The 131,190-nt window shown below is 40.1% G+C and overlaps 6 protein-coding genes and 1 long non-coding RNA gene across 10 annotated transcripts; 3 read left to right on the plus strand and 4 right to left on the minus strand.

The window, feature by feature from the left end:
* Positions 1-18,180: 18,180 nt before the first annotated feature.
* LOC109257340 (putative olfactory receptor 10D3) lies at positions 18,181-19,103 on the minus strand. Its single transcript, XM_019433369.2, is given in 2 exon segments — positions 18,181-18,596; positions 18,599-19,103. Coding segments are annotated over 2 exon segments (921 nt in total).
* Positions 19,104-34,872: 15,769 nt separating this feature from the next.
* On the minus strand, positions 34,873-35,993 carry LOC109257384 (olfactory receptor 149-like). The gene has a single exon (XM_019433424.2). It carries the CDS (start codon positions 35,856-35,858, stop codon positions 34,905-34,907), a length of 954 nt encoding a protein of 317 aa, XP_019288969.2. The 5' UTR covers positions 35,859-35,993; the 3' UTR covers positions 34,873-34,904.
* Positions 35,994-43,759: 7,766 nt separating this feature from the next.
* LOC128776204 (uncharacterized) lies at positions 43,760-44,142 on the plus strand. The gene is made up of 2 exons (XR_008421264.1): positions 43,760-43,952; positions 44,016-44,142. It is a non-coding gene; the product is annotated as an uncharacterized LOC128776204 (long non-coding RNA).
* A 1,765-nt stretch (positions 44,143-45,907) lies between these two features.
* Positions 45,908-83,025, minus strand: VWA5A (von Willebrand factor A domain containing 5A). Of its 4 annotated transcripts, XM_019433495.2 has the most exons (20): positions 82,923-83,021; positions 81,927-81,971; positions 79,705-79,762; positions 79,383-79,585; positions 78,858-79,080; positions 78,560-78,735; positions 78,166-78,280; positions 74,423-74,592; positions 74,082-74,170; positions 73,733-73,877; positions 73,192-73,271; positions 66,014-66,128; positions 65,160-65,324; positions 64,781-64,881; positions 64,257-64,510; positions 61,344-61,484; positions 53,006-53,161; positions 51,586-51,716; positions 47,979-48,105; positions 45,908-47,437 (listed from the first exon to the last, which is right to left on the minus strand). In XM_019433495.2, the coding sequence occupies exons 3-20, from the start codon at positions 79,745-79,747 to the stop codon at positions 47,358-47,360; spliced, it is 2,514 nt and encodes an 837-aa protein (XP_019289040.2). In that variant the 5' UTR covers positions 79,748-79,762; positions 81,927-81,971; positions 82,923-83,021; the 3' UTR covers positions 45,908-47,357. The 4 variants fall into 4 exon arrangements, 3 of the variants coding, with proteins under 3 accessions (XP_019289040.2, XP_019289042.2, XP_019289043.2); XM_019433497.2 differs by lacking the exon at positions 61,344-61,484 and having other exon boundaries at positions 82,923-83,017; XR_002075972.2 differs by lacking the exons at positions 45,908-47,437; positions 47,979-48,105 and adding an exon at positions 61,160-61,257 and having other exon boundaries at positions 51,603-51,716; positions 82,923-83,025.
* A 4,487-nt stretch (positions 83,026-87,512) lies between these two features.
* Positions 87,513-88,451, plus strand: LOC109257339 (olfactory receptor 148-like). The gene has a single exon (XM_019433368.2). The coding sequence runs from the start codon at positions 87,519-87,521 to the stop codon at positions 88,449-88,451; it is 933 nt and encodes a 310-aa protein (XP_019288913.2). The 5' UTR covers positions 87,513-87,518.
* A 9,901-nt stretch (positions 88,452-98,352) lies between these two features.
* Positions 98,353-99,291, plus strand: LOC109257389 (putative olfactory receptor 10D4). The gene has a single exon (XM_019433448.2). The coding sequence runs from the start codon at positions 98,356-98,358 to the stop codon at positions 99,289-99,291; it is 936 nt and encodes a 311-aa protein (XP_019288993.2). The 5' UTR covers positions 98,353-98,355.
* A 24,116-nt stretch (positions 99,292-123,407) lies between these two features.
* On the minus strand, positions 123,408-124,349 carry LOC109257338 (putative olfactory receptor 10D3). The gene has a single exon (XM_019433367.2). It carries the CDS (start codon positions 124,347-124,349, stop codon positions 123,408-123,410), a length of 942 nt encoding a protein of 313 aa, XP_019288912.2.
* Between the last annotated feature and the right edge of the window lie 6,841 nt (positions 124,350-131,190).

Genomic DNA, 131,190 nt, shown 5'->3' on the forward strand with positions numbered 1-131,190 from the left:
TTACAATTTATCTAACATTATCCACGTCTGCACATTTAGGCTATTTCCTTTTTCTGTCGCTATTTGAAGTGAGCTGGCATTATAAAGTATTTTCCTTTGGAACATTTAGTATGATGGTTTCTCAACATTCACCTTGCTGTACTGAGAGGCTTAGAGAAAAATTACCAGGTGTACTCACAACTGCAAAGAAAAGATCTTTCCCTTCCCCCGCTGTTCCCGAAACCAGCCAGGGCGCGCCCGGTCATAGTCTGACATAAAGGCGGGAACCAATCAAGTTCTGCTGAATGGTTTGAAATAAAGGCGGGAACCAATCAAGTTCTGCTGAGCGTTCAAATTTAAATGTCAACCTATAACAACTCTGTAACCTCAAAAAAAAATCCCTAACTTGTTTGTGCCTGTCTATAAAAGAAGCTGTAAGATCCTTGCTCGGGGCCTCTTGCGTCACCGGCAACGAGTGCGCGGAGGACCGGGTTCGAACCTGCAATAAACAACCCTTGCCGCTTGGCTTTGGCTCTGGACTCTGGTGGTTTGTTTTCAGGGGGTCTCTCGAATCGGGGCATATCAGTACCAAAGTATTTGAACACATATATTTATTTATCTTGATTTGGATTATAAAATTGCTTTTCTAAAGGATGCACCAATCTACCTTAAGCCCTTCCAGGAATCATGCTGCATTCTTTTGTGCTTTCATTAACCTTGCCCACTTGATCTCTTCACGACTAGACTTGAAGAGTTAGCTCTTATTTCCTATTTACATTTAAGATTTCTTTTCTCACTGGAAGTTTTTCTTGATATTTCTTCCATTTTTTATTTTTTTATTGTTTGAAATATTTTAAAATACATGTCCCTCTTCAGTGCTCTCATAAAATCCTACGTGTTCATGTATCATTGTAATAACCTTCTTCAGGACGGGATCAATGGCTTATTTAACTTATAAACCCAGCTCCTGTCACTATACAACATATAAAATTGATACTCAATAAGCACTTGTTGGGTGAATATATAAATCAATACAGGTTACCAATAATTTATGGGTGTTGCCAAGTTTCTGTAGCACCTTAATATATGTTTGATTCTTTTATATTATTTTGCTAATTGAATAGATGTAAAATGTCCCATTGACTATACTTTTTATAATTTTTTTTAAGTTTTAATTTATTTAATTTTGAGAGAGACAGAGACAGCTTGAGCGGGGGAGGGGCATAGAGGGTGGGATAGAGAGAACCCCAAGCAGGCTCTGCACTGTCAGCCAAGAGACCCATGGGGGGCTCGAACTCACAAAACCATGAGATCATGACCTGAGCTAAAACTGAGAGTCAGAACCTTAACTCACTGAGCCACCCAGGTGCCCCAACTTTTTAAAAATTAATAGTCATGGGGCTTTTGGGTGACTCGGTTGGTTAAGTATTGGACTTTGGCTCAGGTCATGATCTCACTGTTGGTGAGTTCCAGCCCTTATTGGACTCTCTGCTGTGCGCACAGAGCCGCTTCAGATCCTCTGTCCCCCTTTCTCTCTGCCCCTCCTCCACTTGCACACACGCATGCTCTCTCTCTCAAAAATAAACAAATAAATTAAAATAAAAATTAATAGCCAAGTTAACAATCTATGCTTATTATTTTAGTTTCCTCTTATGTGAAATTTATTTCATTATATGTTTGAAATATATATACTTCTTATTCTTATTCTTATTCTACTCAATTTTAACCTATTCTACTTCTTATTCTTATACTTCTTATTCTTATTCTACTGGTGTGGTACTTCTTATTCTACTCAATTTTAACCCATCTGTGATTTTTTTATTTAACCACGTGAAAGATTTGAAATATGCTGAATTATGTCTGCTTCTCCACTATTTGCTAATGTGTGTTCAATTCATCTTCCTTTAATTGAATTCCATCTGTGAACCCACCATATATGAAGCCATAACAAATATAAAAATCAAAAACACAATCCAGACTTCCAAGAAGCTTAGAGAATACAATATAATGTGACAGGCAACATTATGGTACTTACCACCTAAAATTAGAGCAAAAAGGAAACACAGTCTATGTTTTTTGTAAGAACCAGGTCAGACTTTTTACAGAGAAATTTTGACACATGAAAAAAGAATAAATTGTATTTCAGAGTGGTAACAGCATATCCAAAGGCACCTAATTTTGATAGAGTTTTAGAGAAATGACAAATAATTTCACAATTCTGGACTCAAGGTCAGTGGGGGAGGTGGGGGAGATAGACAATGAGGCTGGATATTTAGGTACAGCTAGATTATAAATATCATAGTGTTTATATTAAAAAGTGTATTTTATTCTGAAATTTATGAATGGGGAGACAAAAAATTTTAAGACATGGGGATAATACCATCAATTGTGCTTTCACATTGTTAACATTAAATACAAAATGAAATTCCTTGAGCAAACTGTTTCTAAGCCATGTAACCAAAACTAAAAGCTTAGGTCATGAATTTAGGTTATTTCTTGTAAATGCCTCTGATAATCATAAAAGAAACTGAAACTATCTTCCTAAAAATTGTATGAAGTCACTTTTAACCAATCTCCTGCTGTCTGGAAATCCCCTTTGTAACTATCAGTCATTGTCAAAATTAAACAACTTTATTTTCACTTTCTAAGACATCCTTTAACTTCATGCCCTTGAGCTTCATATCAGTCTTTGAAGCCCTTAGTTTGTGAACTGTTCTACATGCACAGTAAACTTTTGCTAACTGCTATTTATTGATTTGGTGGTTTTAATTTTTTCTATTTCTGGATTTTTCAGAATATAAACAGATAAAACAGATTTTTTTACATAGTTAATTTTATTCAACAGCCTTATTAGTTATAGAAAACATTTTTTATCAGGTTGCAACAATAATCACACATATTTATTGTAATTAAAGTAATTCATATCAGAGGTACTCAAAATCCAATTAATTGAGTCCCATCATTATTTTAACACCATCGTTCAATATTTCGATTGTTTCCAATTTTTAAAAAGATCTTATAAATAATATGGTAGTGCACATCTTTGTACATAAATATTTATGCAGAGGTTGTTGTCTCCGCCAAATTATCAAGTAACTTATAAAACACATTTCCTCCTCTATCCCTGTGCCTTCAATGTCAAACACCCTGATAAGTGCTAGTCAGGGAGAACCTTTAACTCAGTGATTGGGAAATGTTTCTACATCCACCAGAGGGCGACAGAGCACAGTTTGCAAAATATTACATTTCCGTAGTTTCCAGGCTGGAGTAATTTATGTCTAGAGTTGCTGACTTATTAGACTGCATCACACATCCAAGATACTGCCAGAACCCTTGTTGTCTGTTATTTGTTCAAAAGGAGAAAGTGACCATAGCTTCTGTCTTCACACAGGGAGAAATCGGGGCATACAGATCAAAAGATCCAGGAATGACTTAAAGAATTGGAAGGGACTCTGGATGTCTCATTCTTTTTGAGCACCAGCCCAACATGCAAGGAGAGGACAAAAGTGAATTACCCATTCTTACACCTTTCAGAGTTTCAAATGGAGATTGAATCAATGATTTCCTTTCATTTTGATAAAGTAGGTCACAAGTGAGATCACTGTGACCTTGGACCTCCAACTTTTTTGCATTTCCTTGACTTTATAAAGCAGACTGTCTAAATACAGCCTGGAGGCACACAGCCTAATGCAGCCAGTCCTTTGCTCAGATTACAGTAACTGGAGACTCAAAAGAGGGAGGGATTAAGTCCCATTACTTACCTATTGGTCAAAGAGAATTTCCAAGTTCTCCAGTTCCTGAGGTTGCTAAGAATCAAAACATAGGAAAACATTCTTATGACCAGCGCTTACAAATTAGCACAAATCTCAGATTCATTATAGATTTAAAATGTACTATTTAACACATCCTGTATGTTTATTACTTCTCTTTTACTCAAATACACACACAATCATAAATATAACTTTAGGAAAACTTATGAAAGATGATCATTCCCTAAAATAAAGCATTTAGTTTAGTCATACTGAATGTAAACACATTCAGATGGTGACTACTGTTTCCATAATTGTCATGACCACTATGGGTCAGTTACCAATAAATGTCTCTAATTTTTATGGCATCCTAAATGACGGGGTTTTGGAGTGTTGGGGGTCCAGGGCCGACAGCCAAGAAAGAAGTCTTGAGAGGTCTTTGTTGCAAAAATGGTGACTTTATTAAAGCACAGGGATAGGCACTGTGGGCAGAAAGAGCAGCATTATAAGTGTGAGGGGTAACCGTTTATATACTATGGAGTTGGGGGAGGTAAAGTCAAGAGGAAGTTTCTTAAAGGGATTTGCATATGCTAAAAAAAAGACACAAATTACTGGAAGCCTAGCTATTGTCAAGCTAAGGTTGTTTTTCCCTCTAGCAAAGCATTAGCATTAAGACAGTAGGGAGTCCTGGAGGTTAGGCTATTGATAAGATTGCCTTTTTTTGTACTTTACTAAGATATTTGTAAGCTAATGGAGACTCAGCTCCTGTGACCTCTATCCTTTCAACCATTTGTTTTCTGTCCTTACCTTTGTTCTTGGGCAACCAGGAGTGCCTGAAGACTATCACCCATATCCCGTGGGCAGGTGGAGTTGGGGGTGGGGGGTGGGGGTTAGTTTCTGCTTTGCCCTCAGCTTGCCTTATGCTCCTTCATCACTAAATGTAACAGCTTATGAGAGTTTATGAGTGTATTTCAAACCTTTCTTATGATTTGCTAAAACTGAATCTCATTTATTCTACAATAAGGTCTGTGAAACTTTGTAGAACGTTGACATAATTATTTTGCTTCCTTGCTAAAAATTGCATTAGTATGTTTCCATTTTCTATTGAGTCCAAGGCTGGCATGTTGTTTGATATTCAAAACCTTTTTCTGCTCCAAAGTTGAATCACCAGTCTTGTTCGTATTTCCCTTTCATACATGACTTTTCCACGGGCCAACCTAAATTACTTCAGAATTCCTCGAAACAGAGCCGCAAACTTCTCCAGCACAACCCTTACTTACAATATTCTATTGCTATATGAGGCCATGTTTCACACTATGCTGGGCCATAGATCGTGAATTTTAGTGCATTTCTCACCCGCGCCCTCCTTTGTTGACTCTTGAGTCTTGGCTTTGTTCCTTCTGTGTTATATCACTTTCATTCTTCTTTGTAGATCCAATTCATTCTCATCTTTCAGGACACTATCCAAACAAAACCTTCCTTGATATTCCAAGCTAAGAGTGTCTCTACTCTGAAGTTGTTACAGCAAATACTCAGTGCCCAGGAAGAGACGCATTTGGGGAATCAGAAAAGACTGCTGGCCCAGCAGAGTCACCTCCAAAGGCTGAGTCCCAAACCTTGGCATCGGCCTCCTTTTATGGCTGGGATGGTAGGGAGTTGAGAGACAAAAGAAAAAGGGGAGGGGGCACTTACTGGTGGTGCTCCAGGCAGTTGGTGGACACAGGGGACAAAGAAGATTACAGAAACCAGAAGCGTGCAATGGGAGCATCCAGCTTCGGGAATCTGGCCAGACCCTTTTATCTTGTTTTTACTAGCTTTTCTTCTCGAAGTCTCTTCCTTGGAAGTACAGATAGCACTCCTAACCACTACTACTAAGTTGAGGAAAAAGCATGAGGGGAGGGAAATAAGATGACAAAGGTTTTTTAAAATAAGCTGAATAACTGATGCATTGGAATGAATCCCTGCTAAGAATAAAGAAGTTTATATAAAAGAATAAAATCAGAGTGGATCGGTCAACCTTAAAAGTAAAACAGCCAGTTACTTTACCAGAAAAATGGCTTTATTCAGGAATAGGAGAGGAATTGCAATTTTGTTTTTTTTTAATTTTTTTTTTTTAACGTTTATTTATTTTTGAGACAGAGAGAGACAGAGCATGAATGGGGGAGGGGCAGAGAGAGAGGGAGACACAGAATCGGAAACAGGCTCCAGGCTCTGAGCCATCTGCCCAGAGCCTGACGCGGGGCTCGAACTCACAGACCACGAGATCGTGACCTGAGCCGAAGTCGGACGCTTAACCAACTGAGCCACCCAGGCGCCCCAGGAATTGCAATTTTGGACACACAAGCTATGACAAACCATAGGCAAGTCTGGAGATCAAAGGATAGGAAAGTTAGTTTATAGAGAAAAGGACGAAGTTGGGAGGGGCTGCTTTGAATCAAAGTCCATTGGAGGAAAGCTAGAGATCAAGGGGGTGAGGGTTTCTCATGAAATGTGACAGTGGAGTTGTGGTATTTTCTGATTGGCTAAGCTTATTGCCAGGCGAGGAGAAATTCTCTCTTCCTCCTGCTGGAGTAGTATAGTAGGCTTCTTCCAGTTGGAATGCAAGGTCTGTTTCTTCCTGGGGGAGTCTGCAATTAATGAGGAGTGGTACGGAGTGAGAGCTCCCCTTTCTGGCCTCCCCCGACTCCATGCTAAATGAGATTTCCTTTATTTAATTTCATAGAAGCACTGAAAGATGAACTGAAAATACACACATGAAAGCATGATTGAATAATGTAAACAATTACTAACTCTTTTCAGAAAAACGCATTGGATAAAAGTGGCTTAAAAGTTAAAAATGTTGAAATCTCTTGATTGAAGAACAAAGTTGACTACCTTTAATCTGACTTAATTACTTAAGGGGGGGAAAATGGAATAGAATCCTGACTGGTCAAGCCCTTCTCTAATCTTGAATTATACTCAAAAGAGAACTTATCTCAGTGAATTAGGTATGTACAAAGACTTCTTCCTCTGAGAATCTCTATCTCTGTATACATAGAGAGGCATATATGTCATAAATATTTATGATAGTCATTATATACAGATACATATATGTATATATGTGTATACAGTGGCTAAAAACTATACATATATGTTCATCTTTATCTTTAATAAAGTTATACCTTTAATTTCCATATATATATATATTTTATTCAATTATCCAAAAAATATTGGTTTTCAGAAGAGTCATTAGATTGGAAGTTTTTAGATATTTCATCTCTCAAAAGGAATGGTAAATAATGTGATATCATCAAATCTTAAAGCTATATATTTTAATAACCTGTTATGAAGAAAGTATCTTAGGATGGTGTGAGGCCAGCAGTAGCAAGCTTCCTTAGGAAATGAAATGTAATTCCTCCTTTTCAATTTTCTATAATTATAATCATGTCATCAAAAAAAAAAAAAAAAAACGATGGATTTTGATTTTTCACCTAAGTACTTTCAAGAGTTGAGTTTTTGCTACCCTACTTGAATGGCATCCCAGTTTTCTTTAATAAGAGGATCATTCTCAAGATTATTTCTATAGTGATGGGGCTTCTGGGTGGCTCAGTCGGTTAAGCGTCAGACTTCGGTTCAGGTCATGATCTCGCGGTTCGTCAGTTCAAGCCCGGCGTCGGGCTCTGTGCTGACTGCTCGGAGCCTGGAGCCTGTTTCAGATTCTGTGTCTCCCTCTCTCTCTCTGACCCTCCCCCGTTCGTGCTCTGTCTCTCTCTGTCTCAAAAATAAATAAACGTTAAAAATAAAAATAAAAATAAAAATAAAGATTATTTCTGTAGTGAATACTCAATGCCTAGGTCACAGCACATACATTTATAAGAAGTGCACTTAGAACTGATAGTGACACTTGCAACACGATCAGAGAGGCTACAGGAGAATTTGTGATTTAAAGAAAGAACTTTCTATGTGCCTGTGTCTGAGAGGGACCAGTCTACCTGATACTGTGGTTTCCTGGGCCTTCATTTGTGTTCTCTATTCTCAGTGCAACATTGAAGTTAATTTTTGCTACTATAGTTATTAATGGGTCTACAGTGGAAATGTGTTGGACTTCTATCGTATTTGGAGTCATTTCCTCCATCTTGAATTTAATGAACAAAGGCAGTTTGAGACAGAAATGCATTCCAAGCGTTCCACAGACTTAAATAAATTTTGTTCTCCAAAAATAGGAACAAAGTAATACAATTTTATTACTATGTTATATAGTTATAAACAGTACCTACACCATTAAGGGGTCAAAACTCTCAATCAGGAAAGCTCTCAGAATGGGGTAAGTGGGGTGAGTGGGGTCAGCTGCTCTCTGCTATATTCATTAGTGGCCACAAATAAAATAAAGTGGTTAGAAATTAAAATTTGTTGATGGAGTTCTTGGACCGCATTCTGAGTATCTTTGTTAAAAGAAATTTGGAACTAAGCCTGAAGTATTCAAAACTTACCACAGAACAAAATTACTCTATTTTCCCCAAATAAAGGCAAGGCAGATGGTATTTTGTGTTATGTATTTATATAACTGTAAACTGTGTTAATCCTAGAGGTGGTACAAATTTCCAGTCATGGATATTTCCACAATGAAATGTGTAGGATATTTAAGTATTGGGAATGTTGATGGTTTGGGTGAATTTGGCAACACATGGTAATTGTTTCCTTTTTACAGTGGGTTTTTTGAAAGTTTCCTTTTCTTCTTTAGCAGATGAGTAAAGATGTACAGATGAATTTTCTTCATCAGATTATGGGATTTTGTTTCCCTTTTACTGTTTAAGTCTTCCTCCATCTGATATTCATTTGGATACATATTGTAATTTTTTTAATGTTTCTTTATTTTTGAGAAAGAGAGAGTGGCAGAGAGAGAGGGACACACAGAATCTGAAACAGGCTGCAGGCTCTGATCTGTCTGCACAGAGTACGACGTGGGGCTCGAACTTGTGAACCGCAAGATCATGACCTGAGCCAAAGTCGGACGCTTAACTGACTGAGCCACCCAGGCGCACCCATTTGGGTACATATTGTGAGTTTAGATGTTTTCCTCCCAAAATCAATTTTCCACATTTTAAAAATAATAAGCCTTTCTTTTTCATTGTTTTTTTTGTTTGTTTTTTGAGAGATAGAGAGAGAGAGAGCAGGGGAGGAGCAGGGAGAGGGGGAAGCAAGGATCTGAAGGGCGCTTGCACTGACAGCAGAGAGCCCAATGTGGGGCTGATGTGGGGCTCGAACTCACTAACCCAGGAACCCTGAGATCATGACCTAAACTGAAGTCAGATGCTTAACCGACTGGGCCACCCAGTGCATTGTTTTAAGGCAAGCACTCCTTTAAATATTAAGTTCTAACACATGTTTGTTCTTTGTTTTTTGTTTTTCTTTTTAATCGCTCTGAATCCTTTTTAAGGGATTGGTGTGCTGATTTCCAATCAGTAAATAGCTACCCCTGGTTTTAACGAATGATGCTGGAAATCTTCTGGGCCATGTGGAGGGTGCGATCATTCATTGTTAAATTTTTTTTCTTCATATTCTCTGAGAGCCAGGACCTCTAGCACTGAAACTACACTCGTCTTGTAAGGCTGAGGGACATCTGCTCAAGACCAACATACAATTGCAAGGCTTGGGTTTACCCAAGGTAAGGATTTACCCCAATGTCTTTCTAAGACCTGTCCCACTGAGTAGCTAGGGTTTTTGTCCTCCTGTGCGCTTCTAGTCTGACATGCCAATATTCTCTGCAAGGCAGACAGATTCACAAGAGCTTATCTGTCCATACAGCCCTCGGAACAGCCTGTAAGAAATTACCACAAATGTAATGGCATAAAACCATGCCAATTTATTGTCTTAGAGCTTTGGAGGTTAAAGGTCCAAAATGAGTCTCCCTGTGCTAAAATCAAGGTGTTGACAGGGCTGGGCTCCTCCTCAGCCACCATTTCTCCATTTCCCTCTCCTACCTCCCTCTTGCACTCGTAAGAACATTTGTAATTACATTGCACTTACTGCCATCATCTAGGAGAATCTCCTAATCTAAACGTCAGCTAATTAGCGGGGTGCCTGGGCGGCTCAGTCAGATAAGCGTCTGACTTCGGCTCAGGTCGATCTCACGGTTCATGAGTCTGAGCCCCTGCGTCAGGCTCTCTGCTGACAGCTCGGAGCCTGGAGCCTGCTTCAGATTTTGTGTCTCCCTCTCTCTCTCTGCCCCTCCCCTGCTCACATTCTGTCTCTCCTTCAAAAATAAATAATATTTAAAAAAAAAATTTTTTTAAGTCAGCTAATTAGCAACCTTAACTCTATCTACATCCTTGATTCCCCTTTGCCACTAACCTAACATATGCACAGGATCTGGGGATTAGAACACGGATATCTTCGGGAAGCATTAATCTGCCTACCAGACCAGCTGTTAGGTTTCTCCCCTGCTGAGCATTCTGATTCCATCATTAGTCAATTCTTCCTGGACAGGAATGTTAAACATGCTCCTAAGGATCATCAGGAACATTCAGTCTACCCAAGCAGGGTTTCTGGATTTCATAAGTAAATCCACCTGTCCTTCTATGTCCATCAAGAGTAGGTTGCCAAAAATGTCACCTTGAATGCTCATTCACAAATTGAGGGATCTGAAAGCCAATAAATTTCGTTAGCTGCTTAAAAATATTGGACAAGTCTTTCAGATTACTCCATTTTGTTTCAAAAATTGATAGTTGAGTTGTTGCCAGAGGTGAAGTAGAGAACCTGAGAGTTTAAGTCTGGCTCTCTTGCTTGTTTTGAATCAGACAAGCATTTGTGTTTTACAGGTAATTGAAATTGACGCCTGAGCCTGTTGCCATGACAATTTGTGCCTGTTGCTATAACAACAGACATCTTCCCAGAAAATGGATTTGGTAAAAGCAAAGAAACAAAACAAACAAAAATGTTCACTCAACTAATCAAAGTCTACAAATTATCTTGACTACCTAGTCTTTGGCCCTGCACAAGGCCGTGGGGTTAGACTGATTTTAGAAAGACAGCTAAATGGGGATAGACTGATTTTAGAAAGACAGCTAAATTGTTCCTGCTTTTATGCAGCTTTGAGCCTGGCAGAGAACCTGATGTACTTCTGCGTTAAGCATTTTGCTCAAGACAGCAAAAAGCAATAGTCTCCAGTAAGACAAGTATGAGTTAAGTCTTTGGAGTGAGTCTAAAAGTCAGAGAGAGCAACAAGCAAAAAAAATTAATTCGAAGGGAATTTAAGTTTCGGTAAACAGAAAAACAGTCAAAAGGCTGGAGCCAGGCGATGGTAGGAACCGAATGGGAGCATTGGTATAGCAAGTAGAAATGGATCAAGGATGTGTGCCTGCTGTTTGACTACTTGTTGTTCTGAACCCAGTTTCCAAAAGGAGGTGCGAAGAGAATGATGTCCTCACACATCCAAGCAATTCTCTGACATTAGCCGGGTGTCCTACAAAATCCAGCTCAGTTCTGACACTATCTACCTGGAGATGACGTCAAATCCCACAAGATAAGTTCTCCCACATACACACATTTTGGAGGCCAATTGCAAGTCTGGGTTGTTACCTGGGCTTCTGACCAGCTGGCTACAGGTTGGAGGTTCCCATGCCCCCCCCCTTTTGGGGGTTCAATTCATTTATTAGAGCAGCTCACAGAACTCAGGGAAATATCTTACTTACTGGATGACCAGTTTGTTATAAAAGGACAGAACTCAGGAACATCCAGATGGAAAAGCTGCATAGGGCAAGGTGTGGGGATAGTGCACAGAGTGCCCATACCCTCTCCAGACATGCCACTTTCCTTGCAACTACAGGCGTTCAACAACCTGGAAGCTTTCCAAACCCCGTCCTTCTGGGGTTTTATGGAGGCTTCATCACTGAGCCACGATTGATGAAATCCTTGGCCAGTGCTGACTCACTCCACCTCTAAGCTCTCTTCTCTCTGTAGAAATCAGAGTGTAAGACTAAAAGTTGCAACCTTTTATTCATTGTTGGCTCCCTTGGCAACCAGCCCCCATCGTTAGGTGCTTTCCAAAAGTCAGCTCATTAACAGATATGGTGTGTGGAAAGGGGTTTGTTAGAAGTAACGAGACACCCATTTCACCTCTATGCTCTGAAGTGATCTCAGGAACTGTGGATGAGGGACCAAATACAACAAACGATGCCCCCATTGCTCTTATCTCTCAGGAAATTCCAAGAGTTTGGGGACCTGTGAGCCAGGAACTGGGGACAAAGTTCCTGATCATTCAGGAATATATTTGGTCATTCACATAAATTCACAGAAATCACATCAGAACTTGCTAAGTCATTTCGTAGGCAAGTCACAGGGCAAATGAGGGTATATTCAGATACATTTATTCAATGGAAATCTGTATAAACATTAAAAAGGCAAAAGTATTATTCAATAAGAAATTCGAAAACTGTGTCGAGATACAGAAAATGCATATAGTGTTACGTTAAGGGAAAAATAGGATTTCGTAGCTCGTCGATTATGAAACAATTCACATTAAAAGGATATGGGGGGAAATTGGAACCCTCGTGCTCTGTTGGTGGTAATGAATGTAAAATGGTACAGCCGTTGTGGAAAATGGTATGGAGAGTTCTTGAAAAATTAAAACCAGGACTAACCTATGACCCAGCAATTCCACTTCTGGGTACATATCCAAAAGAATTGAAAGCAGGGTCTCAAAGAGATAGTTGTACACCCATGTCTATAGTAGCATTATTCACAATAGTTACAATGTGGAAACTGTGTGTCCATCCATAGATCAAGGACTGGCATATGCATACAATTGGATATTACGCAGCCTTAAAAAGAAAGTAAATTCTCAGTATGCTACAACACGGGCAGAAGGTCATGATGCTAAATGAATTAAGTTAGCCACAAAGAGACAAATACTACCTGATTCCACTTTACGTGAGGAAGTCAAAGTCATAAAGACAGAAAATGTAATAGTAGTTGCCAGGGTCTGAGGGGAGGAGTGAGTGGGGGGTATTTTTTAATAGGTCAGGAGTTTCATTTTACACGATAAAAAGAGTTGTGGGGTAGAGAGTGACAGCTGCACAATGTGAACGTATTTAATACTCCTGAACTGCACACTTAAAAAAAGAAAGGATACATGAAAGTTTTATTGGAGTGGGGGAGAGGAGGAAGAGGTTTTTCCTTCTCTTTTTCTTTCTTTCTTTCTTTCTTTTTTTTTTTTTTTAATGTTTATTTTTGAGAGAGGCAGACAGAGTGAGAGCCGGGGAGGGGCAGAGAGAGGGAGACACAGAATCTGAAACAGGCTCCAGGCTCTGAGCTGTCAGCACACAGTGCAATGCGGGGCTTGAATCCACAAACTGCGCGATCACGACCTGAGCCAAAGTCAAGATGCTTAACCGACTGAGCCACCCAGGCAGCCCTTCTCTTCTTCTCTTTCTCCAGTAATAGAATTATAAGCATTTCCGTTTTCTCCAAAACTGATTTTGTGTTTAAATAGCAACTTTTATTGTCTTCTTATGATTATGAAACTAATGCATGAAATAGGAAAATATAGAAAAATGCAAAGAAGAAAGCATTTTTTTCTGGTAATATCACATAAGCCATAATTAGTTTCAATAGTGTGTTTAGTGTTGTTTTGCAAATATGTGTATATATATCCTTTTTTTTTTTTTTCTTTTTTTTTTTCATAACATTCAGAACTCATTCCAGGATATGAGCCAGAAAAACTTGCTCGGGACCAGTGGGTGAGAAGGGGATAGATCATGGGGAGTAAGGTGCAGGACAAAACTTTTAACCATTTAAGTCCAGACTGGAGGTCCTGAATACTAGGTGAAGATAAGGAAGTGAGTAGGAGTATGCATGTAGAAAGAGAGAGAGAAAGAAAAGGAAAGAAGAAAAAGCGAATTTCTTTTAAAATGAACACATTTGGGGTGCCTGGGTGGCTCAGCTGGTTGAGCACCCAACTCTTGATTTTGGCTCAGGTCATGATCTCAGAGTCGTGGGATCGAGCCCTGCACTGGGCTCCATGTTGGGTGTGGAGCCTACTTGGGATTCTCTCTCTCCCTCTCCCTCTGCTCTCCCCTGCTCATGCTCACTCTCTCTTTCTCAAAAACTAAAATAATTAATTAATTAATTAATTAATTAAAATTAAAATAAATAAAGTGCACAGTGACCACATTGAGAGGAAGGTAGAGCCCTGCCTTTCAAACTGATGTGGACAAGGATTAATCCAAGGTGAGCTTGGGTTCTTGATGCAACAGAATTAATAGGGTTTATCTTTATGAAGTCGGAATGACTGGGAATTTTGAGGATGAAAAATAGAAATGATGTTACTATGGAAGAGAATAAAATATTCATTAATCAAACTTTTAAGTGAAATTAACATAAAATGGAAGCTTAGAAAATCTCTAAGATTAATGCAGATAATTTCAAGTTAACCATCTTCCCTCCTCATCCCATTCTACAGAATTTTTTCTTCCCACCCATTAGAATTGCTTCTATGTCTAAATGTCTAAACAGACATTTAACAAATACCGACTGAATTACTTCTCCAGGGTGTCTTGAGGGAGAGAGAGATTTGAGGGTATTGGGCTGATCTTCAGTCAAATCAAAATCTAGAGAACTGTTTCTATGTATCTTCTCATCTGCCTTTTTGTTTCTCTTTCCCTCAACCATAAACAGACACCTCTCATCTCCTTTCTGTTACTTCAGGGGGAAATTTGCATTTAAAAAGCGAATATAGAATTTGGGAAGAAATTCATTTTTTAATGGCAGAATTCCTGGCATGAAAAAGATGAAATACTTTGGAACAGGTGTTCTGACCAGCATGATTGAGACTATACTTTTACGGAGACTTTAAAGGTGGCTCAGTGTACACATTTTGTGTTCACCTTCCTTGTTTTATTATACTAGGAAGCATGTTAACGGGAGGGGGGATCATGGGTGGCTCAGTTGGTTGAGCGTCAGACTCTTGATTTAGCTCCAGTCATGATCTCATGGTTTGTGAGTTCAAGCCCCACGACAGGGATCTGTGCTGACAGCACAGAGCCTGCTTAGGCTTCTCTGTCTCCCTCTCTCTGGCCCTCCCCTCACCGCCACACACCCTAGCTTTCTCTCTTTCAAAATAAATAAACATTAAAACAAATTTTTAATGAGTTCACAGGATCTGAATCCTCTTTAAGGAACATTAGTAGGCTGTATTTTATTGCTTCCATCATAGACTGGCAGGCGGCAGGTGTCCTGCCTCCCACTATCTCCTAATTGGGCATTCAGAGCTCAATAAGTGAGTAGGCTCAATAAATGTATCTTGTAAATATTTTGTTAACATGAATTTCAGTATCCCTAAAGTAAAAGTTGTTTTTACTTTAAAACCTTTCAGTTTGCTCCAGGGTATTGCGGGAGGGAACGGAAAAGATCTCTGGGAGTTGTGAGGTCTGGCTCTTCTTCCTGAAACTAATTATTGAATAAAGGGAACAGCTCAACTGAAAAGAGAGCCAAAGTGCTGGTTGACTCAGAAAAATTTGCTTCTAATTAACGAATAAAGAGGAAGGAGGAGTTAAAGCCTAGAGTGCCACTCACTCTGCCTTTGCTCCAGCAAAAGGGAACAACCAGGAACACAGAGGAGCTTTTCTGTTGTGATGGTGAACAGTCTCAGACAGATTTGTACAGGAAGCCTAGCTTTAGGGAATGTTGCAAGAAATGCGTGAATTAAATGTTTAAACAATAGTACTACCAAGCTACGAATTCATAATTCGCTAATAAGAAACTTTTAAAATCCCAAAGGCTTCTCCCATTAAAAATGGGGTCAAAATTAATTTACATAAGCTGTGAGTAAAATCAGATTTGGTTAAGCAGTAACAGATAGCAAAAGAGAGGGGTGCCTGGGTGGCGCAGTTGGTCAAGCAGCAGACTCTTGATCTTGGCTCAGGGCATGATCTCACAGTCATGAGTTTGAGCCCCCAGTTGGATTCTGCATTGATGGCGCGGAGCCTCCTTGAGATTCTGTCCCTCCTTCTCTCTGCCCCTCCCCTGCACATGCTCTCTCTCTCTCTCTCAAAATAAATAAATTTTTAAAATTAAAAAAAAAAAAAAGAAGAAAGCAAAAGAGTTATTGTGATGGGGCACCTGGGTGGTTCAGTCGGATAAGGTGCCGACTTCAGCTCAGGTCATGATCTCACAGTTTGTGGGTTGGAGCCCCACATCAGGCTCTGTGCTGACAGCTCAGTCAGTCATATGCGCTCTCTCTCTCCCTCTCTCTCTAAAAAAAATAAATGAAATGAAATGAAATGAAATGAAATGAAATAAAAAAATTTTTAAAAAGGGATATTGTGATGATGGCTTAGCATTCCTTTAAAAATGGATGCAGCATTTGTCTTCACTTTTAAATCATATACATATACATATACATATACATATACATATACATATGTATACATATGTATACATATACACTCAAAGATTCCAGTTCTTTCATTTATAGTCCTGTACTCTTTTATTCTGGAAAAAGATATGGAGAAAGATGTGAGACTTCTTATTGCTGTGTGGCCCTTCTTTCTTGCTTTTCTGTTGCTGTGTCCCAGCTGGTTCCTAGATGGTATGTCCCATCATATCTCACTATGGGACCAGAGCCCTCTGCCATGTATGTTGGTGTGCTAAACACAGCACTGACGGCCCTGGTTACTATTTCTTTCATTAAGGGTGAGAAAAAAATGTCCTTTTCCAGGATATTTTATTTTCATGGGTTGGCGTTAATAAAAGTAAGTGCTCTTACTTAGTACCTGTCTGTTCTTAACTGGAAGATTCCTAAGCATCTGAAAAGCAGTTTCTTAATATTTAACAACAAAAGCCTCAGCCTCATAACCTGGCCCCATCATGTTCCAGTTGTGAAATCTTGAATGAGAAACATGTTTTTTCTTTTAAGCCTTAGGAATTCATCAATAAAATGGGAATGATAACACAAAAAGCACAAGATTGTTTTGAGTATTAAATGGGATCATTTTGTATAGCATTTAGCATAGTATCTGACAAATAGTAAGGGCTATATAAATAATAATCTTCATACTATTGACCCAAAGACGGAAACTGGAGGAACAATTGGTAAAGAGGCTATTTAAAGCAATTATATACTTGGTATTTCCAAGGATTCAGAAAATTCTGGAAGGAAACATTGCTATTAGGAGTCATGTCTAGGGTTTCTTGGGAGGGGATTGTGGAGGTGAACTTGTGTAATATACCAATGAATCAAGACATTTTCGAGTATAGTGTTTAAGTCAGAGGTGCAAAGGGTCGAGGTGAAATTATGTGTACTTTAGGCAGTTAATATGACAGATCCAGCAAAATCCACCTTTGCCTTCTATAACACTTCAGATACAATCACCATGCTTCCGTGCAGCCATCTGTGAACCAAAGTAGGTATCTTTGATGTATATCAAATAAGGAAGATATCACATAAGACCAAGTATAATAATAAATATTTCATTTTTAATTGTTTTTATTGAAAAAGCAGAATTGTTTGGCAGACTACGGAATGAACCTTGGAATTTTAACAAGTGTAGTAAGTCCAAGGGAATGTTGAAGAGAATCCACATCACGGTTTTTAGCTTCAGAAGGAACCATGCAGCTCACATACTCCAAAGGCTGTCAGACTTTTTCCAATGGAATTTTGCCCAGATATCTAATAGATAAAGTACGTAAAAGGGAAGTCCTCACTTTACTTAACTTGGAAGACTTAAAATAAATTCGCTGGAGACCTGGGGCTCTTTGAGTCTTCCTTGGAAAACCACTGGTTCAGTCTAATAACTTGCCTTATAAACCCACTGTTTTATCACACTTTTAATCACACTATGAGCTATGAGGTCGTGAAATGGAAACGTCTACTCTGGGACACTAGTCGCAAAGCTTTCACTTTCCTTGCATAGGTGGGAGCTAATCACATTTGCCTAAGTACCTACGAGTGGAGAAAATGGGAATGAGGACAATCACGGGATGGAGAGAAAAACATCTTTGTTGACAAATTCTAAGTTATTCCGCTTTTATACAGTTGAGAAAGAAAGAGAAAACATTTAGTCTGCTAACGCTGAAGGAGGCAAGATCCTATTATGCTCCCTCAATCAGTCACTTAAAATCCCGTTCTTCTATTTATTGTCTTTCCTCATAAGCTTCATCTGACACATAGTTTAGAGGGACATGACCTGGAAAAGGTAGACAAAATGCTGCAGTGGCAAAGACCAACTGTCTTCCTTGTAGTGGCAGAAGGTTCTCCACCGAAAAAAGGCAAAACCACAGCAACACAGACCAGGGAGACGGGACTTAGGTAATACAAGAAAATCGAATAGACAAAGCAATGAAGTATTGTGATAGAGTGAGCCATGCCATTCAGCATGTGCTGAAATTTCAGCAATCCGTGTGAGGATTCCAGAAAAGTATTTCGCATGTTGGGCCAGGAAGAATTCCATGTCGTCAACCCATCCATCCACTCTTACTATCTCTCAGAAACGTGGTTTGTCCTGTGCAAAATTGTTTTCAGGGCTGTTTTAACCTCCTTATTCCTCAAGGTATAGATTAAAAGGTTCAGCATTGGTCCTACGAGATTCATCAGAATTTGAACCTCAGTTCCCAGCATGGGGTTGGGTGTGGGCCGCAGGTAGACAGTGATGATGGGCCCATAGGCACAAAGGATGGCAATGAGGTGGGCACTGCAAGTGGAGAAGGCCCGGCGGCGGCCCTCGGTTGAACGAATATGCAAGATGGAGATGGTGACGCAGGATAGAAGGATTAGAAAAAAGCAGAGGAGAGATACCAAGCCAACATTGGTGAAACTCACCCTCTGGGCTAAGGATGTATCAGCACAGGCCAATGGTAGGAGTGCTGGAATATCACAGAAGAAGTGGTCCACTTATTGGGACCACAGCATGGCAAAGTGAAGGTGAGCAAAGTCAAAATGCTGGAATGGATATACCCCAACACCCATGTGCCCACAGCCGGGGCCCCACAGAGTCTACGGTTCATGATGGCTGCGGACCACAGAGGGTAACAGACAGCAGCAAAGTGGCCATAGGCCATCACAGTATACAAGAAGCATTCAATGCTGCCAAGGAAATGGAAGAAGGAGACCTGGGAGACACAGTTCTTATACAAAATGAGGGGGCCAGTAAGGTACGGTGGCATTTTAGGACAGGTCACAGAAGAGAAACTCATGTCAAAAACAGACAAGTTCCCCAGGAAAAAATACATGGGCGCATGAAGGCGAGTGGAAGAAAGAACAGCCATGAGGATAGACACATTTCCCAGCAGGGTGCAGGCATAGAAGGGCAAGAACAAGACAAAAACTATAGTCTCCAACCCCTCTGTGTGTGGAATTCCCAACAGGATGAATTCGGTCACCACCGAGCAATTCTTCTCCATGAGAGCCGGTTCTAGGGGAGTTTTTGAAAAGGAAGCAGAGGACATGATTTCAGCAAACATACTGGGGAAATGAAATAAGTAATTGAAATGATGGCATTTTGGTTCCAAATTAAGGGAAAATTGCTTATGGTCCATACTACAAGGCATTTTAACTAGAATATAGTTCCCATAGAAAACTTTTTTTTTATTATTTTATTTATTTATTTATTTATTTATTTATTATTTATTTTATTTATTTATTATTTATTATTTTATTATATAAAAAATTTTTGTTTTGTTTTGTTTTTTGTGGGTTCAAGCTCCATGTCGGGCTCTGTGTAGGCAGTGTGGAACCTGGAACCTGCTCAGATTCTGTGTGTTCCTCTCTCTCTGCCCCTCTCCCACTTGCTCTCTCTCTCTCTCTCTCTCTCTCAAAAATGAATAAAGATTAATTAAAAAAGCATCTTAGAGCAAAGATTTTCAAAGGGAAGGACAGGGCCCACACAGACGTGTGCTTCCTCAGAGATGTAAGAACCCTCAGAATCAACCAGGGGCATTTCGTATCTCGCGATATAAACTACAACTTGAGAGTCGCTGTATTTATTGTCACTACTATAGGCAACATTATATTTTCTCTCCCTCTCTCTTTTTTTTTTTTTTTTTTTTTTTTGAGAGCCATAAGGGTGGAACAATCACGGCTTTACTGCTGGAAATGCTGACACACCATGATCTCAGTTCATTGAACCCTCACTTTAAGTTTTTGACATGAATCTATAGAAAAGAAAACATCTGACCATAAACACCTCTTCTAAATTGAGGTTGTTAGAAATGGCAGAACTCGGGATCTAAATGTGTTTTTTCTCCTGACACCATCAGTCTTTCCACCAGATGCATCTGTGGTGGACTGTGACATCACTGGTCTTGTCAAATTTTGTCCCAGGGTTATTCACAGTTTTCCTGTGGATGTCACCAGGCTCTGAAAAAATGTTCCTGATCCTCCTTAGAAAGCAATGGAAAGCCAACCTGTCTCCCCGTCTTGCAACACCAACACCACCACCTAGGCACTAAGATACAAAGTCTGGGGAGTAAACACTTCTTGATGTGCACTGCTGTATCCTCAGTGCAGAAAACCATGCCTAGCACAGAGTAGGTTCTTAATAAACGCTTGATGAATGAAGCAGTGAACTGACTCACTCAATGATTGGTAAAATTGGATAACATTCAGTTATTTTGTCTTGTCTAAGGACTTACATGAAACCATCAGATATTAGTGCCCATACAACCTTGTAAAGAAGCACAATCATAGGGGCATCTGGGTGGCTCAGTCGGTTGAGTGTCCGACTTCAGCTCAGGTCATGATCTCACGGTTCATGAGTTCAAGCCCCACATCAGGCTCCGTGCTGACAGCTCAGAGCCTGGATCCCACTTTGGATTCTGTGTCTCCCTCTCTCTGCCCCTTTCCCACTCACACTCCGTCTCTCTCTCAAAAATAAATAAACATTAAAAAAAATTTTTTAATAAAAAAAAGAAGCATGCTCATATACTTGTTCCTGCTTGGCCCTATTCTTCTGAATATTTAGAATTTCTCTGTTGACCTTCATGGCATCTGTACCCAGGAAGAAGTTCTGCACTGTACTCTAATAGGTGACCAGACCCGAGATAAGAGCTGCACATAATCTATACTACCTCCCCCAAAGTCCAGGATGTTTTGTCAAGAGGAGTCATATATTACAGTGACTCCTCTTGACTGAAGGTGTCCAGGTCTAGGCTCATTTAGAATATCTAATCTTTTATAATCATTTTGAATCAAGTCCAAATCATTGGTTATAAAGGCAATAACAAGGGTGGAGTTTTTGAGTTGGTGGGCCAACATGATGAGTTGAAAGACAAACCAAGCAAATAATGTCCTATTTTTGTGCTTAATAGCTCCATGTTCCTATTCATCCTGAACTCTGAGACCATTTGTAAAGCAAGGACTCCAAGTTCTTCTCTCCCCTGGACATATGAGAAAGTAAAGAGGAGTAGAAAGAATAAGATGAAGATAGCACTTATTAACGTTACTGACAAGGAGGAGATTTGATCCTTTCACCATCTGTCTCTCCAGGATCTTCTGCCCAAATTTGCCTTTGATGTCACATGGTAAACCTGGGTCAGGGATCTCCTCCCATTATCTGAGAATCCCTTTCTTCTTAGTGAAATAAACTCAGGTTAAATGACATAAAGCTGAAATGTACCTCTGTCTTCTTCAAAGATTTATTCCAAGACACTAGTAGCTACATTGTTTTCTCTTACTTGGAAATATAAATGCCCTTGGAGGCCCTTGGGATCCCATTTCCTGAGTGAATTCTGATTCAAGGGGTTGTTGAATAAAAGGAGTAGTTAGAAGTAAATAAATGACCTAGTTGAAACAGAATATGCTCATGTTGCCCCTTGTGAGATTACTGCAAGGTGAACAAGATAGAATCTTATCTGTACTTTCTATTTCTGTGGTTGACCTAAGGAAGTGAGAGAAAAGCAGAGGAGTACAGCTCAATATTAGGACAAATGTAGAAAGCATTTTCCCAGTTTCAGGGTATAGTAGTAGAATTAGAAGTAACAACTATATTATAGCTCAGGCTTTTAAATATCCAGTTTCAAGTACTTTCTCTTGAATTGTTCTCCATAGCTCTTCTCCCAACTTTCAGGTGTTGTTTTCTAGTATTTTGATTTAGAAATATAATGTCCATGATCAGACTCTCCAACAAGCAGCTCTGTCAATTGGCAAAGCTGGCTTCCCTCAACTAGGACTTGTTCTCCACATGGGTTTTCTGGAATGGTATTAACATATTAAACAACAAATATTTATTAAGAATTTTTACCACTATGCCCAAGACACATTTGCAGAATCTGGAATTTCTCTTCTAGGAGGGGTAATCAAGAAACTTGCCACTTGAGACCAGATGCTTGAAATGTGAGAATTGTTCACCTTTCATGTACAAGAGCGTTATAGTTTTCAAAGAACCAAAAAAAATAAAATAAAATAATAAAATCAAATAAGCATAAATTGTAGAAGGAGAGAAAGCAAAAGGAAAAGGGATCAGCAATGCTAAAATCTGGCTCTCTGAAAAGACTAAGAGAAGAGATATACATCTGTAAAGATGATTACTGGAAAAAACAGAGAAGGCACATATAAACTTTATTTTGGGGGCACCTGGGTGGCTCAGTGGGTTGAACAGTCAACTTTGGCTCAGGTCATGATCTCACGGTTCGGGGGTTGAGCCCCGGGGCGGGCTCTGTGCTGACAGCTCCGAGCCTGGAGCTTGCTTTGGATTCTGTGTCTCCCTCTCTCCCTCTGCCCCTTCCCCGCTCGTGTTCTGTGTGTGTCTCTCTCTCAAAAACAAATAAACATTTAAAAATAAAAAATAAATTAAATGAACCTTTAAAATTATCAGTAGATTATGTTTACTGGTTAATTAATGAAATTTTAAAGTAACTATAATGATTAAATTTTGAAGAAAAGTCATCAATTCAAAGCAGTCTCTGTATTGGATGTCAATGTGGAAGCTGCTGGGGAACAAGATCAGAAAGCCCCCCACTGTCCCTTGCAAGATGACCAGCCACTGGGGCTCTGTGTTGGTACACTGCATCCCTGCCCCTAGAGGCACTGGCATTGTCTCAACCCCTGTGCCCAAGAAGCTACTGATGATGGCCGGTATTGACGACTGCCACAGCTTGGCCAGGGGCTGCACTGCCATCCTGGGCAGCTTCACCAAGGTCACTTCCGATTCCATTTTCAAGACATACAGCTGTCTCACCCCTCACCTCTGGAAAGAGACTGTATTCACTAAGTCTCCTTATCAGGAATTCACTGACCATCTTGTAAAGACCCACACCAGAGTCTCCACATAGAGGACCCAGGCTCCAGCTGTGGCCACAACATAGTTTTATACAAGAAAAATAAAGTAAAGCCTGTTTAAAAAAAAAAAAAATCATAAGAAGAATGGATCAATCCTAGTAGTTGTGGAGACAGATATAGATGACAACCACAGGGCATTGTGCATATCAAAGGAGACCAAGAGAAGGGGTATCAAAGTGGAGGAGTGGACCTTCCTCCCCACCAATGCTATAGTGTTAAGTAAGTCCCTTCCCGCCCCACCAAAAAAAAAAAAAAAAAAAAAAAAGTCCCAAAGTTTAGAATCAATTCTGAGAAAATGAAGGATGAGGGCAGAAAGTTTAAAATAGACTGGGTTTGGGGCACCTGGGTGGCTCAGTCAGTTGAGCGTCTGACTCTTGGTCAGACTTCAGCTGGGGTCATGATCCTAGGGCGGTGGGATTGAGCCCCGCATTGGGATCTGGGCTGAGTGTGGAGCCTGTTTAAGATCCTCTCTCTCTCTCTCTCTCTCTCTCTCTCTCTCTCTCTCCCTCTGCCCATCTCTCCGCTCACACGCTCTCTCTCTCTCTGAAAAAATTAATTTAAATAATAAATAGACTGGGTTTGTAACTTGAATATAACAACTTCGCAACTTGAATATAACAAATGCGACTTGAATGTCACTGGCTTGAATGTAACTAGAATATTTTTTCTAGCATTTGGTAGAAATGGAGGTTCAAGATAAAAATAAGCTTAGTTAAAGGAAAGTAAAGGAAGTGACATTTTGCACATTGTATACAGAATGGCAAAAAAGGAAGGAAGGAAGGGAGGGAGGGAGGAAGTTAGTTTGTAGCATAAACTACAGTTTATCCTCCACATAGCCTCTTAGTATGTTTGAAATCACCTTAAACTGTGGCTCCCCAAGAGACAGTGACATCAGTTATATGTGTATACCTAGTGATTCAAAGACCTGAGAATACGATGGCTGGGAGTAGAATTACAAGGGAAGATAATAGATCTAATTAAGTTTAATAAACTTTGAAAATTGTCTGACCAGTGTGTTATTTTACTTGCAACATTTTCACTGACCTAAAAGCTTATACCTCATTTCACAGGCTTGGGCAAACCAGCTTGGGTCTGTTGCTGACTCACTGGGTCCTCTCTAGATGGTCTCCATGGAAACCAAGGGTAGAAAAGAGCACACAGAGAGATAGCCTAGCAATTAATTTTAAACCTGCTGTTTCTTTTTCCTTAGGTTCTTACAACAGACCTAATGCTTTTAGCATATGGCTTCTGCCAAGTGAATATAAATATGTTACATAACACTATGCCATAAACATTTTAAATACTATAAAAATACCACACTATATTTAGTATAAAATAAAAATAATGTATAATATTATTATATATGTATACATACATTGTATATACATACAATATGATATATAAGAATAATTCACATTATTTTGTAATAAGACACTTATTATAAATATATAATACAATGTTAAATATTATATATTACTGATTTTTTTAGCTAAAGAAAAAAAAGAATAGCATTTTTCTCATTTTCTTGACATTTCTATGCCTTACTTAGCCTCTCCTAAATTTTCCTCTAATGGTTACTCCATGCCCAAATTTTCAAATCCTATTAGCCAGTAAGACTCAGTTTGTATGTTGTCCCCTCCTTCAGGCTCACCCTGATATTCCCACATCAAATTAACCTCTCTCATTTGAACCTACTTAATATCTAAACTTTATTTTTCTTGACAGGTAATATATAATTTGTTTTATAGTTAATATATAAAATACATAAAGACCTCTGTCACTTTCATTTTTTATTCTCCATCGCATCTGGTAAAGTACTTAACAGAGTCTCAAAGAATGTTTGCTAAATTAATACCTAATTGAATTAAAATAGGAGAAAATCTATTTAGGCTTCAGATCCCTGGATGGAGAACAAAATTCCCAATTTAGTACACTCATTTCCATGTACTCATTTAACTACCTAGGTCTCTTTCCTCATTTTTGGGAGAAGTATTTATATAAGGAGGCCTGAGTTCCCTTCCAGCTCAAAAGTTCGATTTAATAATTATGATATACAACTAAGATATAATTGTGATGCGTTTAGACCACCTTTTCTTGTGTGATCCAGTCTAAATTTTTCCCCATTAATTCTATTTGCCATTGGTTTCCAAGTAGATACACTTAACTCTGTAGACAATGAAATTGGCAGAGGACTGAGGCCCAGGCTACATAGGGATATCATTAACATGGGGATATCCAATTCAATATTACAAATAGTGATCGTCTTTCCGCTGTGCTCAGGCCTGGGCTGAAGGACCAGAGGTATAAGACATAGGAGGCATACAGAGCCTGTTCTCCGGGCATCAGCAATCTATGGGGTGGATGAGACAAATACAGAGATCATTGTAAAAAATCATTCTAAGGCAGACAAGATCAATGGAAGATTTAAATCCTAAATCCATTAAATCCTATATCCCAATCCATTCCTTTGAGTGAAGCAACTCTAAATAGCAGAGCCCCTCACTTTGTTCTCACTGGTTGGTCCCGCGTTGTTTTATGTATGTCGTTTGGCCTCTCTGGGTCCTACTGTTTCATCATACATAAAATAACATAATTACCTTATGTGATACTTAAGGTCTCATCCATCTCTAGCCTCTTAAAGGGACGTTAAGACCATCTCTTTATCTTGCTAGTGATAGTTTGTTTATTGGATTTTTATGATACTTAGTTAAAACTAACAGATTTCAGGGGTGCCTGGGTGGCTCAGTCGGTAAAGCATCTGACTCTTGAATTCAGCTCAGGTCATGATCTCAAGGTTTGTGAGTTTGAGGCCTGAGTGGGGCTCTGTGCTGATAGCACGTGGGGCCTGCTTGGGATTCTGTCTCTCGCTCTCTGTCCCTCCCCCCGCCTCCTATCTCTCTCTTTCAAAATGAACAAAAATAAACTTAAAAAAAGGACAGATTTTGGGGTGCCTGGGTGGCTCAGTCAATTGAGTGCCCGACTCTTGGTTTCAGCTCAGGTCATGGTCTCAAGGTTCGGGAGATTGAGCCCCGCATCAGACTCTGTGCTGACCGCACGGAACCTGCTTGGGGTTCTCTCTCTCCCTTTCTCTCTGTTCCTCCCCAACTTGTGCACACGCTCTCTCTCAAAATAAATGCATAAACATTTAAAAACCACAGATTTCATTCAATCAGTATTTTATCAAAATTATCATTGTTCCCATTAATTATATGTGTGCTTGCAGATGTGTGTTTCTTTGTGTGTGTTTAAGGTAATGACATATTCCTTAGTGCCCTAAAAATAACTAAGAATGTAAAGTGCTCCTAAATCCGATTTCAAAATCGGCAGGGCAGACACATGCGAGATGATGAACCCTCACAGTGCACACTGATGGAAACAGTCAGCAAGGAGCCAGTTAATTCAAGCCATGAGAACTGTCACAGTCGCTAAATTCAGCCTTCTGCATTCCCTCTTGAACTTCACTCAGAGTGTCAAATTGCTTACTCTGGCCCTGCTGTTCAGTCTAACTGCCTTGTTTTAATTCATGCTTTTCACCCTGCGCTGGGCAAAGCCAGCTCTGAGCACTGAAATGTGATTGACAGATTCCAATGACGCTTCTTTAAGTAAGAAGATTCTGCACTTAGGATAGGTAGGCATTTAAAGCCTTGACATTAAAGAGCCCATGTTTTCACTGTCCGTGAAGACTGTTTAACTCATCCTAACTGGCAAGTGGCCTTTTATCACTAACTCTCACAAGGAAGATAATGTCATATGGTCTCTCTCTCTCTCTCAATCAATCATTTCAGTGATTTAGGAGGAATCAGCCTCATCTTGGAGATGCTAGAAAAACTGATGTGAATGAAGTTGTGCGTGAGTACATGTTTAGCAAGGAGGCTGTGAGTTCTCTGTGTGTGTGTGCATGTTATGTGCGTGGTGCTCACACTTAGTTTTTCCTTGGAATAATAATTGCAGAGGGGACCCAAGGCCATAAACACTCTAATAAGGCTTCTGCAGTTCCTAAGCCAGTTTCCTGTCTCATTAATTCACATTTCCCTATTACATCACTCACAAGTGGGAAACAAAAATTAGAGGGAAAAAAAAAAAAAAAAAGCCGAAGTCATAATGAGCATGAGAAGCATCTCATAGGAATGACTTCCTTTGAGATTAATTAGCTAAAATGTTCTCGTCTCAATAATTCCCTTCGAGAAATCTTGTAGTTTGAGGTAAGCATAAGAAAAGTTTTGAAAATGTGTTTCTTTTCTGGAACTTTCCATTACCTACTTTGAGAAATAAGGACCATTTTCTGAGTTTCAAACAATGATGTTAATAGGCATGAACACAAAAAGGACGTGTTTTTGTCAGTCACAAAACGATACATTGTACAAAAGGGGCATTAGAGCTGAGCTGGGCTTGAACGTGTATTGGGTTGCCAGAGCTATGGGAACCAAGCACTACAGACTGGGTGGCTTAAACAGCAGAAAATTTATTTTCTCACAGTTCTGAAGGATAGAAATCTAAGATCAAAGGGCTGGAAAGTTTGATTTCCACTGAGGGGACACAGAGGGATCAGTTCCTGCCTCTCTCCTTGGCTTGTAGGTGGCCATCCCTCCACTGTCCCTTCCTGTGGTCACTCCTCTGCAGGTATATCCCTGGGTGTCTCTGTGTCTCCAGCTTTTCTTGTGTCCTAAAGACACCAGTCACATTGGATTAGGGCTGACCCTAACAGCCGCATTAAACTGAGTCATCTCTGTAGAGGTCCTAACTCCAAACACAGTCACATTTTGAGGTACTCGGGGGTTAGCGCTGCAACATATTGAATTTTGGGAGAAGACAATTGAGCCCATAACAGAGAAGAGACACAGTTAGCTAGCTGGAGTATGCATACACGACACATATGATTTTGACCGGGCTGCTCAAGCTCTCCATCTCATTTTTCTGAACCATAGAATAGGGATAATAACGAGCTGTCACTTCATAGGTTACTGTACAAATGAAATGAGTTGGGCATGCAGAGGACCCAGCCCGGTGCTTAGCTCACCACAAAGGCTCTATAAATCTCAGCTAATCACAGCAAGCTTTTACGTTTTCTTGGTATCTCAAACATTTCCTGATGGAAGTTTCAGTTCATCCTTTCCATTGTATGGTTATAATGTAGTAAGTCTATCAGCTTTCTTCTTTCATCTAAGTCCCATTTAATCCATTGGGGCACCTGGGTGGCTCAGCTGGTGGAGCGTCCGACTTCAGCTCAGGTCATGATCTCGTGGTTCGTGGGTTCGAGCCCCGTGTCGGGCTCTGTGTTGACAGCTCAGAGCCCAGATCCTGCTTTGGATTCTGTGTCTCCCTCTCTCTCTGCCCCTCCCCTGCTCACGCTTTGTCTCTCTCTGTCTCAAAAATAAATAAAAACATTTAAAAAAATTAAGCTAATATAACCTTTGACCCTATATTTTTGGTTCTTTTAAATTGCTTCCACAGATTCTCAATTTCTGGGTAGTATTTAGAAGCAGCAGCGGCATTGCTGATATTTCCTGAGTGCTTTGTGTCTTGTTTACTTTTTTGGCAAATTGGGAACAGGATGTTTTGTTTCGTTTTGTTTTGTCTCCCTTCCTAAGTCTTTTGTTTATATCTGCCTACAATTTGTTAGCTGTAGCCAAAGCCCAAATAGCTATTAGATTGAGATAAACTGTGTAATTCTGATATTAATTCCGTTATCTACAGCTTTTTTGAGATCATATACTCAAGGGTCAACAGTTCAGTGACTTCAAATGAACAAAAAATAATTGTGAGAACCAGAATTGGAAACAAAAACCTCATCAATTTTGCCTCAATCCAAAATATTACATAACTGAAAATTAATGTATGAAATGAGTGTATTACATTAAATTAAAATGCCATATTATACACAGTATTGGCTTTTACCATGAACTTATTACATGCTAAGCCCTACACTAAGCCCTTTGCATGGATGACACCATTGAATCTTTACAGTGACCTTCTGAGTTGGGTACTTATATCTTTCTCACATTACATTTGAAGAGGGCTTGCCTGACACCGCACCAATGACAAGTGGCCAGCAGGGAAATTAAACCCTGATCTGCCTGGCTACAAAGACCAGCACACTCTCAAACACTGTTCTTAAACACTGCTCTCTGCCATTAATAGTCTTGAAGAATTGTTTCCAAAGAAAAACCGTACACTGAACCCTGCTCTTTTATTTTTTTTATTTTTTTCCTATTTTTATTTAAAGAAAAATTTTTTCAATATATGAAATTTTTTGTCAAATTGGTTTCCATACCACACCCAGTGCTCATCCCAAAAGGTGTGAACCCTGCTCTTTTAAAGAAATGCATTTTTTAAGAGACAAAAAGGAGAAGGTAACATATTTATCATGTTCCAGATACAGTGTGAGGTGATTTGAAGACACATCCAAGTCAATCTTTACAATTCAGTGAAGTAGGCTTAAGTATCTCCACTTACCAATTAGAATCTAACAATTTAAGTTAGTTAAGTAACTTAAAAGACATGAAGTGCCTACATGGTAAGATAAAATTTAAACCATATCTGGTTCCCTTACTTCTGTTGGCATAAACTGTTGCCATTTTTCTCAAAGTAGAACGTGAGTCTGTTCCTAGCAGATGCTTAATAACATCTAACCACATACATAGACTGAGGTCCTAGCCAATGACAAAATGTCATCTAGACGTCACACTTTGATTTATTAATGCAACAAATGAGGGGTTGGATAATTCTGAACTGTAAGTAGCCATCTGTCTCCCTTTCTTCACCTCTCTACATGTCGTTAGCTGTTAACCCTTTAGGGTCACTTTGCCAATCTTTTTTTTTCTACATGATGAAGTGATACTTTATGTCATAATCTAAAATTGAAACACAGAGAAATAGGAACTTAATTGCGTCTAAGATAAAGAAATTTCACAAAGAAAGTGATTATTCAGCTTGGGCTATGAAGGATGAGTAGAAGTTTTTTTAGCAGAGGAATCAGGGAAGGGCATCCCAAGACGGGAGAATATATTTATGAAGGCACAAAATTATGAATGAGTATATTTGAAATGTTTTTTTTGGAAGCTTCTTCAACATCTGTACAAGATTAATCATTTCTGTTTTCATTTTAGTAGTCTAGTTTATATTTTTCATTAAATATCTATTATATATTTTTTCAATTTTTCATTTAAATTCGTTAGTTTACATACAGTGCAATATTGGTTTCAGGAGTAGAATTCAGTGGTTCACCACTTACATACAACACCCAGAGCTCATCATAACAAGTGTCCTCCTTAGTACCCATCACCCGTCTAACCCATACCCCACTTCCCCCCTTCCATCAACCCTCAGTTTGTTCTCTATAATTAAGAGTCTCTTTCGGTTCGTTTCCCTCTCCCTTTTTACTATATTTTATTTTAATCATGTGTATATCTACCTCCCATGTTTAGCTATGAGCTTCTTAAGAATATGACTTAGAGATATTCATAATTCCAGTGCTTAGCATAGTAATTACTCAATACATATGTGTTTAAATGAACAAGACAATAAATAGATAATGTAAAGAAGTACCTTTAGGGGGTGACAAGGAAAGTTTAGCTAGAAAAGAGTGTGTATGAGAGAGAGAGATGTATATGTTACTGGATGAATGTATGGCTTTGAGGAGACTAAAGAGGTGGGTTGGATCTGATCATTAATTCTTTTTTTTTTTTTTTAATTTTTTTTTTTCAACGTTTATTTATTTTTGGGACAGAGAGAGACAGAGCATGAACGGGGGAAGAGCAGAGAGAGAGGGAGACACAGAATTGGAAACAGGCTCCAGGCTCTGAGCCATCAGCCCAGAGCCTGACGCGGGGCTCGAACTCACGGACCGCGAGATGGTGACCTGGCTGAAGTCAGACGCTTAACCGACTGCGCCACCCAGGCGCCCCGATCATTAATTCTACAGATACTTTACTAAGTTATTAAAACTTAACCTATAAGCAATAAACAATTGTTGGAGGTCTTAACAGAAGCATAGTAATATTGGGGCACCAGGGTGGTTCAGTCAGTTAAGTGTCTGACCTGTTCAGGTCATGATCTCACGGTCCGTGAGTTTGAGCCCTGCATCAGGCTGTGGGCACAGCTGACACTTTGGACCCTCCGTCCCTTCCTTCCTCTCTTCTTTCTCCCTCTGTCACTCAAAAATAAACATTATTATTTTTTTTTTTTTGAAAAAAGCAGGGTAGTATTGTGTGGTTTGCATTTTGGAAAGATGCTAGTTTAGAAGTGAAATAATTATGACCATAACATTTCTAGCACCTTGGTCCACATTCCCTCACCCCACTCCAGAGGCCTCCTTCAGATAGTGCCCTTAGGTTTTGTGGACTCCCCATGCCTTCTCCCTGGGAATAGTCTCTGGCCAAGGAACTTTATTCAATCAACATACATGGGGCGGACCAGACACGTGCGATAATTAATCCACCAACAAAAGTGGGGCAGGAATTGGCATAAAAATACTCCAGATTCCTTTGCAACTCAGTAGGACAATTCAGAGGTTGCTAAACACCATTTTTCAGAGGATCCCTTGTGCTGTTGAGCCACAGTTCCTCACAGGGGTAACCCATTCATTGACACTTGCTTGATTGACTGTCCTTTCCCTGTGTTACTTTCCCTCTCTTTTATCATGTTTTCTGGAATCATCTTCCAGATAAATTGTTTATCTTCAAACCTTTGTCTCAGGGTCTGCTATTGGGAAAATCCCAACTAAATAAAATTTTCATTTTCTCTTTTCCCTGATAGAAGGAAATCATAAAGGGAGGCTGGTGATGGTGTCTTTGTGTCATATCTATATGTACTGAAAGGTATAAAGAACCCACCAAACACTGTGGCTGTTTAAAAGAAAAGCTTTCTTATATTCTGGAAATTCACGTTTAAGTTATATGTAAAAAACAACAACAGAGAATAAATGTTGATATATTCATACAATGGAATTCTGCACCTTGGCGGTAATGAATTAACTTCCCATGCAAAGACATTAATGTCAAAAGAGTGACATTAAATGAAAAATAACAAATTTCAGTAGAATTAAGTTAATATAAAGTTCAAATATTGCCATAGGCTGTTGAGAGACACAAATATAGGGGTGAAACCTAAAGAAAAACAAAGGAATAATAACCACAAAACTCAAGAGAGTGATGACTTCTAGAGGGAGTGAGGGTAAGGAATCAGGCTGGGGTCTACTGAGAACATTCAAGGCACTGACACTGCTCTCTGCCTTAAACTAGGTAGTAGGACCCAGGTGTTCATTGTATCAGAGTTCCTTATACTTTACATATTTTTAATTATTTTCTAAATTTTTACTATTTAATAAAAACATGTTAAAAATAGTTCTAACGAGATGATGATGTCTTTTTGATGTTGCCATTGATGATGATGTCATTTGATGTCAACAGGTTATTTCTCACCAATTTAGAAGTCCAATAACCACAGGCACTAATGTTCTTCTTACCCCAGATGAACTAGCAAAACATAAATACTCTTTTAGCTTGAATAATTATTTTTGTAAAGGTAAAGCCAGTGTTTTTGACATACCAAAAATTGCAAGTCAAGTATTGAAAGCATTAATTTCTGACTTTTTTTTTTATTTCAATCAATTTGATTTACAACAAATCAGCAGGGGCCCAGGGAGAGCAAGGAACACACAGAACAGGACTACTCCTGTGAACATGCCCTTGAACACCTGTCTTCACATCCCCCCAGTGCTGGTAAGAGCCATCAGCTCAGCTCCACTGTTAATGTCCATATCATAGGTGTCCACTTGTGATGCCCACATCGTAGTTTCTCTCGCCAGGAACTGTAGGTAAAACAAAATACGTAAGTGAAATTCACGACGGGCATCGGTTATATGTAAAACAAATTTAGAAAGGAGCCAAAAGTGACTGGAGACTATAATGGTGTGTTGCAAAAAGGGTTGAGATGAACAGGGACACCTTTCAAGAATCTAGAATCCACCTGGAGTCAGGTCTTGGGTGCCACTCCTGGCCCATGCTTGGGTCCAGTGTTTCACATGATCTTGCTTCTGTAGCCCACTCTGCTCAAAACATTCTCTGGACCTCTGCTTTAAAATTCTTGTTCTTCTCTGGCCTCGCTGCTCTTGGATCTTGATTCTCTGTCTTTGCCCCTGTGGATTAAATATTTTGCTAAGTGGCCTACCTGATTCGGGGTTTCTCAAATTGATATTTTTTCTCAAGTTCTCCTTACATTGTCCCTTTAATCATAGAATACAGAAAAGTCTCATTCCACCATCAAACCTACCCTGGGCCTCCACACCCCAGGCTGGGCCCTGCTTAGGCGGAAAGATGTTAGACATTACCTACAGACACAAGAGCTGCCAGCATTATCAGGGGATGTTCTAATTAGTTGAAAATCTGTTTATTTTCTCTAGTGGACTCTAAATTCTTTCAGGTAGAATCGTGTCTTGTTCAGCTCTGCATTCCCCACCCCTGGCACAGAGTTAGTCCTCGAATGACATCTGAATGAGTGAAAATGAAACAGCATTGTGTCTCATCTTTTATTCTTACAAATTATTCTACTTTGATGATCTGAGCAGCTACAACCAGGAAACTGAGGAAAGGGAAGAGATCTTCAAATGGACTCAGAGAGGCTTGAAAAGGCTTTGGGATACACTAGATTTGGAATTACTTCAGATGTATTTCCGCCTTCCCTTTTAAGCTTTTGTTTGCTGAGAAACAAGGGAGAACACTGAGAGGGATTTTAGGAGCCTACGAGAAGAGAGTAGGCAAGAGTTTACTCTGCCATGGGAGCATGTACTGGCTCAGCCACAGGTAGAGGGCACACACACCCAGTGGCACTGATCTGGTCTGGCAAGTTCCGTGGCTGCTCTCTGATTCTGAGAAGTACAGATGGGAGAAGAGAACTGGTCTCTGCCTCTGTCCCTCCTCTTCCATTGCCCTCTGCCCAGTGGTCTTCTCTCTCTACATCACCGTTAGAATAAACATCAAAGCAACTGTATTCCCCAAGTGGAATCCTGTTCTCATTGCATCCAGTCATACAAACAATAGTCTACTATATTGAAATAGCGCATTTTTCATTCTTAGCATATTTCAGCCACCAAATGAAGAATTGTAGGAATGGGGACCAAAGTCCAAACTTTTCGGTAAACAGAAAAGCCAAAGACACCACACAATGACAGTGTGGACCCAGCATGGCCCCCTGGTGGTGGTGAGCAATACAAAGCCAAGTTCAAAGGGAATCACAGCACAGTCACCCCTCCATGGATTCCCCGTCTTTCTTTTCCAAATCCTCATCCCATCAAAATGCTGCTCCGGGTCTAAGCCTGACAGATAGGGTTTGTAGGGGACGGTACACCAGTAAGTACCTCTGCTTCGCACAGAGACCTGCCTCAGCCCCCAGACGGAAGATTTTCTCTTTGCACAACATGTTTATGTTTTCTTACGGTGTTACTTGAAACCTTGGGCATGCACCCCTCCCATTTTGTTTCAACAACTCCTAGACCAATAAAGCGAGGGCTTAACCAATGTGGCATTTGAGGAGACAATCACCGCAGCCAGGAGGAAGAAGTGCCAGGGTGAGGGGGAAAGAAGAAGAGGAGGAAGTGTAGGAGGAGGCAGAAGATAAATATTGGGAAGCAGAAGGTCCAGGTTGTTCGGCCTCCTGGGGAGAGTTGCCTCCTTCCTTCATCAGCAGTATGAACTCCTCAAGACAGTAAAAGTCCCAGGGTCAGGAAACCAGCCCTAGAGTCTCATTCTGCCATTCAGTCTTTATGGGTCCTTCGAGAAGTCACTTTAAGGTCTCAGAATCTTAGTCCCCACACTGTAAAATGGAGACAATCCATTTTATATAAATGGTATAATGCCTGTCTTTTCAGATTCAAAAATATGTGTGTCAACTACGTAAAATTGTTATATACGCTACAAAGTTCAGCTGAAGCCTTAACTAGTGTTCTCTCTGTACAATTGGTTAGCAAGGAAGCCCAAGTGATGTAGCACCTTCCCCAGAGAGGATTTTACTTCCTTGTTCCTGAGGCTGTAAATCAAGGGGTTCAGCATGGGGGTGACCAGGTTATTCAGGATCTGAACAGTTGCATCCAGCCAGGGGCTTGGGGTGGGCCTGAGGTAGATGAGGACCACCGGCATGTAGAAAAGCAGGATGGCGGTGAGGTGGGCACTGCAGGTGGAGAAGGCACGGCGTCTGCCTTCAGTAGAGCGGATCTGCAGGATGGAGCAGACAATGCGGCTGTAGGAGGTGAGGATGAGAAGGAAGCAGCTGAGGGGCATGAGGCCCACGCTGACGAACCCCACCCTCTCCAGGGCTGAGGTGTCAGCACAAGCCAGCTTCAGCATCACCGGGATATCACAGAAGAAGTAATCCACCTCATTGGGGCCACAGTAGGGTAACTGGAAGGTGAGAGTGGTTAGAAAGGTGGCCTGAATGCAGCCAAAAAAAGAGGTCCCCACGGCCAGGATGGCACACACCCTGTGGCTCATGATTACCGTGTAGCGGAGAGGGTAACAGATGGCGACAAAGCGGTCGTAGGCCATCACCGTGTACAGGAAGCACTCGGTACAGCCCAGGAAGTGGTAGAAGAAGAGCTGGGACACGCAGCCTGCATAGGAGATGGCCCGGCTGCTCCCCGAGAGGTAGAAGAGCATCTTGGGGGAGCTCACAGAAGGGAAAAATATGTCACACACAGACAGTTGACACAGGAAGAAGTACATGGGGGTGTGAAGCCGAGTGGAGGAGACAATCGCCAGTAGGATGAGCAGGTTCCCCATAAGAGTGAAGACGTAGCAGCCCAAAAACACGACAAAGAGCATGGTCTCCAGGTCCTCCGTGTGTGGGATGCCCAGCAGGATGAACTCAGTCACTGCTGAGAGATTCTTCATAGCTGTGAGAAAGGCAGACCTCTGAACGGAACCCACAACACCAAAGTCTGAACACCAACATCAAATTATCAAGCTTTTCACTGATGAATGCTTTGATTGTGTTTTTAACAGGCAACACCAGCCTTCTTATGAATGGCAAGATGTATATCAAAATATCAGGTAGTAAGAAATGCCAATTTCAGCACCACACTCCATCCCACTCCTGGAAGGAGTGTTTTAGAGAGGCTGATGGTTGTTCTCTATGATGAGATCAGAGGTTTAGAGTATATACAAAATATTCTCCTGCTGAGAAACCTTTTTCAGTTTGTTCAGTTCTCTCGTTAGTATTTCCTCTCCTTAGGCATCTTTGTATTTTTATACTCTCATGATATCTTTGAGTAACAAACTTCCACTATTCGTTATCCTTTAGAAAAATCAGCAGGTGGGGAGGGGGAGGGGGAAATGTGTTAGAAATCAGAGCATTTCATTTAAATCCTAGCTGTCTTGGGGCGCCTGGGTGGCTCAGTCGGTTAAGCGTCCGACTTCGGCTCAGGTCATGATCTCGCGGTCCGTGAGTTCGAGCCCCGCGTCGGGCTCTGTGCTGACGGCTCAGAGCCTGGAGCCTGTTTCAGATTCTGTGTCTCCCTCTCTCTCTGACCCTCCCCCGTTCATGCTCTGTCTCTCTCTGTCTCAAAAATAAATAAACATTAAAAAAATAAATAAATAAATAAATAAATAAATAAATCCTAGCTGTCTTTTTTTTTTTTAATTTTTTTTTTAACGTTTATTTATTTTTGAGACAGAGAGAGACAGAGCATGAACAGGGGAGGGTCAGAGAGAGAGGGAGACACAGAATCTGAAACAGGCTCCAGGCTCTGAGCCGTCAGCACAGAGCCCGACGCGGGGCTCAAACTCACGGACCGCGAGATCATGACCTGAGCCGAAGTCGGACGCTTAACCGACTGAGCCACCCAGGCGCCCCAATCCTGGCTGTCTTAGTAAAGTTTATGAGATGTCTGTGAGGGCATCTGGCAAAAACATAAACCCTAATAATAAGTGCTCATTTTATGTATCTTTTTTATTTTTAATAAAAATTTTTAACATTTCTTTATTATTGAGAGACAGAGACACAGAATGTGAGCAGGGGAGGGGCAGAGAGAGGGGGAGACAGAGAATCCGAAGCAGGCTCCAGGGTCTGAGCTGCCGGCACAGAGCCCTACGTGGGACTCAAACCCACAAACCACGAGATCATGACCTGAACTGAAGCTGAGCTGACACCCAACCGACTGAGCCACCCAGGCGCCCCGTATGTATCTTAAACTTCCTTCTTTAAGTGCTTTCCTTTGGTGATGGCATTCTGTAACTATTTGTAAATAAATGTTTTATGAAACAAATTATTGAAAAGACTTAGACCATATCCTCTTCAGATTACATCCCTCCCGACTTGAAAGGTCTTATAGCCCCATATCTTTTGGGTGATACTGCTCTGGTTCTTCTGGTGCTTTAACTTTTCCTAAGGAGACTTGAGGCAACTCTGAAATACTAAGCAAAAGAAATAGTAACAGCAAGAAAGCATCAATTTCATGTTACCGTGATGAAGAAATACAGGGACCCTTACAGTGGAAAGTCAAAGAACAGCTCAAACAATTCAAGAGCAGGGTATGGTGCCTGGAAGACACAGAGACTTCTTCCTGCCACTACTCATTTAATAACAACAACAATAATAATACACAGACACGTGCATATACATACATACCATTTAATGAATATTTACTGTGCTCCAAGGACTGTGCCCAACACTTTCTAAATGTGACTCATTTAAGTAAACCTATAAGAAGAAGCTATTACTACTATCCTCATCTACAAATCAAGGAACTGAAGCTTGGAAAAGTTCAGCAAGTTGCCGAAGGTTACTAAGCTAATATGTGACAGAGCTGAGACCCAGATGGGTTTCATTTCACTCAGGCTGCTTCGTACTCCTAATCACTAGGAAAACTGCCTTCTGCCTCTGCTTTTAAGACAGCCTGATCCACTGCAAGCAATGACACTCTTCTAGATGGGTTCACATCATTTTATAGTAAGATAGGACAAGCCTTCTTGTCTTCCTTCTTCCTGGTTATTTCCAGCCTTGACTTTACAGCACACCTAGTTAAAATAGAATTCAGTTTTAGAGATCAGACAACAGACTTTTTCTATCCTTTTGACCCTAGAACTTAATATCAGCCCCACTACAAGAGCTTTCAACCTGAGAAACTTAACAGAAACCCATGGGGGAAGAGAAGGAAAAAAAAAAAAAAAAAAAGAAGTTAGAGTGGGAGAGAGCCAAAGCATAAGAGACTCTTAAAAACTGAGAACAGAGGATTGATGGGGGGTGGGAGGGAGGGGAGGGTAGGTGATGAGTATTGAGGAGGGCACCTGTTGGGATGAGCACTGGGTGTTGTATGGAAGCCAATTTGACAATAAACTTCATATATTGAAAAAAAAAAAAAGAGCTTTCAAGTGATAGAGTCACATGCAACATGGGGATTCCAATCATAAACTGTGGCAAGTGACACTGAAAAACACGCCAAAGAGAACGACCAAACCAAAATGAGTCATTCATATACCACCCTGCAACTGAGACAAAATTGAAGATAGCAGAGAGGGAAACAGTGACATCCTGGGGGAGAGAGGCTATTGACAACCTGCTTCTTATTACACATTCTAGTCATACCTGAAGAGTGTCTCCTAGCAATGCCGAATTTTTATGAGTTCTGGATCACCTCTTCTTGGTCAAAAAAAGGCTCTCAGAGGTCTTTGGTCCTTACTTACAGTTGGATATTCTATAATTCTATAATCCTGTTTGATTTATAAGTCTATTTTAGGAAAAAGATGTTCCCAGAGACCAGAAAAGCTCCTGTGTGTGGACCCGCTCATGTGTGAGGGGCAGAGGTGAGCAGTCAGATACATTCTGGAGCAGTCTGGACATTCACATAGTCCACCTGAGAACACAGTCAAGTTTGCCAAAGTGTCATAACAAGACCTCACCTTTACTGTCTCTGAGCAGAACACAGAGTGCTCTAACCAAAGGAGCTTCAGTTCTCCTCCTTATAAAGAACCGAGTCTCATAGGGTTTGTACAATCAAGATCTACACTCGCTCACTCTCCCTGGATTGCCTCCTTGGAAATTTTTTTAGATTCCCTTACGTCGTACTTGAGGTATAGAGATAGCTCTGAGGGAGCAATTAGTTTTTTAACCTTATTTATCATCCAGCTATGAAATAATAGCAATAAAATCATCAGAAAGAGATGCTGTAAAGTGGGAAATAACAATGTTCCTTCAAGATCACTTACATGGTAGAATGAGCTTCAATTCTATCATTTTTTTTAGTTGTCTTTTACACTCTCAAGGCTTTATTATATTACCTGTCAGTTGCTTTTGAGGTTATCTGTACATTCATGTGACTATACAGTTATCTCTAATAAACATTACTATTAAAGACAGAAACCTCATCAGTTAATGATTATTTATTATGCATCTCCTATCATGATGTGTCCTTCAGGTCAGTAATCCTAAAGAGAAATATTTACATACTAGATGCATCCATAGCAGAGGACCCGTATAAATAAAGGGGTTGGCTATAGGGCATCTGGGTGGCTCAGTTGGTCAAGCGTCTGACTTTGGCTCAGGTCATGATCTCACCATTCATGAGTTCAAGCCCCACATGGGGCTACGTGCTGACAGATCAGAGCCTGTAGCCTGTGTTGAATTCTGTGTCTCCTTCTCTCTGTCTCTCTGCCCCTTGCTCAGTCATATTCTGTCTCTCTTTCTCTCAAAAATTAATAAACATTAAAAAAAATTTATATAAAGGAGCAGGCTATAAACCTTCTCAAAATGATTGAGAAAAATGATTGAATAGCTAATACTCAGTTAATCCATAGTAAACATTTACCTCAAGCTAAGTGCTATGCTAAATTTTACATTCATTATTACTTTTAATCTCCAATAGAAACCTTATAAAGTAGGTGGCATTTGACAAAGAAACTGAAAAGTAGATGAAATATCTTGAAGATTACACAGCTAGAAAGAAACTGAATTGAGATTCTAATTGCAAAGCCAAGGCTTTCAAGCATTATGCTTTGATGAATGCCAGAGATCTGAGTTTTGTACTGAAACAGAAACAAAGATATAATGTGGTCCTCAAGTGCTTGCATGGCTGGTAGTCTTGATATACGCTGTTCCATGTGATGACTCAGGAATCATAGGCAGATATGGTAGAAAGATTTATTTTCAGAATAGAAAGTGTTTAATTATTAGAAAATGTACATAGGTGAAATACACAAGCTTATGAGATGATTAGCTCCTTGTCGCTGGAAATATCCAAGGTGTGGAGAGAATCATCTTGTAGGTGTGCCATTAAAAATATTGTCAATTTGGGGGCGCCTGGGTGGCTCAGTCGGCTAAGTGTCCGACTTCGGCTCAGGTCGTGATCTCGCGGTCTGTGAGTTCGAGCCCCGCGTCCGGCTCTGTGCTGACGGCTCAGAGCCTGGAGCCTGTTTCAGATTCTGTGTCTCCCTCTTTCTCTGACCCTCCCCTGTTCATGCTCTCTCTCTGTGTCAAAAATAAATAAATGTTAAAAAGATTAAAAAAAAAAAAAGAATATTGTCAATTTGGATGAATAACTTGAATCAATGTTCTTACTAATTATGAAATTATTTGGTTTTGTTTATACTGTAAAACTTTTCAATGATACTGACCTAACACAATAAAAGTGGAATGTTTATTTAATGATGGTAATTCTACTAACCCCTATACAAAAGAAATGACAAATATGCCCGTAGTGGTTACAGAAGTAACTATTGTAATACCAAGACTGCTGTGAAAACATTTTTTTTGAAAGGAGAAACATAGGTCATGGAGCGAGTTCAGATGCTACTCAGGCAGGGTCTCACAAGATGAGAGTGGCCTGTTGAGATGTCATAGTGAACAGACCACAGATTTTTTTATTTTTAGACTACAGTTTTAATAAAAGCTAACATTTATTGTGCGTATGTGCTAGAATTGTGTTGACTGGTCTACATGTATTATCTCTTTCAGTTCTCCCTAGAACTCTATTAGGCACGTAGTATTATTTCCCCCATTTCTAGTAGGAGATTTAGCCTCATAGGGTTTAAGCAATTTAATCAAGGTAATGAAGTTGGTCAGTGGTAGAGCTGCATCTCAAATCCAAGATAACATGACTCTTTCCTTTCGGTTATCAAGAAAAATGTTCAGAACTAATTCTGACTTTCAAATACTTATTCATAACTAATATCACTTTCCTTGTGTGATTGTTTCCGTTTTCTGGTGCACTTTTATGTCATTTTAATTAATTCTCTCAAGAACTTTGTAAGGTGGCCCTTATGAGCCCTGTTTTACAAATGAGGAGGTTGGAACTCAGAGCATCTGTGACTTTCCAAAAGTTAGACCACAAAGGAATCCAGGCATTCCCAGGCTGAGCCGTCTTTCCACTACATCATTACTGCTTCCAAAAATGACTCCATACAGACAGCAGCTGTCCCTGTGTAAGAGGAGAGTTAACAGTAGATTCATTCTCGAGATTTAGAGGAGGCTTATGTATACCCTCACAGTCATTACTGTTTTTATGTAGTGTTTTCTGACAAGATTATGGCCGTACACTATGAGAGAAAGTGAGAGTGACAGAGAGCAGCTTGTTCAGCTCATGTCCTATTTCATAGGGTAGGAGTCCCAGAAAGTTCAGTAGATATTCCACAAGAGAGATGTCTTGCTATGGTATATTTGTAGGGAAATTTCCCTTATATTGAAAGCATCCTTGTTTAAATCAGAGAAAACCTTGTTTAACTCCTTTTTTTCCTCTACTCCAGGAATTTAAGTAAGTCACTGGCATATTCCAGAAACAACTGGTTTCTCAACTAATCATTCAGCAGAACTTTCTGATTATAAATAGCAAGGCTAAGTCTAGGCATTCTTGGTCCAGTGACAGGTGCTTTATTGTTTGTTGGCAGGACTGGGGTCTGGGGGAAATGGCCAAGTGAAAATTTCTTCCCTTACTGCAAAAACTCTGGAGAAGAATTGAACTATGAGCCAAAAATGGAAAAGAGTAGGATGATGGCTAAAGGGTGATAAATTTCTTAAGGCTGATATTTTTTTCCTTTCCTTTCTTTCTTTCATTCTTTCTTTTCTTTCCTTCTCTTTTTTCTTCTAGTAGGAAAGTGCTCAGTTTCTTTGTTTGACCTCTTGACAATTTAATGGTTTCTATGAAAGAGATGTGATCCACCTAATAGAGGAGTTAAAGTAATAAATGTAGGAATAAAACTCATAGTTTCTACATCTTTGGTGGTGGAGAGATGGGAATGATAGAAATATCAGGGACTTGAATACATGGAACTTTCTTGAATGATTTGGTGTCCTCAGTCATTACCAATTCCTAAGTGATTTCACATGCTTGTATCTGGTCCCCACTCCCATTATCAAAGCCTATGAACTCCTGGGACATGGTTCAGGTAGCCACATCAGGTTAGAATACTGGAACAGCTTCTGGATCAGAGATAGCAGACAGATATTAGTGGAATTATCACTAATCTAGCAGGGTCTGAGATATAGACCCATCTGCCAAGCAAACTACAGTATCCAATTTCCATGGGATAAGCATATAAGTAGGTCAAGGTTCAAGAAAAGTAAACTTTCTAGTAAACAACATATATCCTAGAAGAGACAGTATAGCATCCTTACAAAAGGGGGAATAAAGAAAATATATATATATTAAAATATATATATATTAATATATAAATACAAATAAATATATATTATATATATAAAGAAAACCCAAAGACAAAGAAAAAACTTGAAAGAAGCCTGAGTGGGGGAGAAACACCTTACCCATTAAAAAAAGAAGAAGAAGAATTATAGTAGATTTCTTATCAAAAACTACACAAGCAAGACAAGAGTGGGGTGAAATATTTAAAGTGTTAAAATGTTTGAAGAGCATAGGATATACTGAAACCAATATTGCACTGTAAACTAACTAAAATTTAAATTAAAAAAATAAGGTATAGGATATAAAATTCTTCCAGTAAAATTTCCCTTCAAAAGTGAAGAAATAAAAACTTTCCCAAACAAAAATTGAAGGAACCCATTTCCGGCACACCTGTTCTGCAAGGAATGTTACAAGGGATCCTTCAGGAAAAGGATCTAGGTCAGAAATTCAGATCAATATAAAAAAAAAAAAAGAGTGTTGGAGAATAAATAAATAAAAGTGGAATAAATGTTTTCTCTTAATCGATTTAGAAGATCAATTTTAAAGCAATAACAATAACAAAGCATTAGGGAATCATTAACATTTATTTTTTTTTTGAGAGTCAGAGACAGACAGAGCACGAGCAGGGAAGGGGCAGAGAGAGAGAGACACAGAATCAGAAGGCTCTAGGCTCTGAGCTGTCAGCACAGAGCCCGATGCGGGGCTTGAACCCATGAACCGTGAGATCATGACCCGAGCTGAAGTCAGTCACCCAACCAACTGAGCCACCCAGGCGTCCCGGGTAATCATTATATATATATGGGTAAGAGAAATGAATAGCAGCTATACCATAGTGGTGGGAGTGGAGGTTAAGAAAATTCTGTTATAAGGTGCCTACACTACACAGAAAGTGGTATAGTGCTATTCGAAGATGAACTTCAAGTTAGTTTCAAATGTATATTGCAAGTTCCAGGGCAACAATTTTAAAAAACAAGAAATATAATTGATGTTAAGAGTAGAGATAAAAGGAAGTCACATAAAATGCTTAATTCAAACCAGAGAAAGCAAAATAAAAAGGGAGAGGGGAGAATGCAACATATAGAAAACAGTTAAACACGATAGATATAAATCCAATTATATTAATAATTACTTTAAATATGGTAAGTATGTCAATTAAAAGATAAAGATTGTCAGAGCAAATTTAAAAAAAACGAGCTCCAAGTATATATGCTGTCTACAGGAAACCTACTTTGAACATAAAGATGTACATAGATTAAAGGGGTGAAGAACACACACCATGCTAATGCTAATCAAAAGAAAGCTGGCACAGGGTGCCTGGGTGGCTCAGTTAAGCTTCCAACTCTTGGTTTCAGCTCAGGTCATGATCTCACGGGTTCATGAGATCAGTCAGTTAAGCATCTGACTCTTGGTTTCAGCTGAGGTCATGATCTCACGGCTTCGTGAGATCAAGCCCCACGTTGGGCTCTGTGCTGACAGCACAGAGCCTGCTTGGCATTATCTCTTTCCCTCTCTCTCTGCCCCTACCCAGCTCACTCTCTCTCTCTCTCTCTCTCTCTCTCTCTCTCAAAAATAAACACTACAAAAAAATTTTAAAAGAAAGAAAGAAACCTGATGCGGCTATACTCATTTCAAACAAAGCAGATTTCAGAACCAGGAAACCCATCAGGGATATAGGTGTTACATAACGACGAAAGGGTGAATTCTCCAAGAAGATGCAATAATCTTAAATGTGTACACAATCTAACAAGAGATCATCGAAATACCTGAGGCAAAAACTGATGAAACTGGTAGGAGAAACAGTACATGGGCTTAGCTCATTGCATGAGATTTTTCTTGGTTTTCTTCTAGTCAATCAGATGCTAGAAGCACATGGACTGTTTTTGAGGAAGCAACGGCTCAATTGGGAGAGGAACGGCACACGCTACATGATCCCAGCGTGACTATGCTGCAACTGGGGAAAAGAGGCACTGGGTTTCATTAAGTCTATGCGCAGTAGGGTACCCTGCTCTGGAAGGTACTGGGCTCAGTGTGAGTGGAGAATCTCGAGGTAGTCCTATCTGCCATCCTCCTGTGGCCAAGTCTCTGCAGCCCGGAAAGAGCTGCAGGGTGAGGACGCCCAATGGGAGTTGAGCTCAGTTTCTCTCCTGGGCTCCTTGCCCAGATCATCAGTTCCTGAAAGTACAGATGGTGCTTTATATTTTCCAAAAACATGAGGCACCAGCCTTGAAAGTGGGCTTCGATAAATGTGCCAAAACATACTTGTTGATTATGAAGACCGACACTTGTTTAAATTTGAGGAATTTACAGTTGGCACAACATGTTACTGCATGAGCTCGAATGGAAAAATAAAACCATACTACTTTAAAACTATAGTCAGTTCTGTATGTTAAAGAAGACACATGGAAGATTGCTTTTGTTGTTATTGTTTTGTTTTGTTTTTCGCTCTAGAAGTTCCCAAGCTCTAGCCTAGTCCACAAGCTGAAGGGTAAGAAAAAGGAAAGGGAATAATACATGTAATTAAAAAAAAAAAAAATGATCTGTACAATAAATGTAAAGGGCCATGTTTTTATGAGCACAGGGTAGTTCTACAAGTTGCATGGTCTTTAGGAAGCTGTCTCTTGTCACAACATCAATAGGACCTATCTAGATGGCAGTCATGGATATAAACAAGCTATTTTACAAAGACTAAGCCCTTACTTCTGAAACTCTAATGTCCACGTGAATTACCTGGAGACCTTGTTAAAAGGCAGACTTTAATATGGTAGTTCTTGGGGTTGCCTAAAACTCTGCATTTCTAGCAAGCTTCCAGGTGATGCCACAGCCCTATTCCACAGGTGACACTCAGCCATAAGCAGACTTGTGAGAAAATCCTGGGAGATCGGTCTCCACTATGCAAGTCAGGCTAATGTTCCTGAGGTTCACTCAACAGCTCAACAGAACTCCGGTCTAGGCCATTCTCTACATAAGTGAACAGATACTGAGGTCCTCCTCAGTATTCTTGAATATTCAAGATGAAAGTGACAATGGAATTCGAGTGTCATCCCAGTTTTGCATATAGGTATACTGAGCTCCTGGGGGTTAAATCATTTGTCCATTATCACATAACTATTTAAGTGTATTGTCAGGATTCTACTAGTGGTTCTTTGATCAGTGTCCTTTCCTTGCCTCATGTGAGTCAGGAAATCAGCCTACAACGGAAGATGAGGGGACAGGACCCAGTGCAGGCATCAGCAACGTTGAGAGGGAAAATAAGGGATAATAAAACCAAGGCAGGTTCAAAAAATAAGTCCACAAAGATCAGACCCAAGAAAGTGCAGTGTAGAGACAGCCATTTTAATATTGATACAATAGTATTGTAGGGGACACCACGTCAAATAGGGTCATTCCCACTAGGACAGAGTATGTGGGACATGAAGGTCAGAAACAAGCATGGGGAGCCCCTTTCTTCCTCATGGGCTGAGTGATCCAGTCTCAGGTCTCAGGCAAAGGTACCTTTAAACCCACTTTTTCCTTTATTATAGATTATAGAGCCTGACTTTAGGCCTCGTGGGTTCAGGCCAAGACGAAAGATTCCATTATTGGCTTCTTACTAAAATGTTTAACAATTAAGGGGTGCCTGGGTGGCTCAGTCAGTGAAGCATCCGACTCTTTATTTTGGCTCAGGATCTCATGGCTCATGAGATCAAGTCCTGTGTCAGGCCCCACAGTGACAGCACAGAGCCTGCATGGGATCTCTCTCTCCCTCTCTCTCTCTCGCCCTCCCTAGCTCACCCTCTCACCCTCTCTCTTTCAAAATAAAGAAACTTAAAAAAAAAAAGTTTAACAATTAAGGAGAAACATCTGTCCCCAAAAGGTATGATTCAGTCCCGTCTCTTAGGCAGTGGGAGGGAAGGCATGTGATACTGGTTAGCAAAATCCAAGTGGAATCAACCAGGAAGGCCACCAGCAGTGCCGCCTCTCACAGAGGACCCGTGGAGTCTCTCTCTTTGTGATCTTGAGGTTATACTGATCCCGATGCTGGCTTTCAACCTCCCTTCCAACTCTTTGTCCTATCTTAGAATAGAAAATTGGATAGCTCAGCAGTCTGGTCGTGATGAGTATGTAAGATCGAAGGGAATAGGGGTGCCTGGGTGGCTCGGTCATTAAGCATCTGACTTCGGCTCAGATCATGATCTCACAGTTCCCACACTGGGAGTCCCCAGTTCAGGTGAGCTCGAGCCCCAGTTCGGGTGAGCCCCACTTCTCTCTCTCTCTCCCCTGCCCTTTGCCCCTTGTGGGATTCTCTCTCTCTGCCCCTTGCTCAGTTGCACCATCTCTCTCTCTCTCTCTCAAAAAAAAAAAAAAAAAAAAAGACCAAAGGGAACAGGCGAATATAATGCACTGAATTCTCTTATTTAGGGATCTCCTACATCAGTGCTATACCCGTTAGTGGAGTCTGTGTCACCTGTTGTTCATGTGGTCATGCTGGAAAACCCAGAAGGAATGTAAATATCTAAATATCTAAATGCTTTAAATTCCTCCAAAGAAAGGGAACAGGTTCTGGGACCATTGGCACTTGGCTGAGGGTACATGTTGAGGGGGCAGCGGATCGCCCTACCCAAAGGGAACAGGGAACAGAGAGGCAAGGTGGGATGGGCATCCTTCACTTGTATGTCAAGAAACTGACAGGCCAGGTGTAAAAGACAAAAACACACCACAGCAGGAGAGCGTAAAGGAAAGGGCAGCAGCAGGGGAGAGGCACTTGTTTCTCTGGACAGTCTCCTCAGATGCCAAAGACAGCAGGGTCCACGGAGGACTTGGTAAAAGCAATAGCAGCTTTCACAAGCTTTTTCTTGATGGAGCCTGTTAGGAGGAGAAAACAAGAATTAGGCTGAGGAATCACAATGAGTGAACGCTCTTCCCCGAGTCTCCCCTAAACTGGCCTGCTCATCTCCCCGGAGTCCGGCTCCTGTCTTTCTTTAACATCCCTGACTTTTCTCTTCCTACTGCCCAGATTCCCTTTCATCTTCTCAGACCCCGGAAATACTGAGCAGCAGTGAGCTAATAAACCCCCGAGGGGTGAGAGCTCCAGCCCAGCCTTATACTCGGTACAGTACCGAGATGGTGAGGAGAATAAACACCACGCCATCTCCTTCTCACAATTCACAGTCCCCATCCTTGTCCCTTTCCCTCTTTACTTACCTCCCCCTCCCCCACTTAAGACTGCACTCTCAGACCCCCCAAGGAAAGAACTATGGGGGAGTCCAGAAAAGGTCTGAACTGGGAGAGGACCACGGGGCCTCCCTCTCGGTCATCTTCTAGCAGGCTTGGAGGCTCAGCACCTGGCAAGATGGCCAGCTTCCGACGGAGGGAAGGAGATGGGGTCTTAGGACTGAACTCCTACCTGCATTACTGTTAATCCAGGTTCTGGCCTTCTTTTCCAGAAGTTCCCACTCACACTTCTGGTGCTTAGCCTTGGCATGTAGCCAAACCACCGCCAGGACTGTGGCCCAGCTTGAGGAATCTGCATCCTGTACAACACACGGAGACTTCCCTGAAACCTCCAAGTTGGAGCAGGAGGCCCCTCGAGGGGACGCAAACACCTCCTCACTCACTTTGCTCCAAACTGCTGTTAAATGTGACGACCTGTTCTCTCGGAACCTCATCTGCTACTTGCAAGGCGTAAAGCCAGGCCCTGAACCTCAGGGCAAATATTGTGAGTCTTAAGGGTGGTGCTGAAAACTCCTACAAAATCCCCAACAAGCATTCCCAAGCTATGATAAGAGAATACGTGCATAATTTCTTTATATTTTTATAAAGTATTGAATGTTTTATTTGAATATTTGCCAAACCAAAAAAAAAAAAGAGGAATTACCCATAATGACATTTTTCAATTAAAAAAAATTTTTTTTAAGTTTATTTATTTATTTTGAGAGACAGAGATAGCGTGAGTGGGGGAGGGGCAGAGAGCTAGAGAGAGAGACAAAAAGAGAGAGAGGGAATCCCAAGCAGTCTCTGGGCTGCCAGTGCAGAGCCCCATGTGGGGCTTGAACTCACAAAACCGTGAGATTATGACCTGAGCCAACACCAAGAGTCAGCCACTTAACCATTGAGCCACCCAAGCGTCCCACCAATAATGACATTTTTGAGACAGAAAACTGATTCATAAGAAAGTGAAATGATTTGCCCAAAGTTGGCCTTCTAGCAAATGACACAGCTGGGACTGGAGTCACACTGTTCACTCAAGAGAGAGTCTCAGGCAGAGAACAGAAAATGAGTTTTAGGGATGCCTGGGTTGGTCAGTCGGTTAAGGGTCCGACTTTGGCTCAGATCATGACCTCACCAACAGTGAGGTCAAGCCCCACGTCGGGCTCTGTGCTGACAGCTCAGATCCTGGAGCCTGCTTCAGATTCTTCCTCCCTCCCTCTCTCTTCCCCTCCCCTGCTCACACTCTGTGTCTCTCTCAAAAATAAATAAACATTAAAAAAATCTTTTTTTAAAAAAGAAAGAAAATGAGTTTTCACCCAGGGTCCCACCTTCAGTTTATAGATGCAACAGATCAAGAAAAATTGTTCTTTTAGATCATGAGCCTTAAAATTTGGAAACAGCTATCAGATCCTCTGTGAGGAGTCCTGTCAATCAAAATTCTCAATTCCTTTCATTCTTCTTTAAAAGAACTGCTAATGTCAAAGCAATAAGAACCCCCATGCTTGATCTAGTCTAGAAACAAACATCACAGTGATGTTTAAAATATACCTCCTTAGGGGCACTTGGGTGGCTCAGTTGGTTAAGCATCCGACTCTTGATTTTGACTCAGGTCATGAAGTCACGGTTCATAGGTTCGAGGCCTGCATCAGGCTTTGTGCACTAACAGTGTAAAGCCTACTTGGGATTCTCTCTGTCTCCCTCTCTCTCTGCCCCTTCGCTGCTCTCTCTCTCTCTCAAAATAAATCAACTTAAAAAATAAAAATAAAAACTAAAATACACTTCCTTAAGTGGTCACATCTGGAGGTCGGTGAACTTATGAAATTCTATGACCACAGCCCCAAATACATAACACACACAGCTCTTCTGAAAATCCTGTGCCTTCCACTGATCACATATCACGTGCGTTGGTTCACATGAAGTTTGCAGTCACCCCAAGTCTCCATGTTGTAACAGGTCTTAAGTCATTTTGCTTCTATTCTCTGCTTACAAAATTGAAGATTTAGAAGCAAAAAGAGTATTTTGATTCCCAGTAAGTTTTTTCTTCCCCCCCAGGAAAAGTTACAAGTCATTCATTTTTCAAGGTCTTTTGGGATCTCAATTTTGTTACTGTTCTATCTCCCAGTTTTGGCAAATTTACGAACAGGAAAGCACTGGATCTAAATTTTCATTGAAAATATAAACCTCCAGAGAATTCAGAGCCTGGTGGCTCCAAAAATCTGTTGTAAGTTTGAAAAAATTCATTATTCAGTGCAATGAATTTTCAGTGAGTTTGTTCTCAGTCCATATACTCATTGTTTAAAAAATTCAAATTCCTTAATGAAATTCAGATACTCCAGGGTTCCTGACTCCCTGGATTGGTTGGCCCAGTTACCATGTCGAAGAAGGAAATGTTAGTCTGACATGTCATTGGTTTCCCAATAAAACCGAGTTAGAACATCATGATTCTTATATCTTTTTCCAATGGTTTAAAAATTATCCTTTTAATTATTTGTTCTAGAACAATTTTTTTTAATAGAAATATAATGTCACACACACATATAGTCCTAAATGTCCTAGTAGCCATATGTAAAAATATAAAAATAAACAGGTACAATTATTTTACTAATATGTTTTATTTAACCTAACACATTAAAAATATCATTTTAACATCAATATAAAAATAATTATTAATGAATATTTGCATTTTTTACAGTAAGTCTTAAAATCAGCATGTGTTTCACAATTACATCCCATTTTAATTCAATTAAGAATTTGGTTCCTCATTTGCATTAGCCATATTTCAATTGCTCAATAGCCATTGGACAAGTGGATACTGTATTAGTTGATGCAGGTACAGGATTTCTGAGGGTTTTTTTTTAATCATTTAAAAAATTTCTTTTAAGCTTATTTATTTTGAGAGAGAGAGAGCACGAGTGGGGTATGGGCAGAAAGAGAGGGGAGAGAGAATCCCAAGCAGGCTCTACGCTGTTAGTGCAGAGACCCGTGTGGGGCTTGAACTCATGAACCATGAGATCATGACCTGAGCCAAAGTCAAGAGCCCAATGCTCAACCAACTGAGCCACCCAGGTGTCCCTGAGGTTTATTTAACCACCTTTCCCATTTTGAAAATTCAGAACAACACCTGTCCTTCAGGCTTTTGGTCTTTGTCCATATTTAACAATTTCTCAGAAGATCTGGTAAGTTGCCTTGAAATTCTGGAATGAAATTTGTCCTCATTGGCAGACTTAGACACATTTGAAATAACTAGGTGATTCCCTATTAATACCTGTCCTGACTTCAGTGAAATTTTGCTGATTTGTGGGCCACATGCACAAATTAGTAGCAATGTAGATTCTGAAGACAGTTCTAGAACTGAATCCAGCTCTGCCACTGACTGGCTGGGAAAACTCAGACACAGTATTATGGTTCTATATAAAATAGCAATAATGTGAATAGGATTTACTTTAATTATTATGATGAATAAGTCAGTGGATGTTAAGTGCTTAGCATGGTGCCTGGCAGAGAGTAATTGCTCAAAAATGTTAGTTATTCTAACTAAGATGACTGACGGGGAATATGAAGTGAAAGAAGATGTTTGCTTTCCCTTTGTCATCCATCAACTCCCACCAACTAGGCTCTTAGTTCCTTGTTCGTTCTTCTCTAACATACCAAGAAAAATCTTCAACATCTATTTATTAGAAATCAATTTAGTCTATGGCCTCCTACAGTCTCCTTTCTCAGATGAGTCATGAATCACCCCAATCTCATGACCGACCCCAACCCCTTAAAAACATACATACTCCTTTTTCTTCCCTGAATCTTACCTTGACAGGGAGTGCAGACCATAGGTCTTTCAAACTTATACCTAGGATCCTGGCCAGATCTTCATCTAGATCCCAGGAACCATCTGCATTTTGGAGGGATATCAGCTGCACCAGATAAGTCTCTCCAAAGACTTTGGGGAACAAAAAAAGAGCGTGACAAATTATAGAGCTACGATCCCTTAGTATACCTGAGAAAGACAGGTCTTAGCATACCTGAGAAAGACAGGCTATAGTGACAGCGCAGAGCTAAGCAGATCCTACCAAGATACCTGTCATAGTCCTTCCCCTGGGAGGCAGGTATTTTCTCTGTGACAATGTAGGCCACCTGAATGAGATACTAAATCTAGGGGAGCTACACTTAAAAATTTAGCAACAAGGAAAAGATACGAGGAACTAAAGAACCCACATGATAATGCTGCTTAAAGTTTTATCCAGTCCTATTTAAATGGGCCTTAAAACTTGATGTATATTAAAAAAAATTCTACACCAGTGTAGCCTGAATTTTAATTATAAAAATTTTCAAAAGAAAGCAGATATAAAGGAAGCACCTAGCAACGTACCTCAAAGTGTAGTCTAGTGTCTTATCTGGGTGCTACAACAGTTGCTTAAAGACCACACAGAAAGCATCTCACATCTGGCTATCTATCATATGTGATGGTGTACTTAGAGCAACTTGGAAATTAGCAGGCGAGAAAAACTATAACTAGAAAACAATTCTACTCTAATAGGGGAAAAAATCTATAGCTCTGAATTTCAACACTCTTAGTTTGAACCTCAGCTTTGCTAACACTCAAAATGTACAAAAAGTATGGAAGGCCCTTCCTTGGCTCCATACAAAAAGTAGTTGCTAAATAGCTCACAAAAACCAGAAGCTCACCACTGCTAGGTAACGTTTCTTTCATCTTTGCTAAGAGGATGGTCAGAGCTGGAATATTCTAAGTGAGGAAGGCCTAGGAAACCAACACAAAGTAAAGCTACTCTGTGGCTACCATGAAGAATTTTCTCAAAGTGGCCAAGATGGCAGAACAGCATGGAAGTTCTTTTGCATCTCTCATCCCTGAAATGGAGCCAGATCAACACTAAACCATCTTGCACACCTAGAAAACTGACTTGAGGACTAACACAATAATCTGCACAACCTGAACCACAGAACTTGGCAGGTACGCAGTGCAGAGAGGTGAACTGGTGGAGAGAGAAGCTGTGGAGGGCAGAGAGCTGTTTTTGCTTGCAGAGAGAAGACGGAGATTGGGGGGTGGGGAGAGTATGGGAAAGCACCCCCCGGCAAAAGCGGCTGGAGAGAAAAGGAAGAGTATGCAAGGGACTGAACAAAAAAGGGAGAAAGGAGAAAGGAGAGTGTTTAAATTCCATTAAGACACTATAAACAGGGAAGCATAGAGTCTGAAACTCTACAGCTCGATACCTGGCGGTGCTCTGGTGGGAAGGTCAAATCCCCAGGAGCCAGATTCAAGGTCCTTCAAGTCCTCGGGCATTATGTCTTGGACAGGCAGTTCCCTTGCTTGGAAGATATTTGGTGGAGGCTGTGAACCATACCTACAGCCAAAGATCCTAGCAGACCCTGGAGAACAACCACATTCACTGGTGTTGGAACAAGGATGTTAAGAGGGAAGCCTGGTGCCAGATGTGTGTTGTGATTTGCCATAATCCCTGAAATGCTGCTGCTACACAACTGCATGAAATTTTTCATGGGTGGACTGGTGCCTAGTCACAGTCTCTGAGCATCAGCAGCGGCAGAGTCTCATGAACATTCCTTGAGGAGGGCTGGCACCAGGCCATTGCTCAGCCAGACCCTCCTCCAGAAGGCCAGAATGGGTCAAAGCCACAGTCTCTCAGAAGTGAGGGGCTGGGAAACACAGCCCCATCTGAAATAAAACTCAGGAGGGAGGTGCCACCTGGCAGCCTGACAGCTTCGTCACAGACAGTGTAAAAGCGAGAAGTGAACAGAAGCCGGAGACAAAGGAGGGGTGCTTGATTGCTAGTCGGGGAGAGCACAGAGCTCCAATACTAGAGACTAGGTAGCTGGGCAACGCCATTTTCATCCCTCCCGCACATGGGCATAAATGCCTCTATGTGACACAACAATCCACCCCTGTGAGGTAAGCAGCGCCATCTACTGGAGAATGGAGCTGTTATACTAAGCCCCGCCCAACTGGGCCAACAGAGCTCTTGAGGAACACCAAGAGCTAACACAATGTGCTTAGTCTATAGACTATAAAGTGATTCACAGTTCGACTTCTAGGGGAGACTGATGTAATTTCAATCGTATTTCAGTCTGTTTGCTGGTCAATCTATTCAATTTTTTTTCTTTTTCTTTTCTTTTCTTGAGTACAGAAAGAGAAAAAAATTATTTTTATTTTCCATTTTTATTAAAAATATATCTTTAATTTTTTTCTAAATTTTTAACTTTTTTGTAAATTCTTAAAATTATTACTTCCATCGTCTCGTTTTATTCTATTTTATTGTATTCATTTTCTCAAATTTTCAAACATTTTCCTTTTTTCTTTTTTTTCTTATATTTCCCTTTTTTCTCTAATTTATCAAGCTCCTTCAACAACCAGACCAAAACACACCTAATTTCTAGCATCCTTTATTTGATTTCTTTGTGTTGTTTTTAATTGTACTTTTTTTTTAGTTTATTAATTCCTTTTCTTCCTTCAAAATGACAAAACGAAGTAATTCACCTCAAAAGGAACAACAGGAAGAAATGACAGCCATGGGTTTAATCAACACAGATACAAGCAAGATGTCTAGACAAGAATTTAGAATCACAATAATAATATTAGCTGGGGTTGAAAATAGATTAGAATCCCTTTCTGTGGAGATAAAAGAAGTAAAAGCTAGTCGGGATGAAATAAAAAATGCTATAACTGAGCTGCAATCTCGAATGGTTGCCACGGCAGCAAGAATGGAAGAGTAGATAAAGCAGAACAGTGAATCGGCGATATAGAGGACAAACTTATGGAGAACAATGAAGCAGAAAGACGGAGACTAAGGCAAAAGACCACGATTTAAGAATTAGAGAACTCAGTGACTCATTAAAAAGGAGTAACATCAGAATCATAGGAGTCCCAGAAGATAAAGAAAGAGAAAAAGGGGGTAGAAGGTTTATGTGAGCAAATCACAGCAGAAAACTTTCCTAACCTTGGGAAGCACACAGACATCAAAATCCAGGAAGCACAGAGGACTCCCGTTAGATTCAACAAAAACCAACCCTCAACAAGACATATCATTGTCAAATTCACAAAATACTTAGGCAAGGAAAGAATCATGAAAGCAGCAAGGGGAAAAAAAGTCTTTAACGTACAAGGGAAGACACAGCAGGTTCGCAACAGACCTATCCACAAGAAACTTGGCAGGTCAGAAAGGAGTGGCAGGATATATTCAATGTGCTGAATCAGAAAAATATGCAGCAAAGAATTATTTATCCAGAAAGGCTGCCATTCAAAAACAGAAGCAGAAATAGTTTCCAAGACAAACAAAAATTAGTTTGTGACCACTAAACCAGCCCTGCAAGAAATTTTAAGGGGGACTCTCTGAGGGGAGAAAAGATGAAAACAAATAAATAAACAACCAAAAAAAAAAAAAAGACCAAAAGTGACAAAGACTAGAAAGGACCAGGGAACACCACCAGAAATTCCAACTCTACAGGCAACATAAGGCAATAAATTCATACCTTTCAGTACTCACTCTAAATATCAGTGGACTAAATGCTGCAATCAAAAGACATAGGGTAACAGAATGGATAAGAAAACTATATCCATCTATATGCTGTTTACAAGAGACCCATTTTAGACCTAAAGACACCTTCTGATAGAAAGTAAAGGTATGGAGAACCATCTATCATGCTAATGGTCACCAAAAGAAAGCCAGAGTAGCCATACTTATATCAGACAATCTAGATTTTAAAATAAAGACTGTAACAAGAGATGAAGAAGGGCATTATATCATAAGTAAGGGGTCCATCCACCAAGAATATCTACCAATTGTAAACATGTATACTCCAAACATGAGGCACCCAAATATATAAATCAATTAACACAAACATAAAGAAACTCTTTGATAATAATACCATAGTAGGGGACTTCAACACCCCACTTACAACAATGGACAGATCATCTAAACAGAAGATCAACAAGGAAACAATGGCTTTGAATGACACTGGACCAGATGGACTTAACAGATACATTAAGAACATTTTATCCTAAAGAAGCGGAATACACATTCTTCTCCAGTGCACATGGAACATTCTCCAGAATAGATCACATACGGGGACACAAATCAGCCCTCAACAATTTCAACAAAGATCAAGATCACACTGTGCATATTTTCAGACCACAATGCTATGAAACTCGAAATCAACCACAAGAAAAAAAATATGGAAAGATAACAGCTACTTGGAGACTAAAGACCATCCAACTAAAACATGAATGGGCTAACCAAGAAGTTAAAGAATAAATTAAAAAGTACATGGAAGCCAATGAAAATGATAACACCACAGCCCCAAACCTCTGGGACACAGCAAAGGCAGTCATAGGAGGGAAGTATATAGCAATACTTCAGGTCTTCCTGAAGTAGGAAGATGGTCTCAGATATATAACCTAACCTTACACCTTAAAGAGCTGGAAAAAGAACACCAAATAAAACCCAAAACCAGCAGAAGACAGGAAATAATGAAGATTGTAGCAGAAACCAATGCTATCAAAACCAAAAAAAAAACCAAAAAACAAACAAACAAAAAAAGAAAACTGTAGAACAGATCAATGAAACCATAAGCTGGTTTTTTGAAAGGATTAACAAAATTGATAAACCCCTAGCCAGTTTGATCAAAAATAAAAAGGAAAGGACCCAAATAAATCAAGAATGAAAGAGGAGAGATTACAACCAACACAGCAGAAATACAAAAATAATAAGAGAATATTATGAGCAATTATAAGCCAATAAGATGGGCAATATGAAGAAATGAACAAATTCCTGGAGACATATAAACTACCAAAACTGAAACAGGAAGAAATAGAAAATTTGAACAGACCCATAACCAGTAAAGAAATCAAATCAGTAATCAAAAATCTCCCAAAAACAAGAGTCCAGGGCCGGATGGCTTTCCAGGGGAATTCTACCAAACATTTAAGGAAGAGTTAACACCTATTCTCTTGAAGCTGTTCCAAAAAATAGAAATGGAAGGAAAACTTCCACTCTTTCTATGAAGCCAGCATTACCTTGATTCTAAAACCAAAGACCTCCCTAAAAAGGAGAACTACAGACTAATTTCCCTGATGAACATGGATGCAAAAATCCTCAACAAGATACTAGCCAACTGGATCCAACAATACATTAAAAGAATTATTCACCACGACCAAGCTGGATTTATACCTGTGATGCAGGGCTGGTTCAATATTCACAAAACAATCAATGTGATACATCACATCAATCAAAGAAAGGACAGAAACCACATGATCCTCTCAATAGATGCAGAGAAAGCATCTGACAAAATACAGCATCCTTTCTTGATAAAAACCCTCAAAAAAGTAGGGATAGAAGGATCCTACCTCAAGATCATTAAAACCACATATGAAAGAACCACTGCTAATATCATTGTCAATGGGGAAAAACTTAGAGCTTTCCCCCTAAGGTCAGGAACAAGACAGGGATGTCCACTCTCACCACTGTTATTCAACATACTATTGGAAGTCTTAGCCCCAGCAATCACACAATACAAAGGATTAAAGGCATCCAAATCAGCCAAGAGGAAGTCAAACCTTCACTCTTCGCAGATGACATGATACTCTATATGGAAAACCCAAAAGATTCCACCAAAAAACTGCTAGAACCGATCCATGAATTCAGCAGTCACTGGGTATAAAATCAATGCACAGAAATCGGTCGCATTCCTATACACCAATGAAGCAACAGAAAATCAAGGAACCAATCCCATTTACAATTGCATCAAAAACCATAAAATACCTCGGAATAAATCTAACCAAAGAGGTGAAAAATCTATACACCAAAACCTACAGAAAGCTTATGAAAGAAAGTGAAGACACAAAATAATGGAAAAAATATTCCATGCTCCTGAATAGGAAGAACAAATATTGTTAAAATGTCAATACTATCCAAAGCAGTCTACATATTCAATGCATTACCTATCAAAATAACACCAGCATTCTTCACAGAGCGAGAACAAACAATCCTAAAATTTGAATGGAACCAGAAAAGACCCCAAATAGCCAAAGCAATCTTGAAAAAGAAAACCAAAGCTGGAGGCATCATAATCCAAGACTTCAAGCTATATTACAAAGCTGTAACCATAAAGACAGTATGGTACCAGCCCCAAAACAGAAACTCAGATCAATGGAACAGAATAGAGAATCCAGAAAGGGAACCACAAATGTATGGCCAACTAATCTTTGACAAGGCAGGAAAGGATATCCAATGGAATAAAGACAGTCCACATCCGGATGGCCAACAGGCACATGAAAAGATGCTCAATGTCGCTCCTCATCAGGGAAATACAAATCAAAACCACAATCAGATATCACCTCACGCTAGCAAGAGTGGCCAAAATGAACAAATCAGGAGACTACAGATGCTGGAGAGGATATGGAGAAACGGGAACCCTCTTGCACTGTTGGTGGGAATGCAAATTGGTACAGCAGCTCTGGAAAACAGTGTGGAGGTTCTTCAAAAAATTAAAAATAGAACTACCCTATGACCCAGCAATAGCACTGCTAGGAATTTACCCAAGGGATACAGGAGTACTGATGCATAGGGACACTTGTACCCCAATGTTTATAGCAGCACTTTCAACAATAGCCAAATTATGGAAAGAGCCTAAATGTCCATCAACTGATGAATGGATAAAGAAATTGTGGTTTATATACACAATGGAGTACTATGTGGCAATGAGAAAGCATGAAATATGGCCCTTTGTAGCAACGTGGATGGAACTGGAGAGTGTGATGCTAAGTGAAATAAGCCATACAGAGAAAGACAGATACCATATGTTTTCTTTTTGTTTTTTAATTTTTTTTTAACGTTTATTTATTTTTGAGACAGAGAGAGACAGAGCATGAACGGGGGAGGGTCAGAGAGAGGGAAGACACAGAATCTGAAACAGGCTCCAGGCTCTGAGCTGTCAGCACAGAGCCCGACGCGGGGCTCGAACTCACGGACCGCGAGATCATGACCTGAGCCAAGTTGGCCGCTTAACCGACTGAGCCACCCAGGCACCCCAGATACCGTATGTTTTCACTCTTATGTGGATCCTGAGAAACTTAACAGAAACCCATGGGGGGGGGGGGAAGAGGTTAGAGTGGGAGAGAGCCAAAGCATAAGAGACTCTTAAAAACTGAGAACAAACTGAGGGTTGATGGGGGTGGGAGGGAGGGGAGGGTGGGTGATGGGTATTGAGGAGGGCACCTTTTGGGATGAGCACTGGGTGTTTTATGGAAACCAATCTGACAATAAATTTCATATATTGAAAAAAAAAAAAGACAGTCTCTTCAGCAAGTGGTGCTGGGAAAACTGGACAGCAACATGCAGAAAAATGAACCTGGACCACTTTCTTATACCGTACACAAAAATAAACTCAAAATGGATGAAAGACCTAAGTGTAAGACAGGAATCTATCAAAATCCTAGAGCAGAAAGCAAGCAAAAACCTCTTTGATCTCAGCTGCAGCAACTTCTTACTCAACATGTCTCTGGAGGCAAGGGAAACCAAAGCAGAAGTGAACTATTGGGACCTCATCAAAATAAAAAGTTTCTGCACAGTGAAGGAAACAATCCGCAAAACTAAAAGGCAACCGATGGAATGGGAGTAGATATTTGCAAACGACATATCAGATAAAGGGTTAGTATCCAAAATCTATAAAGAACTTATCAAAAGCCAGTGAAGAAATGGGCAAAAGACATGAATAGACACTTCTCCAAAGAAGACATCCAGATGGCCAACCGACACATGAAAAAATGCTCCACATCACTCATCCTCAGGGAAATACAAACCAAAACCACAATGAGATACCTACCACCTCACACCTGTCAGAATGGCTAATATTGACAACTCAGGCAACAATTGATGTTGGCGAGGATGCAGAGAAAGAGGATCTCTTTTGCGCTGCTGGTGGGAATGCAAACTGATGCAGCCACTCTGGAAAACAGTATGGAGGTTCCTCAAAAAATTAAAAATAGAACTACCCTACAACCCAGAAATTGAACTACTAGGTATTTATCCAAGGGACACAGGTGTGTTATTTCGAAGGAGCACATGCATCCCAATGTTTATAGCAGCGCTATCGACAATAGCCAAAGTACAGAAAGAGCCCAAATGCCCATTGATGGTTGAATGGATAAAGAAGATGTGGTGTATATATACAATGGAGTATTACTTGGCAATCAAAAAGAATGAAATCATGCCATTTGCAAATACCTGGATGGAACTGGAGGGTATTATGCGAAGCGAAATTAGTCAGATAAAGACAGATATCATATGACTCCACTCATATGAGAGATTTAAGATACAAAACAGATGAACATACGTGAAGGGAAACAAAAATAATATAAAAACGGAGGGGGACAAAACATAAGAGACATACAGAGAACATATGGAGAACAAACTGAGGGTTGCTTAGAGGGGTTGTGGGAGGGGAATGGGCTAAATGGGTAAGGGGCATTAAGGAGTCTACTCTTGAAATCATTGTTGCACTATCTGCTAACTAACTTGGATGTAAATAAATAAATAAACAAACAAACAAATAAATAAAAGAATTTTCTCATGACAACCCTGTGAGGTCAGTAGTTGTGCAGCTAAAGGAACTAAGGCTCTGGGAAGTGAATTTAATTTGCCTACAACCCCACAGCAGTTGGGAGGACAGGGATCTTACTCCACCTGAGACCATAAAGTCCTCTCTTTAACTAGCAGCCTAAAGGGAATGAATAAGTAGAGGGTAAATGGCAATGAAGATGTTTCAACAATTAAACAACTGTATACCACAAATTCTTGCTACAAGAATCAGAGACTAGAAAGAAGTTGCCTTTAAGCCTATTTTAGTAGAAAAGACACGTCTTAGTGGCAAAATGTACTTTGACTCAGTTTGTCCTGTACGTGAGAAGTCCGGCTGCTTGGAACACAGCTGGTGTTCCGAGGAACACCCTTTGGTGACAGAAAGAAAGTGAGTGGCCAGCATCAGGAAGATCTACTCTCAAATCCAACTTGCAAAAGACTGACCAGTACAGCGGGGACCCAAACAGAGTGGCAGCAGAGTTCTGCAGCGGGAGGGTGGGAGAGTTCTGCAGGCAAGCTGGATGAGCTGAGATGGCAAAGGGGGTGCGTTCAGCGAGGCCTTAACCCACACTCTGCTGGGTAGTTTCAGGGTCCTGTATTGCAGAGTAGTGAAGGTGGGCTGACCCTAGCAAGGATAGGGACGGGACAAATCTCATCCTCTGCCTGCCACTTTTCAAACAGATTACCTCCCGGCTAGAGAAAGCCAGGGAAGCAGAAGCGTTGAAGATTAGTTCTTTGGTCCCCATAGATCAGAGCAGAGCAATGAGTCCCATCTCACCTGTAGGGTGAGTCTCCAAGTTGGTCCTATTGGTGGGACAATGAGCTCTTTCCATCTCAGGAGAAGTCTCTTTGAGAAACATGCATTTCTTCTCTGATCTATGACCCAGAGCGCTGAGTGTGTCTAGTCTTATACATGTGATAGACAAACATGGGTGAGGAAAAGTCCCTGGAAACATGCTCACCTGGAGAGCACAGGCCCTCGTTAACCATGGGCTTATGGAGGCTTTTGTAAACATTCAGCTGACATGACATGCTCAAGTACTGATTGGTCCGTGTGGGCCGAGATGCACTAGGCGGGTAGGAGGACGAGGCCTTTAAACGAGCTGAAAACCACCAGTATAGACATTGAGACTGAGGCACCGTCTGCTCTCTGCTATATAGGCAAAGGGCACTGAGAAAGTGGGACACATGTCCTCCTATGCATGTCTGCCTCAGCCACCATCTTTTTTCCTTCTCCTGTGAGCCCACCTCCTGCACATACCCTTACCTCCTGAGCCCTTCCTGCTGTGTCCTCTGAACACTCGATACCCGACAATGATCTTTCCTGCATCTTTCATTTCATTACAGGAGGCTTCTTCCAACTACTTATCTTAACTTAAAACTAATCTTCTTCTTCCCAGAACTGTTCTCTCTCTGTCCCTCTCACATGGCGCTCTCCTGAGGTACCATAGTCTAAGTACCCAGGTTGGGGAGGTGGGACTGGCCACCTCGTTAGTCACAAAGGTGGCTTCCAGCTCATTACTCCTCCACCCTCACCTGGATTACCTTCCTCATACTCTTCCTGCTGTCAACCTCCAACCTTCTCTGTCACTTCCCATTATTCACAAAAGCATCTGAATGCTAGTTTCTAGACTCCCACTTCATTGCACAGCCTGCCATCATCTTGAGATTTCAGTACCCTTGTAGATAACCTATCCAGCAGCCTCATTCAAAGCGTCTTAACTTTCTCAAATCAAATGGCTTCAACCTCAGCCACTCCCTCCCAAGCCAGAATCTTGTTATCCGGCAGAATTGTTCCACCTGTACAAAAAAAAAAAAAGCAAATTGAAAAAAAAAATCCCACTTTTCAAATACAGTATCCAATCTTTGGAGCCTTCTAACTCAGAGATCTCTATTTTGCCTGGTCTTTGACTTCATCTGGACCTCTAAATCTGTGTCTCCTCTGCTCTTTCCCTATAGTCCCCTTCCTTTTATCTTCAGTCTCTCTCCTATTTAGCTTCGGTTCCAGGTCCAACACCTAACCACTCTCTTCAACGCCATGTCCCTGATTTCCTTTTCATGACACCCATCTGGTAATACCCCAACCCTGAAAGTACATCAACACTCTGCTGCTTTTGTTCTTACACCAAAGCTGCTGAGTCCTGCCAAAATGAATCACATGGACTGTGCTCCTCTCTGCTAGTTTGGTGCCACTAAAAAAGGCAAAGAATCAAAACTAAACTGGACCCTCAACACTCCTGGGCAAAGGCTTTATTTTTCCCTGGGAATTGCACTAATTGTCCACAGAGCTACTTGAAACCCTTTCCTCAAACTCTCTCTTCTACCTCTTTTTGTCTCAGACTCAGTAGCTAGTCTTGCGGTCTCTTTCACTAAAACTATAGAAAACCTATCAGACGGAAACTCTAAGCACTTGCCTCTCAGTTTGTGAACTGGAATCAAATTCCACCACCTTTCCTCTCCTTCCTGGCAACAGTGGGCGAGTGTCCTAATACTTGTCCTTCCTGGATTTCACTGCTGCTCTAGAAGTCATCGTCTCCCACTTCCTCAGACACCCGTCTCAGTTAGCTACCCCATTCCCCCCGCCTCAAAAGTGTCAGCCCTCCCTGCTGACACTCTGACTTGGGCATTACAGCATCCTCAAATCTCCCCCATTCTGAAACTTTAAAGAGATAATAACACACAAAATTCCACCTCGACTCTACAACTTCTGTAGACACCACTCTCTATTCCATTCCCTTTCCAGCTTCATGTTTATCAAAAGTGTCTATACATTCATTTCCTACCTCTCTTTACTCTTTAACGTCCTGTAATATGGATTCTTTCCTGACCGAAGCCAACGAAATCGCCCTTGATTACAGCAGCAAGAACTTCTCTGATAGTAACCCAATAGTCCCCCTTCAGTTTCTACTTTGACTTGTCTGCAGTATCTTACACTTTGATAATTCCACTTTTTAAAATCATATTTCATTTGTTTTGGATGTGCACTCACTTCTTCTCATCCTACTTCATTCCTTTTCATTCTGGTGTGGGGAATCCTCTTACTACCCATCCCTAGATACTGGGTTTTCTTCCGTGTTTCCATTTCGTCCCCCTTTCGTCTCACTCTGTACATGCCTTCTGATAATCTCATCTCTTCTCATGACTTTAGTTATTACTTACATGTTAAATATTGCCAAATGTGTATCTTCATCCCTGAGCTTTCCTCTGAATGGCAGAACCATCTATCTATCTTTCTACTGGACATCTTCATATGAATATGCCATAGGGATCTCAAGTTCAAAGTACTCAAAAACAATTCAACATACCACCCTCTATACTGGCTCCTGTTTTTTTAGTTACTCTATTTAAATAAATGGTACCACTAAAACAAAAATCTGGGGGCAACTTGAAGCCTGCCTCCACAACCAACATCACACATTCCCCTCTGGCCACAGAATCCTGCCCAGGGAATTTCTCTACCTAACCCTAACCCTCAAGCCCCTAATATCTGTACTCAAGCCCACCTGACTGACGCTTGAGACACCCATTCCCTAACACTACCAAATCACTACCATCAGCCACCTGTATAATCATTACCCATCGAATTCTCCATAGGCTACATCAGCCTCAGATTTAGACTGTGTGAATACTCAATGTGTATGTGTTCTTTCTGTTTTCATTTTTCTTGTTTTTTTTCCCCCTTGGATTATTTAAAATCTCCTTGCCGGTGGGATATTTTCTAGTCCCCTAGAAAGGGACCACAGCAGCCAGAAATCCTAGATGTGGAGAGGCAAGGAAAAAAAATTCAAGTTCACAAGCTTTTACTTCAAATGACGTGTTTACGTATCTAGGGCCCCTTGTGTCACATGAGTTCAAATGGGGTAAAACCCACTCACCAACTCTTTTGCATTGTGGCATCTGCGCAGCAGCACCCAGCAGAACCGGCCTTGGAATGTCCCTACAAACCAGGGGCCCCTGAACTGGCTTGTTGACATCCTTGTTGATGGCAATGAAAGCTGTGTGGGAGCTTATGACTCCACAGTCAATGCTGACTTTCAGCACATCTTTTTTAGTTTTTGCTGGAGTCTCCCCGAAGCCTATGTCCATGCTCTGGAGAAAGGCCTTGGCAGCAAGGCGGTGAATAGTGAAGCTAGAAGAAAAGAACCCCTGTGACTTAGGGAAGAGCACACACATACCAGTTCCTCAGGGCCCTCAAAAGTTAGCCTTGGCAAAGGGACGAAAAAGCCAGATAAAGGGAAAGAGAAAACTTGAATGGGTCGGAAAGGAGAAGTGTTTGTAGGGACACAACTGAGGCCCAAATTAAGAGAGAGAAGTCAACCCTCAAGGATGGCAGAGACCCTCCCCCACCCAAAAACAAAACAAAACAAAATAAAACAGTGAAGGAAAACTGGATTCTCACTTGTCATCAAGCTTGGGTTGTAGGGAAAATGTCACCTTATTCTCACAACTCTTGCCCTGGAGTGTGTAGTTGAGGCAAACTTCTCCTGTTTCCTCTTCTGGCTGCAAAGTAGAGAAGAGTAGATGTGACGGAAGGGAGAGGTCACCAAGAGAAAGGTCACAACTGGGGCCACTCCCAACCCAACACATTAAAATTTCTGACTAGGACCCAGGTAGCTCAGGGAATCAGAAACTGAAATCATGGAGAAGGGGGTAGGTGGGCTCCACCCGACAAGTGTGATCATTTGATGAGACTCCACCAGTTTTAAGAAAATTGTCTAGAGCAGAGGTCGGGGCCGTAACTACCCTGACTAGAGGAACAAACAAGAATTGGAACTCACCGGCATGGTCCCAGTCAACTGGGCATAGACAATTAACCTCTGACCCTTATAGAGGACAGTCTGTTCTGGTGAAAGCGTTTTAGCAGACAGACCACGAGGCAAATCCCAGTTCACAGAAACGTCCTCTACTGCGGGCTGTAGAGCATGTTTCAGGGCCCTAAGTGCCTGGTGGAAGACAGAGAACAGACTAAGCAAAAAAATAATAACGGCAATAATAACTACTATCAGCTGAATACTTATTATGCACCAGGTGCTATGCAACACTGTATATGTTATGCCTATTCCGTAATATTGTCCTAGGAGGCGGTAGGGGTAAGGGAGGATAAAGTAAAGGATGGCAGCACCCCGGAAAGAGGAACTTACAAACATAAGCAGAGGAAGAAGATGCCTTCCCTTGTGTGCACTGATCAAATGGGAATATGAATTGACTGCCTCTGCCAATCTACCAGACATACTACATTTCGCCCTTGTTCTCTTCGTCTCATTTGCATGGAGGATAGGATAGAGCACCAAAGTGTTCCTTGAGCACACATCTAGAATCCGGACCATGACGGTCACAATCCTTAGTTTCTTTCTGGTCTTAAACACAAAGCCCTGAACTCCTCTGGCATCTTGTCTCTGGGCTTCCAACTACTAGGACCAGATGCCATTTCTCCAGAAACTGCAGTAGGCCCCATTTACATCAGGTCAAAAGGAGCCCCACTATGTATTATAGCCCAAGGCGTTACGGATATAAGAAAATGAATTCTGGCGTCAAGATGTCGCCTCTGCCCTTGCGGCAGTGTCTCGCCCCGACCCCCGCTCCACACTCCCTCTGGATCACAAGGCCCTCTGAACACAAGGCCTGTCCTCACCTTGGCCTGCATCCTGTCCTTGCCTGTGATAAATTCTGAAGTGCCACCTCCTACCCGGGCAATGCCTTTTATGAGGCTGGTGGAGGCTCCTTCTCCAATCCCAAAGGAGAAACATCTGCAATTGTACAAGGATGAGAGGTTAGAGACAGACACTACAGAGGGAAATTATAAATTAACACATAATAGTCAAAAATACATAAAGAGATAAATAGCTGGTCTAGTTCCTTGACCCAAATCAGGAGACCAAATGCCTTAAATTAATGATGCAATTTAATCATCACAAGATGCCTAAGAGGCAGACTTATGCTTCATTTTGCAGATAAGAAACTGAGGGCCAACAAATTGAAGAAATATGCCCAAGATCACACACATACCAAATGGGAGAGATGACATTTGATCACTGGTCTATGTGACCATAAGATCCCCCTGGCAAAACAATATATATTACGCTGATTCTAGAAGCAGAAAAAAAAAAATCTTCGGACCATATCCTCATCAATTATTTTAATAATAAATCCAAAGAACGGTGGGAGAAAGTGGGAGAGGTAAGATCAAAGAGACACTATCATCAGCGCCTTGCTAACATTGTACTAGAGCCATATCTGCCCTGGAAAGACCAGTCCTAGGGTGGGAAAGGGTACCTCCTGCTCTTCTAGCTGGAGAGTTCTCTCCCTGCCATAATCCATGTGCACTAAATAGCTTTTTACTTACAATTTGGCTTCCCAACTAAACTGCCTATTAGTGGCAACACTAATATAAGCATTTTTAGAAGGCATGACAAGGAGACGTCTCATTGTAAATTAATGCACTGAAATTTTGGCTTATGCATCAGTCTGTTTTGAACTGGGTTAGTGTGAGTCATCAACCCCAATTCTAGTGACATCATAACATTCTGAACTTGTAGGGCTAAGAACCAGACTTCTAATTAGAGTGACCGACCTGTGACAATGCCCCTAGAGACCACAGCCTGCCAGCATCTTGATATTATCATCTTTAAATTTCCAATTTAGCATTGCAACAGTAGCCTACATTCCTTATGGCTTATGAAGGGCTTTTATGTGCATGTTTAAGTGTTGTATGTGTAAAACTAAAGCTAAACAATAGTTATGGATGGCTAACAACATGCCTAGGACTTACTTAAGTGCTTCCTATGGGTGACAATAATAAGGATAGTAATTACAATAATGGCAACAATTTAGCACATGTTGTATGTGAAGCACAGTTCCTAATGCTTTACTTAGGTATACCCTTTTAACCCTCACAGCAAACCCATAAGAAAAATACTGCTATTGTCTTTATTTTCAAATGAGGAAACTGAGATAGGGAGTTTAGCTGATTTATCCAAACAGCTAGCAAGCAGGTGAAATGGAACTTAAATATATGATATGGACCTAAAGGAGAACACCATAGGACAGTACTGCTCGCAGCAAAGCCAAAGTTGTTTCAGCCAGTAGAGAACTGGAAAAGCTGTATACAATATTCTTAACCATCTTTTTGAAAACATCAAATGGCTTCAAAGACAATAGGAATGTATGGGCCATGACCTGGGAGAGGAGAGAGGCCAAGAGAGGTGGGACTGGTATCTGGTTACCTGTTACCCTTGAAGATAGTGCCAAGTACAAAATAGATGGCTCAAAAGACTGAAGAACTAAGCGGTTTCAGACTTGGACTTTCCAAAGAGAAGTTGCCCTTACAGACACCTCAGGGCTTTTTTTTTAAACACAACCCTGCAGAACTACTCCCCAGAGGTAGAGATGACTCTGAAAGGAACCAGCCGTCAAATGTCTGAAGCTCATTTGGCTCTAATTGGACTAGGATGCTCTGCTTCTAGTCTCCCAACCTGTCAGAAGGAAAGAGTCAATCCTCGCAGAGGGAAGAGAACATCATCTAGAGGCTCAGAGGAGTTCTAGAACTTTTCATATAGAATATCTGACACCTAACAAAGGAATAGAAAATCCCCAAATATTGGGGAATTACACATGATACTTCTGAATAATCTAGGCTTTAAAAAATTGCAATGATACTACTCTTACATGGATGCCAATGGAAAATGACAGATCCCTTGGGGCACCTGGGTGGCTCAGTCGGTTAAGCGGCCGACTTCGGCTCAGGTCATGATCTCGCGGTCCGTGAGTTCGAGCCCCGCGTCGGGCTCTGTGCTGACAGCTCAGAGCCTGGAGCCTGTTTCAGATTCTGTGTCTCCCTCTCTCTGACCCTCCCCGTTCATGCTCTGTCTCTCTCTGTCTCAAAAATAAATAAACGTTAAAAAAAAATTTAAAAAAAAAAAAAAGAAAAGAAAATGACAGATCCCAATTTAGGATTCAGATAGATATGTTTAAATGTATACATCTAAACGCATGCATTAGAAAAGAAAAGTCTAAAACTCAACTGCCTAGGCATCCATCCCCAGATGTTAGAAAAAGAACGGCCAATAAACCCAAAGAATTTAAAGGGAAATGAAAATAATAAAGATTGGAGTGACATTATTGATAGAAAAAACTACCATACAATAGAGAGGGTTAAAAAAAAAAAAAACACCTCAAAAGTGCTCTGAAAGGATTATTAAAATTGACAAACATTTAGGGCGAGGAAAAAAAACAAAGAAGACACAATACCCGACATCAGGAATGAAAAGGTAATATATCACAGATTCTACAAAATTTAACAACAGCATAAGGCAATATAGCATAAGAGAATTTTATCCAAAGACATTTAAAATTCAGATAAAATATACAAATTCCCATAAAAAGCAAAAATGTATAAAAGTAGGAATAGTGCATTTCAAAAAAAAGATATTTAAAAAATTTCCCACAAAAAAGGCCTCCTGACAACTTCTCGTAAACATTTAATAAAGAGCGGTGCCTGGGTGGTACAGTGGGTTAAGCATCTGACTCTTGATTTTAGGTCAGTCATGATCTCATGGTTCATGGGTTTGAGCCCCGCATTGGGCTTTGCACTGACAGTATGGCGCCTGCTTGGGATTCTCCTTCTCTCTCCCTCTCTCTCTGCCAAAGCAAATAAATAAACTTAAAAAATTGTTTTTTAAAAACATTTCAAAAAGAAAATCTTTCAGATAATAGAAAAATAGACAATAGCTCATTTTCTGATGCCAGAATAACAATGACATCAAAACCTGACAAGAATAGTATAAGAAAATATATGTTGACGTTTCTCATGAAAATATATGTAAAAATCTTAAAGTTGAAAAAAAATCCTGAAGTTACCAACCAACTGAATCCAAAAATACATAAAAAAAAAAAATGTTAATAGATCACAACTAATTTGGGTTTATTTCAGAAAGGCAAGGTTGGTCTAACACTAGTCATTATAATTCACACATGAAAAGAAAAAAGGATAAAATCATACACTCATCTCAACAGATACATAAAATGCATTTGATGTAATTCAACAATCATTCATGGTTTTTGTTAGAAAAAAAAGAAAGAAAAAATAACTCTCAAAACAAATAAAATTTCCCTAATCTGATAAAGGATATCTACAAAAAAGCCTATAGCCAACAATCATACTTATTGATGCAGTGTTGAACATGTTCCCTCTGAAGTCCAAAACAAGGAAAGAATGCCAGCTATGACCACATCTATTCAGGTTTATACTAAAGTTTTTTTCCATGGCAACAGGGAAGGGAAGAAAAATAAAATCTATAAGAATCTGCAAATATACTATTAGAATTCATATTTAAATAAGGCAAAGTCACTGAATAAAAGGTCCATGTAAATTTTAAAAGCTATTATAATCAATTTCTATTTAGAAATAAATGCCCAGTAAATAAAATGATTTTAAAAATACTATTTAAAATAGTATCTAGGGCACCTGGGTGGTTCAGTCAGTTAAGTGTTCAACTCTGGATTTCGGCTTAGGTCATGATCCCACAGATTGTGGGATCAAGGCCCATGTCTGGATCTTTGCTGGCCGTGTGGGGCCTGCTTGGGATTCTCTCTCCCCTTCTCTCTCTCTGCCCCTCCCCTCCCCTCAAAATAAATAAATAAACATTTAAAAATCAAAAGAGTATCAAACACTTAGGGAAAAATCTAATAACAAACGCATGAAGACCTCTACACAGAGAATTATAAAACATTACAGAGAGATTTTGTATGTATTGTTGGATTAAGGAAATGAGTACATTTACTAATTTTATGGGAAACCAGGTTTGTTACCATAGAGGAAAAAAGGCACAAATATGGAATAGAAGAAAAAAGAGAAAGAATGTTATGTTATTACCTTGGAAGTAGGGGTATCAGTTAAAACAAATTCTTTTAATAGTTGCTAGTTCTGTCTGCCAAAAATGGCTACAATCAAGAACAGCCCCATAACAGAGTTATGCCTGATACTCAAATATTGACCTCTATTTGTCATTTTCACTGAAAGAAACTAGGCTTCTTGTAGAAATAACTGGCGATAGGGATGGAAAAGTGTAGATGAGTCTGTACTCTTTTATAAGAAAGAAAGGAAATATTCAAACACCAAAGAGACACATGAAAAAGACATAGGAATAAGTGAAACGCAGCTCCCACTGGCCAAAACTGGAATTTTTGAAAATCTAAATGAAAACTGAAAATAATGAACCTTAAAAAATTGAAAAACAATCCAAAATTTTGGAAGAATCCCAAAGTATATATTCGCACAACAAAAGGAAGGGAGGGAGGGAGGGGGAAGGAAAATCTTTTTTTTTTTAATGTTTATTTATTTTTGAGAGAGCACAAGAAGGGGAGGGGCAGAGAGAGGGCAACAGAGGATCCGAAGCAGCCTCTGCACTGAGAGCAGTGAGTCTGCTGTGGGGCTCAAACTCATGAACCGCAAGATCATGACCTGAGCTGAAGTCAGATGCTCAACCGATTGAGCCACCCAGGCACCCCAAGAAACGCTTCTTTACAGTAAGATGCCAACTAATCTGGAAAAGTTGACAGGACTTAAAAATCACCATTTGTAACCACTGACAATAATAACGTTTGGGTAATAATCATCAATGAATGCTGGATCTACAGAGTAAACATCTGTTGAGAACAAGATGTTTAACAAAATTTCCAAGTTTTCTGTCAGATACCACTTTTTAACGAAGTGGTCAAACCTATCAGCAGACTCAATGTTACTTTTGGAATATTTCTTCCCAAAATATTTAATATTAACCTAAGCGTGAATTTAAGTAATCAAACACAAACATAAATTGAGTCTCTACAAAAATAACTAGATAGCCCTCTTTAAAAATATCAGTGTCATGAAAAACAATGAAAGGCTGAGGATCTCTCCCGGAGTAAAGAAGATTAAGGAAACATAGCAATGAAATAAGATGTTTGGTCTTAGATTTCCTCTGGGAACAAAAGCAAAGACAAACAAAGAAAAATCTGTAAAGGACAGTATTAGAAAGCGTGGCAAAATATGGCCTGAATTTAGATAGTATCATCTCAACATTAGATATCCTGAGTTTAATAGTTTCATTGTGGTTATACATCAGGATGTCCCTGTTCTTAGAAGATAAGGTGTGTTATTATTTGCATGTGAAGAATTACAGTATCTGTGGTTTGCTCTCAAATATTTCAGACAAAAAATAGGTGAGGCAAATGTGCTAAAACACGGACCTCTGGTAGAAGGGTATATGAGTGTCTATTGTTCTATTCCTCCAACTTCTCTACAGGTTTCAATTTTTAAATAAAATATTGGAAACACACATTCAGAAGAATCAAGAAAGACCTAAATAAATGGATGGACACACCATCTAAATAGATTAGACTACTCAATATAACAAACACTAACCTGTCCCAAAACTGATCTATAAAATCAATGCAATTCTCTCTCCTTTTTTTAAGTAATCTCTATGCCCAAGATGGGGCTTGAACTCATAGCCCCGAGATCAAGAGTCACATGCTCTACTGACTGAGCCAGCCAGGCACCCCTAAAGTCAATGTAATTCTAATCAGTATCTCAACTGTCTCCTTTTTTTGGTAAAAACTGACAAATGAATTCTAAAATACAAATATAAAGAGTCATGAACAGCTGAGACAATCTTGAAAAAAAAAAAAAACAAAGTTGAAGACTTACTCTATTGGAAATCAATATTTATCAGAGAGCTACGTAAATTTATCTGGTATAGTACTGGCACATGTCTAGATAAATAGACTAATGGGATGGAACAAAGGATCCAAGAACAATTACTACATGTGTAGATGCTTATCTGTGACAAAAATGACACTGTACATCAGTGAGAACTTTTCAATAAATGGTACAGGGTCAATATGATATCAACATGAGAAGATAATGAAAATTGGCCCCTACTTCACACAACACACACATACAAAATCCATGTGAACTACAGATCTAACTCTCTCTCTCTCTCTCTCTCTCTCTCTATATATATATATATATATACATACATACACATATAACTATCTATTAATCTATGGAATACTACACACCAATGAAAATTAACCACGGCTCCATGCAAAATAGGTGCGAATATCAACATACTACTGAGGGCAAGAAGTAAAATACACAGAAACAAAAACATATTGTATAACCCACTTATTTTTACTTGAAAACAAGCAAAAATAATCCATGGTGTTACAGGTCAGGAAAGCTATTTCCTTTGGAGAGGTAAAAGTTGGTAGTGATCAACTCTGTGATTCACCCAGCTGTATACTTAGGATTTGTGTAGTTTTGTGTATGTTTTACTTTGATAAAAATGGTTATAGTTTAAAAAAAAAAAAAAACTGTCTTGGGGCACCTGGGTGGCTCAGTTGGTTAAGTGTCCAACTTCGGCTCAGGTCATGATCTCACTGCTCGTGAGTTCGAGCCCTACATCGGGCTCTGTGCTAACAGCTCAGAGCCTGGAGCCTGCTTCAGATTCTGTCTCCATCTCTCTGCCCCTTCCCCACTCCCTCTCTGTCTCTTTCTCTCTCAAATATGAATAAAACATTAAAAAAATTTTTTAAACTGTCTTACTATTCAATTTTTGTTTCCATATGGTTTAGACATTATTTAGAAAATGACTTTTATCTTTTACTAGAGAGGGGAAAATGATATAGAAAAAGCTTGTTAGCTAGTAAAACTAAAATTCTTGAATCACTCTCTCCTCTGAAAGGAATGTCAACCCTGGTAGCAATTGGCAGTAAACCACATGTGCCACTACCCGGGTCAGTCACCCAGAACTCACATTCTCTTCCTACCTGTGCCTCAGTCTGTGGTTCCGAACTTCTTTAATTATACTGAACGTGTCAGTAACTTCTCCATCTGTGAAGACAAAAAGCTGTAGATAGAAAGAAGACATTCGTCAAATCTCTGTGAAGATGATTTTTTAAGACGCCAGAATTTGCCCTTGGGAAAAATCAACTGTTTCATTCCAGAGACTACAGCCCCTTCAGACGGGTGTGAGGTCCCTAACGTTCCATGGTCACTTGCACCATATTCTCACACGGCTTGTTCGGGACCTGGGATTTTCATCACCTCCCCTTCTCATCTCATCTAAAACTTTTGTGGGACTCCACAAAATAACTTCCACCACCCACCGCCCACAGCACGGAGCTAAGGAAAGGAATTCTATTAAACGCTTCTTGTCTCTTGTCTTATTCTCTTCACTGCATGATAGAAGACTCTGAATTTTATGTCCTATTTTAACAAACCTACAACCAAGCTCAGGGGGATGGATTCTTGAACAGAGATTTCATACTCTCTGTTGCCTTCTCCTGGCTCTGTTGCAGTTGTTCCTACCTGTAGGGGGTGGCCCGGGATGGAAGGTTCTCTGTAAATGACCTGGAGTGGTGTCAAGATTTCCGTGCCCCCTAGGTCCGCCCGCATAAGTTTAACTCTCCTCAGTGCCTCTTCCATGGTATCCTGAGTGTATTTCACACTATTCCTGAGAAAAACAAACACGCCCAGTGATACGATAGCTGCTCAACACCACCCAGTATCAAGTCCCTGAACTGACATACCCCCACTATAAACAACCTCACCTGAAACACCCGACGCCAAAGTCAACTGTGCAAGGAACCCCTCTAACAATCTACTTCTGTCTTTGAAGTTTCCTTTTGGACTCTCTGTAGGCTTTCTAGAAACTTACGGAAAGAATGCCTCGAAGGAAGATCCAAATGCATAGATATTGAAATAACAGTTTACAGGCAAACTCTTCAGCAGCAAAATCAGTGTTTCCTGAAGGAAGAGAGTACAAGGAGACAGTGAGACAGGCTCCTCCCAGACACACAGACCCTCCCAGTGTAATTCTTACAGGGGTGGGCCTTCCCACATTTCATGACTCCAGGCCCTTATATCCCAAGGCTATTCTCAGAGTGGTCATGTTAGATGTAGCTCAGAAGGGGAAAGTTCCAGATGGACCCCAATTTAACTCTTGCGATTCATCCTCCTTTGTGCCCGTGACCAGAAAAAGAAAGTAACTAGCTTTACCTTGGCTGCCTCTATGCGCAACTGTGATTTATCCTGTTTACTTATGGGGCACTGCATACTCCCTGAGCAGTCCATGAGGAAGACGAATTCTCCACAGATAGCTGATGGCTCAACTTCTGGGATATTTGGGTAGAAACACACCATCGCAGATGGATCTTTCATCAAACCATCTAATTTGAAAAGATAAGGACACCAGAACATGAAAAGGAACCCAAGAATACCGAAGACCCCAAGAATCGGTGTAGTCAGTTACATAGGGAGCTGAGAAAATCCAAATCTAAAATGCTATTTGCTCTTCATACTGTATATCCTGGCAGAGGGTTTGGGGTGAGTTATAAACATATAAAAGATAGAGAAGCAGAAAAGATATGGAAGAAAAAAAGAAGGTAGAGGTCACAGGTACAACCAATAATTAAAATATATAATTGGATGCTAGTTTCCTAGCAGGGAGGTAATTGAGTGAAATGCCTGAAGTTAAAATGTTCTGGAATTTGCCAGAAGAATCGAGCTAATTTATTGGCAGGGACACCTTCTCTTCAGATCAAATCAATAGGAAATTATGTGGGTCCTTGTTTAGGTCTTTAATTACACTTTTGAAATAATGAAGGCTCACGGGCAACTCCTATGTTGGCAGTTTACAAGAGCTGAAAGTGTCATACACACCAAGGAAAGTCCTCTGCTTTGGGGATGAAACATTTAATGATACTCTCCGGAAGTGGGATGTGTGTTAGACTCTAACAGCATCATCCAAGCAACACTGTGAAGGAAACCATGGGAGTCTGACCCATGTTACCAGGCTGTCACAGCTTTGGTTTTATTTTGAGGAACAAGTGAACACTGAGGCAAGAATTGAAATGTTAGTATTGAGACAGAGATGAAATGAGAATGGCTGGGTGATTAGATCCACTCCAGTTTTACAGTTCAGAGAATATAAGAGGACAAAGAATTAAATTCCCGTATCTTGCTGTTATAAAGTGATTCCAGGATTTATAGGTTTAAATACTCAGTAGCCTTGGGATTCAATACGACTACAGGATGTGGCTCGTTTTAATCTCTTACCCTTGGGATACCCCAATGACCAAACTGGCTTCCAAATGAAATGGGCGCAGCTCATCAAATATTTGCTTGAATGCTAGTTCAAGAATAACTTCTAAAAAATCCAAATCGCTGCATACAGAATGGAAGGGTAGCTTTTTTTTTTTTTTTTAATGGGTAAGGTAAATTCCATTCTATTTAAAGAGGCAACTTATTGTAGTGGGATTGGCACTGGACTGGTAAATCAGACAATCTGCCATGACAATGAAACAGGTGCGTATGTTTAATGTGTTTAGAACAGTGCCAGATATACAGTATGCACTATCTAGGTATTTCTGCTATAATTCCTTTGGCTTGGCTCAAATTATTTTCACCTTTATGAGTCTCTGCTTCTGCATTTTTAAATAAGACATTGCAAGCCCTAGCTCTTCTGCTTGCTGGCCTCAGTTTCTTCATCTGAACAATCCAAGTAATAATACCTGACTCCAGATTATGTTAAGGGTTCAGTGATACACCTTTAAGGAACTGAATCGAGGCCTTAACTCAGGTTAAGCTCTTAATAACAATTTTGGAAAATTATTTACCAGCTTTTTATGCTATTTTTATTAAATTATACATATAACTTTTTAAAAATCATGTTCTTAATGTGGTCAAGTATATTCTAAGTTTAAATATATATATATATATATATATATATATATATATATATATATATATATATATATATATGTTGGGGGGGTGCCTGGGTGGCTCAGTCGGTTGAGCGTCCGACTCGTGACTTCAGTTCAGGTCATAAACTCACAGTTCCTGGGTTCGAGCCCCACACTGGACTTAGCACTGACAGTGCAGCTGGGGGTTCTCTCTCTCTCTCTCTCTCTGCCTGTCCCCAGATCATGCGTCTCTCTTTCTCAAAATAAATACACTAAAATATGTGTGTACATATGTACATATGTATGTAAAGTACTTTCATCATGTAGTAGTATGCTTCATTTTGTAGAACTATCAGTGGGTTTAGTGAGCCAAGCTGCCGGTTGTCATTTTCTTCCTTGGATGAATGGGAACAGAAAGTCATCTTGACCAGATATATGATCTAGGAAGTGAGATATGAGCGGCCCTGCTAGAAGGGGATTCACAAGATCATAAAGGCTTCCCCTGATATCCCGCTCTGGCCCGCAGAGCCCGTCATAGAGAACAGATGAGGAATTCCGCCTAGGGGCCAAGGGAACTTCTTGGAAGGAAAGGAACTGAGATCCTAATCCATACCTTTTAAGATTCAGCACTATAAAACTTTCTCTGGTGGATTAGAATAATCCTGACTGAAGACCAGGTCACTACTGTGGGCGTATTTCATGGGCACCCAAGGGGGAGGCACCAAAGGGAAAGGACAAAAACGGTACAAAAGGACAAAACTAAAGTACAAAGACAGGGCATGGAGCTTAGTGGAAGAAGAGCTGGAGCAAATCTGGTTGAGGCTGGGAGCCCCTCTACCGGCTTTAGCATGGACAACTGGCCCAGAGAAAAAATGGTTGAACAAGTGAGGGCAAACTAAGGAGCTCTAAATCGACCTTGGCCAAACATTAACAATGGGAGAGAAGGATGGCCTCTGGAGGACCAACTACAGGAAACTGTCTTCATAGCAATGTAGTTACAGAAGTAAGAACCTAACCCAAGCTATAGCATTGTGACTATGACTGTCCCCAAACATCCTTCCATTCCACCAATGTGAAAAAAGCTTCAGAGGTGGCAGTACCTCCAGTTAGACTTTGGTCCCTGCAATCCAGGGACATGGCTGCCCAGGAAGGCCCAAGACAGCAATAGACTCCTATGGGTTATACCAGTTATAGTTATAAGGAACAGTACACACATGGTAAGGAAAATTTAGAAAATAATGGAAATTAAAGAAATTAAAAAACTATTAAGAGACTATATCCAGTTTTTAACATACTTAGAAATTAAGATACTAGGGTGAGATGAAAAATCTCTGGAGATGAATGATCAGGCATTATCGGATTTGGAAATCTTTGATAATTTGAAAAGTGAAAATGTCACATCATTATTTTCATTTTATTTTTTCCCCACAAATGAATATTTACTTTTTCATTGAAGTATAATTAACACGCCGTGTTATATTAGTTTCAGGTACCCGACATAATGATTCAACAATTCTATACATTACTCAGTGCTCACTACAATAACTCTATTTGCCATCTGCCACCAAACGTTATTACAATCTTATTGACTATATTTCCTGTGCTCTACTTTTCATCACTGTGACTTACTTATTTGGAAACTGAAAGTTTGTACCTCTTAGTACCGTAGATAATAGATAAGGGGATATATAAAAGAAATAAAATAGACTAGAAATAGATAAAAGGGATTCAGAGGTACACGTTTCCAGTTATTTTTATTTTATTTTATTTTTATTTGCACTTGTAGAGACTGATCATTGTCATCTATGTTTGTAAACTAGTTGTGTTTCCTCTCGTGAATTATTTGTCCATGTCCTTGATCCCGTTATCTACTGATTCACTTAAATTTGCCTCTAAGACACAACCACATGATACTCATTGTATCTAACCGTAATGTAAGCTCTTTGAATGTTTTACCTACTACTGGACAGAAGAAAAGTAAAGTGAGGGTAATTTGAGGGAAATTCCGAGACAAGAGTTACCCTTTAGGAGGTAACTACCAAGGGAGAAAGAAAATACCTGGGTTGTTTTTAGGATTCCCCAACTCCACAGCTACACTGGGGGTATGCACCTCCCTGTAGTAAATCAGGAGTTCCACATCTCGATCAAATTTGTGTCCATCAGCCAAGGAAATCTGAGTTGGGAACAAGCAAAAGAGTCATGTTAGAACTATCACTGCTTGCTGCCTGGGGCTGAGGTCAGAGCTGCGGGCTACAGGCTTCTTCCTTGAGTGAGCATGATCAGCGGCAGGGGCAAGAATGGAGAGAAGGCTCTGGATAAAGAAGGAACAAAGTAGGATTCCCTCTACTTAGTAGGGAAAAGTAAGGAACATTTTGGAAGGACTGAGTGAGGAACAAGGTCAGAACCCAAAGAACAGGGGTGCTGGCAACAACATTACTTTCTTATGAATTACCTGGGCAGAAGTCTTCTTATCTCCAAGGTACTCAATAGGACTCAAGGGGCAGTTGGACTGGATCGTCTCAATGCCATGCTGGGAACTGACAGTGGCAGTCATGCTGAACGAATAGGGCAAGTCATCCAAAGGGACTATGGGAGTCTTCAAATCAAGGCAACTGTCCTCAGGCGATCCTACAAGAAGTTACCTTAGTTCCGTTTTCCCTTCTCATATTTCTTAGCACCCCTACGACACTTGAGGGGGTTTCCCAAATTATATAACCCACCACCAGTATTCAAAAGGAAAGGATACTCACCAGAGCAACGGTATCGAGGATTCAAGACAGCTGGAAGCACATAGCGCAGGGCCCCATCCGCTTCCAGGGGCAGCTCCTGCACGTACTTCAGGGTGAGTGCCACCTTTGACCCAGGTTGCAAGTTCCCCACATTGCAACAGAAGACGTCCCTGGAGCACTTGTCCTCTTCCAGGAGGAAAGCTTGGTGGCGGTGGCTGATGGCACTCTCATAGATGATGTGGGCCTACGGATAACAGGGAAAGGAAGGTGATACCAAAGGTAGCACGGCTAAATGAAGAGACGAGCGGTACGGAAAACAGAGACTGATGGAGAAGCCCTGCGATTGGTCTTGCCAAGGTCACAGCTCTACTGTGAATGCCTGATGGACTATTCCCCCAGATGATTTTAGGAAAATAGCAGCTAGAGGGGAATAGCAGAAAGAGCATTCAACATCAGCATTTTTTGTGAAGTTGCATATGCTAGAGATCCTAAGAGTATGCATTAAGGAAATAAGAAGGGAGGAGATAATCTACTCATCCCTACTACCTTCTTCTTATCCTTTAATTCTGCTTTAATTGTCTTCCCATCCACCATGGCCTCAAAGCTGTAGACAGCTGAATCTTCATCCATGGGGAACACAAAGAAGGTCTCCAAAGGAAACTTCTCTTCATTTTCATAGTTTAAGGTAGCAGCCACACCAGCCACAAACTCACGAATGGACAAGGTCACACAGATGCTCTTCAATGGCACTAGAGATAGACCAGAGTTCAAGTGGTGAACAAACTTTACCAGAAGGCCTCCTGCATGCCAGGCATTGGGCTAGATGCCAAAGATACAATGGCAGGTTAGGATCATGAATCATGCCTACCTGGTTCCTCTTGGCGGGTTAGTAGGCCAGAAGGGCGCACCATGGTGATGCGGGGTTACTGTGGAAAAGACACATCAGAAATACAGTGATATGTTGGGGATTATCTATTCAAAGACCAGACCTCATGTGCTCCTGTCTGGCACGAGAATACATTCAGAGGATTAATGGGAGGGAGAAAGAAGCTGTGAAGAAGGGGACACAGATGCCAATAGTAATACTCCTTCTAAATGCCAGACCCAAGTGGTAAACTGTAAGATTCACTAAGTACCCAATAAACAGGAAGTCTCTGAAACACCCTGAAGCTGGTTCAAATACCAGTTCCACTTTTTCAAATATACCATTCCTTAGATACTGTATGTGGAATAACTAAAATTATCTTAACCCCTTTGAACCTCAGTATTCTCTTTCCACAATGAAAACCATATACTATTTGTCATATATGCATATATGGATTTATATATATGAAGTCCTTAGAATAGTGCCTGGCCTACAGGAAGCGTTTAATCGATGATAATAGACTTGTATTGCTCCTGCTGTAATTGTTACAGTTGTTAAATAGACCTTGCCTGTTACTTTGGATCATGCTAAACAGAGACCTGCACTGAAGAAGCATCTTGATCCATAATGGTCCCCTGCAACTAAGATCACTTACCTTGTGACTTTTCTTTTGGGATGCACAATTGAAACCACTGTTTCCTCCATCCAAAGTATTCTAAGATATACATATAAATATCACATATGCAACATGACCTCCATTTTATTTTATTTTTTATTTTTTTAAAATGTTTATTTATTTTTGAAAGAGACAGAGACAGAATGCAAGTGAGTTTGGGGCAGAGACAGAGGGAGACACAGAATCCAAAGCAGGCTCCAGGCTCCCAGCTGTCAGCACAGAGCCTGACGCAGGGCTCGAACTCACCAGCTGTGAGATCATGACCTGAGCCAAAGTCGGATGCTCAACCGACTGAACCACCCAGGTGCCCCAACATGACCTCTATTTGAAATCATGCCATCCTAACCACATATTCCAAATTTTATTATAATCTTAACACCTATTTCATGTGATATGGTAACAAGAAGATAAATTTACATATCTAGATTATGATTTACACGATGATTCTTTTATCCAGAGAATCAGTGGGTGGGTCTGGTCCTAGTCATTGGCCCTAGTACCCCTGGAAGCTGCCCTCTGACCATTCTGAACAGAATCACTGGTCACCTTGCCTCTCCCTGCTCTGTCAAAGGGTGACATGAGCTACAATCTCCAGCACCAGTTAGGGGGCCTTTCACTGAAAACACAACTTAAGGAGCTAAAATGGAAGCGTCTGGTGTACAGAGAATGCCGAAAAAAACAGAAACTTGTGTACTTATCCAGAGTCCCAGAAGCAGACGAGGCTCTGGGAAGCCCAACCTTCATTGAGGAACCCACAGGCCAGAAAAACATGCAGGCTCATGAGAAAGGCAACTTTCCTTCCTAGAACAACATCCTCCTCAAGGATTCTGAAGCTTCTGGAGGACTACTTCTAGGCCCTCTATGCCCATCCCAATCACCATTTAAAACCTCACCCTACTCCCATCCAGAGCAATGTCCACGTCGCTCATCCATCTGATGGCAGTGGTGCATCTTGTACACCATGCCCCATGTCCACAGATCAGCACCAATGAAGCAGGCTCTTCATTCTGTGTTTGGTATTTTGAAGAACTGGATAAAAACTGAGTGTGGCAGGGTGCCCGGGGGGCTCAGTCGGTTAAGTATCCAACCTCAGCTCAGGTCATGATCTCACCATTCGTGGGTTCAAGCCCCACGTCAGGCTCTGTGCTGACAGCTCAGAGCCTGGAGCCTGCTTAGGAGTCTGTCTCCCTTTCCTTCTGCCCCTGCCCCACTCATGATCTCCCTCTCTCTCTCTCTCTCTCTCTCTCTCTCTCTCAAAAATAAATAAACATTAAAAAATTTAAAAAAACTGAGTGTGGCAAAATGGCTCCCATTTGATAGAAACACAGAGGGCAGTAGCAGCTGTGGGGAGAGGAAAGAATGGTCAGGAAAAGGACTTCCATGCAGATGCTTGACTGAGGTAAGATCTGGTAGGACAGGCTGGGGTTAGGGGAGGGAAAAATTTCTAAAAATATCAGTAGGAAGCTTACAACAGGAGAAAGACCCAGGACCCTCGACAACTGAAGAAATGTGTCAAGTAACCCAATCTCTGAGGCTTGGCAATACTCACCAAGGATGGCTTCCAGGTGAAGGGACAGAAGCAGAGGGGTATCTCCTACAAAGAAACAGTCTTATTTCCCAATTCTAACCCCAGAACAAATCCTTCATTGAGGGGAATTTGCTTTTCTGCACCTTCTCCCCCACCTTCTCCGTACAAACTATGGTGGTTCAGAACTAGTTCTCTGCCCCCCAGGATGCCATTTCAGAAATGCACCTGGCAACGGTAGGCAAAGACTGACCACAGCAGCTGACCAAGGTCAAAGCGTTGAATCTGAGGCGGCTGGGAGAATAGGGGGGGGCCCAGTGAGCCGGAGGGCTGCGTGTTAAGGTGGACCCTCAGGAATCCAAGAGTCCAGGCACCTAGCGGTTCAGCCACCCACCTAAGAGAGGGAGGAGCCAGCGCGCTCGTGGCGCAGCAGGCCACACCCCTGCAGCCTGTTGCAGGGGACAAGAGGGGAGTGGAGCTCAGATAGAAACAGAAAGTGATTTAATCTTTAAAATTTCAGTCCTAGATTTGCAGCCTCCAAGTATTAACAGAAGGGACCAGAGTCGCTTCCTTAAATTTCTATAGGGAAGGGTTTAGAGGCTGCAGTCCTACTAGGGTCGGGGGTGGGGGGAGGTTTGAAACTCCATTTCCACAGCAGAAAATTCGATAAAATTGAGAAAACATCAATCTTCTACAAGAAAGAAAGAGAGAGAGAGAGAGAGATAAGTTAAAGAGAAAGTAAAAAGAAGAGGGACCTTGAGAAAATCAGCAGATGCCTAAATCCCCTTTCCAGCCCTCACCCCCACCCCCACCCCCCACAAGATTCCCCTAAACTGCCAAACCTGCAGAAAACCCCCGGGGAGCGAACACCAGGATTAAATTCCCCCACCCCTTGGGTTTGCAGTTAAAACAAGCCCCAGCGGGTTTGGAGATGGGGAAAGGGAGCTGGAAAGGGCGCGTCTTGGCCGTCAGGGTTAAGGGGTGTGATCCAGCCCCAGCGCGGGCTGCGGGATCCCCTACCTTCTCCCGCAGTCTGGGCGCTCTGAGTCACAGCCGGGGGGAAAACAGCTGCAGTCAAAATTTCCAGGAAGACCCGCCCCTTCTAGGGACCGGTTACAAAGTGGCGACTACTTGATTAAGGGATCAATGGAAAATTCTTCAACCCTCGAACGTTTGCTGTTTTTCCAACGCCTAGTCTCTGCTAAGGACCAATCAGAAGACAGGCAAAGGGAAGAGACTGTTCTACCAGTGAAGTGCTTTCACAGTAACATCAACAATCACATCAAATCACATCATATTCCTGTAGCAGATTGAATCACCCAGGACTTACTGTGCACTAGGCCCTACTAATAATGCTGTATGGTAGGCCCTGAACTTTATGGGCATTATCATTGACTTCTAATCTCTAGTTTGAGTTATTTGTCCCAAGATTGCATCCTTCCTAACAGCACAGGGGGGAGGGCCCGGAGACAGGACAATGCTCACAGGGACCAAGTCTTCCAGTCATGGATCACTTATGGATTTTTCATCAGGATCATAAAATTAAGGTGTTTGGTTTTTGTTTTTTGGGTTATTGTGGGTTTTGTTTTGTTTGTTTGTTTGTTTGTTTTTGTTTTTTTTTTTTTTTTTGGTGCTGGGGCTAACAACATAAGTAAGTTAGAATATCTATGCTCATTTTGCTGGCTAAGGGACACTAGAAGCGATGAAGTTTCCTATGTCTTCTTTATTTCAAAATGATCTGTTAAATCTGAGGCTTAAAAAAAGAATTGTATTGCTATTGAGAATATGTAGAGGGTAAAGAAACATAATACATATGAAAACTCAGGTTCATTTTGGTCTCTGCAATGTATTCATATTTACTTTCTCTGAGTTTGTTGTCTTATCTGTACAATGGAAATAATGGCACACTTCCCTCCCTGGGTTGTTTTTAAAGATTCAGTGGATCTTGACGTGATGTGATGTGTGTATATACACATGTAGGGTAAAGCACAATATAAGCACAAATTCTATTTTATCAGTTTTAGGCTCTAGGACTATGTTCTTTACATGTATCAAACTAATTGTGAGAGGGAATGATCCTTTTCTCTTGGTAGAAATCACATCTGGTATTGTTTCTCCTGACTATAACTTCTGTTGGCCGAAGTGTCTGGTCAACAAAAGGAAGAGGCTGGAAGAATGGGCAGAGTTCATCTTCTGACCCGGTTGGACTAGAGAGGTTAAAAAAAAAAACAGTTTGCTACAGACGGTATATGGCAGCTGGGTTGAAGGAACTGAATCAGGAAACATATAGATGATGCTGGTTATTGGAAGGACGCTTATATGAAAAGCCTCTGAATCTGGCACAACGTACATAATTAAGTAGACCTTAATAGCTGTTAAAAATGTGAATGTATTTTATTGATCTGTTTATTCATACTTCGTGTAAGCCCGATGAATAATTCACTCTTTGCATATAGGCAATTTAATAAATCCAATGATCAAATTTTGAAAGAGAACATGCAATTCATTTTTTAAAAAAAAAATTTTTTTTAATGTTTATTTATTTTTGAGAGAGAGAGAGAGACAGAGCGTGAGTGAGGGAGGTACAGAGAGAGGGAGGGACATAGCATCCAAAGCAGTCTCCAGGCTCTGAGCTGTCAGCACAGAACCGTGAGATCATGACCCGAGCCGAAGTCGGATGCTTAACTGACTGAGCCACCCAGGCGCCCCTTGTAATTCACTCTTTTAGTCAACATATAATTACTGGGCTTCTACTGTATGCAAGGCATTGTTCTAGACATTGGCATTGTGGCAATAACAAGACACAAAGACCCTTCCCTATCTGGAGCTTACATTGCAGGGGGAGGAAATAGTCAATAAACAAATAAGCAAGTAAATAAAGAAGAAAATATCTGGTAGTGTGAGTGCTTAAGGAAAACACGTTTGTAGTGTAATAGAGAATGAATACAAGCCACCTTAGATTAGGTGTCTCCACCCAAAATTCTGTCCTTGTGACTTTAGGTTGCTTAGGAATCTCTAATATCAATTCTCAAGTTTAGCCCAAGTTTAACCAAGCCTATGGTCTTTCAGAATAAAGACATTTCCTGGCCTCCCTTAAAGCTAGGTATGACATTATGACCGAGTTCTGGCCGATGGGAAACAAAAAATGATGTGTGCAACATCACACCATTCCCTTTCAAAGCAAAGAGTATGGGGCGCCTGGGTGGCTCAGCTGGTCAAGTGTCTGACTTTGGCTCAGGTTGGTGGGTTTCAGCCCCATCTCAGGCTCTGTGCTGACAGCTCAGAGCCTGGAGCCTGATTTGGATTCTGTGTCCCCCCCCCCTCTCTGCCCCTACCCCACTCATTCTCTGTCTCTTCCTCTTAAAAATAAACAATAAACATTAAAAAAATTCAAAGAAAAGAGTATGGCCACCTCCTCACTTTCCCCTCTTCCTATTCACTGATAGAAATGCACAACCAATCATGACTTATTCCTTTTCCTTCTCTTCAGGAAGGTCCATTCTTCCTTAGCTCTCCCTTCCACCTGTCATGTTCATGCTTTCCCCCCCAACAAGAGACAATAATGAGTCACCAGCAATTATGAAGATATTCAAGGCTCATCTTATCTCTTCTAGTTCAGGAATTAGATACCCTACATTTTGATGTGCACCTAAATTCCTTTCATTAGGCATGGACTCTCAAGCTAACAGGAGGCTCACTTATAGCTATTGCTTTCCAGGATTAATAAAAAAAGGCCTAAAGTAGTCTAAAAACAAAAGGAATCATTTCAGAGCATTCCAAAATCCTATTCAAATAAACACACTTCCTGGATGCTACTATTTTCTAAGTTCTAGAGATATAGTGCTGAACAAGAATAGACACAATCTCTTCATGGAACTTATACTCGAAGTATGTCTGTAAAATAATTTCCAACTTTTCATTCAGTTACTTATCTAACAAATATTTAAATGCCAACTCTTTACTAACACTGTGATAAGTATTGTGGATTTAATGACAAATTATGATGTTTACTCTCAGGGGATTTACAGCCTAATAGAACCTAAATTTAGTTCCTTTGGAATTTCTTTTGTATATATGAATAGTATTAACCTATCTTACCACTTCTAATTTTTTTAGAAGATAAAATTATCAATTAGTAACTATTAATTATAGAAGAGGAATGAAGAAATCAATCAGGAATTATAATTGGAAGTCAGGAAATTATAATTAAACAATTTTCATATACTTCGGATCTCCACTGAATCATGAAAGTCAAAACTGAAAGTGAGAATATCATGCATGCCTTTATGGACAATTCACAAGCACCTTTGAATCCTAGCCTTGTAACAGACAGCTGACAACAGCACACCCTGGTGGCAATTCCTATTCTCAACATATTCTATTTTGTGACTTTTTCCTTTAAAATAAAACAAATAGTTAAACACATAGAAGCAGAGTGCAGAATGGTGGTTGCCAGGGGTAAGGATGAGAGAGAAAATGGGGACAGAACCAAGGGTATAGAGTTTCAGTAAGGCAAAATGAATAAACTTTAGATATCTGCTGTACAACATCGTGCTTACAGTTAATAATACTGTATTGTACACTTAAAAATCTGTTAAGAAAGTAGATCCCATTGTAAGTTTTCTTACCAGAAAAAAATAAAAATTAAAAATTTTAAAAAGCAGAAAACACAAAACAGTTGTGGAATTGAAATCCTTTTGTTGCACTAAGGAGTCAAAAATTCCAGTTGTTAGCAAAGATTAAATATCCGTATCTACATCTTTATGGGTGATATAACTTTACTAAAACCTACCTTCTACATAATACAACTTAGCTACTAATCTTTAGACAATTTAAAACCCCAGGATCACTTCCAGATTTATCACTGATAGTTTCTTTTCAGTCAAATGAACATTGCTAAATAAGAAAATTCTAAAACTACGGAATGTATTCAATTAGAATAATACTAATACAATTCAAATTCTAATGCACATTGTACTGAATTGCAATCGATTATTGTCGTCAAAGGTGTGGGTGCCATTAACCTTTGATGAATATTTAGGGTATTTGACCGTGTCTTTGATTAACTGTAGACATGTTCTGAAAAGAAATCAGGAGGAAGTGGCTTCCAGGTTAGTCTATTTTAGGGCATGCATTATTGTACAATTGACTGTGGATGTTAGTTAAATTATGTTCATCTGTTCAATATTGAGCTCTTTGTTCTCTTAGCCCATCCAGTATTTCACCATAGTAATGTTTCGTATCACATTGTATCCATGTTCATTAAGGAAGATGACATCCCGTGACATAAAAGCATACATTCTATTTGCTTCACTGTCCTCTAAATGTCTTTGGCAGAAGCCTAATTCTTAATTTCAGCATCATATTTATGTTTAAACAAAGCTTGGGGCACCTGGCTGGCTCAGTCAGTAAAGCATGTGAGTCTTGATCTCAGGGTTGTACGTTTGAGCCCCATATTAGGTGTGGAGATTACTTAAAAATGAAATCCTTTAAAAAATTTTTTAAATAAACAAAGATTGATGGTGATGAATGTCCTGGTATCGTGTCTGCCTCGAGTCATTCTCCACATTCATGCTTTCACCGTCTTATCTCTATCCAGACCTCTGTTCCGGGAACATGAGGAAACACACAGAGTTCCATGAGTTTATTCTACTGGGAATACCTCAGACAGAGGGACTGGAGACTGTGCTATTTGTCATCTTCTCATTTGCTTACCTCTTCACCCTGCTTGGCAATTTACTCATCCTTACAGCAATTGTTTCTTCCTCTACCCTTCACACCCCCATGTATTTCTTTCTGGGACGCCTATCTATTTTCGACACGTTGTTCCCATCTGTAACCTGTCCCAAGATGCTATATTATCTCTCTGGCCAGAGCCAAGCCCTTTCTTATAAGGGCTGTGCTGCACAGCTCTTCTTCTACCATTTCCTGGGGTCTAGCGAAGGTTGTCTCTATTCTGTGATGGCCTATGACCGCTTTGTGGCCATCTGTCACCCACTGAGGTATATGCCCATTATGAGACCTGGGGTCTGTGTCAGCTTAGTCATGGCAGCCTGGCTGGCGGGTTGTCTCCACGCCACCATCCTGACCTCCTTCACCTTTCGGTTAACCTACTGTGGCTCCAACCGGGTGGGGTACTTCTTCTGTGACATTCCTGCTGTCTTACCCCTGGCTTGTACTGACAGCTCCCTGGCCCAGAAAGTGGGCTCCACTAATGTTGGGTTTCTGGCTTTAATGCTTTGGTTCAGTGTCTGTATCTCCTACACACGCATTGGGATTGCCATTCTGAGAATCCGATCAGCAGAGGGCGGGAAGAAAGCTTTCTCTACCTGCAGTGCCCACCTCACTGCAATCCTCTGTGCCTATGGACCTGTAATCATCATCTACCTGCAGCCCTCACCCAACCCCTTGCTTGGTGCTGTGGTGCAAATATTAAATAATATTGTCTCACCCATGCTGAACTCGTTAATCGATTCCTTAAGAAACAGGGAAGTGAAAAGATCCCTGAGAAGAGTGTTCTACAATGCAGTATTTATTTCTCTGGCATAAACTATGGGTTTCTTAAATGGATTTTGGAAATTTTTGTCTCAACATCATCTACTTATTTCCTCCTCTTAAATAAATAAGAAGATAATAGAAAATGCTTCCTCGAAAGTGTTATATTTTGTTTCCCTAATAAGATTTTCTATGCATGTCTCTGTAACACTTGGGGCCCCCAAAATTATCCCCCTAATATTATCCTCAGTGCCTTATTCCTGGGTAAGGAATCCATGGGGCATAGCAAGCAGCTGGAGACAGACTTCTTATCTTCATAATGCAACCAAGTTTGTCTTGTTGAGGATAGCGAGGATCAGTGGTGGTCCAAGAAGCACCCTCAATAGTCCATCTCCAGGCTAAATCACCCTTCACTTAATTTCTCTTGCTGCATTTGCAACGTTCCTCTTTTCTGCCTATAAACATTTCAGTTCCTCCATGTTGCTAAGAATAGTATTGACACATATAGAGCATGATCTGCTCTGCAGGGACCATGATGAGCATTTCACAGTATTATCTAATCTTTGCATCACCCCATACAGTAAACTTCCCATTTTATAGAAAGAAAAACAAAAAGGTTTTGAGGATTAAAGACCTCAAGTAGTGGACTCAAGTTTGCACAATAAGCAGTAAAGCAGACCTCGAACTCAGATCCAGGTAACTCAAAGCCCCTACTCTTAATCCTTCTTTTACATGACTCCCTAAAAGTCCTGCTTGGCAATTTGCTCATCCTTATTACCTCTCTCCAGTGTTCATGATGCACAGAAAATGTTCGATAAATAACTGGGAAAATATTCCCTGGCATAGGTCATGTTCGCATGTTGACTTTACTATTATCTCTTTGTTCTGTCACTATCCATTCTCCCGTATGCAGATGGTGGCGCTGAGAAATAGCAATCGTTGTCTTGCCCTTTGTAACACATCTAGTTACGTGGTAAAGCCAGGCCTAGACCCTAGCCGGGCTTGGGTCTATTAACTCCTATTAACTATTAACTCCTAGTAACTCCTATTGTTCTGGTTTTCCTTCTACCCCATCCTGCCAATGTTACTCCTTAGTATGAAAAGGTGGGGAAAGCCTTCTTCCTGTCCTGTGTTGTTTGAGGAGAAGAAGGCCTAATTATGAGGTTCAATCACCAAGATCATCTGGTTCTCCCACCAAGTTCCATTTTCCAGCTTGGTCTCCAATAATACTGGAGTTGATCATTATTTTTCAATTTTTTTTCCAGAATCTAAGGAGAAAGAAGGGTGTTATTTGCTGGAGATCTCACAGACACAACAGCCCTTAGTTTTCATGACATTTTGGTGATTTGAAGTTTTATATTCCATTCTTATTCACAAAGCTTCCCATCCTACTTGAAAGCATTAAAACAAAGCAAAAAAAAAAAAAAGTGAAAATCCTAAATAAAAAAATATATTACTGCCCTTACAAAAGGCATAAAACAAAAAGGACAAAATGAAGCCCATTTAAGTGTAGATAAATGACTTAAGGTGCGGTATAAGGATTCCGATGGAGAGTGGATAAACACAACGTGATATATACATACATGGAATATTGTTCAGACTGAACAAGCAAGGAAATTCTGACATGTGCTACAGCCTGGATAAACTTTGAGAACATTATTTTAAGTGAAATATGCCGGTCACAGAAAGGCAAATACCATGTGATTCCAGTTATACGAGGTATTTAGAGTAGTCAAATCAATAGAAAAAGAAAAGAGAATGGTGGTTTCCAAAGGCTGGGAGAGGGGAAAATGGGTAGTTGTTTAATGGATATAGAGTCTCAGGTTGACAACAAGTTTTGCAAAAAGTTCTGGAGATTGATGGCGCACCAGTACAAAAATACTTAACACTACTGAACTGCACTTAAAAACGGTAAAGATGGGGCGCCTGGGAATCTCAGTCAGTAAAGCGTCGGACTTCAGCTCAGGTCATGATCTCACAGTTCACGAGTTCAAGCCCCATGTTGGGCTCTGTGCCGACAGCTCACAGCCTGGAGCCTCCTTTGGATTCTGTATCTCCCTCTCTCTCTGCCCCTGCCCTACTCGTACTCTCTCTCTCTCTCTCAAAAATAAATAAAACATTTTTTAAAATTTTAAAAAGGGTAAAGATAGCAAATTTAATCAGTGTGTAGTTTACCACAATTGAAAAATACATCTGCTTATCCTTTTTTCACATTTCCTGTGGTTTTTGAGTTTGCTAGTTCTCTCCCTTGTCTTGTAACTACATACACTTCTGAACCCTCTCAAATCACAGTTTGTTTAACATCTCAGTTTGGTGTGGGCAGAGAAGACATGTAGCCTAAGTTGTCCTTCAGGGGATGTGCCTGTAGTCACTATTCCCTGAGTCCTTAACCCTTACCTAGCACTATGCAATTGCTTTATATACATTCTCTACCTTATCTACGTTAAGAATGTGGAGACCATTTTACAGAAGATGAAACAAGGTTTAGGGATGTCAAGTAAGTTTCCCTAAGTCACACAGTTTGCTTGTGGATAAAACTAGGATTCTAGCTCACATCCTCACACAGCTGTACACAATCTAGCAATTTTGCAGAAACTTGGAAAATAAATGTTTGACCTTGTACACACACACACATCCCCCCAAAAATCTTATTCTTGCTTTTTTCCTTTTAATATTTCTGATGTATGAGAGCTACCCCACATCATTTCTTATTCCTGTCTTCAAGCCCCCCAAAAATCCCTTCTCTTAGCCACCTGTGACTCTTCCTTTTATTTTCCATAAGTCACGCTGTGCCTTTTCTGTCATGAATCTTTCCTTCCTAGCTTCTCTAGCCCTCCCCTTACCCAATACACTGGTTTTATAAAACAAAGGCTCAAGAAATATGACAAAGGCTTCCATATAGCAGATGGAAGCAACAAACAGATTGTGAATACTTACACCTTATTTTTTTATCTTCATATAAATTATCTGTGTGTAAATGGATGACTGAGTGTTCACCCAAGTATTAAAAATGGGTAATCCAATTTTGAGTTATTTCCACTTTCTTCTTTATGCTTCTGCATCACTCTCATGATTTTGCAATGAGATTGTGACATTTATTTTTTAAAAGAGCTATTTTCAAGAGAAAACAGATAAAAAAAAAAAGACCTCATTATGGGATCAAGGGAGGTTAATTATCCAAGCCAGAAATTTTAAGGGGAAAAAAAAGAACAATTACTTTTGAGGAAAAACTAGATATTCATTTCTAAAACCAATGGTGTAATGTGTATTATGTTGTTTATAAATTGTGCCCCAACTAATTTGTAATAAAATGTTCTAATCCCATAGAGTGTGGTTCTATTTTTCTCATCCTCATTAGTTACTATCCTCTGTTGATTGTAATCTTCTGAGTGTTCCCAGAAGATACCTATGGCGGGGGGCGGGGGGGAGGGGGGCTTTACCTGATGATGATCAGAATCAATGTCTGGTTCTCAGGGTACATTCAGGTACAGGCAAAAAATGAAGTTCTGCTCTAACGTCATCAGATTAGGCTAAAGCAGGGCATTAATCCACATACGTTCTCAGTAGCATCTCTCTGACTTTGTGACTGGCTTTTCTCCTTTTTTCCTGACCAAGTGTCTCAAATTCTGTAGTGCAAGGATCTTCCTTATTTATCTTCCTCAGTGTATTCTAGCTCCCTGTGACAGCTAGAACTATCTCTTCTTATTCCCTCTCTCCCATAATATACTCAAATGTAATGCTGCTGAAGACCCTCTTTGGGTTTTTGTTTTTAATGTTTTATTTATTTTCTGAGATAGAAAGAATGTGAGGTGGGGGAGGCAGAGAAAGAGGAGGGCAGAGGATCTGAAGCAGGCTCCATGCTGACAGGCTGACAGCAGCAAGCCCCACTCGGGGCTCGAACTCATGAACCGTGAGATCACTACCTCAGCTGAAGTCTGACTCTCAACTGACTGAACCACCCAGGTGCCCCCGTCTTAGCATTTCTTAAAGCTCCTCATAGAGAGACCATTACCTTTACAGTGACCGGCTGGGCCCTGAGTAATTGCTGTTTGGCTTCTCAAGCTTTACCTCACAATTATTTTCCTCTTTCCTTGAGTTCTTCGAATGGGCTGTGTCCCCCTTCCAAAGCTTTTGCACATGCCCTATCCCGGCCTCCACCATGCTGTGCCTTCCCCTTCCTGCACTCTTAGTTTCTCTTCAGGCAGAAGATCAGATAACATTTTCCCAGGGACATCCATCTGGACCTTCAGGGAACAGCACCTAGCTACAAATCATGATGTGCACACCCATTTACTGACAGGAAGGAGGGACGTGGGTGAACACAAACCCTCTCCTTTAGAACTTTTCAACCCATTGAACTTTTCCTCCTAGAATTTGCCACCTTAAATATTTATAACTTATATGTATGATTGTTTGATTAATGCCTTTCTTCTTTTACTAGACTGTAAGCTCTTTGAGGGCAGAGACCAAGGCCAATTCCTGTTCACCAGAACGTAGCGATTTTAGCACATCATGGCAGCTGCTTCTTAATTTTTCAGGAGTGAATAAATGACTTCATTGAAACTTCTAATTTTTTTACATGGCTTTCTTTCCTCTGTCAACCCTTTCTTGTCTCAGCCTCTTGTTTAGTTTAGATTATTTTTACTATTATTTTTGCTTGCTTTTTTTTTTCATTGTAGAGAAAGAGCACACAAGCGGTGGAGAGGGGCAAAGGGAGAGAGAGAGAGAGTCTTTCTTATTTTAATGTTTGTTTGTTTGTTTGTTTGTTTTGAGAGAGAGAGAGCATACAAGTGGAGGAGAGGCAGAGAGAGAGAGAGAAAGAGAATCCCAAGTAGACTCCACACTGCCAGGACAGAGGCGGACACCGGGCTTGAGAACCATGAGATCAAGACCTGAGCCAAAATCAAGAGTTGGATGCTTACTGGACTGAGCCACCAAGGTGCCCCAATGAGATGAAGAAGTTCTAGAAATGTATTGTACAGCATAATGACTATAATTAACAATCCTGTATTGAATACTTGAAATTTGCTAAGAAGTAGGTTTTAAATGTTCTTGCCAAAGAAAGAAAGAAAGAAAGAAAAGAGAGAAAAGAGGAAAGGAAGAAAGAGAGAGGTGATGGATATGTTGATTAGCTTTGTGGTGATCATTTTACAATGTATATGTACATCAAAACATCCAATCATACAAGTTAAATATATACAATTTTTATTTGTCGATTGCAGCTCAGTGAAGATTTTTTTTAAAAAAAGGAATGACTCACCCTTGTGTTCATAGCAGCTTTATTTACAATAACCAAGATATGGAAGCAATCCAAGTGTCCATTAATAAACAATTGGTAAAGAAGATGTGAGATACACACACACACACACACACACACACACACACACACACACACAAATGGAATATTACTCAGCCATAAAAAAGAGTGAAATCTTGCTATTTGCAATGACATGGATGGAGCTAGAGAATATAATGCTAAGTGAAATAAGCCAGTCAGAGAAATACAAGTACCATATGATCTCACTCATATGTGGAATTTAAGAAAAAAATAAATAAGAAAAGGGAAAAAATAAAAGAGAGAGACAAATCAAGGAACAGACTCTTAACTATAGAGAACACACTGATGTTTACCAGAGGGGAGGTGGGTGGGGAGATGGGTTAAATTGGTAATGGGGATTAAAGAGGACACTTGCGATGAACACAGGGTGATGTATAGAAGTGCTGAATTACTATATTGTACATCTGAAACTAACTGGAATTCAAATAAAAATTTAAAAAACAAAAAACAAAACAAACAAAGACTGAATGAAAGCTGCCTTTACAGGTTCAGTCTCAATGCCAAAAATTAATGTTTCTGTTATTTATTGCTACCCAAAATACAACCACTAAACTTAGTGGCTTAAATGACAATTTATTATTATAAAAACCAAACCATTTGCTTAACAATGCAGATAAAAATAACTTGCAATTGTACCTTTGTTGCTTATGATAATTCTGGAACATCTTTGCAGTTTCTGGAGGAAAGTGTAAACAAAAATAAGAAAACTTTCAGAGTTATTTTATTAAAGTCTACCCTACTGAGATCTCATCACTGTCCTGTAATAAGTATCATAGCTGAAAACGGCTGACTTTTTGGGAATGTAGACCATTTGTATTTTCACTGTGACCATGATATTAATGTAGCACATGTCACCTTAATTCTCAATCAGGTTGGATATCAAAGATGGTCCGTGACACGTATCTTCCCTGAATAAATTGTTACCAGACCAAGGTAAATGTAACAGTATTTCACTTTCTACTCAAAAGTGTATTTACCATCTTTTTTATTTGTACAGACTATTTTGTCTTCAAAACATTAAAGACAAGAACAAATAAAATGGTAGAATTATGAACTTTTACATCCTTTTATCATGTGCAACAAAAACATTAAGTTTACTTTTTATATCAAAATTCCAGAGGTGTAGTAGATGTACCTAAACACTCCTAAAACACTGAAATCTCTATGGCCAAAAGTCCTAGAGAATAGGCCAAATCCCAGTTCCTTTCAAAATTTGTGTATTTATTTTGAGAGACAGAGAGAGAGAGAGCAGAGGAGAGGCAGAGAGAGAGAGAGAGAGAGAGAGAGAGAGAATTCCAAGCAGGCTCTGCACTGTCAGCGCAGACAGAGCCTGACGTGGGGCTTAATCTCATGAACCATGAAGGGCTAGTATCCAAAATCTATAAAGAGCTCACCAAACTCCGCACCCAAAAAACAAATAATCCAGTGAAGAAATGGGCAGAAAACATGAACAGACACTTCTCTAAAGAAGATATCCGGATGGCCAACAGGCACATGAAAAGATGCTCAATGTCGCTCCTCATTAGGGAAATACAAATCAAAACCACACTCAGATATCACCTCACGCCAGTCAGAGTGGCCAAAATGAACAAATCAGGAGACTACGGATGCTGGAGAGGATGTGGAGAAACGGGAACCCTCTTGCACTGTTGGTGGGAATGCAAATTGGTGCAGCCACTCTGGAAAGCAGTGTGGAGGTTCCTCAGAAAATTAAAAATAGACCTACCCTATGACCCAGCAATAGCACTGCTAGGAATTTACCCAAGGGATACAGGAGTACAGATGCATAGGGGCACTTGTACCTCAATGTTTATAGCAGCACTCTCAACAATAGCCAAATTATGGAAAGAGCCTAAATGTCCATCAACGGATGAATGGATAAAGAAATTGTGGTTTATATACACAATGGAGTACTACGTGACCATGAGAAAGAATGAAATATGGCCCTTTGTAGCAATGTGGGTGGAAGTGGAGAGTGTTATGCTAAGTGAAGTAAGCCATACAGAGAAAGACAGATACCATATGTTTTCACTCTTATGTGGATCCTGAGAAACTTAACAGAAACCCATGGGGGAGGGGAAGGGAAAAAAAAAAAAAGATGTTAAAGTGGGAGAGAGCCAAAGCGTAAGAGACTCTTAAAAACTGAGAACAAACTGAGGGTTGATGGGGGGTGGGAGGGAGGGGAGGGTGGGTGATGGGTATTGAGGAGGGCACCTTTTGGGATGAGCACTGGGTGTTGTATGGAAACCAATTTGACAATAAATTTCAATAAATTAATTAATTAATTAATTAATTAATTAATTTTAAAAAAAAATCTCATGAACCATGAGATTGTGACTTGAGCTGAAACCAAGAGTCGGACACTTAACTGACTGAGCCACCCAGGTGCCCCCAGTTCCTTTCAGAGTAAGCTCCATGAGTTGTTCTTGGATCTTCATTTTCTTCATGAAGATCCAAGACTTCATCAGAGTTTTATGAGGTTAAAATAAGACTCTTTGCCTCTCAGACTCTTAAGTATTTTGAGCAGAGGGGCTATGTCTAGCCACCCCTTCCCTGACCTTTCTGGATCTTCTGGCAAATAATTGATGCCCTTCCTGTCATAATTGGTATTTGTTGGAACAAATGAATCCATGTATGCACAAATAAGCAAATGAATGAGTGCATTTAACAAAGAATTTGATAAGCCATCCCCCGCCCCCCCCCAAAAATACTCTTAAGAACACAAGGAATTTAACTTGGAAGCTTAAACAGATGCCAAGTGATATAAGACAGATGCTTCCAGTAATAGCTGAACTTTTCTTGGCCTCTTACATTCTTCTTCCCCCTTTTTCCTGGCAATAAGCTTTTCACTACCCTTTGGAGAACTGCCCAATTCCACTGTACCCTGTACCGTGACCACAGAGCTAGGCGTGTGACCCAACCAAGAAAATCAGACTTGAATCTGGAGCTGAGGCACGTGGAAGCAAAAGGCAGCTGAGGCTGAGTCATCTGGTGGCGGTGCCCCGTGACTGCTCCAAAATTCTTACTGCTGTGGGCCCCGGAGCTGCCCTAGTTCCCAACCTTCCATGAGCTACATTTTTTACTCATTTGTTTAATTCTCTGGGCTACCCCAGTTCATGTTGCATTCAATAAGTCAATCCTATCAGGCAGTGCAGTAAAATAACAGAATTTGTGTATTAAAATAACACATACATATAAAAGAATGGTAAATACATAAATATGCATACAAAATATGTGATATTGGCACCAAATGAATTTAATTATTATTCCACTGAAGTATATTTTACAACAGAAATCATAAAAGATTTCCTCTTTAATCACTTTTCTTCCCTCCCCACCCCCTCTCTGTCATTTCTAAAGTCCAATTAGACCAAGTAATTAACTGCTCTCTTACTCAATAGGATCCCTGACTTGGGGGGCTAATACCCAAAGGAAGACAAAGGTATTTAAAATCTCCTGCATTTGGGAATGATCGCAGTTTCTGGAGTCAGAGAGGAAATTTCTGTGAGGGAGTTAAAGTGCATTTAGATTTGTGACATTCTTTTAAAAAGTGACTGAAAAGAGAAGAATTCAGGATAGCCACCTGCAGACTACAGAAAGATGGGAATTTAGCAGGGGAGGGCTCTTTCCTTCTGCTGGAGAAGGAAAGGGAAACAGCATTCAATAGAACCAGCCAGTTTTGTTCCCTGTTTGCCATGTAAGTGCCCAAAGTTTGCCCTTCACTTCTCTTATTTTAGACCTCACTGTCTCCTTCCCTTCACAATCATCAAAAAAAAAAATTTTTTTTAAGTGATTGATAGATAGATAAAGATCTTAGGGAATAGCATTCATGAGTCGATCTATAATTTAAGGATATCACTGTATTGGAAAAGTTAAAACAAGTTGAAAAGATATAAGTTGTTTTTTTTTAAACATGGAAGTTGGAGAGGAACCTCTACTACCCCTGTGTCTTCTACTGCCATGAAACCAGGCTATTGCTTAGCTTGGGTCTGGTTAGATGAGATAGACTTTGGAGACTGAAATGGAGGCTACCAGTTGCTCGATTGCTCTAAAATCCAGAGGATGTGAACCCTGTTAAATATAATCTTTTGTTCATTAAGAGCTATCTCAGACCCTTCTTTTGGAGAGTTTCCCATTGTTGACCTTATACCTAGGGAGACCATGTAAGAAAGACTCTGTATCTTTTGTATATATGGCTTATAAATGATTTTGGGGAGAGTTAATGTAACCAGATTGTCTTAGATCAATGTAAGAACCTTGAATTGGACCTTGTTTGTCATAAAGACATTGAGCCTTCATATTTGTCCTTTTAGAATCGCAAAGTAGCACCGGTATCAATGCAATTTAGTAGTGTGCATAAAGAATGGAAGATAGGAGACCGGTCATGTAAGACTTCTTGGTGATATTGTAATAAGGGGCACCTTTAAATAGAAACTGCACTGCAGAGAGATGCCCAGTTTGGAGAGAAGCGAGCAGATGAAGACAATTCCAGCACTACTCTTCTAGACCATTGGGCTCCTTTTCCAGTTCACTGACTTAAACACAGCTCATTTATATACATATTAAATTTAACCACAGGTTTCTTTCCACAGACACCCAAGAGTTGATTCTTCCATAAAAATGAGAAATCACACAACGGTAACTGAATTCACCCTGCTTGGAATCCCGGAGACAGAGGGCCTAGAGACTATCCTTTTTTTCCTGTTCTTGTCATTATATTTGTGTACTCTCTTGGGAAATGTGCTCATTCTCACAGCTACCATCTCCTCCTCTTGGCTGCACACTCCTATGTATTTTTTCTTGGGAAATCTCTCCATGTTTGACCTGGGCTTCTCTTCAACCACGGTTCCCAAGATGCTGTTATACCTTTCAGGGCAGAGTCAGGGTATCTCTTTTCAGGGCTGTGTGTCCCAGGTCTTCTTCTACCACTTCCTGGGCTGCACCGAGTGTTTCCTGTACACAGTGATGGCCTATGACCGCTTTGTTGCCATATGTTATCCTTTGAGATACATGGTCATCATGAACCGCAGGGTCTGCTCCATCTTGGCCACAGGGACCTGGACGGGTGGCTGTGTTCACGCCATTATTCTAACCTCCCTCACCTTCCAGTTGCCCTACTGTGACTCTAACCAGGTGGGCTACTACTTCTGTGATATACCTGCCATCTTACCTCTGGCCTGTGGTGATATAGCTCTAGCCCAGAGGGTTGGTTTTACAAATGTTGGTCTTTTGTCTCTCATTTGCTTTTTTCTCATCCTTGTTTCCTACACTCGCATTGGGATCTCCATATCAAAAATTCGCTCAGCAGAGGGCAGGCGAAGAGCCTTCTCCACCTGCAGTGCCCACCTCACTGCAATTCTTTGTGCTTATGGACCGGTAATCATCATCTACCTACAGCCCAATCCCAGCGCCTTGCTTGGCGCAATAATTCAGATAATGAACAATCTTGTTACCCCCACGCTGAACACACTAATCTACAGCCTGAGGAATAAGGATGTAAAATCAGCCCTTTGGAATATATTTCACAAGAGAGGCTTCTCTGTGAAGAATAAATGAGAAAATCTAAAGCTTTGCTGGGCAAAGTTTGATTCTCCATTTCTTAGAACAGATTCTCATTTGCAGCTTCCAAGATATTGAAATTAAATGTACTCTGAATTGACCTACCACTTAACCTCACTAGATTTTTAAATACATTGTATGTCTGTTTTCATGTTTCCTCTGTTTTATAATGAAAGATAATAAATAGAGCCACTTAGCAGACATTGAACTGATTCTTATGCTGCATGAATTCTCTCCCAACCACCATCCTTCCTAAAGCATTTCTTAGTTGTTTAAATCCCCGAAAGTTTCTTTCTCATAATATCAGTTAAAATCATGTTCATAAAAATCTAGGGGCACCTGGGTGGCTCAGTCAGTTGAGCTTCGGACTTCGGCTCAGGTCATGATCTCACGGTGTGTGGGTTCAAGCCCCGAGTCAGGCTCTGTGCTGACAGCTCCGAGCCTGGGAGCCTGCTTCTGATTCTGTGTCCCCCTCCCTCCCTGCCCCTCCCCCACTCACGCTCTCTCTTTCTCTCTCTCTTTCTCAAAAATAAACATTAAAAAAAAATTTTAATTATATTCATAAAAATCTAGAGAGAAGGGAGAATGGAAAAAATTCAAGAAAGTCCAGATTAATGTAGAATATCAGAACTCAATACCCTTTCTTTTTGTAGAGTATAGCCTCCAATTTTCTGGCAATCAACGCCAAAACTCACACTAAATTGGGTAATGTTTAAAGTAATATCTTTCTCATGTGTAGTCAAGTGTAGTTATAAGGTTTTTCTAGTGTACACATTCCTTCAGGATCTGGCCATTCTTCTTGCATTATTAGCTGTCTGGAAGACTATGAACTTGAATCATTTATTAGCTCCTGAAAGAATCAACTTCAGTTTTGTAAAAGATAGTATAAAACAAGCAACCCAATCAAGTTTAAATAGTTACTTCGTGTTTTCTCCAAAACAAGGAATACTGATTTATCTTTGTCTCTTATAGAAAGCCCATGTTAGAATTTTCACTCAGATTCAGGTGGCAGTAATAAGTTTTCCTCTCTGTTGAAAAGAACATATTTCTTCTTTGCTCATAATAAGATCAATGTAACTTGTTTTGACACCTTTAATCTCTATGCTTTATCATGTTAAGGAAAAAACAGGTAAATTTTACTTATAGAATACGTTACTTAAGAATACGTTACTTATAGAATACGTTACTTAAAGAATACGTTAGTTACAAAATTGAACACTGTTATAGAAACAGTGTTCAATTTTGTAACTACCGTATTCTTTTCTTGATTTTGTTTTTTCTTTGTGTATTTTACATACCAGTTGTTTATGGCTTTTCTTGTAAGTCACCTTAAATCCTTTTTGGAAGGAAGCAGAGAATAAATAATGCACTGAAACAGAAAGAGAGAAAGAAGAAAGAAAGAAAGAAAGAAAGAAAGAAAGAAAGAAAGAAAGAAAGAAAGAAGCAGGGAGGGAAGGAGGGAGAGAGGAAGGGAGCTAAGGGAGGGAGGGAGGGAGGAGGGAAGGGACAGAGGGAGGAAAGGGATGGAAGAAGAAAAAGAAAGCAAGCAGTATTTTAGGAGTAAAACAATATTTTTCATAATGCAATGATTCTTTTCTTCCTTTTCTTACCTACCGTTCCTGTCTATCAGCAGGTAATTGAAAATAAGTTCCCCAGATAGAAACTATAACCATCACACTGGGTGTGGAATGAGCTATTAGAAAATATTAAACGGGCTCCAGTGACAGATGCCAATCACCAATGCTTTGTGGTTTGCTGTATAGAAACCTCTAATGTGAGGTTGTAATTATACCTTACAAGCAATGAAGTAGTCACTCTGGCTAAAAATCCAAAGGACACTAATCCAGTTTCAAGCAAGCTTTGTTACACTGAAGGCATTTCCAGATGAGCAACAATTGATCTGAAATAATAAGCATGTCAAATGTTAAAGGATAAAATGTAAACAACGGCTCGATTTTCCCTTATCTTTTTAATATAAACGTCTCCAAACTTAATAACTTCTATTATAGCAAGGTTGCTATCATCTTAAATATTCTGCTAACTGGGAAACACGAGAGCTACCCCCAACTCTTTAAGCCCTGCCCATGAGGTCGTCAGCCTTCTTCATACCCATTCGCCTCTTTCTTTCTCCAGGCTTCAAGGATTCATACTCATTGCTTCCCATCTTCCCAAATGTAAACACCCTCACTTTCTTGGGTGAAATCCCCCTTTGGCAGGCAAGGGCTCAAATAGGCATATGTTTTACAATTTCCACCTTTATGCTCTTATTTTATTTTATTTTTTAAATGTTTATTTATTTTTGAGAGAGAGAGAGACAGAGAGAGAGACAGAGAGAGAGCGGGAAAGGGTCAGAGAGAGAGGGAGACACAAAATCCGAAGCAGGCTCCAGGCTCTGAGCTGTCTGCACAGAGCCCCATGCAGAGCTCGAACTCATGGACCATGAGATCATGACTTGAGCCCAACTTGAACACTTAACCGACTGAGCCACTCAGGAGCCCCAATCCACTCTTATGGTCTTTAAACTCACACACACACACACACACACACACACACACACACACACACACATTGTTTTAAGCACTTTATCACTTTTACTGGGAAGAAACACGTGACAATACTAAAAGATAATAAACATTTGTTTCTTTATAATGGCTGAGTTTTCCCATAATGTGTATTAACATTTAATTCCAGCCAGTCCTGAATCTCTTCTCTCTTCCAATTTGTTCACCTTGAAGGGCCAGGTTTATAGGCTAAGGGCCTGGTTTCAGAAGTTTCTTTGGCAGGACCAAAAGTAGAATCCAGCCCTTCTGATTTGCAGGTCAGCTTCTTACTGTCACAAATTTATAAATGCTAACCGAGAAATCTATAGGTGACCTTGATGCTTCAGAACCTTGGTTCATTTCCAGACAAGAAGTCGTCACCACAATAAAAATACTAAATAAAAATAATCTATCATTTTGTTGCAAGAGGACATCTCTATTGAATCTGAAATTTTATTTCTCCTAACACAAAGCGTAGAAAAGCTTTGGAACATGAAACAAATTATACTACAGGGGTGCCTGGGTGGCTCAGTTGGTTAAGCGTCTGAGTTGGGCTCTGGTCGCAATCTCACAGTTCATGGGTTTGAGCCCCACATCGGGCTCTGGGCTGACAGCTCAGAGCCTGGAGCTTGCTTCAGATTCTGTGTCCCCCTCTCTCTGCCCCTCCCCACTTGTACTCTCTCTCTCTCTCTCTCTCAAAAATAAGTTTTTTTTTTCTATTAAAAAAATAGAAGGATCTATCGGTGAATCCTTCCCCAGGATATGGCAACCTAATATTATAATAAACCTTCCAGTAAGATATTTCTCACAATTGAATATTAAGTCCACATTCACAGTGTGTGGGTTCCAGGCAACCCCCACAGGCTGACTGGCATTCTGACAGAGCTAACACGAAGATTTACTCCCTTTGCTTGTATTTCTCTGTCTACCCTCTTACTCCCTAGAACCACGAGCTTTTGTTTCGAGTAGCAACTGGGTTGAAGTTATATCATGTACTAGGTCCTGGGAATATTATTTTGCTTGGCATGTTACTATATGGCTAGGAATGTGCTTTTGTTTTTAATATTTCAAATACTGGGCTGGTCTTGTGAAAATGACAGATTTCCATGTGGGAAAATAGAAATTAATTGAGAGCCTCAGGGTAGGCCGATTCAAATTGGGAAGTATTAAAGGAGCCTCACCCCATTCCATCAGAACAGAGCCCGGAAATAAGCCACAGGAGGAGGAACCACGACCCCAAACCTTCGAATAAGATGGATATGAAACTGTGGAGGAAAGAATTTTGTACGCTTAATTCTTTGCATTTTAACACACAACAAAAGGGCGTTTCATATTTATATTTTCATTTCTTTCTGAAATTTTAATAAGAAGATTCATATTCAGAACCGATACTCGTATGCAGGTTAATTTTGTTGGCATTTTATTATTTGGCACAGCGTGAACACTGTTATCAGTGCTCACTTTACAGCTTCTTCTGCCGAGCTATATTGAAAAACGTGGCTAGACATAATTTATGACGAGAGATAAATTAGAGAATGCATTGTTGGCCGACGGTGTAGCGTGTCCTTGATGTTAAATAAATTTATGTTCTGTTCTGAAGAGGCCAGCAGGAGAGTCCGCAGGAGGATCCAGGCAGATCCCTATAGGTTGCCAGGCAACGTAGGTGTCCTGCTTGCCCCCAGCAGAAGAGGGAGGGCAAACCAAGATGCCGTTTTTGCTAAGGTTTTCGAGGGAGAAAGACAGACTATTCTCTTGCGTTCACAATCTAGCTTTATTATTAATAAGACCAACATTTTGTTTTGACCCTCAAACGTATCCTTAGATTTACTCATCAATTGTAGCACTCAGACATGAGGAAGTAGACAGAGGCTTGATTAGGCTCCCTCAATATATATATTATTAGATCATTCTCTCCTTAGGTTGTTGCAATACTTCATACAGCCCAAGCTGCTTATAGATGAATTCATGAATTTATGAAATATGGTTCAATAACTGTCTAAAATTCTAACCTCAGCCTCATATGTATAAAGAAGCATCATGCTTTCCAAGCGCCTGCCAAGCTAAGCTTTATACTGAGCGCAAGACAAAGAAAGTAATTCTTTATCAGGCATAGAGTCTTTTTTTAATATAATTTTTCTTAAGCTTGTTTCTTTTGAGAAAGAGAGAGAGACAGAGTGTGAGCAGGGGAGGGGCAGAGAGATAGGGGGACAGAGAATCTGAAACGGGCTCAGCAGAGATCCTGATGTGGGGCTTGAACTCACAAACCGTGAGATCATGACCTGCACTTAAGTTGGATGCTTAACCGACTGAGCCACCCAGGTGCCCTGATCATCAGAACCTCTTTAAGTGATTAGATAGTACACAAGAGAAATTAGCAGCTCCCCTGCCTCCCTTCCATCTTTTTTTTTTTAATTTTTTTTTTAACGTTTATTTATTTTTGAGACAGAGAGAGACAGAGCGTGAACAGGGGAGGGGCAGAGAGAGAGGGAGACACAGAATCTGAAACAGGCTCCAGGCTCCGAGCTGTCAGCACAGAGCCCGACTCGGGGCTCGAACTCACAGACCGTGAGATCATGACCTGAGCCGAAGTCAGACGCTCAACCGACTGAGCCACCCAGGCGCCCCCTCCCTTCCATCTTTGAGTGATGACCTTACCACATATACCCAAATCCCCAAGTCACAGAGAGCACACCTTTACTTTTTCATACTCTCACTAGGAATCGCCCACAAAGTTCCACTACTCAATTTCTTAACTATTTTCCCCCTAGTTATCATCCTCTCTCCTTCCTAATTACCACCACCTCTTTTCACACCCCCATCGCAGCCTGATGACCTCCCACATGGAATCCTGACCACCACGCTAACCTGAGTCCAGCCTCCTGTCCATGCTGATCCATATTCCCCTTTTAGAACTCTATCAGATCACATCATTCACAGACAGCGCTCCAGAGCCTGCCGTATGAAGTATAGACTTTATAGCACATCATGTGAGGCCCGTCCCAGCCTGACTCTCCCACAGAACTTTCTATTTGCATGACCATGTGTGGAACGGAGTTGTGGTTTTCTCGAACACATCATACTGTGGGTCCAGGAATGTTTGATGAACCACCACTAACCTCTTCAACCTAGACTTCTCTCAGACGGTTATCTCTTCCATGATGCCAACTTGGAGAAGCAGATTCCTCCTCTGTTCGTGTAGATTGTATGCACTTTCACTGACAGGCTTCCTTCAGCAGCGTGCTTTAGCGATAGTGAGAAATACAGGCTTGGGTTGAATTCCCACACTTCCTGTGGGACACTAGGCTTATTACATTTTCTGGGCTTTAGTTTCTTCCCGTTCAGCTGTGAATAATGACACCCCCCTCATGTGGACATTGGCAAGATTAGATAACATTCTCAGCACCTATCATAATCCTGGCTCGTAGAACTAACACAGTAATTTTTAATTAGTTTTTGCCTTCCTTCTCCTTCTCACCTAAGTTGTAAGGTTCCTTGATGCAACTGTAAATCTGAGGCACCTAGCACAATGCTTTCACATATGGATACTCAGTAAATGTTCAGTAATGAAATATGTCATTAATAAATACACTTATAAACCAGAGTCAATTAACATTTATTGATTAACTATGATATTCAAGGAATTAATTTGTGTGCTTCCAAAGATCCAAAGCAACTTAAAATTAGCCTCAGACAAACAAGAAAGAATACGAAAAATGATCCATCTGTGTCATATTATGCCACACACAAACTGGCTCTGACAGCCGCAGTCATCTTTAATTAAAACTGGTTTTACAAGCAATTTGTTATCGGTTTTCACCCCAGAATTAAGTGTTTTATTATTACCAAAGTCTATAATAAAGAACTACTTAATCAATCTTTTCACAGTAAGACTAAGAAAAACATCTCAAAGGAAGATCAAAACCAAGTATATTTAAATTTTCATAGATTAGGAGAGATTGGTTTCTTTCCCATCAAAATAAGTAGAAACCGGGATATCTATCAAAATCTGGATCAGATGTTCTGTGAGAGACCTTCTGCTTTGTGGATCTTAAAAGTGACACTTCCCACCACCCCATGTTTTATTGGAGACAGTATTCTTGTCTCTTCCATCAGCTTTGATACTCCCATGTAATAAATGAGATGACTTTAGAGGTAGGATTTAAGAAAAGCATCTTGTCCTTATGTGAAGATTTTTTAATTATTCTTAGAGAAGGGTCCAAAGTTTTAATGAAACCAGATAAGCACAGAGATGAGATCAGTGCTGGAGTGGAGACAGGAGCTAATAGACTGGGGTGACCTGGGACGGCAAAAGGAGGGAGAACGGGGAAGAATGCTATTTGTCGGTTCTATGAAGATTTATAAGATGAAAATGGATGGAAAAATGAATCCAAGACTATTCAGAGCTTCCCTTTTAGAAAAGTGCTAGTAAAGATTTCCTGAAATTATATTATATTATATTATTATATTATATTATATTATATTATATTATATATTAAGCAAAACTTTTTTCATTGATATTCTTCTGTTGACTCTTCTCTAAAATGCAAACTCACTGGGTGCCTGGGTGGCTTAGTCAGTTCAGTGTCCCATCCTTGGTTTCAGCTCAGGTCTTGATTTCATGGGTTCGTGGGTTTGAGCCCCATATGGAGCTCCATGCTAACAGCAGAGAGCCTGTTTGGGATTCCCTCTCTCTCTGTCTCTCTCTGCCCCTCCTCTGCTCACTCTCTCTCTCTCAAAAGAAAATGAACTTAGAATATATATATATATATTAAAACATATAAATAAATGAATAAATGAATAAATAAATAAATAAATAAATAAATAAAATGCAAACTCTCACAGTGAAGTTTGAGTTTATCCTAGTGGGCATCGCTAAGTGCTGGCAAGTGTATTTTATTATCCTGCTCCTATCATTTTAATTATGTATCCCCTCGGAAAATGTTATATTCTGAGTTATTGTTCGCTCCTTTCCACTTCACATCGCCCTCTTTCCTTGGCCTTGAAAAATGTCGCTAGTGTTTGGCATAAGTTTGTTTTCTTTTTTTTTTTTTTAACGTTTATTCATTTTTGAGAGACAGAACATGAGCGGGGAAGGGATAGAGAGAGGGAGACACAGAATCCCAAGCAGGCTTCAGGCTCTGAGCTGTCGGCACAGAGCCTGGCCTGGGGCTTGAACTCATGAACTGCGAGATCCTGACCTGAACCGAAGATGGACACTCAACCGACTGAGCCACCCAGGCACCCCGACATGAGTTTGTTTTCAAACGATTGGCTTGCCTTTTGAGCAGAGACAGGTCATCCGTTTCAGAGGTTCTGTGGCCTAATCTTTCTCTTCTTGGGTACGGAGACTTTCCTGTCCCCAGTGATGCAGTGCCATCAACTACAATGTATAATCACCATGCGGCACGAGCTGTATATACTACCTGTCACAGGGACCTGGGTGGAAGGCTGGTTACGTGTAAATCTCCTCACTCTTCACCCTACAGTTAACCTAATCCAGTGCCAAACAGGTGGGCTACCATTGCCAGAACATTCCGAAAGTTAAACTGGGACCCGTGCAAACAAGCCTAGAGGGTAGGCTTTCCTAATGTTGGTCTTTTCCCCCTCTCTCTCTCTCCTGTTTCCATTATTCTTATATTTGCAGTGGAATTGTAATACCAAAAATTATCTCAGCAGAGAAGCCTTCTCAGCCCGCATCGCCCACCAAACCGCAATTCTTTGTGGCCGTGGACAAAAGCCCAGAACCAGAGCCCTCCTTTATTCCGTGATTTGGCCTGAATTTGTGTGACCATCCTGTTGAGCTCCCTGATCTCTAGCCTGAGAAACAAAAGTGTGAAACAAGTTCCGAATAAAACAGTTAAAAGACAAACTTTATTCATAAAAAATAAAAGAACAATGATTTCAGGAGTAGATTCCTTAATGCCCCTTACCCATTTAGCCCATGCCCCCCCCCCAACACAACCACTACAGCAACCCTCTGTTTGTTCCCTATATTTAAGAAAGAGTCTTTATGTTTTGTTCCCCTCCCTGTTTTTATATTATTTTTGCTTCCCTTACCTTAGGTTCATCTGTTTTGTATCTTAAATTTCTCATATGAGTGAAGTCATATGATATTTGTCTTTCTGATTAATTTCGCTCAGCATAATACCCTCTAGTTCTATCCACATAGTTGCAAATGGAAAAAAAGAACTTCTAGAGGAATCTTTATTCTTTTCTTAGCCACTTTCAAGGAACTGTGGTTTAACCAGTGCTATGTCTTTCTAAATCCTATTCTTCTAAATCCTTCCTAAATCCTATTTTGCAGTGTGGATAGTTACTGGAACTCGTGCTTTAAACGTAATGCAGCTCATTATGAGAATCTCAGATATTCAATTGCTATCCATTATTTGATGTCCCCAAACTAAACAATTTTCTATTCTTTTCTCATTTCTGTGGAGAAAGCAGGAAAGGAGACAATGTCACTGCAAACCATTCACTAAATTGCGTATCTCCCTTATTTCAGAACATTGGTTTTTAAACTTTTTTTAGAAGACACCACTAAAAATTAAATATTTTCCAATTCCTATATACGAAACAAAAATAGATGATTCTTTTTTCTATATAAAGCCACACTTATCTAGAAAATAGCTTACCTCAATTGGCACAAAAGGGTAGTATCTCAATATGTTCAGGTGGGTGAGAATTATACTATCTCCTATCTAGTTCTTTATCTATTAAAAAGAGCAAAATTCAAGGACTCTTGATTGTTGAAAGTAAATTATATTTTCTCACACACTAACTCTATTACTGAAATAATTTAGCCACTGATGCCTGAGAATTTAATCATGTACTTTCCAAGCAGGCAGTATGAGGCAATTGAAAATTGTATGACTCACTCTTAAGCCTGTTGCTGATTTTTATGAAAACAGGGAGGCAGAACTGAAATGGGAAATGTAGGGAAAAAACTGCTGGTGTTCCGCCTAATAAAGCAAAATGTTAAGATCATTCTGAAAGAGACAATCTTGCAAGTTGTCACAGTTTGAAAATATATACTCCTTCTCTCTCATCACAATAGAATACGTTGAGCCCGAAAATTAATGTTTTCACACGGGAGGTTTGTCAGGCTTGAATTCAACAGTTCGTTTATAGACATCAAGATAAGCAAAGAGAAATATTTGAAACAAGTGCGAGATAGTAATGCTGGAGGTGGGGTGATGGAGGTTAGGTAAGAATTAGGCTTGTAGACATTTGGTTACTAGTTAGATGACAGAGTTAGCAGAAAAATTTTCAGAAGGATGGGGATCTGAAGGGTCTGAAGCAAGATTGCAAAGTGGGAGCATCCAAAAGGAGGTGACCCCGCTGCAAAGGGTTTACCTTCTTCGGTGAATGTCCCTTGTCCTATGAAAACACTAATCTTGAAGTGTAGGTTTCAATGCTGTAAATCTTTTAAATGTCTGGCATAGCTTCACAACTCGGTGGGGGAGGGGGGGGAGGAATACCATAAAGAATAAGGAGAAGAAACAAGAAGTGTGGCCTGCCCCACTGGAAGGAGGGTGCTTCCCGGCTGGACTCTCCAACTCGCCTCCAGACCCAGAGGTGAAAATGGGTCACACTCACGAAAAGAACAACATTGACTGATCATACATGAGGCACGTTTCTAAAGCTGCCTGCTTCTTTGCAGTGCGTCTCACAGCGACCAGAAGCTGGCTATTGAGATTCTCCATTGCAGAATATAATTCATGTGATCCAGCTGCAGGAAAACTGAGAGCAGGGGTCCACGTGACTAACAAGAGATGCTAAGTAAGGAATGCTCATACATGTTGCCTCACCTCTTGTATACACGCACAGCCCACGCAGTGGTGGGGCCCGGAAGCCGTGCCTGGGGTATTTTGTGAATTCTCACTAGGAATGCTGTGCATCCTCTCCTGCATCAGTGTCGAAAGCCAGATGAGCTCGGTCCTGTTAGTTTATCAGATTATAAAGTCCTTGAAGCTCTACCGGTGGCAGCTCATTCGCATTCTCTCCTCCGCGGATACCCAAGTTGGAAGAGAAACAGTCTCTCTAGGGACTCTGTCCAAGAGTGGCAAGTGTTGAAATGATCAGACGCCATCACAGAGCTCAGAAGCTGCAGAAAGGACACATAGTCCTGGGGGAACAACTTCCAGGGGGACGACTGAGACGAGATACTAGGAAGAGTCTCCCCTTGCTAGTACGTCCTGATGATCCAACAAGAGAGAGGGGAAGTTGATGCACGGGCTGAGCTGTGGGCTAAAGAACTCAGAGCTACAACACAGTGAAAGAACTTCAAGATTACACTTTCTGTGCCCTTACCCCTCCCTTATTTCTCTTCTTAGCCACCCAGTCAAAAGACTCAGTGGAGTTCCTCAGTGGAAACAAGGTCGCTTCCACTGAAGGAAGAGTAAAAGACCAGATGTCATCAAGGACAGCTATTGTGTCGACACCAGCAATTCACCAAAGAACTCTTAACTAGTATAGCAAAGTCTATATAGGAACAAGATAACCAGAGAGATGGTCAGAAGTGAATATTTACCTAATCATAAGTGACAAAAGCCCTCAGAGATAAATGATAATCTGATGGGAAGTGAGATAATCATGTGGAATGGTGCAGGCTGATTTGACATGCAGGTCCATTTCCTCTTATCTCTTGGGGACACACACCAGATTATCTCACAGTGGTGTGATGGAGCACAGTTGTGACGTTTTCCAGCACACGCCCTCGGAGGCCCACACTGGCCTCCAGCTCATTAGTACTGTCTTGTACCCACTTCTTTATACTGATATTACTCACTATACATCTCCTTTAAATCAGTTAAAAGCCCTATAGAATCAGCCTGCTGTCCACTTTTATTCCCAACTTTCACTCTTCACTTTTTCCCATCTGGGTTTTATTCCCTTTAGGCAGAGAATGTGAAAAGACACAAATTTCCCCAGTGTAGTTATGTTCCAGTGAGTTATGGGCATTACCTCCTTTTAATTCCAGGGTCATTGCAGGGCGTTGAAAAAGCAGAAGTATCAAAAGCTTATGAAGTTATAATGTAAAAAAAAAAAAAAAGAAAATTAAATCTTTGGCATCTGACTCCAGAAGAAAGAGTTAGCATATACTGAAACTTTGATCTCTTTCTCTAAACACAAAGAAATTATAGAAAAATACAATAAAGAATTGCAGATGAAGGGGCACCTGGGTGGCTCAGTCAGTTAAGCATCTGACTTCAGCTCAGGTCATGACCTCATTGTTCATGAGTTGGAATCCCACATCAAGCTCTTTGCTCTCAACACAGAGCATGCTTTGGATCCTCTCTCTCTCTCCCTCTCTCTCTCTCTCTCTCTCTGCCTCTGCCCACTCATGCTACACTCCCCCCAAAATTAAAAAAAAAAAAAAAACCTGCAGGTGAAAACAAGTAAAAAGAATTCTCTAGAAACGAAAAATTGAAAATGTTCAGCCAGGACACCCATAGCACCCATCTGAGGCTGGGGACCAGAGCTCCTCGGCCCAAATTAGGCTCAGACCAGAGCTGTACGACCCAAGCCAGCTCCAGGCCAGAGCCACACCCACAAAATAATCACCACCCAGTGGGGACTCACAGCCGTGAACTGTTTTATAAGAGTTTACATCAACTACTCAAGGAAACCAGTACGCTGAAAAAACATACAAAAAAACTTGAAACTCAGAATAAGTTATAGGTTAGGACATTTTAAAATGAGACATTTAAAATAATTTAAAATATAAGTATAAAAGAGACAATTAAAGTGATACTATTTATTATAGGGGCGCCTGGGTGGCTTAGTCGGTTGAGCGTCTGACTTCGGCTCAGTCATGATCTCCCAGTTCGTGGGTTCGAGCCCCACGTCCGGCTCTGTGCTGACAGCTCAGAGCCTGGAGGCTGCTTCAGATTCTGTGCTCCCTCTCTCTCTGCCCCTCCCTGGCTCACGCTCCATCTCTCTCTGTCTCTCAAAAATAAATAAATGTTAAAATAAATAAATAAATAGATAAGTAAATAAATAAAGTGATAGTATTATAATGACATAAGAACAAGAAATTGAGATAAGGCCAAGAAAAGTTATGAAAAGAAACCAGTAGAAATCTTATGTAGATAATATTATTGAATTAAAGAATTCAATACGATCTATGTCTGAATAGCAGACAAAAGAGAATAAATTGCTGAACCAGAAGATTTAACTCTGAAAATTACCCAGAACGCAGCACACACACAAAAATTCTTTTAACAGAAGACACAAAATTGATCATTTTTAGAATTTTTCTCTCAGAGATTATTTTCTGGCTTTTCCTGAAAGTCTAGAATTAGTTATATTATTGTTCCCCATCCTTTGATTCCTACTTTACATCCTTCCCTGGAAGTCTTTTTTTTGGTTTTAATCATTTTTTCACTTTTGAGTATATATTTAGAGTTCATTGAACTTCCTTCCCTTTAATCTAGCTTTATCTAGTGGGCTCAGTAGATTCCAGCCACATTAGGTGAGAACAATTACTAGAAGACTCATTCAAGAGGACTTGCTTTTTAAAAAAAAAAGAACTACATAATTTTTAATAGTAATATGCTAATGATGCTTTAGTAAAGAAACCCCCCTCCATATTTTTTATCCATTAAGAATCTCATTACCCATTAAGAACCACTGATAATAATTTGGTGGACAACTTTCCACCAAACACACATATATAAGCCCACATAGATACAAATTTACACAAGTGACATAATATTGTAGTTATTACTTTGTACTCTAATTTTCCTATTATTCCCTGAACATTTTCCACATCAATAAATATAGATAACAAGCAGCACTCTCAACAATAGTCAAATTGTGGAAAGAGCCTAAATGTCCATCAACTGATGAATGGATAAAGAAATTGTGGTTTATATACACAATGGAATACTACGTGGCAATGAGAAAAAATGAAATATGGCCCTTTGTAGCAACATGGATGGAACTGGAGAGTGTGATGCTAAGTGAAATAAGCCATACAGAGAAAGACAGATACCATATGGCTTCACTCTTATGTGGATCCTGAGAAACGTAACAGAAGACCATGGGGGAGGGGAAGGAAAAAAAAAAAAAAAAGAGGTTAGAGTGGGAGAGAGCCAAAGCATAAGAGACTGTTAAAAACTGAGAACAAACTGAGGGTTGATGGGGGGTGGGAGGGAGGGCAGGGTGGGAGGGAGGGCAGGGTGGGTGATGGGTATTGAGGAGGGCACCTTTTGGGATGAGCACTGGGTGTTGTATGGAAACCAATTTGACAATAAATTTCATATATGGAAAAATAAATAAATAAATAAATAAAGATAACCATCTCAATTAAAGTAGCGACCAAAAAAATCCATGTTACAGCCTCAGAATGCACTTAACCTACAGGTGGAAATACTGTTTCTTAAGTGTTCACTATCATGTTTTATTTATTTATTTATTTATTTATTTATTTATTTATTTTGAGAGAGAGAGTGGTGGGGGGGAAGGACAGAGAAAGAGGAGGAGAGAGAGAGAGAGAGAGAGAGAGAGAATCCCAAGCAGGCTCCACACTGTCAGTGCAGAGCCTGATGCAAGGCTCAAAGCCACAAACCACGTGGCCGTGACCCAAGACGAAATCAAGGGTTGGACACTTAACTGACTGAGCCACCCAGATGCCCCTAAACTGTCATGTTTAATCCTTTCACTTACTTCATAAGGCCATTTCATCCATACCTATATAACTACATGGGTGGTACCAGTCACCGAACCCAGTTAAGGCCTCTGTACAAACATTTCAGATGTAGGGAGCAGGCATGGAGATGTACTGGCCTTGCTATCACCTAGGACAAGCCTTGTATGTTAAGTTCGCTTGCAATCTGGAGTGGGCAGGGTCTTCCTTCTCTCTCCCAGTTTCAGATTATACCAGGAAGTTTCTGAGGTTTTGAACTAAGAAGAGGAAAACAATTCTGCCCAAAAATAAAATTTTCAAATAGTGATACTTTCAAAAAAATACAAATTTATGTTTAAGTACTATAACTCATGCCACCAATTCTCAACCAAAGTAACCAAGTAGGAAACCATTTTAGGCAGCAAATGTTACATTTCAGAGGACATAGAACAATTTCCCCAGTACAAGTGGGTGTCCTAAAAGTTCCCATTATTAAAGGAACATTTACCGGGGTAAATTTATTTTAAAAAAAAATCAAAGACAGAGAAATATGACACTACACATTCTCTCAAGACTCAGAATTTTGTGAATGTTTTCATTTATCGTTTTATCAGAAGGGACTTTGCAATACCCAACAGTATCTATTGCTATATGTTGATCAAAGAATGGTGATAATATCCTGTAGCTAAGAAATTCCCTGGATTGTTTCCTTTTGCTGAAACTGAAACTTGGTAACATGTTACCACCACACAATTTCTAGGCTAAAATTAGTCCCTGGGGCTTCTTGATAAAGGAGATGTAGACTCTTTCTATGATAAAGGAAATGTCCAATTCCCTTCCTTCTTTGGTGGCTAATGGGGGGAATAACGAAGTTATGGGCTAAGGCAGGTGTGTGCATTAGCATCACAGTATTTCTTTTGCGTTCTGTAAATGCAGTGTGGGGTCTTGTAACCTTTGCCAGCCATATTCCCATTAAGGGTTTCTCTCTTCTTACCTAAATTACTTCTGTGGCACACAGAACAATGCACATAGTGGCACCAACATGTAAAAATAATAGTGATTTGAAGCTGCTTCTCTAGAAAGAGAATACATGGTGGTATTATCAGAAAACCATTTTGCTTCCCAGGCCTCTCTCACATGGTACTAATCATCATTTCAACCATTCTTCATCCTCTCAGTTCAGTTCCAGGATCTTTATTGCTGCCTGTCAGTGCAAAATGAACCTAGCTTATCAATGTCCCAATGGTGCCATCTGCTGACCGATCAGGGCATTTCACCTGGATTCAGAGGTCCATCTCCAAGGCAGGATTCAAAAAATCAAGTGCCTGCATTTAATTTTTCTGCATGATGCATCATCTACTCTGAATAGAACTTAAATCAGTTTATTAAGTGGAAATGCAGAACATGAGGAATGAGTATTATGTAGGAATCTGCAATAGGTAGAAAGAAATGGTACTAGAATTATTTTATACCCTGAAATATTTGATAACATTTTTACAAGCTTTTTGTTAGTATAATAATCAGTTCCTCCTTTCTTCTTATGCAAAATCATGAAGATATATCATCTTGGCACACTGTGGAACTATTCCATCCTTTTTACCTCTTCTCTAGACTTATCACATGTAACTATCTCTGATTGGTGATTCTTCTTTTTTTTTTTAATGTTTATCTTTATTTTTGAGACAGATAGAGACAGAGCATGAGCGGAGAAGAGGCAGAGAGAGAGGGAGACACAGAATCTGAAGCAGGCTCCAGGCTCTGAGCTGTCAGCACAGAGCCCAACGTGGGGCTCGAACTTGTCAACTGCGAGATCATGACCTGAGCTGAAGTCGGATGCTCAACTGACTGATCCACCCAGGCGCCCCTGATAGGTGATTCTTCTTTGTATTGATTGTCAAGACAGCTCTGTGATTTTAAATAATATCCAGATAGCAGTCTCTGAATTAGCCTTTACTAATTTCTTATAAAGTATTTATGAAAAATCAGAAATCAAAAAAATTCCTAAGAAGACCGAAAAGGTTTTGCAGAACAGGAGTAATGAACTAAAGAAGTTCAAACCTGACTTTGTGGGTAGGTTTTTGATAATAAATTTATTGGGCTTTTTTTCCTATCACTTTAGCTGCAACATTTAAAAATTGGTAAGCTTCACATACATACCTGCATTTCTGGGTTACTTAAACAATCAGAGGCAATTAACAATTAACTTAATTACCAACATGTCAACTAACACAGCTGGTTTTTGGTTTCCTGTGGAATTTTAAGATGAAACAAATACAAATTCCCCTGAAAGAAAGAATCTCCTTTCAGTTAGTACAGGAAATGTAAGTAACATTCTAAAGAAGGTTTTTGCAGAAGACAATAGGAAGAGTTAAGGAAGAGGTCAGTAGTGCATGGAGAATCACTGTGGAGGAAGCATAGCGCAGTTTGACTACATGAACAAGGTACGGAACTTATGGGTGGAGTTAGGGGAGAGCTTGCCTGTATGATGATTCGGAATAACTAGGATGAGAGTCACGGTAGGATTGAAGGGACCCAAGGCTTTATGCAGATGCAAACTAGTGGTACTGGAGGCTTGGTACAACTAGGAGAAAATAGCCCATCTGTGAAGGACTGAAGTTAAAAGAAGCTAATACTATGTATTATACTGTATACTAAGTAGTAAGTAGTATACTACTTAGTATACTAAATACTATGAGTTTTCAAATACCATTGCCTTAAGAAAACACATTTGCTTTTATATACAGTATCTGGTTTTGTTTATGATTATTTTTTAAAGGAAGCAATTAAGACATTTTTATGGAGTTGCTAAAGAGCGAGAAATGGTTGAGATTCCAATTTATCTCATAAGTGAAATTTACAAATTGAGAGAGGGTAGCTAACTCAACTTACAACATGTGACTCCTCCAATGTCATTTCAATCAAAATGGATCAACCATTTATAGCGAGTTTAATTTGTTTATTGTGTTTAATTCATTGGTAAGTAGATGCAATCAAAACACAAATAATGCAAAAATATTATTTTATTAAAGAAACAGATTAAGGAGGGTTTCTTTCATTTTATTCGAGTGAACATACATATATGTATATATACATATATAAAATCTAGTAATGTGCTCAGGAAGGCTACTTTCTAAATATTAATAAGAAGCTTTCTATACTCTGCCATAGAAATTCACAAGTTCCCCCACCAAAACCAATATGGAATAAGTCCAAAATTGTTAAGACAGGCAGTATAAGTAACAACTATAAGTCCAAAACCAGTATGGAAGGGGTGCCTGGGTGGCTCAGTCAGTTGAGTGTCGGACTTCAGCTCAGGTCATGATCTCACAGTTCACAAGTTCAAGCCCCAGGCTCTGTACTTACAGCTTCAGATTCTGTGTCTCCCTCTCTACCTGCCCCTCCCCGACTCATGCTCTGTCTCTCTCTGTCTCAAAAATAAATAAATGTTAAATATATATATGTATATATATGGAATAAGTCCAGGAAGATGAAGTACATTTTATAATAACATGTTTCCACTTGGGGGGGTTATAAGATGAAGTACATTTTATAATAACATGTTTCCATTTGGGGAGGTTATGAGTTGACATGGTGCCATTACCCACATCTTATACAATATCTCCTAAATAAAATCCGCAGAAGGATATTCAAAATTTGAAATCATGCCAGAAATCAATAACATAAAATAATTTTGGGAAAAAAAATCTCAGAATCTGGGGAAATTGCCCAATAGTAGGAATACAGATAGGTATTATTTGGAACAGCAAAAAAAGAAAATTAGAGAGAGATTGGAAATCATGACCTATCCATGAACTGACCTCTAATAAAAACAAAAAAAAATCAGGTTAAGGAATAAGAAAGAATGAGGAAGACTAAGTCTGGAGTCTGGTCCCAAATCCATCACTTTCTGACTCTGACTATGCCATCTTCCCATATATGCTCTCCTCCATCAATTCTCCTTTCTACAGCCCTTGGCAAATAGCAATTTTTCCATGCAACATAGCCGGAGAACTGCAGTTAGAGGGAGAAAGGAGGCAGTTCCTTGGGCATGTGGACAAATAAGGAGAAAACTCTGTAATGCGCTGTAGGTGACAAAAGTGAGAGACACGTGGTCTCTAGTAAGAGGAGTCAAGGGAGTGCCAAGTTTAGATGAAGAGAAACTTGATTAAGATTTTTTGTAAAAGTAAGAAAAATCCCCACTCACAAATTCAATGGTAAAATTTAAAGGCTTTTCCCCTGTTCAATTACAATCTGAGTATTAATTTCTATGCCCCAAGTTACATATTATCATAACTTTGTGTGCTATAGCCCTTAAAGAGTACAGTATCAGAAAATATTAAAACAAAAACGAATTGTGAAGTTTAAGAAAATCTAACGCTTAAATTGGTTTTAAAATTTCGGTACAGTGCAAGCCTGTTTTTGATGCTGGTGTATATGGACAATGACACAACTTGATCATGTTAGAATACAAAAATATCTTTAATCAAGTCCAAAATGTAAAAAATGTATCACTCATTTTTTTTCTAACAACTAAGGTATAAAACAATAATTTAAAAAGCAAAGTTTTTTTTTTTGTTTTTTTTTTTAAATTTTTTTTTTCAACATTTTTTATTTATTTTTGGGACAGAGAGAGACAGAGCATGAACGGGGGAGGGGCAGAGAGAGAGGGAGACACAGAATCGGAAACAGGCTCCAGGCTCCGAGCCATCAGCCCAGAGCCTGACGCGGGGCTCGAACTCACGGACCGCGAGATCGTGACCTGGCTGAAGTCGGACGCTTAACCGACTGCGCCACCCAGGCGCCCCTAAAAAGCAAAGTTTTAAAAATTCTACAGCTCTTAGAGCATCTGGGTGGCTCAGCTGGTTAAGCGTCTGACTTTTGGTTTTGGCTCAGGTCATGATCTCACAGTTCATGAGTTCACGAGCCCTGCATCGGACTCAGTGCTGAGAATGTGGGGCCTGCTTAGGATTCTCTCTCTCCCTCTCTTTGCCCCTCCCTGGCTCACGTGTGTGCTCTCTCTCTCTCTCTCTTCTCTCTCAAAACAAATAAACTTAAAAAAAAATCTACAGCTCTTTATAGTTAACCATGTGGGTAAAAACATCATACATATACTTACAATTTTATACAAAACAAGAGAAAAGACCCAAATTTTTAAAAAAGACAGATATTAACAATATTGGAATCAACGAGTAACCAAGATACAGCATAGCATCTTCCACCTCAAAACCAAATGTCAAGATAGCTAATAAATGGATTTAAAAGTTTTTCTTTCAGGAAGTAACTGAATAAAAGACAAACTTTTGGCAAATCTAATTATGTAGACAGTGAGAAAGTGCAAAATAAATAACAGTAGATTGAGCATGAGAATATAATAACAGATACAAAGAAAAAAGTCGAGGTAGTTATTCTGATGAATTAATCCCAAATTAATCCCTGGAGTGTGCTTGTTAAAAATAGGGATTTCTGGTCCTCTCTTCAGACTTTATGAATCACAATCTCTAGAGGATGAAACAGAGGAACTGTATTTTAAAATTGCAATCTCCAATCCCAGACTCAAGGTGATTTAAACTAGCTAAAGTGTGAAAGTCACTGACTTAAATAAAATAAAAATTTTCAGTAGGAAAGTATTCATCAAAAGAACAACTCAAGGGAAAAATCGAAAATCAGAATAAATTGATGGTTATGAAAAAAAGAAGCATTTTTTAAGAATTGCTTATAAAAATCACCTTACAGCTAGAAGACATTATAGACTATTTGAAGAAACAGATAATCCTCCTGTGTTCTCTTTTCCAGAGCACAAAAATTTAATCAGTATGTTTATCTGATTTATTTTATAAAGGTAACAGATGGAACTAAAAATTGATTTTAAAAACATGCCACCAAATCCATAATTCAAATAGATGTGAATCTCTGAATAAAGTTCAAATGAGTGAATTTTAAGCAAATACTAAAACACACAATATCAATGACTAGTTTATTCTAAAAGTCCACAGACAGATTAATATTGGGAATGCATTAAATATTAAATAACAAGACAACAGGTTAGGTATCATAAAGTTAAACAGAAATTAAATTCCCAATTTTTAATCAAGTAAGTTCCAGGTAGAATAATGAGTTTATTGTTTAAAGTGGATGAAAGACCTAAATGGAAGACAAAAAAAAAAAAAAATCAAAATCTGAAAGGAGAAACAGGCTGCAACCTCTTTTGCCACAACAACTTCTTTTTTTTTTTTAAGTTTTTTTAATGTTTTTTTTTAATTTATTTTTGACAGAGAGAGAGAGAGAGAGAGAGCATGAGCAGGGAAGGGGCAGAGAGAGACAGAAACACAGAATTCGAAGCAGGCTCCAGGCTCTGAGCTGTTGGCACAGAGCCTGCTTGGGATGCTCTCTCTCTCTCTCTCTCCTCCCCCACCCCACTCATGCTTTCTCTCTCAAAATAAATAAATAAACATTTTAAAATAATGTATTTATTATAGTGAAGGTCCTTGTCAATGGAGAGCCTTCTTTTTCCTAAAAAATAGGAATACCAAGTTACTGGTCACCATGGTGTGTAAAGCATTTTTAAAGTATTTTGAACAATATTCATCAAAATCCATTTTTTAAAGTGCTGTTCCATTCATTTCAAGGGTGCCATTTCAATTTATTTCACAGTGCCAGCTAGGAGGAGTGATAGTGTTCAAGTTAGCCAAGTTCAGGAACAGAAATTGAATAATATATAATAATATATTTGATGCGTCTTGTCTCCGGGTAAGTGCTATGGGTTTCCATTTTTGCTGATTTTTCTGTTTTTCTTTCTTCCTTCGTCTTGATACTTTCATCTAGAACTAGTTTTCACAGTCTGTTCTATTTTCATTCAAAGTCTTTGTCCCAATCATGTATTGGGTATTTGTTCCCTGTCTGTCTTCTCCAATATCTTTTGTACTCCATAAAGACAGAGACAGTATCTATCTTTCTCACTACTCCATCCCCTTTGGATAGCACTATATAAATACATAAATAGTAAACTGAAAATACATATTTGATGTTACCCTAAAAGCTGTCCTTCTGACTTAATTGTATTCTAGGTTAGTCACTGATTAAAATGTTAAATAGTAACCTACAAATCATGTAACTATCTGAAATGATGACGTAAGAACACTTATAATTTGTATTTCTTAATGACAAGTGAATAAGCAATAAGAGCTATCTGCTGGTAGAAGAAAGGGATCACTGTGGAATGGGGTGTTTGGAGAAAGTATTATGGAAATGGTTGAGGATGAACAAAAACCCAAAAGACACACGGTTCTCATAAAGGTAGAAAGGATTATAGCGGATGCTCTAAATCAAGAAGACCATGCAAAGAAGTATGTAGTGCAGGATATGTCTTTAGCATATGAAGTAATTCTAAATGAAGAATTACAACAAGAAAAAAAAAATTAAATAAGGTGGACATATACCTGCGATGGAGTAGTTAGAAATACAATGATAAATTTTTTGACATTCTCTTCAAAAGGTGGAGCCTAATTACTGTCCCACTGAGTGTGTGCTAAATGTAGTGATTCACTTTTAACAGAAAGAAAATAAAAGTAGGAATGATGCTACATGACTTTGGAGACTTGGTCATAAAAGGCATTTGCCTCTTCCTGTTTAGACTCTCTCTTGGATCACTCACTTTGGTAGAAGCCAGTTGCCATTTTGTGAAAACATGTAGGGACTATATGTAGCAGAAGCCCAGGTAGTGATTGAGGACTGAGGCCTCCTGCCAACAGCAATGTAATGAGCCATCTTGGAAGCATATCCCCCAGCCCCAATCGTGCCTTCAAGTGACTGCTGCCCTGGCCAACAGTGTGACTACAAACTCATGATAGATCCCAAGACAAGACTGTACACCTAAGCTACCCCAGGATTCTTGCCCCTCAGAAACTGTGTGAGACAATAAATGTTTCAAACTGCTAAATTTCAGAGTGATCTGTGGTGTCATAATACAAACAAATGCAATAGCACAGGTTGTGCCGGAGATTCAAGAACATTCAAATGAGGTAAATAAGGTGACCCTTGAATGATAAAGTAGTGATATTAGCAACCATTATACGAAATCAACTAGTTGTACGTAAATGCTTGACTTATATCATAGGCAGGTAGATGTTCCCACAAACAGTTTTTCCTTCTACTCTTTTTATAGGTAATTTAGTGGATACGCTGTTCTGATCCCATCTGACACCAGTCAGGTATACAGTTTTAAGTTAATCAGTCAGTGACTGACTGACTGACTGAATGGATATTACTATAGAGTGAAAAGAGTTGAGGTATTTATCTTCCCATCATTTCTTATTTCTACTTATGTCACCCAGAGTGCTTCCCTTATTATGGCCAATGTCTCACTATTTTACTATTCTGCAGTTACTTAATACCTTCGTGCCTCAGTTTTCTCATATATAATTTAGGAGAGTAATTATATCTGCCAAATAGAGATGCTGTTCATATTATATTAGTTAATATGTGCAAAATATTATACGTTAATGTGCAAAATATTAGAACAGTAAGTGGTATATAAAAAACAAGATATAAGGATAACTGTGACTGTACAGAAATTTATGGTTTTTCATTTCTTCTTATAAGGCAGTAAAAGTCTAGTTCTAGATCCAAATTCCCTTGTGTGAATACTTCTCTGACCATAGTTTCTTTGTCTATAAAAGAAGGATATCACAGTATCCACCCATTAGGATTTTGTGAATTAACTTAGCCAACACATGGAAAGTACTTATAACACCATCATACAAATAGTAAGATTTTAAATGTTAGCTATTGTTTTAGGTGTTTGAGTGGATGACTCTGAACAGAATTGATAATTTCCCTGAAATTCATTTGATTAAATGTTAAAATTTAAATGTTGAAAGATAAATAATAAATTTTGTTACTGGTTCAATTTTAATTAATTGCAGATATATTCTATTTTTTTAGATACATTATATTTTTAAGAAACAGAAAATATATACAGTGTATAGAGAATTCTGGCTCAAAACTGCTCTCCTCTACAAATTTAAAGGACTCCATTCTCTTATCTTGTAAGAATAGATTCATGACCAGCTTCTCGCTTGAGATATAATGAGTCAAGTCCAATGCCAGCCTTCTCTGAGGGCCAAAGGAATAAAGCTCCAGATGGAATTATTTTCCAATGGGAAGATATGCTAAAAGCCCATGTTATAAACTAAGTTTACATTTAAATTTAGCCAATTGTGCAATCTTATGTTTTAATTTATAATGTGTCGACCATAAAACCTAGTTTTGTTGAATGGCCAGGGAGAGACTGTAATAGAATAGAGTGAGGCATACATTTTGGAAGGAAGGGAGGGAGCAGAGAAGGAAAGGAGGAAGCAAGAAAGGGAGGAAGGGGTGAGGATGCAGGGATGGAAGACAGTCCATAGCCTCTAAAACCTTGAAGCTTTATGGTAACTGGTCAAACCAGAGTTCCAACAAGGACAGATTGTGCCCGGTGGAAAAGATACATTGTTTTGGCAAATTAAAAAAAGAAAAGGCAGGGGCACCTGGGTGGCTCAGTTGGTTAAGCTGCAACCCTTAACTTTGGATCAGGTCATGATCCTTTGGTTTGTGAGTTCAAGCCCCACGTCGGGCTTGCACTGACAGTGCAGAGCCTGCTTGGGATTCTCTCTCTCTGCCCCTTCCCCATTCTCTTTATTTCTCTGTCTCAAAATAAATACATAAACTTTTTTTTAAGTTTTTTTTTTTTTTTTTTTTTTTTTTTAAAGAGAAAAGCCTGGGTTAATCTGGAAAGTTTCCATGTGGGACTGAAGTAGAGGCTCAGCTGACCCCTACCATGTTGGCTGTCAGGACTCCTGAGAAACGACTGGTAGTAACTTTGCCCAGCTCGCTATTTGGCAAGTCTGGTTCTTGGAGTAGTGGATCCGAAGCAACTCCCCAAAGAATTTCAGAGAGGAGTTTCCCCTCTACCTTCTTTCTATCCCAGAAATATGGACCACTTGAGTGAATACTTGCCTCAAGGCCAATTTCACATCCTTGTTTCTCAAGGTGTAAATCAAAGGGTTAAGAGAAGGAGTGACAATGTTATTTAACGCCTGAATAACAGAATCTAGCCAGGGGCTGGAAGCGGGCCTGAGATAGATGAGCATCACTGGACCATAAAACAAGAAGATTGATATCAGGTGGGCACTGCAGGTTGAAAAAGCTCGGCGCCTGCCTGCAGAGGTGCCGATTTTCAGTATGGAAATGACTATGTGGCCATAGGAAGTAAGGATAAGGAAAAAGCATGTCAGAGTCACAACATCCACGTTAGTAAAACTCACGGTCTGGGCTAGAGAGGTGTCTGCACAGGCCAGCGGCAGCAGCCCTGGGATATCACAGAAGAAATTATCCACCTCATTGGGGCCACAGAAGGGTAACTTAAAGACCAGAAACGTGAGGATACTTCCATGTAGACAGCCGCCCAGCCAAGTGCCCAACATCAAGCCGGTACACACCCTGTGGCTCATGATGACTGTGTATTGCAAAGGGTGACAAATAGCCACGAAGCGGTCATAGGCCATCACCGTGTACAGGAAGCACTCAGTGCCACCCAGGAAGTGGTAGAAGAAAAGCTGACAGGCACAGCCCTGGTAAGAGATGGTCCGGCTTGGCCCCATTAGGTGGAGCATCATTTTGGGGGAACTCACTGAAGGGAAAAATATGTCAAACACAGACAGGTTTCCCAGGAAGAAATACATGGGGGTGTGCAGGTTAGAGGAAACCAGAATGGTGAGGAAGATGAGCAGGTTCCCCAGCAAGGTGAAGAGGTAGAAGGCCAGAAAGAGGACAAACAGCATATTCTCCAGCCCTTCAGTATTTGGAATTCCCAACAGGGTGAACTCTGTCACAGAAGTGTAGTTCTGCATGTTTGTGCCTCGGGGGGTCCTGGAAAAGTACAGTGATAATCGTGATGTGAGACCACAAATAACTGTGAAAGTCTCTTCCTAATAGAATTCTTTCTGAAGCGGTGGCTACAAGCAAAGGGAGGTCAAAAAGGGAAAGGAGAACCACGCTAAATCTGGTCTTGGAGCTAAGTCATATGTCACATTTGGCCTCAGTTTTTTCATATATTAGATTAAGTAGCAGAATAATTTATCTTTATAGTTGGCAACCTCTCGCAGGAATCAACTCTTTCTAAATTTATTTATTTATACTGAGAGAGAGAGAGAGACAGAGAGAGAGAGAGAGAGAATGAGAATCCCAAGCAGGCTCTTCACTGTAAGCCTGCAGTCTGACATGGGGCTCAAACCCATGAACCATGAGATCATGACTTGAGCCAAAATCAAGAGTCAGACACTCAATGGACTGAGCCACCCAGGAATCAGCTCTTACTACCATTTTTATATAGTTTCTCCCAATCTGATTTGTTGTCATACAAACTGGCATGTTTCAGAATCCTCTTCTCCATGGAAAATTTGTCATCAGATGACAATCTTATTTTAATATCAGGATGTCATAATTAGTTGGTGGTAAATAGGCCAAACTGTGCATAATTGTGGTAAATAGGCCAAACATATGCACATAAAAATGTGAATCTACATAGAAATGATACACACTTGCCTATTATTACTTTCCACAACACTCTTTCCATTCTCCACTGTTTATATTCAAGGAAAAAGTATACAATTCATATTTATTACTTACCCACACACATACAAAAATTGGACTGAATCTAGAAGAAGGCATTAGGTAACAGAAGATAATAGAAATAACTACTTCATCTCACTAGAAATGTATCTCTCTACAGCTAGACTTTATTTCTATACTACAGATCTCACAAATCTAAATTTCAATGACATTAATATCATTTAGCTTTATTAATTAATGTCAGTAGATAAACCTTTAAAAAAAACCCTCAGTTATATTTTCAAAAGGACAGTATCTCCTGTTCACTTGTGTCCCATTTTATGTTAGGCTTCCATATCTGTCATTGGATATAACTGATTTCCCTCTGTGACCAATACTTGTTCATAGAAGATAATCTGATAAGTCCATTCATACCAGTTTATAAATTGCTGATCTGTTACTGTTTCCTACATTATTTCCATTTCACAAGGATCAAGTCTTATGTTATGGATAAAAATCTCAGTAAGTAGAATTTCTGGAAAGATTAGAGAAATAGAGGAAACTGGACCTCTTCAGACCATTCTTGAAATCAATCTTTGTAGCCAGGACCCTGTAGAAAGCTTGTCCTTCTCCAAATGCTTGAATGGGTTTTTATTCCAGCAAAAATAGAGAGACAAAAAGACTCTTTTGCAGCCCAGAGTGCAATTTAAACACTGAGCTTGGGCCATGGCAATCAATCTAATCTCACAAACATTCATTTTTTATCAACATGCTAGAAATATACAGATAAATAAAATAAAGTATTCTCCCTGTGAAAGTTCATCTAGAGTTATATAAAATTGGTTTATAACCCTCACTCTATCTCTACCACTTGCTAATGCTGGGGTCATAAGCAATTTACTTAACATCTCTGGGCCTCATCTCCTGCAAAAGAGTAATGAATCATAATATTGTCTGCCTTATAAGTTCTTTGTGAGGATTGAATGAGATAATGAGCATGAAATGTTTAGCTCAGTGCTTGGCACTTAGTGGTAAATGTTCAATATTTAACAACTAATTTCATCCATATAAGACTGTGATAGTGTAGGTGATACTATGGTAATAACAAAAGCAAATGTGATGAATATATAAAGTGGGCTTAAAAAAGGATCTGTGAGAGGGGCACCTGGGTGGCTCAGTCGTTGAGTGTCTGACTTCAGCTCAGGTCATGATCTCGCGGTTTGTGAGTTCGAGCCCCACATCGGGCTCTGTGCTGACAGCTCAGAGTCTGGAGCCTGCTTCGGATTCTGTGTCTTGCTCTCTCTCTGCCCCTCCCCTGCTCATGCTCTGTCTCTCTCTGTCTCAAAAGTAAATAAAACATTAAAAAAAAATTTAAAAAAAAGGATCTGTGAGATTTCAAAAAGCAGAGAAAACATAAATATAGTCAACTGATCTTTGAAAAAGGAGCAAAGGCAATACAATGGAGAAAAGGTGGTCTTTTAAACGAATGTATCTGGAACAAGAGGGCATCCATATGCAAACAAATAAATCTAGACACAGACTTTATATCCTTGACAAAAATTAACTCAAAATGAACCATGGACATGAATGTGAAATGCAAAACTATTAAATTCTTAGAAGATAACATAGGAGAAAATCTGGATGACCTTGGGTGTGTACCTTTTAGATACAAAACCAAAGGTACCACCCATGAAAGAAAACGAGGATAAGCTGAACTTTCATTATCATTTTTTAAAAGTCTGTTTTGCAAAAGGGCACTGTCAAGATAATGAGAAGAGTAGCCACAGACTGGGAGAAAATATTTTACAAAAGACACATCTGATAAAGGGTCAACATCCGAATTGTATGAAGGACTGTTAAAAATCAAAAATAAGGGGCACCTGGGTGGCTCAGTCGGTTAAGCGGCCGACTTCGGCTCAGGTCATGATCTCACGGTCAGTGACTTCGTGTCCCGAGTCAGGCTCTGTGCTGACAGCTCAGAGCCTGGAGCCTGTTTCCGATTCTGTGTCTCCCTCTCTCTCTCTCTCTGACCCTCCCCCGTTCATGCTCTGTCTCTCTCTGTCTCAAAAATAAATAAACGTTAAAAAAAAAAATTTTTTTTTAAAAATCAAAAATAAGAAAACCAACAACCCAATTATTAATTGGGCCAAAGACCTTAATAGATGCCTCATCAAAGAAGAGGTACAGATGTCAAATAAGCATACGAAAAGGTGTTTTGCATCATATGCCATCAGGAGAATGCAGATTAAAACAACAATGAGATATTACTACAAACCTATTAGAATTGGCCAGAATCCAAAATACTGGCAACACCCAATACTGGTAAGAATGTGAAGCAACAGGAACTTTCCCTCATTTCTGATAGACATGTAAATTGGTGCAGCCACTTTAGAAGACGGTTTGGCAGTTTTTTACAAAACGAAATGTACTCAGGGCTCCTGGGTAGCTCAGTCAGTTGAGCGTCCAACTTCGGCTCAGGTCATGATCTCATGGCTCGTGGGTTCGAGTCCCATGTTGGGCTGTGTGCTGACCGCTCAGAGCCTGGAGGCTGCTTTGGATTCTGTGTCTCCTTCTCTCTCTCTGTTCCTCCCCCACTTGCATTCTGTCTCTCTTTCTCTCTCAAATATTAATAAAAGATCTTTAAAAATTAAAAAAAAAAAACCCTAAATGTACTCTTACCATATGATCCAGCAGTCATTCTCATTGGTATTTATTCAAAGGAGTTGAAAATGTATGTCTACACAAAACCCGGCACATGGTTGTTTATAGAAGCTTTAGTCATAAGTGCCAAAACTTGGAAACAGCTAAGATGTCCTTCAGTAGGTGAATGAGTAAATAAATAATGCTATATCCAGAATTGGAATATTATTCACTACTAAAAAGAAATGAGCTGTCAAGCCATGTAAAGATATGGAGGAATCTGGGGCGCCTGGTTGGCTCAGTGAGTTAAGCACCCCACTCTTGATTTAGGCTCAGGGCATGGTCTCACAGTTCATGAGATGGATCCCCGCATCGGGCTCCATGCTGACAGTGCAGAGCCTGCTGGAGATCCTCTCTCCTTCTCTCTCTTCCCTTCCCCTGCTCATTTGCATGCAAGCTCTCTCTCTCTCTCTCTCCCTCTCTCAAAATAAATAAGATAAGCTTCAAAAGAAGATATGGAGGAATCTTAAATGCATACTACTAAGTGGAAGAATCCAAGCTGAAAAGGCTACATACTGTATAATTCCAATTACATGACATTCTGGAGACAGTAAAAAAAAAAGTCAGTGGTCGCTAGGGTTTGAGGACAGGGAAGGGATGAACAGGTAGAGCACAGATTTTTAGGGCAGTGAAAATACTCTGTGTGATACTATAATGGTGGATAGACGTCATTATATATTTTCAAAACCCATGGGATGTACAGAACTGAGTGTGGACCCCAGCGTAAACTAGGGGCTTTGAGTAATCAAGATGTGTCACTATAAAGGTTTATCACTTCACAAATGTACCACCTGGTGGGGAATGTTTGATAATCGAGCAGGCTGTACATGTGCAGGGGACTGTGGTAGATGGAAAATCTCTGTGTTTTCTATGCAGCTGTGCTGTGAACCTAAATTTCCTCTAAAAAAATAAAGTCTTTCTAAGGGCGCCTAGGTGGCTCAGTCGGTTGAGCATCCGACTTGAGCTCAGGTCATGATCTCACAGCTCGTGAGTTCGAGCCCCATGTCAGGCTCCGCGCTGACAGCTCGGAGCCTGGAGCCTGCTTCAGATTCTGTGTCTCCCTCTCTGTCTGCCCTTAACCCACTCGCATTCTGTCTCTGTCTCTCTCAAAAAAAAAAAAAAAAAAAAAAAAAAAAAAAAAATTAAAAAAAATTTTTTAAATAGTGTCTTTCTTTAAAAAAGAAAAGAGAGAGACACCCAGATCAGGAAAATGCTATTTTCATTAGATCCACAACAGAGTATTATGTAAATATACTGACAAAATTAAAAGATCTCTCTATAGGCTGGAAGTGCATAAATTCTCCCTTTAATTTGAACCCTTCTGTTTCTAGATCAGCAACCAAATTCACAAAGATATCTGGTCCAAGCTTTGCCCTAGGCAAAAGTGTAAATTTCACAAATTACCTTATATCCACTTTCAAAATGCTTCTCAGTCCTCCCCTGCAATCCGCACTCAATGCCTCCTCTCCATCCAAACCTATTCTCAAGAAAGAATGTGACATCAGTCCAAAAAAAAATTTCTAAGGATAGATGTTGCATAATCATAAAGTCATTTGGAAAAGTACTGAATTCCCATCACAGAAGATTTTTAAGCAGAATCTATAGGCTCATCTCTTGGGGAAATGAACAGAGGAATTATTCTCCTGCTGCAAAGGAAAGCAGACAACATGTTTTCTTCCAACTTGAATTTCTACAATTTTATATTATTAACTTTTTATAAATTTTGTGTTGCACTATCACCACATTTGCATTTTAAGCCTTCGTCTTAAATGAAGGAATGAAAATATGCCTGTTGAAGGAAGTTCTCATATCGATAAAAGAGTGGGCTGATATTGATAAGCTGTTGCAAGTGGAGATAATTTCTAATTTTTATACTCTCTGTAAAGCAGAATTCACAAAGATTCTATCCCCTTCAATATCCCACCGTCCCTGCACACACCATTCTCTGCCTTCTCCCCTTCATTTCTTTCAGTGCAGACTTACTAATGGGTCTTTGAACTCAGCCACATATAAGAATTTTCTTAAGTTCCGTGATTCTCCTTCTTCAGTTGAGCAGGGGAAATGACCGGGACAAGTACAAAGTAGAAATAAGACACAGAGAATGGAAAGAGTCATAAAAGAAGAACATATGTTAAATAGAAGCAGGTAAAGTTTTAGACACATGCCAGCTGATAGAAAACCCATCTAACATGATAGAGACGTTTTTCTGGCCTCTAGGCAAGAAGAATGTGTTCCTAAAGCTAACATTCTATTTTAGCGTAAGATGCCTTGAACCCAAGACACATAGATTCCACGCTCAGCCCTGCTATGCAGTCTGGTCCTGAAATTCTGGGTTTATATTTGCAAACGGGAGAGTTCCTTTTGAGACAGTATCTCCAGTGGCCCACTACTCAGACGTACTGAGCATGAATGAGCAAAGGGAATAATTAAGGCCTTCCTCTCTTTCCTCATGCCTCTTCCCCATCACAAATCTCATTATTTCATAATAACATATTCATTGTAAAAGTAGCATTGCAATCTTATATGCCACTTGGTCAATATTCAAAAAAGCAAGACAATACACCGTACTTCCTCTACTTTAACATTAGCAATGTTAACAGTTTAGTGTTTTCTTTCCAATCACTGAACCACGCGGTTATGGTATAGTTTTCTTAAGTTTATTCATTGATTATTTCTGAGAGAGAGAGAGTGAGTGTGTACACAAGCGGGGGAAGGTCAGGGAGCGAGAAAGAGACACAGAATCCGAAGCAGGCTCCAGGCTCTGAGCTGCCAGCACAGAGCCCGACACGGGGCTCAAGCCTGTGAACCCCGAGATCATGACCTGAGCTGAAGTTGGACGCTTAACTGCCTGAGCCACCCAGGCACCCTGGTTATGGTATATTTTTAACTGCTTCCAATCATACCACATATGCAGTGTTGCAAGTCTACCTTTTAATTTCTATTTTTAAATTAACAGTTTTCCTTGCACTTCCCAAAACAAGTAAAGCAGGTAGGCAGGTAGATAGGTATACATACAAGGTACACTGTGATGAAACTCTGAGTTCATACGGTTATCTATACTTGAGACCTTATTAAAACTAAGCTCACCTAGGGCACCTGGGTGGCTCAGTCAGTTCAATGTCTGACTCTTGACTTCAGCTCAGGTCATAATCTCAGGGTTCGTGAGCTCATGTCGGGCTCTGGGCTGACAACAGGAAGCCTGCTTGGGATTCTCTCTCTCTCCCTCTCTCTCTCTCTGCCCCTCCCCCGCTCATGCTCTGTCTGTCAAAATAAATAAACTTTTTACAAAAATAAGCTTCCCTAAATAGAAATGCTATAAAAATTATGAATATTGCGTTTTTTTAAGATTATTGTCAAATTATGTACCTTGTTGGCAGTGGTGTTTAGGACAGCCAACTTTACCAGCATTACATAATAATGTTTTCAAAAGTTGTAAAGATT

Source organism: Panthera pardus, unplaced genomic scaffold, assembly GCF_024362965.1.
Source record: "Panthera pardus isolate Hobbes unplaced genomic scaffold, ASM2436296v1 HiC_scaffold_12, whole genome shotgun sequence".
Taxonomy (NCBI): Eukaryota; Metazoa; Chordata; class Mammalia; order Carnivora; family Felidae; genus Panthera; species Panthera pardus.

What these genes read in the sequence shown, in the direction of transcription:
- LOC109257384 (XM_019433424.2), bottom strand. Translation starts at nt 35,858, where the DNA reads ATGAAGAATCTCTCAGCAGTGACTGAGTTCATCCTGCTGGGCATCCCA.
- VWA5A (XM_019433495.2), bottom strand. Translation starts at nt 79,747, where the DNA reads ATGGTGCGCCCTTCTGGCCTACTAACCCGCCAAGAGGAACCAG. An exon ending in ATAAGAAGACTTCTGCCCAG is followed by an intron (nt 78,281 to 78,559) that starts GTAATTCATAAG and finishes TTCCCAACTCAG; the next exon opens with ATTTCCTTGGCTGATGGACA. An exon ending in AACCACAGACTGAGGCACAG is followed by an intron (nt 66,129 to 73,191) that starts GTAGGAAGAGAA and finishes GTACAATTGCAG; the next exon opens with ATGTTTCTCCTTTGGGATTG.
- LOC109257339 (XM_019433368.2), top strand. Translation starts at nt 87,519, where the DNA reads ATGAGGAAACACACAGAGTTCCATGAGTTTATTCTACTGGGAATACCT.
- LOC109257389 (XM_019433448.2), top strand. Translation starts at nt 98,356, where the DNA reads ATGAGAAATCACACAACGGTAACTGAATTCACCCTGCTTGGAATCCCG.
- LOC109257338 (XM_019433367.2), bottom strand. Translation starts at nt 124,349, where the DNA reads ATGCAGAACTACACTTCTGTGACAGAGTTCACCCTGTTGGGAATTCCA.